General features: G+C 43.9%; 1 protein-coding gene across 1 annotated transcript; it reads right to left on the reverse strand.

Moving 5' to 3' along the window:
• Window positions 1–28630: 28630 nt before the first annotated feature.
• On the reverse strand, window positions 28631–98993 carry ABCC12 (ATP binding cassette subfamily C member 12). The gene is made up of 30 exons (XM_038753874.1): window positions 98879–98993; window positions 96141–96382; window positions 95206–95361; window positions 90732–90879; window positions 88327–88560; window positions 87098–87271; window positions 85039–85186; window positions 82210–82358; window positions 78397–78504; window positions 75931–76185; window positions 73325–73396; window positions 70392–70516; window positions 67151–67223; window positions 64413–64616; window positions 61398–61532; window positions 61201–61288; window positions 61044–61115; window positions 54029–54118; window positions 51425–51528; window positions 48344–48550; window positions 46464–46690; window positions 43041–43178; window positions 36479–36662; window positions 34064–34153; window positions 33738–33927; window positions 33024–33183; window positions 32207–32285; window positions 30322–30435; window positions 29439–29603; window positions 28631–29359 (listed from the first exon to the last, which is right to left on the reverse strand). The coding sequence occupies exons 2-30, from the start codon at window positions 96257–96259 to the stop codon at window positions 29234–29236; spliced, it is 4134 nt and encodes a 1377-aa protein (XP_038609802.1). The 5' UTR covers window positions 96260–96382; window positions 98879–98993; the 3' UTR covers window positions 28631–29233.
• Window positions 98994–113946: the final 14953 nt, after the last annotated feature.

Genomic DNA, 113946 nt, shown 5'->3' on the forward strand with positions numbered 1-113946 from the left:
TCCTTTATATCACTATACTTAAAGGGGCAACAAGGGATCTGGAAATTGTAGACAAAATACAGTTCCAATCCACTGGGAAACTATTAACTCGGCTAGGATCAGCATTGAGTGTTTTCGTGACAGTCATCCATAAACCACTGGATGCTAGGGATTATGATCTTGAGGCACATCATAATAACTGTGGTATTTGCTAAGCGCTTACCATGTGCCAGGCACTGTACTAAACACTGGGGTGGATACAAGTAAAGTGTGTTGGGCAGAGTCCCTTTCCCCCATAGGGATCGCAGTGTAAATCCCTATTTTACAGATAAACTGACTGAGGCACAGAGTGGCATGCCCACGGTCACACAGCATTTATTTCATTCATTCAGTCATATTTATTAAGCACTTACTGTGTGCAGAGCACTGTACTAAGTGCTTGGGAAGTACAAGTTGGCAACATCTAGAGACGGTCCCTACCCAATAACGGGCTCACAGTCTAGAAGGGGAGACAGACAACAATATTTCCATCAATAATGCAGAATTTAATGCCATCACTGAATTCTGTTAACTAGCAGGACACTATCCAGGTTAGCACAGTTGAACAAAAATGGGGAAAACAAAATTTGAGAGGCCGGCGTGGCCTTGTGAAGTGGAGAGACATAGACATGTGACAATGGGGCATTAAGCTTCAGATCAAATTGTAAAGTCTATAAAATGATAGTGGATGGTGTCCATGGCTTTGAGACCTGGAAATACTACAAAAAATCTTATCTGGCTTCTAAATAAAATGTTCTCTGCTGCTTTCCGTAGGCTCAGATATTGCACCAAAGTTGAAGAGCATTAAAGAACATACTGTGCCATAGTTGAAGACAAGCAGTGTGGCCTAGTAGATAAAGCTTGGGCCCAGGAGTCAGAAGGACCTGGGTTCTAATGCCAGTTTCCTCACTCATCTGCTGGGTGACCTTTGGCAAGTCATTTCACTTCTTTGTACCTCAGTTACCTCGTCTGTAAAATGGGGAATAAGACTGTGAGCCCCATGAGGGACATGGACTGTGTCCAACCTGATTTGTTTGTATCCACCCCAGCGATTAGTACAGTACCTGGGCACAGAGTAAGCACTTGACAAATACTGAAATTATTATTATAAAGGACATAGAGCGGGGCTCATCGAAAACCTTTTAGTGCAGATGAGCCCAATCAAAGGAAACCATTGAACAGCTGATCCATGAACAAACCCAGTCATGAAATTTAAACATTTTCATTGCCTCGTCCCCTCTTGTATCCCCCAGGTCAAGAGCCACATTTGGTTTCAAGAAAATCCAGATATTGCTCCCAAGCCATAAACTGCAGGCTACTATATTAGGTAAATTATATAGTATGGTTAAAGGGAAACAAGTGGAACTCAAGATCTCATTCCTGGCTATTAGAAGATAGTGGCACACTCCTGCTGGATGTGAAATATTTCCTGTGTGTTTTAGGAGAAAAGCAACTGTTCTAAGGTTAAGCATTGTGCAGTCCTCAAATCTTCATTCTCGCCCTTCCTCAGATTTCCTCATGTGGAAGCCAAAGAAGATTCTGTCTCCCTGCTTCTGGACTGTAAGCCCCTTTTGGGCAGGGAATGTGACAGTTTATTGTTGTATTGTACTTTCCCAAGTGCTTAGGACAATGCTCTGTACATAGCAAGCACTCAATAAATACAATTGGATAAATGAATGAACAAACAGCTTTCTCAGCAGAGGTCCCAGGATGTCCCAGGGATTGAACATCAGACTGGACTTGGGGCTTCAGAGGAGAAAAGCCACAGGGTTGGAATTTATACAACCAAGTAGGTAACTCATGATGACCATGGAGGCTGCTGTAGTCAGCCATTCCTTCTTCTAAAGTGTACCTAGGACTGAGAGTGATGAGAAAACAAGTTTCAGAATCCCTGCCTTCCAGTTCTCCTTCAGTTATTTTAGGCAAAAACTGGCCCCGAGTGTCCAGATCAATACTTTCAGAGGTTTGTTATCTTTCCGAAAATATGACCCAAAGCTCTGTCCTAGTGGACACTGTCATAAGGGACAGGGAAAGAGCCAGGAATAATAATAATAATAACAATAATAATAATAATAAAGGTATTTGTTAAGTGCTTACTATGGGCCAAGGACAGTTCTAAGCATCAGGATAGATAAAAGGTAACTCGTTTGGACACAGTCAGTGTCCCACATGGGGCTCACAGTCTTAATCCCCATTTTACAGATGCGGTAACGTCTGTACCGCACAGAGAAGTTAAATGACTTGCTCAAGGTCACACAGCTGACAAGTGGCCATCAGGATTAGAACCCACGTCCTCTGCCTCTCAAGCCTGTGGTCTTGCCATTAGGCCAGCAGACTAACCCCCAGCCAAATGATCCCTTCTGAAACAGAAGCTAGGGAGATTTAGCAGTCCAATTCAAGCCAGAGGGATGCACTGCTTCTCTGGGTCTTCTCCATCCTTAGTGATTACACAGAAATGCCCAGGGCAGCCCTTCTGCAAAGCTGTGCCCTGTGAAGGAAGAGGGGGCAGGCTCATTCAACTAGCAGCAGCTTGTAAGAGGGAAAATCCCAGGAGTTTTCCCTTTACCTTTCACCCTAAAACTTTTTGTTGGTTTAAGATTATCTTCTTAAAGGCTGCAGGTGCCAGGAAAGTTGCATTTTCGGAAGCTAGTCCTAAATTCTCCGGGCAAGGAGAGAATTGAAGCTGCTGAGATGAAGTGTCCATGAAGCCAATCCCAGGGGCAAACCCTGAAGCATTTTGTTGTTTGTGGAGCCAGGTGCCAGGCAAACCGATAAGACCAGAGCTCCCCACAAGGAGTGTTTTTGCCCATTTATAGCCCGAACCTTGTTTCTGTAAAAGTTGTCCCCAGAAAGGTGAAATAAAATCTTCTCCGTGCATTTCCTTCCCCATCCCCCACTCATCTGCCTTCTCCTACCTTCCCCTGCACAAACTGTTGTTGAGAATGGATGTTGAAGTCAGAAGGATGTGCTTGTCAAAGAAACTTCTCTGCTGTTTTGTACCTTCCGCTTTTCACCCCTAAATGATTGTTGATGTCGGAAATGAAAGAAATTATCATCAAAGACTTTTTAGCTTATGTACATATCTGTAACATTCATATTAATGTCTCTCTCCCCCTCTACACTGTAAGCTTGTGTCAGAAATGAAAGGAATTATCATCAAAGGCTTTTTAGTTTATGTACATATCTGTAATTTATTCATATTAATGTCTCTCTCCCCCTCTACACTGTAAGCTTGTTGTGGGCAGGAAATGTATCTGTTATATTGTGCTCTCCTAAGTGGTTAGTATTGTGCTCTGCATACAGCAAGTGCTCAGTAAATATGATTGACTGACAAAAATTTTTCCAAACTGCCAGATTAGCATGCAAACTCATTGAATATGGAGGCTGTTTCTTTTGCTTTGGGTATTCTCTTCCAAGAATTCATTACAATCAGCCCTGCTGTTGGTGCAGGGATACGAGCACTGCTCTGGGAACCAGGACACCTGTTTTTTAGTCCCATTTCTGCCAGTACTTAACAGGGTGATGACTGGGTGAAGACTGAATGTGCACTTTAAAATGTGCTGCAACCTGTTCAGAGGCTTGGGGGGAAAAAAAGCTCTCATCTAGCAGAGCTAAGGGACCAAAACATCCCTCTAGGCTGAAAACGTTTTCTCTAGGAAGTAAGCTCACTGAGGGCAGGGAATGTTTCTGTCTATAGAGACAGTCCCTACCCAACAGTGGGCTCACAGTCTAAAAGAGGGAGACAGAGAACAAAACCAAACATACTAACAAAATAAAATAAATAGAATATCTATGTACAAGTAAAATAAATAAATAAATAAATAAATAGAGTAATAAATATGTACAAACATATATACATATATACAGGTGCTGTGGGGAAGGGAAGGAGGTAAGATGGGGGGAAGGAGAGGGGGACGAGGGGGAGAGGAAGGAAGGGGCTCAGTCTGGGAAAGCCTCCTAATAATAATAATAATTATGGCATTTGTTAAGCACTTACTATGTGCAAAGCACTGTTCTAAGCACTGGGGGGATACAAGGTGATCAGGTTGTCCTGCACGGGGCTCACAGTCATCATCCCCATTTTACAGATGAGGTAACTGAAGCTCTGAGAAGTTAAGTGACTTGCCCAAGGTCACACAGCAGACGTGGCAGAGTGGGATTCGAACCCACGACCTCTGACGCCAAAGCCCGTGCTCTTTCCACTGAGCCACGCTGCTTCTCTAGCCACGCTGGTTCTCTATTATTATTACACTCTCCCAAGCACTTAGGACAGTGCTCTGCACACAGGAGGCACTCAGTAAATATGACTGAATGAATGAATTAATGCTTATTATCCATTGCACCCTGTGCCTGAACAGGAACTTGACTGTTAAGGAGAAGTAGTGTGGCTCAGTGGAAAGAGCACGGGCTTGGAAGTCAGAGGTCTAACCCTGCCTCCGCCACTTGCCAGCTGTGTGGCTTTGGGAAAGTCCCTTAAGTTCTCTGTGCCTCAGTTGCCTCATCTGTAAAATGGGAATGAAGACTGTGAGCCCCACGTGGGACAACCCAATTACCTTGTATTTCCCCCCCAGCACTTAGAGCAGTGCTTGGCACATAGTAAGCGCTTAACAAATGCCATCAAAAAAAAATGTGTAAGTGTTGCTGCATAAGCCACTAATGCTGTAATTAGTTTCTCTACCCAGTTTCTCAGTCCTGAAGTTTCAGACCCAAGACTCATCCATCGTATCTTTTTTAAAAAATGGCATTTGTTAAGTGCATGTTATGTGCCTGAACTTAACTAAGCTCTGGGGTAAGTACAAGATAATAATAATAAAAATAATAGTAATAAAAATAATAATGGCATTTATTAAGCGCTATGTGCAAAGCACTGTTCTAAGCGCTGGGGAGGTAACAAGGTGATCAGGTTGTCCCATGGGGGGGCTCGCAGTCTTAATCCCCATTTTACAGATGAGGTAGCTGAGGCACAGAGAAGTTAAGTGACTTGCCCAAAGTCACACAGCTGACAAGTGCCGAAGCCAAGATTCGAACCCCTGACTCCAAAGCCAGGCTCTTTCCACTGAGCCACACTGCTTCCCAGCTTGGACCTTATCCATGTCCCACATGGGGTTCACAATCCTGTTACCCATTTTATAGTTGAGGTAACTGAGGAACAGAGAAGTGACTTGCCCAAGGTCACACAGTAGACAAGTGGTGGAGCCAGAATTAAAACCCAGGTTCTCTGGCCCTCAGTCCTATGTCCTTTCCAATAGACCACTCTGCTCCTCTGACAGGAGGAGCAGTCATTATCAGTGTAGTACTTTGTGCACAGCAGTAGTAATAATAATAATAATAATAATAATAATAATAATAATAATAATAGTTCTAGTATTTAAGGGTTTACTGTGTGCCAGGCTCTGTACTAAGCGCTGGAGTGGATATGAGCAAATCAGGTTGGACACAGTCCCTGTCCCACATGGGGATCATAGTCTTAATCCCCATTTTACAGATGAGGAAGCTGAGGCACAGAGAAGTGAAGTGACTTTCCCAAGGTCGCACAGCAGATAAGTGGCAGATCTGGGATTAGAACCCACTACCTTCTGACTCCCAGATCCATGGTCTATTCACTACACCGGGATTAGTAGTAGTAATAGTAATAGCAGTAGTCATCTGACCTAATTATCTTGTATCTACCCCAACGCTTAGTGCAGTGCTTGGGACTTGTAGTTAACAAACATCAGAATAGATGTTTTCCCTCCCAAACCCTGCGCTCTCCTTGACTTTCCCGTCACTGTTGATGGCACTACCATCCTTCCTGTCTCACAAGCCTGCAAGCTTGGTATCATCCTCGACTCCGCTCTCTCGTTCACCCCTCACATCCAATCCGTCACCAAAACCTGCCGGTCTCACCTCCACAACATCGCCAAGATCTGCCCTTTCCTCTCCATCCAAACGGCTACCTTGCTGGTTCAATCTCTCATCCTATCCCGACTGGATTACTGCATCAGCCTCCTCTCTGATCTCCCATCCTCCTGTCTCTCCCCACTTCAGTCTATACTTCACGCTGCTGCCTGGATTATCTTTGTGCAGAAACGCTCTGGGCATGTTACTCCCCTCCTCAAAAATCTCCAGTGGCTGCCAGTAAACCTATGCATCAATTCAAAAACTCCTCACTCTCGGCTTCAAGGCTGTCCATCACCTCGCCCCCTCTTACCTCACCTCCCTTCTCTCCTTCTGCAGCACAGCTTGCACCCTCCGCTTCTCTACCACTAACCTCCTCACTGTACCTCGTTCTCGCCTGTCCCACTGCCAACCCTGGGCCTACATCCTCCCCCGCCCTGGAATGCCCTCCCTCTACACATCCGCCAAACTAGCTCTCTTCCTCCCTTCAAAGCCCTACTGAGAGCTCACCTCCTCCAGGAGGCCTTCCCAATCTGAGCCCCCTTTTCCCTCTCCTCTCCCGAGCCCCCCGCCCTACCTCCTTCCCCTCCCCCCAGCACCTGTATATATGTTTGTACAGATTTATTACTCTATTTATCTTACTTGTACATATTTAATATTCTATTTATTGTGTTAATGATGTGCATCCAGCTTTATTTCTGTTTATTCTGATGACTTGACACCTGTCCACATGTTTTTTCTTGTTATCTGTCTCCTCCTTCTAGACTGTGAGCCCGTTGTTGGGTAGAGACCGTCTCTATATGTTGTCATCTTGTACTTCCCAAGTGCTTAGTACATTGTTCTGCACACAGTAAGTGCTCAATAAATACGATTGAATGAATGAATGAATGAATCACAATAGTAGTCAGAATAGCATTTAAGTGCTTACTTTGAGCAGAGTATGCATTTAATAAAAATTACCAATTGATCTCCTCTTCAACTACACTTCAAGCTTTACTATTAGGTCTAATGGAGTGCATAATGTTGTCTAGTGAGTACAGACCCTAGAATCATGAAACCTGAGTTCTAATCTTGTCTCCACCTCACTGGGTGACTTTAGGACAATAATGTTAACCTTTCTGTGTTTCAGTGTCCCCACCTGTAAAATGCAGGTAGCACACAAACAAACCCTGTGGAAGAAGGGTGAGCCCACTGTTGGGTAGGGACCGTCTCTATATGTTGCCAACGTGTACATCCCAAGCACTTAGTACAGTGCTGTGCAAGCGCTGTGTAAGCGCTCAATAAATACGATTGATTGATTGATTGATTGAAGAAGGTACCAAATAAATGCAACATCAAGCAATTATTGATATATATTCAATATCCATTGATTGCCAAGTGGGAGAGTATCAGAGAAGCAAGATACTGTCATAGCATTTGATTTCTTCTTATTCATTCATTCATTCAATCAATCAATCATATTTATTTAGCGTTTACTTTGTGCAGAGCATGAACTAAGCACTTGGAAAGTATAATTCAGCAACTTCTCCCCAAGTGCTATCAGAGGCAGGTTCTGTGAGAAGTGGGAAGGATGACTTCAGGTATTCCATAAAGTTGCATCCTCTAGTACACAGAGAATATCTATTTAAATCTAGAGTTAAGAAACCTCCTAATAGAGAAATGTTTGAGGATTCCGGCAAACAAATGGAGTGCTTTATTTTTGACTCTCAGAATTGAAATGAACAAAATTGTAATGAACAAAGAGTCACCTCCTCCTCCCCCTCCCCCTCACAAAGTCTAATTCAGAACAAGGAAACCAGGAGTGGAAAGTGAATCCCAGGCACAGAAACTCACAGATTGTTTATGCAAATCCACTGCTCTGGGTGGTGTTGGAAATATGATCAAAGGTGGAAGCAAGCGTGTGTCCTTATATTTTCACACCAGAAAAAAATCATTCCTGGTGGTAAATGTTCTTTTAAAATAGGCAGCATGTGTACTTCATTTCACAACAAATCTGTTCAGTTTGATGAATTTTTAATCTATCAAATGTTTTCCAAGCTGGAAAGGAGTAACTTCTGAAGAACTCAAGACAATTAAGTCCTCTCACTGTTAATCAGCAAAACAAGGCATCTCGTTCCAAGGCCTTCTTTAATGTTTATGAGTACTTTGGATTATCTTTGTTTCATCAGTTTTGACAAATGTTTTGGGTAGTGCACTCTGGCCTAACTGTGAAGAGCCCAGGAGATGCGCCTTTCTGAGCCATTCTGTTCTGAAAATGGGTGACCTTTCAAACTCATGAGAGAAATTGTTCCTCAGCTGGCAAGATTGTTTCCTTGCTTTTTTGTTCATCGGTGACAAGGGCATCAAGAAGGGGATTTGCATCCTTACTTTTAAATTATACATGGAAGCTTTCCTCATCCACATTCCCTTTGCCAGCAAGCAGCATTCCAGTACTGATACCGGTCCGCAACATTCTCCTCATGTTGTTGGCTTCGGCCAGACCCGGTTTCCAAATGAGACCTCTCTCCTCACAGCCTAAAAGTCTGGCAGGGGAGGCTGAGAAAGCTCCTTTTTTCACAGAACCACAAGCAGCAGCAGCAGCAAAGCCTGCAACTCTTCCTCATCTGACAGAGGACTCTTGCATAGCTGGGCTTCAGATTCCTCAGCTGTAAAATGGGAATTCATTTCCTGCTCTCCTTCCTACTTTTGCTACCTGTGTATTCTTTCCCAGTGCTTAGTACAGTGCTCTGAACACAGTAAACGCTTAATAAATACTATTTCTACTACTACGTAGATTGTGAGCCTCAAACGGGACAGGGAATCCACCAACCTGATGATCTTGTATCTACCCCAGCCCTTGATACAGTGTATCGCGAATGCCGTAAGCACTTAACAAATACCGCACTTATTATTATAATGATAATTATTATAGGAGAGAAGCAGCGTGGCTCAGTGGAAAGAGCACGGGCTATGGAGTCAGAGGTCATGGGTTCAAATTCCGGCTCTGCCACTTAGCTGTGTGATTTTGGGCAAATCACTTAACGTCTCTGTGCCTCAGTTACCTCATTTGTAAAATGGGGATTAAGACTGTAAGCCCTACATGGGACAACCTGATCACCTTGTAACCTCCCCAGCGCTTATAACAGTGCTTTGCAAATGGTAAGTGCTTAATAAATGTCATTATTATTATTATTATTATCATCATCATCTTATCATTCTTATTATCCTGCCTTGCTTTTCCAGCCTGTAGTTACACTGTTCGCATGTACGTTTCCCTCTGCTTTGTCATTGAGAATCAAGTTTCTTTCTCTGGGTTTTCAGCCAAGTTCTGAAGGGAGAAAGAAGCTGTACTTTTTTGTAAATACCGCATTAGAACCCAAGAGCAGAGGTGGCTTTGGTGACGGCGTACTTAGCTTGTCAAAGCACATCTCTCTGATCAGACCCAAGAAGAAGAGTCTGATGGATGCCACCTGCCACTCCGGGACTAGATAAATTGAAGAGACAGAGATTGCATATTTAAAGGGAGAAGGAAAAAAACCCCATAAAATCTTCTGAAAAGCCCAAAATTATTCATGTCATGAAATAAGCATTGATTTTTCTTTTTCTTTTCTTCAGGATGAAAAAAAAAACCAGTTCGTGGAGGTTTGGCATCTCTCTAACCGCAGCAGCTCCCAGTGGTGGAACGGTGAAAACTGCAGCCCTCTTTGATTTAAAGGATTCTGGGGAGCTGAACCACTCCAAGAGCAGAAGGTACATGCTAGCTTCTGATAAACCCTAGAACAATGTGGTGCCTTTAGCGGGATTGAGATGGAGAGTTTTAAGTTACTCCGTTCATTTAGAGATACACATTTGCCGGTCACAAAGGGCACACCACAAGCGTGGCTATTTATCATGTCAAGCAATACTGAACCTGTAAGTAAAATGCCAAACTCCTCAGAGCAGAAGATGGATAATATTGCAGCGTTGGAGCGTCTCTGTGGGGAAATAGGTTTGAGCGGGTAGAGAGGGGCCCGGGATCGAACCATGGCTCTTCCCCTGAGTCCCTGAAACATTTCTCTTTCTGAAATTTCTCACTGTTGCCGTTCTTCACCATTCTGCAAAACATCGCAGCCTCCCAGAAATGTCAGTCTGCTCTGTAGGGGAGGGAACTGAATTCAGAGAGAAACATTATTTGTGGCTCTTACCTTTATCAACAACTTGCCAGGATGCAATGGCATCCCCTTCCCAGAGTGAAGGACGGTCCATGTCCAAAATAGGACCCTCTAATCAATCAATCGTATTTATTGAGCACTTACTGTGTGCAGAGCACTGTACTAAGCACTTGGGAAGTACAAGTTGGCAACATATAGAGACAGTCCCTACCAACAGCATTACTGCAACCAGAACCCAGAGTCACAGAGCAAATAGTCGGAGGAGAGGTGGAGTGCAGCTTTCCCCCACTCAGTTTCATTAACAGATTTGCGGCTCCTTTGGACATTCACGTAGACCAGAGAGCAACATGGCCTAGTGGAGAGACCATGGGCCTGGGAGACATAGGACCTGGTTTCTAATCCCTGCGCCACATGGGTCTCACAGTCTTCATCCCCATTTTACAGCTGAGGTAACTGAGGCTCAGAGAAGTGAAGTGAGTTACCCAAAATCCAGGTCCTTCTGCTTCCCAGGCCCTTGCTCTAATCAGTAGGCTGTGTAGTTTCCCATAACCCAGATCCCCTGACACCCAAGCGTGTGCTCTTTCCACTAGGCCATGTTGCTGCTCAGTTAATTAGCATCAGGCCAGTTTCCGTCATCTATTTTACCTGGGGTTTCCAGTCCTGTCTGCTGTGAATTTGCTAGTCACATGGAGCCTCAAATAATGGACTGTTAATAAGGGAAGGTAGCGCTCACCATGCTGCCTGGTTACTTTACCCCATCTTTGATTTCTTAGACACGGACACTAGCCTTCTGATCCAGATAGTTTCTCTCTGCAGCTTCAAGCTTTCAGTAAGATATCATTAATAATTCCTTCTGAGGGAAGTTTACATTAGCAGGAGTTGAATTGTACCCCTTGATCTTTCCCTTAATTGATGCTGCACATGTTTAAGTTGATTTAAATATAACTAAACACCAAGATGTGTAGTTCTGACACCAGTTAATCCAGGTGGGTCAACAGTGAAAAATAACTTGAAATTAACAAAAGGAGATATTGGATCTGTTGCAGGGGGGTTGGGGGAGGCGGTAATAAAAGAGGCAAAAAAAAAAAGTCCTTAGGCTTCCCTTCTAAAACCAGCTGAATCCCCCTGGGATTTAGAACTATAATAGGAAGATTCAAATTAAACAACAGAAAAGGCCTCCAGCTTGGAGATGCCAAGGTGGAGAGAATGTGAACAAGACAGGAAGGAAGGAAGGGTGCATCTTTCCACCAGCTATTTTCAACCTTGGATGGTAATGTAATGAGGGACAGAAGTATTCTTCAGCCCTCTGGTCCCAGAAGGTAATTTATCACACCATCCCCAGAAAGAACTACTTTCTACCTTGTCTTCTGCTTCTCCAGTAAGGACCTCAGCACTTCTTTCACTGACAAGTCTCACGCTCTGTTTTCCAGCCTGCAAAGACATCACTCAAAATCAGTCATTCCCCCTTCTCCTTAGCCTTCTGTGGGTCAGGATCTGCATCTGATCTGATTGACACAGTGCTTGGCACATAATAAGTGCTTAACAAATATTACTATTATTGTTAGTAATAATTCTGTTATTTGTTGAGTGCTCACTCTTTGCAGAGCAGGCTACTGAACTCTTGGGAGCGTATAATAGCATGAGTAGACATGATCCTTGGCTCATGGAGTTTACAGTCTAGAGGATGGCAGACTTGCAAGTTGCCTGGCAACTGTAGAGTACCTTGGGTTGCCAGACCATTCCAAAGCCCCCCGAGAGTTGCTACTGAAGATAGGCATAGTAGAAGCAGCATGGAATATTGGATAGATGATGGGCCCGGGAGTCAGAAGGTCATGGGTTCTAATCCCGGCTTGACCACTCGTCTGAAGAGTGACCTTGGGTAAGTCACTTCATGTCTTTGGACCTCAGTTACCTCATCTGTAAAGTGGAGATTGAGAGTGTGAGCCCCACGTGGGACAGGGACTGTGTCCAATCCGATTTGCTTGTATCCACCCCGGAGCTTAGTACAGTGCCTGGCACATAGTAAGTGCTTAACAACTACCGCAATTATCACCATTATTATTAGTGCATCTTCCTTAAAGAAGCAGCCAGTGAGTGAAGAGAGAGTACTCAGAGAATACTCTACAGAAGGGCATGAATTGTGCTTTGATTTCAAAGTTGCCTCAAGTGCTCAAGAGCCATTCCTCTCCCTTATCCCCGCCACTCAGGCCGAGCTTTTCATTCTCTCTGAACTTGCTGTCTGATAGAAGACCAAATGACAAACCAGAATGGCTTTGCTGATTTTCTCAGGGCAAGACCTAGCAGAGTTTTGGTCTTTGGTTGAAGAAACAGCCTCTTTCTCTCATCAACTGAAAGGCAGCAGCAAGGGCTTATTTATCCTGAACCTCAGAGTGCATCACATTCCCTCTGCCTTCAAAGCAATTCATCGAACTGAGCTGGTGCTGATTTCTTTTCCTGTGGGGAATCATCTGAAAAGTTGTAGCCAGCGCCAAGCAATAAGAGAACACAACACTGCTATAAAGCAATGAACAAGTCTGGTCTGCAAGACAGGGAATCTTGTAAATTCATGGAACAAAGGGAGAGAGATACTCTGAGCATTTTGTAAGTGAACTAGGATTGACTAGGGTTTGTTCTTTTTTAGTCATGTCCCCCAGCTTCATCCCTTTTTTCTTTTCTAATTCCTCACACATCACCATGAGATTTATATAATCTGAACCAGTAGATCTATGAATGGATAATCTAATTTTCATCTTCTCAAACAAGAGGCAAACACTATTATGCATCACCTACAAGACATGTTTTTTCTGGTTGCTCAGAGTAATTAAAAGCTGGAAGCTTCCTGGTGGATCAGTAATGTTCTGACTGAGATTCTCCAACTAAACTTTAATTCATGCTCTTTATTCTTGCCAAGCAGAACCTCCTAAATTCTTGATTATTTGCTCTTCTACTGCCATCTTACTGCCATTGCCTCTGGGAGGTCTTCCCTGATTAATCAATCTACCTTCTCTGTAATGCATCCCTTCAGCCATTGCACACTCAACGTTTATCAATGTAGTTATTCATTTGTGCAAATCTTTTCTATCTATTCTCTCACTTTGTACCTATTTTAGATTCTTCAATTTATGTCTGCTTGCCCCCTCCTTTAGAATGTAGGCTCTTTGAGGATAGAGTTCATGTGTTTTACTTCTTTATGCTCCCCAAGTGCTTAGTATAGTGCTTAGCACCCAGTAGGGGCTCAGTAAATGTGTTGCCGTTGATTCAGGCCAGTGCAGTGGTGGCTGAATTTCTCAGGAGTCTTCTTGTCCCCATAGCAAACTATAAGTTTTCCATGCCTGGGAATTTTATTTTGTATTTTATGCTGCTGAAGGTTATTTTTCTCTGTCTCTGATCCATCTATACTGTTCCTGTTAGAAGGTCTCTCTGTGCATGTCAGGCCTCTGTTCTGCAGTACTACCTTGATGTCATTGGCTCCCAATTTTGATTTTAATGATTATATCAATCAATCAATCAATCGTATTTATTGAGCACATACTGTGTGCAGAGCACTGTACTAAGCGCTTGGGAAGTACAAGCTGGCAACATATAGAGACAGTCCCTACGCAACAGTGGGCTCACAGTCTAGAGTCTAGTCTAATTATATAATAATTATGGTATTTGTTAAGCGCTTACTATGTGCCAACCACTGTTCTAAGCACTGGGGTAGATACAGGATAATCAGGTTGTCCCACGTGGGGCTCACACTTTTAATCCCCATTTTCCAAATGAGTTAACTGAAGCACAGAGAAGTGAAGTGACTTGCCTAAGGTCACACAGCGAGAAGCGGTGGATTATGCACTCAAAACCTTTCACCTACACCCAGCACTTAGCACATAGTAAATAGTACTGTTATCTATTAAGCACTTATTGTGTGCAGAGTACTGTACTAAGAGCTGGGGGAGAATGCATACGGAGTTGGACACAGGGCATCGAGAGCTTAATGCTGCCATAAATGGGATGGGGATGAGAGATGTGGGGTTGGAGATGGGATGGGTGGAAGAAGAAAAGAGCATCTTGCATGGGGATACTACAGCGCTGGCCTCTCCCTCTGACACATAAGTCCATAAGTGATTCATGGTGCAAACACCTCATGCCACAGATGGAATTCAGTGGATTGATATAAGGCAGCACACACTGAGTGATGTCGTTGGCAAGCCGCATGTCTTAGTGGACAGAGTGTGGGTCTGGGAATCAGATGGTCATGGGTTCTAATCCCTGTTCTGCCACCTGTCTGCTTTGTGACCTTACACAAGTCGCTTCACTTCTCTGTGCCTCAGTTACCTCATCTGTAAAATGGGGAATAAGACTGTGAGCCCAATGTGGGGCAGGGCTGTGCCCAACCTGATTTGCTTGTATCCACCCCAGCGCTTAGTACAGTGCCTGGCACATACTAAGTGCCTAACAATGTTATTATTATTATCCTGTTCCTCAGCACACAGGGCAAAGCAAGGAACGCTCTCTGCCCGCTGCCCCCCTTCGCTCCTCCTCCCCCCCCACCCGCCACGAACAGGGTCACTTCTCCAGAACAGCAGCCCCCGTCCCTCCTCACTGCCTGGTTCCCCCCATTCCCTGACCCCCCGAACAGCAGCCCCCTGGCCTCCCCGCTTTCCCCTTGGTCCAGTCAAATCTCTTCCACTCCGGATCTCCTCAGCCAGTCCCAAATTGGCTTCCAGTATGTGCAGTCTCCCTCCTGGGGCTGAACACCCACCCATGCCCCGCAGACCCCTCTCCTGGCTCCTGGCCCCTCTGGCTCTGTGCAGCCCACTGCCCCAGCACCATGACATTGCCCTCAACAACAGCATCATCAGCATCATCATCAATCGTATTTATTGAGCACTTACTATGTGCAGAGCACTGTACTAAGCGCTTGGGAAGTACAAATTGGCAACATATACAGTCCCTACCCAACAGTGGGCTCACAGTCTAAAAGGGGGAGACAGAGAACAAAACCAAACATACTAACAAAATAAAATAAATAGAATAGATATGTACAAGTAAAATAAATAAATAAATAAATAGGGTAATAAATATGTACAAACATATACATATATTCAGGTGCTGTGGGGAAGGGAAGGAGGTAAGATGGGGGGATGGAGAGTGGGACGACAGCAGTGTGGCCTCATGGACAGAGCATGGGCTTGGAAGTCAGAAGGACCTGGGTCCTAATCCCTGCTCTTCCGTTTGCCTGCTGTGTGACCTTGGCCAAGTCACTTCACTTCTCTGTGCCTCAGTGACCTCATCTGTAAAAAGAGGATTCAGACAGGGAGCCCTAAGTGGGATAGGGACTGTGTCTAACTTGATTAACTTGAATCTTCCCCAGTACTTAGTACAGTGCCTGGGATGTAGTAAGCAGTTAACAAAAACCATAAAATTAAAAAAAAAACTCAGCCTGAAGGGATGGACATCAGCAACCAACTAGAGAAGCAGCGTGGCTCAGTGGAAAGAGCCCGGGCTTGGGAGTCAGAGGTCATGGGTTCAAATCCAGGCTCCACCACTTGTCAGCTGTGTGACTTTGGGCAAGTCACTTAACTTCTCTATGTCTCAGTTACCTCATCTGTAAAATGGGAATTAAGACTGTGAGCCCCACGTGGGACAACCTGATCACCTTGTATCCTCCCCAGCGCTTAGAACAGTGCTTTGCACGTAGTAAGCGCTTAACAGATGCCATCACTGTTAACGAACATCAGCAAAAAGAAGTAAGCAAACTGTCGAAGAAATATTAGGGGAATGACAAGGGAGGGGTGAAGCAGAGAATCGCCGGAGAAAGGAAAGCTAGCTTCTGAGTATGTGCAACATCAGAGGGAGTGGTGGGAGTGATCAGCAGAGATCTAATCAATTAAACAACATTTTTTTTATTGAGTGCTTGCTAACACTGTGGAACACTGTACTAAGCTCTTGGGAGAGTATAATACAAAAGAGTTGGTAGACACACTCCCTGCCCATACGGAGCTTACAGTCTGAAGGAGAGGACAGACATTAAAATAAATTCCTGATATGTATATAAGTGCTGTGGGGCTGAAGATGGGGTGAATATGCAATGGTAAAAGAATAGAGACTCAAGGACAAGGGTGACACAGCAGAGAGAGGAAGTAGGCGAATAAGGGCTTCACTGGGGAAGAACTCTTGGAGGAGATGTGATTTTAATAAGATTTTGAAGGTTGGGAGAGTGGGGTCTGTCATACATGAAAGGGGAGGGAGTTCCAGGGAGAGGGAGGATGTGGAAAAGAAGGGGGGAGTGGCAAAATAAACAAGATCAAGGTACAGTGAGTGGGTTGTCATTAGTGTGAACTTCATTCGCACTTATATTTACATTAATGTCTGTCTCTTCCTCTAGACTGTAAACTTAGTACAGTGCTAAGCGCTTAGTACAGTGCTGTGCACACAGTAAGCGCTCAATAAATACGTTTGATTGTTGTGGGCAGAGGGCATTTCTACCGTCTCTGTTGTACTGTACTCTCCCAAGCATTTAGCGCGGTGCCTTGAATGCAGTAAGCACTCAATAAATACTATTGATGATGATGATGATATTTATCCTTCCCCTGGAGGATCTTAGACCCGCATACTCACTGAACAAAGATTTTCACCTCTATTTTTCAGAGAGAGAATCTGAGGTCAGGTGAAGAGTGGATCAGTCAGCCAATCAATGATATTTATGAGCTCTTAATGTGTGCAGAACACTTTACTAAGTGCTCAGCTCCACAGCACTTATGTACATATCTGTAACAGGGAATGCATCTACTAACTCTGTCATACTGTACTCACCCAAAGGCTTAGTATGGTGCTCTGCACATAGTAATCACTTAATAAATACCATGCTTAAGCTTCTTGTGGGCAGGGAACTTGTCTACCAACTCTGCTGTATTGCACTCTCCCAAGTGCTTAGCACATTGTTTGTGAGGGTATACTTCCCCCAACTTCATATCGTACAGACCACTACTTTTCGAGTCACATCTCCTCCAAAAGTTCTTCCTCAACTAAGCCTTCATCTCCCTTACTTCCTCTGCTTTCTGCGTTGCTTCTGCACTAGAATCGGTACCCTTTCCTCAAAAATCTCCAGTGGCTACCAATCAATCTGCTCACTTTATTAATTTTACTTGTACATATCTATTCTATTTATTTTATTTTGTTAGTATGGTTTTGTTCTCTGTCTCCCCCTTTTAGACTGTGAGCCCACTGTTGGGTAGGAACTGTCTCTATAATGTTGCCAGCTTGTACTTCCCAAGCGCTTAGTACAGTGCTCTGCACACAGTAAGCGCTCAATAAATACGATTGATTGATTGATTGATTGATTTCAACAATCAGTAGTCATATCGCTCTCAGCTCTATGATAATGATGGTATTTGTTAAGCGCTTACTATGTGCTGAGCACTGTTCTAAGTTCTGGGGTAGATACAGGGTAAACAGGTTGTTTCACATGGAGCTCACAGTCTTAATTCCCATTTTACAGATGAGGTAACTGAGGCATAGAGAAGTTAAGTGACATGGCCAAAGTCACACAGCTGACAAGTGGCAGAGCTGGGATTAGAACCCACGACCTCTGACTCCCAAGCCCATGCTTTTTCCACTAAGCCACACTGCTTCTCATATATGTCACCTATATACATATCTGTAATTTATTTTAATGTCTGTCTCCCCCTCTAGACTGTTGTAGTCAGGCAGTCAACCAATTGTATTTACTTAGCACTTACCATGTGCACAGCACTGTACTAAGTGCTTGGGAAAGAACACTATGACAGAGTTAGTAGACATGTTCCCTCTTACAGATATACACACAAGTGTTGTGGAGCTGAGACCTTAGTTAAGTGTTCTGCACATAGTAAGTGTTCATAAATACCACTGATTGATTGATTGATTGATTGATCCAATCTTGACCTGACCTCAGTTTCTCTCTCTGAAAAATGGAGGTGAAAATCCTTGTTCTAGGTGCATGCGGGTCTAAGATCCTCCAGGAGAAGATAAAGGCCTCCTCCAGGAGGCCTTCCCAGACTGAGCCCCTTCCTTCCTCTCCCCCTCGTCCCCCTCTCCATACCCCACATCTTACCTCCTTCCCTTCCCCACAGCACCTGTACTTATGTATATATGTTTGTACATATTTATTACTCTATTTATTTTACTTGTACATATCTATTCTATTTATTTTATTTTGTTAGTATGTTTGGTTTTGTTCTCTGTCTCCCCATTTTAGACTGTGAGCCCACTGTTGGGTAGGGACTGTCTCTATATGTTGCCAATTTGTACTTCCCAAGCACTTAGTACAGTGCTGTGCACACAGTAAGCACTCAATAAATATGATTGATGATGATGATGATGATAAATATCATCATCATCATTATCATCAATGATATTAATTGAGCACTTACTGTATTCAAAGTATACTCTCCCAAGCATTTAGTACAGTGCTCTTCACACAGTCCGTGAGCCCGCTGTGGGCAGGAATTGCGCCTGTTGCCAAATTGTACCTTCCAAGCGCTTAAATTTGATTGAATGAATGAATCACTGCTCAATCAATTCCATTGCCTGATTGATTACGCTACACACAATAAGCCCTCAATCAATACCATTGATTAACTGATCACAGTAGAAGTGGCAGACTCCATCCCTTTCCACAATGTACTGATACTTGTCTTTCCTCTTCACAAAGACAGTGCAGGTCTATTGGCATAGTATTTGTGATTGGGTAAAATGACATTTGAGAATAGGTTCTCTCACACTCACTTACACACACTCATACACACACAAACACACACACACACCCTTCCAGTTGCCTACTTCTTCCATTCAGTAACATAATTTCTCAGCTAGTGCTTTCAGACAGTATTGATTACAGACTTTGGAGAAGCTACGGGAGCATCAAGCAGTTACTAGCTCAGTGCACACCCTATGTATTCATGTCACTGTTACAATCTGCCAAATACCTTTTCCCAGCAACCAGTAGGCTGAGCAGCAGAACTTCCATACCCTACTGCTAGGGAGATTTGCTGTTTTCCATGCTTCCAGCCATCTAGGTATGAAATTTGGGAATCCGTAACCAGCCAAGTAACCCAGACTAAGCTGACTGAATCAGCTTTACAACAGGGGACTCCTGTTCAATCATCTCAAACATTCCAAAAGGGTGTAAAGGGGAAAAGAAAAGAGGGAAGTAGCAATGCAAATATTGAATATGAATGGAAAACAAAGAATTTCCCAGCGTGTAAGAGAAACAAACCTATTTCCGCAGGACACATTTGTACTGCCAGCACAGCAGAAATCACGGCGGCCAACAGAAGCTTCCGAGTACATATTTATTAATAAGCCAAAACAGAAACAAATTAAAAACACCTTCAAACGTGAGTGAAGTCCTAGAGACGGAAGAGACGGCCCCCAGGATGGAGGCAGATGGAAAAAGCATTTGAAAAATGATTACTGGAAGTAATTTATCTGATGCCAAGGGCTGGCAACGACCCCAGGCCTGCGCTGTCGGATCAAATTGGAACATAGAAAAGCGACAGTTATTTCGAGAGTTTGGGACTGGAAATGAAAATGAGGCCAGCAGGAGAGGAAAATATCAAAGTAAAGAAAGAATTGAGGGGCCCCTTTCCTAATGATTTTGGAGACTGTGTGGGCAAGCGGCAGTCTAATCATGGGGCAGTTTTTTGAGTCTTGGCTAGATTGAGAAATTGGCAGTTCCCCTCAGTCCGGCCCTCCATTCCCAGCTTTAACATTTCAAGTTTGAGATCTTGTTGAGAGAAGCAGCATGACGTAGTGGAAAGAGCATGGAACGAGGGAGTCAGAAGGTCATGGGTTCTAATCCTGCCTCCTCCACTTGTTGATTGTGTGACCTTGGGCAAATTGCTTCATTTCTGTGTGCCTCAATTACCTCACCTGTAAAATTGGGATTAAGACTTTGAGCCCCATGTGGGACAGAGGCTGTGTCCAACCTGATTTGCTTGCATCCACCCCAGTGCTTAGAGCAGTGTCTGGCACATAATAAGCACTTAACTTACTAAGCTGTGGCACGGAGAGTCCTTAGGGTGGGAGTGGGCTGGACACACTGCAGCCCCAGCCCGTGCCCTCTAACAATGGGGGTCCTGCAGTTGTGGCTGAAGTGAAGCCCCCTTCCACCGTCCCTGCCCCCACCACAATATGAGGCATCCAGGACAGGGTACTAGGGGTTACCCTCACTCTAAGGAGAAGAGGAAAGTAAAACAAAATACCTCATTGGTGTTAGACCCACAATGGGCTCTGCAAACTAAGATGGAGGTGAATCTTAGGCGCCACTTGGATAGAGTCCATTAATAGTGAGAGGGTGTCCAGGGCTGGTCTGGGAAATTGCCATCTAACAAAACCATCTGATACCACAGCACCTATATATATGTAAATATGTTTGTACATATTTATTACTCTATTTATTTATTTTACTTGTACATATCTATTCTATTTTATTTTGTTAGTATGTTTGGTTTTGTTCTCTGTCTCCCCCTTTTAGACTGTGAGCCCACTGTTGGGTAGGGACTGTCTCTATATGTTGCCAATTTGTACTTCCCAAGCGCTTAGTACAGTGCTCTGCACATAGTAAGCGCTCAATAAATACGATTGACGATGATGATGATACCAGAGCGCTACTACAGTGCTCTGCACACAGTAAGTGCTCAATAAATACCACTGATTGATCAAACTGCCCCAGAGAGTCCACTGGGGGAGTTTGAGAAAGGGAAAAGTTCTAGGGAAGGCTCTAACCTAGGATTACATCCCTCTGGCTTCCAGCAAACTCAGCCAGCATGACAAAGTGTTAACTCTTCTCTTTTCTCCCGATTTCCCTGTGTCCTTTCCAACATACTACAGCCAGAAGAGGCAGACCTGATGTCTGGGCTACCAGTGAGTGGGTTATGTACTCAGGGGTATATCCCACGAGGGGGAACCCCCTGCGATCGTTATACCGGCCTCTTGACCCATCCGTCTTTATTCACTAAGTGCCTCTGCCCAGCGTGCCACATGATCCCATTTCTCCATCTGAAAATGAAGCTTATCACATTCTTGTGGATCCTTGAATTAGATATGGTAAACACATTCATAGTCAGAAAAGAATTTCCCATTTTCCCGGGCACCCCAGATGTTGTTTTCAGGCACTGCTGCCCATTCCAGGTGCGTCTGTGAGTCTCGGTTTGCTCACCTGAGAAGCAAAAGCGGCTTAGGATTCCTGTTTTGAGGGAAATGTGTACAATTTCCTGGTAGTCAGCAGCAGGGTAACAGGATTAGTTTTTACATAAATGGGAAAAGGATGAACATTTTGAGATACAAATCCCTTGGGGATGGTTCCAAATACACACACTACACATATTGCGGGTGCTTAAGGTCAAGATAGCTCCCTCAGAACTAGAGTTGTGAATGTCAAACGCATCCTTCCAGCTCCTTCCCTACATGTTCCGGTTTCCCAGTGTCTTTTCTCCTAAAATAGGCTTCTGCGTACGGCAGTGGGAGCATTGTAAAGTCAGCTATAGGGGGTCTTCGGGATAAGTAGTTGTTTCACAGCAGCCCATGACTGAGAGTAGCATTCAATCAGTCATATTTATTGAACGCTTACCATGTGCAGAGCATGGTACTAAGCGCAGCTGGACGTATTCTGATGTTCCCACGATGGCCACTGTTTGGGACACTCTATGATGGCCACCTCGCATGCACACCATCAGAAGGGACGGGGAGGCATTGGAGCTAATGTGCATCAAATCCTGTCGGTTCTACTTATAATAATATAATGATGGCATTTATTAGGTGCTTACTATGTGCAAAGCACTGTTCTAAGCGCTGGGGAGATTACACAGTGATCAGGTTGTCCCACATGGGGCTCACAGTCTTAACCCCCATTTTGTAGGTGAGGGAACTGAGGCATAGAAGAGTTAAGTTGACTTGCCCAAAGTCACACAGCTGACAAGTGGTGGAGCCGGGATTTGAACCCCTGACCTCTGACTCCAAAGCCCTTTCCACTGTGCCACGCTGCTTCTCTACTTGCACAACATTACTGAAATCCAGCCTTTCCTTCCCATCCAAACTGCTACTATGTTGATCCAAGCACTTATCATAATGATCCTCAGCACTGCATCAGCCTCCTCGTCCCCTGTCTCTCCCCACTCAATCAATCAATCAATCAATCAATCATATTTATTGAGCACTTACTGTGTGCAGAGCACTGTACTAAGCGCTTGGGAAGTACAAGTTGGCAATATATACAGCCCCTACCCAACAGTGGGCTCACAGTCTAGAAACTGGACGCTCCAGTCCAGTCCACTCTGCTGCCCAGATCATTTTTCTAAATGATGAGTCCATTTCTCCCCACTCCTCAAGAATCTCTTTCCATGATGAGAGGCAGTGAGGGCTGGTGGAAAGAACATGGGTTGGGAACTCAGAAGACCTGGGTGCTTGCAAATGAAGTTGGATTCATTTTAGCACCATCACCCCATCGTTAGTAAAGATAATAATAATAATTATTATTATTATTATTATGGTATTTGTTAAGCACTTACTGTGTGCCAGGCACTGTACTAAGCACTAGGCTAGATACAAGCGAATCAGGTTGGACACAGTCCCTGTCCCACATAGGGCTCACATTCTCACTCCCCATTTTACAGATGAGGTAACTGAGACACAGAGAAGGAAAGTGACTTGCCCAAGGTCACACAGCAGACAAGTGGTGCAGCCAGAATTAGACTCTGCTTCTATACAATTTGGAGCCTCTCTCTCTCTCTCTCTCTCTCTCTCTCTCTCTCTCTCTCTCTCTCTCTCTCTTTACATATTTATATGAAACCTCATTTTGGATCATTACATATATAATTATATATGTATGTGTGCCTGTATTTATATGTTCACTATCTTCTTTCAAGCTCTTAGTGCAGTGCTCTGCACACAGAAAATGCTCCATAAATGCAATTGATTGTTTGATTGATTTGATAGGGACTAGGGAACCAAACCTAAATGCAGACAAAGGAATTCCCAATACTCTTCCAGCCTTTCTCTGGCAATATCTCTCCCTTGAAAGGTCAGTGTTAAGATCTGTTGAAGGGTAAAAAGTTGGCTAGTAAAACTGGCACAGTGAAAATACAGATTTACATTTCCAGGTTTCCTCTGGCTATAGCAAGAGTAGGTGTCTGGAGTAAAGCTGTGCTCTGCACACAGAAAGTGCTCAATAAATACGACTGAATGAACTTCATTTCAACCCCTATTAACAGGTATGAGTCGCGTTTGGAGTAGTAGCCCAAGACTTTACCTTGACCTAGGGTCTGTATATACTTATTTATTTATTTATTTATTTATTTATGTTAATGCCTCTCTCCCTCTATACCGTAAGCTCATTTTTGTTTTTGTTTTTTTTTAATGGCATTTGTTAAACATTTACTATTTGTCAAACACTGTTCTAAGCACTGGGGTAGATACAAGTTAATTAATTTGGACACAGACCTTGTCCCACATGAGGCTCACAGTCTAAGTAGGAGGGAGAACAGGAGGAATGAAACACAGAGACGTGAAGTGACTTGCCCAAGAACACACAGCTAGCAATTGGCAGAGGTAGGATTAGAACCCATATTCTTTGACTCCCAAGCCCGGGCTCTTTCCACTAGGCCATGCTGCATTGTGGGCGGGAAACGTGACTACCAACTCTGTTGTACTCTCTCAAACATTCATTCATTCATTCAGTCATATTTATTGAGTGCTTACTGTGTGCAGAGCACTGTACTAAGCGCTTGGGAAGTACAAGTTGGCAACATATAGAGACGGTCCCTACCCAACAATGGGCTCACCAGTCTAGAAGGGAGAAACAGACAACAAAACGAAACATGTGGACAGGTGTCAAGTTGTCAGAACAAATAGAATTAAAGCTAAATGCACATCATTAACAAAATAAATAGAATAGTAAATATGTACAAGTAAAATGAATAGAGTAATAAATCTGTACAAACATATACACAGGTGCTGGGACTGGAAGTGCACTGCACACAGTAAGCTCTCAATAAATACTACTGATCGACTTATGCATGGCTGGTGACAGGTCTTAGGGCTATCATATACGGGGCTGCACATGATGCTGCTGGTACATTATAGAATATACAGTGTAACATAATGACATCACCCGTACACTAAGTTCCTCATAGGCAGGGATCATGTCTACCAACAGTGCAGCCTTTGTACTTTCCTAAGTGCTTAGTACAGTCTCCTGCACACAGTAAGCACTCAATAATACCGTTGATTGATTGGGCTGGGTCGGACATGATTATCTTGTATCTACCCCAGCGCTTAGAACACTGCCAGGCACATAGTAAGTGCTTAACAAATAATATTTTTTAAAAAATTGCAGATGCCCTTCCAAACCAAAACCATCTCTCTAAGGGGCACCCCACCCTACCCCATTACCTCAGAACTGTGCCATTCCCGTCCTGGGTCCCGAGGTAGAGGGAGACTGTGACCAAAAAAAGCATAATGGACGCAAAGTCTTTTAGTGCCGTATCCATATCAGACAGGGCACTGGTTACTTGAAAAACTGGACTGTCCAGCATAAAATTGGATGAATGGTCAGTTTCCCTCCCCTTGGTTTCACATCTGTCATTTACTAATGGGTCTTGTCCTGTGGAAGCTTAAGATTTATCTCCAACAAGCTATTCCTAAAACCCGATGGAGCCAAACTCCCCATGTCCGTGAGATCTGGGCCTGATAATGATAATCACTTACTACTGACAATGCTAATAACAATTATGGTATTTGTTAAGTGCTTACTCTATGCTAAGCACCATTCTAAGTGCTGGGGTAGATTCAAGGTAATCAGGTTACCCCACAAGGGGCTCACAGTTTTAAGCCCCATTTTACAGATGAGGTAACTGAGGCGCAGAGAAGTTTAAGTGGCTTACCCAAGGTCACAAAGCCGACAAGTGATAGAGCTGGGTTTAGAGCCCACATCCTCTGACTCCCAAGCCCAAGCTCTTCTCACTAAGCCACGCTGCCTGATCCGTGACTCAGTTACAGTCGTCATGCAGGAGATCCTCTTTTTCATTTCATGCTCTACAAACAAGCATGGAACTACTGAGAGCCTCCAAGTGGGTTTTCTGGAGATTTTGGATCATCTGGCTGCCTCCCAATCTCTTGCTAAAGCTTATTCCATAGATTTATTTTTCCTCTCTCCTATAGAAATTGGCATGGCACGAAGCCGGCTGCTCAGCCGCAGAACAATACCGTTTTCATACACGGAGAACAATCAAAATCAACCCCCATCAGTGTAAATCAGCAGTCCTTTCAAACACTCTGCACCTTATTCACCAGCACCAGAGGGCACATGTCCTGCTGGGCAAGATGAAAGCTTTTTTCTTTCATCTTCAGGCTGCCCCAACCTGAACCGAATCATGACGTTTTTTCAACTCCCATTAAGTACACCATTCTGGCCAAAGTGATTCCAGCCTTTTAAAGGATTGCTGTATTTTCCCCACACACATTCAACTGTGAGTCCATTTTAGATCCGTTCCTTTAAAGGAGGAGAGCAAAACCATACATCTTCTTTTGATCTTCTAGGGGAAGCAGAAAAGAATTGAGGAGAGAGAGGGGGAAAAAAGACAGAAATAGAAAAAAAATAAAAGGCTGGGCCTTATGGCCTCATGGATGGGAAAAGACTAAATAATTCACTCTCGGGAAGGGGCATCCATGCATCAGGATGCCAGTTAACTGTTTGCTTCAGTAATTATTTTAGTATTTGTTAAGAACACTCATCCTATATGCTGGAGTAAATACAAGATAATCAGGTTGAATTAATCAAATCTAGGTACTGAGCACTTGCTGTGTGCAGAATACTGTATTAAGCGATTGGGAGACTACAATATAACAGAGCTGGTAGACATGTTCCCTGCCTAAAATTAGCTTACAGCCTCGCTGCGTGAGACAGACATTAATATAAATAAATAAATTGCAGATATGTAGATAAGGGCCGTAAGGTGGGGTGAATAGCGGACTACAAATGTACTCGAAACAGTCCCTGTTCCACAGTATAAGGGGGAGGGAGAGCAGGGATTTTAAAGATGAGAAAAGTGAGGCTCAGAGAAATTAAGTAACTTGCCCAACTTCACACAGCAGGGAAATGATGGCCCCAGAATTAGAACCCATATCTTTTGACTCCTAAGCCCGGGCTGTTTCCACTAGGCCATGTTTCTTCCCCAAATTTGCATCTAAATTTGGTGCAAATTTGCTCCAAAGGGGAATGAAAGAGAAACTGCAACTTGCAAAGTTTCAGCAGTATTCTTTCTCCCCACTGGCAGGGAGTGACTTGGTTTTATTATCAAAAAGTAGATGTTGAGCTTCCGTAGTGCCTTCTTCCGATGAAATAAAATGCTTTGCTAATACTACGTAAGCTTGTTTTGGCAAGGGAACGTTTCTGCTAATGCTGTTGTACTGTACTCTCCCAAGTGTTTAGTACAATGCTCTGCACGTAGTAAGCACTCAGTAAATACCATTGATTGATTCATATGTTGGAATACTTCCTTTGTCCTCTTAATATTCTCTGGGAGATTGGGAGAAGTGTGGTTACTTTTGGGTGAAAGCAGAATTTGTGGGAAAGTTCTCATAGCATTCTTTTGCTAGATGGAACAAAAACAAAAGATTCTGTAGACTCTTCAGGCCAGGGGAGAAAGCTCAAGTTTAATCTGACCCAGCTATTCCCTCAATAAAATTCCAGAGCCTAGAAATTAGAGGCAGAACATGATGGGTCTCCCTGTATATTTGTACCCTACTTACCAAATGCATTAAACCAGGCTTTCAGATATGAACTTGCTCTAATAACTGAGGAGAAGCCAGTAGCAAACGATATGGATTTCATTTATTTTTACTGTTTCAGGAGGATATACCCAAGAGTATATCTCACTCTCCCTCCTGTGTTATCTATGCACTCGGAGGTGTGACCTTTGGCCATTTGATATTAGCCTCCTCCGCAACCAGACAGAACCTGTGTAGATGTCTTTAAATTATATATTATAAATTATTCATTTATCATCAATCGTATTTATTGAGCGCTTACTATGTGCAGAGCACATAGTACATAGCATATATTACTGTATCCCCAGCAGACTGTAACCTTACCATGGGATGGGAACATATGTCTGTCAACTCTGTTGTGTTGTGCTCTCCCAAGTGTTTAGTACAGTGCTCTGCATATAGCAAGCTCTCAATAAATACCATTGATGATGAATTTAGAGAGATGATAGGCTGGGAAAAAGTTTTGAGGACTGGCAGGTTTTTACTGCCTACCAGAGAATGTGGAGAGCCATGAATTACACCAGCCAGACTACTTGCACTGATGGAACTCCTCTTGCATCTTAGAGATCTGCTGCTCTCCTTGTGCAGTTAGTTGGGTAAGAGGCAAAAATGGCTTTCAGTCCCAGTTTACAGGAATTCAGCCTTCAAATCAAAGACCAGCACCAACCATGATAGAGCACAGGCCTAGAAATCAAGAAGGATCTGGGTTCTATTCCCACCTCTACCGCTTGTCTGCTGCGTGACCTTGGGTAAGTCACTTCACTTCTCTGTGCCTCAGTTACCTCATCCATAAAATGGAGGTTAAGACTGTGAGCCCTATATGGGATAGGGACTGTGTCCAACTTGATTAGCTTGTATCTACCCCAGTGCTTAGTACAGTGCCTGACATAAAATAAATGTTTAACAAATACCATGAAAAAAAACCCCAAAACAGAACTGGCTGATTCTTGTGAATTTTCTGGGAAACTCAGATAGATTGGCTGTAGTCCAGAAGGAGCTAGAACCCCTGGCTTCAGAGGTGATATTTATTTTTTCCACCTCCAAACCAGAATCAAAACTGTTGTCTTGTTAATGTACTATCACAGGGCTAACTATCCCTTTGCCCCAGAGAGTCTGAAGTAAGCCCAACTCTGCCACTGCCCTGCTTTGTGACATTGGGCAAGGCACTTAATCTCTCTATGCATCAGTTTCCTCATCTGTAAAATGGGGATAAGACACCTACTCTCCCTACTTCTTGGGTGGTGAGTCCTGCGTGGGTTAGAGTCTGTGATTATCTTGTGTCCTCTCTTGTGCTTTGCACATACCATAAAAATAGTCCCATGTGATGATTTTTGTGTGAGTTGGTCCCCAGACAGCCCAAAATTAAATGAGATCTCTTCTGTCACTTCTGGAGGATATTGAGGGTGAGGCACTCGTGACTGAGAAGTGACTGAGAGAAATGTCACACATTTATTCAGAATCACCCCTGAACTATATTAAATCTCTTTGGTACAGTGGCCTTGTAAGAGATAGCAATAAATACGGGTTTGAGGAATATAAACCTAGCCCAAAATCAAATGCTGGAACAGGATCTTTTGAATAGGCTACAGTGAATGCCACAGCAAATGATAAAGTGAGTGATGGTCACGGTGACATTTATAATGTGTTTGAAACAGCTGCAAAGAATCCTTGTCAGCAAGAAAAGTTCTTTATTGGGACAATTATTGAAGGAAAATGTCAGACAACAGCTTTTAAGAAGAAATGGTACAGAGACTGGAACATTCCCTCCCCCCGCCCCCCCAATTAAGAAGTTATGTTTCAAAGTATCTATCGCATTTCAATAACCAATAAAGTTTAAAAAATGTCATTTATATAGAAATCCAACATTTTGCTTCCCTAGTTATCCTGACTGATCTTAGATTGAGCGACATGTGCAATATGATTTTCTTCACCAGACACTTCAATCAATCTTTCATACTTCGAATACAGGTAGCTCATGCTTGCCAGAGTCAAGATCGGGGGAAATTGGGCCGAAATAATAAATGTTCAGGATTTTCCCCTCTAACGTTGCAAGGACTCACTTTGCAGATCTGCTGATACTTACATGCCCTCCCTGGAAGATAGACTACTTCCATTTTCACACAATAAGTCACCATCGACATTTCTCCTGGTGTGGAATGGTACATAAATTTACCTGAGGGCTTCTGCCCTGGCCAGGCCTGACACAGAGGAGCACTTCAGCTAGTCCAGAGAGGCAAGGAAATGTCCAACTCTGTTCACTCCATGTTTCTTCTGAGTAGGGAGGGTGGTGCCAGCTATGTTTCTGGGGTATTTGAGCTCTCTTTCCCATGAAGGGCAGCGTGGACTTCTTCTGTCATTCTTTACACAGCAGTGTCGAGTTGGGTTTCTTTCTGCCCCCTTATCATTCCTCACCCAGATCATACGCTGAGTATGCCACCGTGCATTCTTCTTCCCCCACAGATTTTGCTTTCTGCCGCCAGCAACGTGGCGAATGCTGAATCTGGCTTCTGGGCAAGAACCTCTGGCTTGTCAAACTCAACTACCTGAAAGTTAAAGATCAAGGAATCAGCCCCTGGTGAAGCAGAGGTGTAGGAACGGGGTGGTGGCTGGAATCTCCTTTACCTGCCCGTTGTCCAAGACCAGGATCCGATCACAGTTCAGAACGGTGTTGAGGCGGTGGGCAATAGTCAACACCGTGCAGTTTTTAAATGCTTCTCTGATCGTACATTGAATCAGGTTATCTGTTGTTGTGTCAATTGAGGCAGTGGCTTCGTCAAGGAGTATGATCTGTTGGAGAAAGATCTTGGTAAAACTCATGAGAGAGACCTTCTTATCCAGGCTCTCTTACTGATGGCTTGAGTTCTAATAATGCGGTTCTTGGGGGAATCCCTCTCCACCCCACCAAATTCTGCACCTTTTAATTTTTAAGTGGTATATTCCATTCAGTCATGTGGGTAAGAAGAAACAATTATGTTGCCAATTGTAATTGTTGCTTAATGCACGGGTGTTGAGAAGAAAAGGAAATTTCACAAGGGTGGCACTAGGGAAAGAACTGGTTACAGAAAGAAACTGTAACACTCTTTCTCTGAGGCAGGGACCCAGGATGACTCAGTGAGAAAAAGAAATTTAAATTTTGTATTACTCCCTCGTAGTATGCTGACTGAGGCTTCAGGCACTATTTACCAAATCTTGCCTTTTGTAGGAGGTAAAGGAGATATCTGGGTGGGGGGGTTAAATTTGAATTTCTTGGAAGAACAAAGAGCTGACTAAGGACACCGGGAGGAAAGTACAAAGAAGGTGATCCCATTGTTACAAAGTTCAGCAAAGTCAACATGATTTCCAACCTTCAACCTGTGGCTCTTGAGTTGGCCTTGAGATATACAAGAAGCCTGTGATTAGGTTCAAATGGCTGTACCCTCAACTCAAGACCAACCTTCTGGTACAAGTAATGTTTGGGAAAAAATTCCAGAATTTGACCCATCGATTCCCCGGGAAGATTTCTCACTTTTGAATTACGAAGGAGTGCTCTTGCCATGCAGAGCAGCTGCCGTTCCCCGACTGAGAAGTTTTCTCCATTTTCTGTGACTTCAGCCTGCAATTTTTCTGGGAGTTTAATTATCTATAAAACATAGAAAGTGTCACATTTACGATGGTTCTCTATAAAATTGTGCTGGACCCGGAATATTGATTGTGCTTTCTCGTGCATTCATCAGGGCGCTTTATTTTTCTGAACATTAAGGCGTGGGAAGCTCAAACCAACAATTACTTAAATATTGCCCAAATAGAATAAGTAAAGGCCCTGGGAGTGAGGAGGCATTAATAATTCACAGTCGCAGTATGATTTATGGAGCCCTCAAATATACAGACTGGAAGTGAAGATCCATCATTGGCAGTTGTGGAGAATAATAAAGAAGGAGAATTGGCTTTCCATGGCCTTGTCTCCAGGGGAAGGTTGGGGAAGCCCCTGCCTAGAGGAGTGAGGTGAGGAGAGCTGTGACTGCCAGGGAGTCTCAGACCACTTTATTGAGCACCGAGCCAGGCTGTTATCCTGGGGAAACTGTTAGACAACTCCATCAATGGAGATGGTCTATCTGCCTAGCAGCCATGAGGGTTAGAAGCAGCATGGCCTAATGGATAGAGCCCAAGCCTGAGATTCAGAAGGACCTGGGTTCTAATCCTGGCTCCGCCATTTGCCTGCTGTGGGACCTTGGGCAAATCGTTTCAGTTCTCTGGGCCTCAGCTACTTCACCTGTAAAATGGGGATTAAATCTGTGAGCCTCATATGGGACATGGACTATGTCCGACCTGATAACCTTGTATCTACCCCAGTGCTTAGAACACTGCCTGATACATAGTAAACGTTTAACCAATACAATTGTTATTATTATTATTCCAGCAGATGAGGGTTTGGACACCAAATCTCTGCCCAGTTTCACAGGGTTTGAGGCAGAGGAGAGGGGAGCAGAAAGAATCTGTCCAGTAGGAGAGAGTGAGATGTTTGTATTGGAGAAGGCTATAATGGCTTTATTGATTTCCTAAGTTCTCTAGGGAGACCATGCAAGGTTGGACTACCTGAATTCAGCAGGCTAGACCATTTTTCAGGACACCAAATGGAAGGGAAGAGCTTGGGGCAGGGGAGCAGTTCTGCCATCCTTCCATTCCCACGCCCCGCTCTCCAAAAAATTGCAAAGATAGGCCACTGGGGAAATATTCAACCCCCTAAGCATAAAGCATATACTGTGGGACAATAAATCATAATAATACAAATATTAATAATGATAATCATAAATGTAGTATTTGTTAAGCACTTACTATGTGCCAAGCCCTGTGCTAAGCCCAGGAATAGTTACAAGCTAATTAAGTGGACACAGTCCCTATCCCGCATGAAGCTTACAATCTGGTTGGAAGGAGAACAAGAATTGTATCCCCACTTTATCAAACAGGAAACCGAGGAACAGGGAAGTTAAGTGACTTGCCCAAGATCACACAGAAGATTAGAACCCAGGTCTTCAGACCCCCAGGCCCATCCTCTGTCCACCAGGCCATGTTACCCGTTACCCAGTAGCTGTACAATAAAGCCAGATTTACACCAGCACATAATCTAGATAATTCAGCGGGATGGAAAAACCTTATCTAGACAGTTCCAGAAAAGGGCACTTGTCTAAAATATAAGGATAAATTAGTTCTGGATTATTCAGATAACTTATAAGTGAAGACTTGTCCTAAAAAAGAATTTATTAGTGTTGAATTGAACTGAATGAAAGTGTATGTAGGGAATAGAGATGTGGAAGAGCCAGGTCTTTGTGATTCATGCTATTGGGCTTGGGAAGAAGATAAGTGATATCAAAGTGAGGATGCAAACTCAGCACCTCAGAATCCAGGAAACCTACTGTCTCTTTCATAAAAGTTCGGTCCAGGACTTGCCAGAGTTCTTCCTCAGTGAATCTATCAAAAGGATCCAAATTATATCTGCAGAAAAAAATAGATTTTGTTTATTGTGTTTGAAATGAACAGTTAATTTTATCTCTGAAATTAAGAAAAGGTATGGATTTAAAATGTTTATCTCTTTAGCACTCTTAGACCATGGTACTCTGAAGCACCTTCATTTGGTCAAAACCAAGAAATTACCCAGGCTTTATGCAGATAGGAAAGCACAGGTAAAGCTAAATAGCTACAGATTTCCATATCGCTGTGGTTGATGATGAACTTCGCTCACTTTGAGAACTGAATTCACTCTTCTGACTACGAGGAGGGCATTTGATTGATTGATTACAGTTCTGGAGTTCCAGAGGACATGTCAGTTCCATGTTGTTTCCTTCATTCAATCGTATTTATTGAGCGCTTACTGTGTGCAGAGCACTGTACTAAGCACTTGGAAAGTACAATTCAGCAACAGATGTGTTCTTTCACATCTATTACCTCATTTGATTCACATGCCAGCCCCGTGGATGGGGAGGGGCAGGTGCTTTTTATTCCAAATTTATTCGCTGGTGGGATTTGGCTGATTGTTTGGAGTGCTGATAGCACCTTCTTCTTCATGGATCAAGAAACCGGGCTCCGGACTGAAAGAATCTCCCTCAAAATTCCACACCTCTTTCAGATCTGCCATCCCATATTTCTCAGTGGAAACAATGAGCTGGTTTTATGCTCCCTTACCAATCAGAGCTCACTATGGAAAGATATTGATGTGATGATGGGAACAGCTACCTTACTGTACCTACGAACAGAACGGGATCCTGGGGGATCACAGAGAGTTTGCTTCTGAGATCTTCCAAACTAATACTGCAGATATCAACATCATCGATGTAGATCGTGCCAGCTGTGGGTTCTACTATTCGAAAGAGAGCCATTCCTAAGGATGACTTTCCTGGAAATAAAGAAAACAGTAAATTAGACATTGGCTTTGCCTGTCATCATATCTAAATGTTTAATTAAGCAATTTTTTTCATGAAATGGAAAAAAGCAAACCCATGGTGATAACCATGACAGCAGGAACCCTCCATTATTCCTGTAAATTATTCCCCTTTTAGACTGTGAGCCCACTGTTGGGTAGGGACTGTCTCTATATGTTGCCAACTTGTACTTCCCAAGCGCTTAGTACAGTGCTCTGCACACAGTAAGCGCTCAATAAATACGATTGATTGATTGGAAATTCATCCCAAGGTATTCTCGGGAAACAGCTAATTCTCTCCATCATATATGCTAGTCCTCCAGTTTTCTTACTGTAGGAATCATTCCCATTTTAATAAGCTTAAAAATATGATGCACACTTGGTTTTCAGCTCCATACCCTATTCCATCAGAAATATTAATTTACAGTAAAAGAGGCTTTCAGAATAAAACAATTCACTCTCCAATGTTGTAGACCTACCATGGTTGGCAGAAATAAAAAAAAGGGAAACCAAATTAGAGGCATCCTCACCAGAACCGGTCCTTCCCACAATCCCAATGTTTTCTGCACTTTGAATATTCAGATTCAGACCCTTAAGGGCCAGGGGTGTATTTTCTCTGTACTTCATCTGATAATCTTTGAAGGTGATTTGTCCATGAGCTGGCCATCCTGGGGGAGAGCTCGCCCCACTGAGAGGGTGCGAGCATTCGGGAACACAGGTCTAAGAAAGGAAAACATTTCACTTATCTATTAATACTTGAAAAAGACAAACACAGTTAAATCCAGAGAACACAGTTAAAGCCAGAGAATGGTTAAATCCTTACAGCTTTTGTGAATCACTTAGAATTTTCTCTTACCAAGATATATTCCTTTAGTAGTTCCACAGAGGTTAGCTTGGCTTGTGTCTCTGTGCCTGTCCTCACACAAACCTGTAGAAGTCCACTTAACTATTGAAAGTAACAAATGGTCAGAGTTAGCAGCTCTACAGCAGAACGACAACTGAAACTATGATTCCATGAAGCAAACAATGAGGGAAAGCAATATTCTCAGGAAAATGCCCTGAAGTAAAGTTATTCTTTTGTTGTTTTTATTTTATTATTACTAGTAGTAGTAGAGGTAACAGCAATAATTTGGTGTTTATTAAGCACTTTCGATACGCCAGAGCTCTGTGCTAAGTAAGCAGTAGGAATAGATAAAAAATAATGAGATTGGACACAGTCCCTGTACCATTTAGGGCTCAAAATCTAAGAGGCAGGAATGGAGGTATTTTGTGCCCATGTTACAAAGGAGAAAATTGAAGGACAGAAAAATCCATCAGTGTTTATACCCATTCCCTTCTGTTTAGACTGTGAGCCTACTGTTGGGTAGGGACTGTCTCTATATGTTGCCAACTTGTACTTCCCAAGCGCTTAGTACAGTGCTCTGCACACAGTAAGCGCTCAATAAATACGATTGATTGATTGATTGATTATCAGGAGCTCATCTGCTCTCCAGGTTTAAGCTACCACTTTCCTGCTGATGACTCCCAAATCTATCTCGGTAGCCCCATTTTCCACCCTATTAGCAATCTGTCATTTCTTCTTGCCTGCAAGACATGTCTATCATCAAAGTCTTTCTGAAGTCCTACCTCTACCAGGAGGTTTTCCCTGATTAATTTTTCTAACCAGGAGGTTATATTCTCCCAACTATCCTTTGGCACTTTTACATTTATTTACCTCTATATTTATACCCTCATATCTGTCTTTCTATTGTCTGCCGCATCTGTCTATCTGTAATTTATTTTGTATCTGCCTCCCTACTAAATAGTTAACCCCTTGAGGGCAGAGATTATACATTCTAGCTCTATAGTTCTCCCAAGCACATAGTAAAGCTTTCTGGACCTAGCAGGGTGCTCAGTAAATGCTATTGATTAACTGACTGAAGAAAGGTTAAATGGCTTGTCCAAAGTCACACAGCAACCCGGGTTGGCAGAACTGGGAATACAACTTAGATTTCCTGACTTTCCATCCCTGTACTCTTTCTACCAGGCCCTGCTGATTAACTAGTAGCAGTTTTCTTAGTCACTCCCCATAGCTAGAATCTTACCATCAGAATCCTAACTGAACCAATAAAACTTTCACCTGAGAGTTCTAGATTTCAAAACAAAACAACAACAACAACAACAAAAAAAAAAACACTCAGAGGCTGAGCAATGTAACACAGTCCAGATGCCCCCTGGATAAGGAAGTCTGTCACAACCATTTTATATTTAGGGCAGGGGAATTGCAATTTTCTTTTAGAAACTGTATCTCTATAATCTAAGGCTTCACCTGAGTACTCCCTAACATGTCTCCTCCTCATTTCCCCCTCAGCCACCCAGCCCCTCTCCCTCCCTCCAGCCCCCACCTCAACACACTCACTCCCTGTCCCCCACATACACACACAGCAGTATCTCGAGGAGATCTCCCACCTTCTCTCAAAATCCACTCACTCCATTTATGCTTCCAACCCCAACCCTTTGCACGCCTCCCTTCTTCCCTCCCTGACCGCCATCTTCAACTATTCCCTCTCCAATAGCTTCTTTCCCACTGCTTTCAAACATGCTCATGCCTTCCCAATCCTAAAAACACCCTCCCTTCACCCCACAGCTCCTTCCAGTTATCACCCCATCTCCCTCCTACCATTCCTGTACAAACTCCTTGAGCCAGGTGTCTACACCTGCTGCCTCTACTACCACTCTTTGAATTCTCTCCTTAACCACTCTCTAATCTGGCTAGGAAACCAATAATATAACAATAATATGTGAAATTATAAAATAATAGTGTTTTTTAAGTGCTTACTATGTTGCAAGCACTATGTTAAGCTCTGAGGTAGATACAAGATAGGACACAGTCCTTGTCCCACACAGGGATCACAGTCTTAGAGGAAGGGAGAACTGGTCTTTTATCCCCATTTTATAGATTTGGAAACTGAGGTACAGAGAGGTCATAACCTGCCCAAGATCACACAGCACAAATGTGGCAAATTTGGGATTAGAACCCAGGTGTCCTGATTCACAGTCTCTTGATCTTTCCTTTAAACCTTCCAGTTAAACTGGTGAGGCGGATTGATTCAATTTAAGGGGATGAAGGGTAATTTGTGCTACAATGCCTATCTTGGGCTACACATTTCATTACTCGAGAACTAATTCACGCATCCATTGCTAGAAGCCACCTTCTGGTGCCATAAAAGAAGAAAATGTCATCTCTAGCATATCAGACAACCCAGTCAGCATGACATTTACAGTGCATTACCTGAATAATATAGGACAAGGATAAGCCTTTTGAGGAAGCACTAATTGAAGGACTCAGAATAACTAGTATGGCCACAATGAAGGTGACAATGTTCATGAGTACATCAGTTCTCCAAGCAAACCACCGCAAGGCACAGTTGAATAACAGGAAGTGACTGGAATTTTCATCATTTAACATTTTAAACCTGAAATGAGAAAATAAGAACATGAGCTACAGCATTACTGAATCACATCTGGGGCCCATCTAGTCCAGTGTTCTGATCCCAATAATGACAACAGGCTACCTGGAAGATTTATGTAATGGTTGCCCTTCTCTAAACTGTAAGCTCATTGTGGGCAGGGAATGTTTCTGTTTGTTGTTCCACTGTACTCTCCCAAGCACTTAGTACAGTCCTCTGCCCACAGTAAGCGCTCAATAAATATGACTGAATGAATGAATGAATGAATGGCATCCTTTTTGGCCTCCTACAACAGAAATTCAGCAAGGAGGTCAGTTCTTCATCACAAACTCCTGTGTCTCCATCAGTGGTCTGTAGACGCCTGCCAGCCCAGCAAGAAGTGGCAGAAGGGCTGAGGAGAAAGAGTTGATCCAAGAAAGTTTCAGGGAAGAGCAGCAGGAGTCTCCAGCTGCCCTTCAGCATTTCCCAGCAGATTCTCTCTCTGGCTCAGCAATGGCACTGAAGAAAAGCCAGAAAAATCAGGATCCCTAAAACCAGGTCTCTCCATAGCCCTGCTGCCTCTCCCTTCCTGATCTCCTTTGCTCTGGCTTGCCCCAGCCATCATCAATCGTATTTATCGAGCGCTTACTGTGTGCAGAGCACTGTACTAAGCACTTGGGAAGTACAAGTTGGCAACATATAGAGACAATCCCTACCCAAAGCCACGACAGCTCCCACCTAACCCATCAGTGTCATCAGTGCTTCAGTCTCTGACCTTTGAATGGGGGCTGGGGGGGCCCTAGGCTCATTTGAATTACCTGTCCTAGCATGCAAAATCTAAATGCAGAATTCATGCATTTTAAAGTGAATATAGTACTGAATTGGGAAAAGAAAGCACTAATATAAATGCGCAATTTTCAGTTCCTACCTTTTAACCAAAAGAAACCCACACTAAATGTGTGTTCAACTACCCACACAGATGAAAAATCCTCTCAGATTTGCTCATTTTTCAGAAACAATGCAGAATGCAATGTGATCGAGACACCAAAAAAATTTGGCATTTTTGAATATCCCCATGAATGGTAACTGAGCCTTATATCTAACTCCAGCAGAAACTCTCTCTTTTCTTTTATTTCTCTATAATTAATTTTCTCTCCTTGCTGAGTTTTTTTGTTTCTGTTGCTTAACGGCACATGTTAAGCACTTACGACGTGGCAGGGACTGTACTGGGGTAAATAGAAACTAATCAGGTTGGACACAGTCCCTGTCCCACATGGGGCTCACAGTCTTCATCCCCATTATAGATATACAAATGAGGTAACCAAGGCACAGAGAGGTTAAGTGACTTGTCCAGGATAACACAGCAGACAAGCGGCAGAGCCAGAATTAGAACCTAGTACGTTCTGACTCCCAGGCACGTGGTCTATCCACTGGGTGATCTTGGGCAAGTCACTTAATTTCTCTATGCCTGTTTCCCCAACTGTATAATGGGTATTAAATACCTGTTCTCCCTCCTACTTGGACTGTGAGCCCCATATGGGATAGAGACTCTGTCCTACCTAATTAAATTGTAGCTACTGCTGTGCTTGGAATAGTGTTTGACACATAGTAAGCGCTATCGAATATAGTAAAAACAAAACAAAACAAAAAAAGCAATGTAACAGATTTGGTAGGCAAATACTCTGTCACCAGGAGCTTAAAGTCTAGAGGGAGAGACAAACGTTAAAATAAATTATGGATACGTACATAGAGTACTGAAGATGGGGTGAATAAATGGTAAAAACCCAAATTCAAGGGTGACACAGAAGTAAGAGGGATTAGGAGAAATGAGAGCTTAGTCAGGGAAGGCCTCTTGGAGGAGATATGATTTTAATAAGGCTTTGAAGGTAGGGAGAGTGGTGATCTGTCATATATGAAGGGGGAGGGAATTCCAGGCCAGAGGGAGGACATGGACAAGGTTCAGAGGAGAGATAGATGGTATCAAGTTAGAGTGAGTAGATTGAAGTTAGAGGAGTGAAGTGAGCATGCTGGGTTGTAGTATGAAATTAGGTGAGATGGGAAGGGGCTAGGCAATTTAGAGCTTTAAAGCCAATGGTAAGGAGTTTCTGTGTAATGCAGATATAAAGTAGCAAGCCCTAGGGGTTCTTTAGGAGTGGGGAGACACAGACTGAACTTTATTTGGAAAATGATCTGGGCAGCAGAGAGAAGAATGGACTGGAGTGGGAAGAGACAGGAGGCTGGAAGGGCAAGTGTGCAGAAAGCTGCTGATAACTAACCCTTAGGAAAGATTTTCTCTAACTGCCTCCCCCAGGAGCCCTTTCTTGACTAATCCCCTCCCTTCTCGGCCAAACCATTCCATCAGCCACCTTAGAATTCAATTCTGCCATAACGTGTGTTTTCACTACAGGTTTTGACTAGAAGGATATTAGGCTGTCTTTCCTATCACTTTTTCATCACTGTAGACAATCACTACCGTCCTCTCTATTACATAAACCCCTAAACTTGGCACTATTCTCAAATCATTTCTCTTATTTTTTATAGTATTTTTTTATGCACTTACTATGTGCCAGACACTGTTCTAAGCACTGGGATAGATACAGAGTAATCAGGTTGGGCACAGTCCGTGGGGCTCACAGTCTTAATCCCTATTTTGCAAATGAGGGACCTGAGGCCCAGAGAAGTTAACTGACTTGCCCAAGGTCACACAGCATACAAGTGGGAGAGCTGATTTTAGATCTCAGGTCCTTCTCACTCCCAGGTCTGGGGCTCTTTCCACTAGGTCACGCGGCTTCCCCAACATATTCAGTCAATGCATATCTTCAATCTTTCACCAAATCCTGTTCTACCTTCACATCACTAAAATCACCCTATTGTCTCCATGCAAACTGCTCATATTCTGATCAATCAATAAATCGATCAGTGGTATTATTGAGTGCTCACTACTTGCTGAGCACTGTACTAAGTGTGTAGGAGAGTACAATACAACAGAATTAGCAGAAACATTTCCTTCTCATAATGAGGTTATAGTCTAGAGGTTGCCAAGCACTTATCATATCCTGTCTTGACTAATGACCTTGCTGACTTTTGTCTCTCTCTCCACTCCATTCATTCATTCATTCATTCTATTGTATTTTTTGAGTGCTCCAGGCCATACTTCACTCTGCTGCCCAAATCATCTCTTTTAAATACCCTTCAGTCCATGGCCCCCCCATTTCTCAAGAATCACCAGGGTATGCCCATTCATCTCCACATCAGAAAGAAAAACCTTACCATAGGCTTTAAAGCTTCATTCAGCGTATCTCCTCCTACCTTAACCTCACTGCTTTCCTACCACAAGCCAACTCGCATGCTTCACTCCTCCAATGCCAACCTAACCACTCTACCTCAGTCTTGTCAATTTCACCACCAACCCCTAGCCCCTGTCCTCACAATGGTTTGGAACTCCCACCCCTTGTGTACACAACAAACCACAACAGATCTCCACACTTTCAAAGCCTTATTAAAATCACATTTCCTCCAGGGGACCTTCCCTAATTAAACCCTTTTTTCCCCTACTCCCTCTTCCTTTTGCATATGGATCTGTACCCATTAAACATTTGCTGTTCACTTCACCCTCAGTCTCACAACACTTATGTACATCTCTGTAATTTATCGATTTATATTAATGTCAGTCTCCCCCTATAGGGTGTAAGCTCCTTCTGGGCAGGGAACTTGCCTAGCAACTTGTATTCTATTGTACTCTTACAAGTGCTTAGTAAAGAGTTATATGCATAGTAAGCACTCAATAAATACAATTGATTAGGGGGCCATCAAGCATTTGTCTGGTAATACAGGCATGTTTCAATTGGCTGTATCTTTTATGGAGCAATGACGTGAAGTACTACTGCCTGTGGTTGGAATTGATGACCAGTTCCAGTCTAAGGTCTTCTTTGAGGACTTATGAAGGAAAAAACACAAGCCTAAAAATTAGGCTATTAAATGTATCTGTTCATCAAAGAAAGGAATAATGGACACAGTTTTTCCAGATTTTTAAGTCCTTCCTCAAATCCCCTGTTCCCTCGGCTCCTCCACCTCTTGCCCCTCATTACCTGGCCACCTACTTCATTAAGACAATTGAAACTCTCAGGTGTGATCTCTCAAAATTCTCCCTTGCTCCTTTCCAGTCCTGCCCTACTCCTGCCACTTCAACTCTTCCATCTTTTCCAGCAATATCTCAAGAGGAGATCTCCTGCCTTCTCTCAAAATCCACTCCTTCCAATTGCACATCCAACCCCAACCCTTCAGACCTTATCAAAACACTTAGCCTCTCGCTTCTTCTCTCCCTGACCACCATCTTCAACAGCTCCCTCTTCAATGGCTTCTTTCCTACTGCTTTCAAACATGCCCACATCTCCCCTATCCTAAAAGTACCCTCCCTTGACCAGACGGTTCCCTCCAGTTATTGCCCTATCTCTCCCCTACTGTTCCTCTCCAAACTCCATGAGCAAGTTGTCTACAGCCGCTGGATCAAGTCCCTCTCCTCCAATTCTCTCCTTGACCCCCTTCAATCTTCCTTCCCCTTCACTCCAGAAAAACTGCCCTCTCAAATGTCATCTTCTTGCCAGAGCCAATGGCCTCCACTCCATCCTAATCCTCTTGGACCTCTCAGCTTACTTCAACTCTGTCAACCACCCCCTTCTCCTTGAAACATTACCCAACCTTGGCTTCACTGACACTGTCCTCTCTTGTTTCTCCTCCTATCTCCCTGGACAATTATCCTCAGTTCTTTTATGTGGGCTCCTCCTCTGCCTCCCATCCTCTAGCTGTGGAAGTCTTTCAAGGCTTAGATCTGGGTCCACTTCTATTCTGCCCCTACACCTACTGTCTTGGAGAACTCATTCACTCCCGTTGCTTCAACTACCACCTCTATGTGGATGATTCCCAAATCTACATCTCCAGTCCTGTTCTCTGTTCTTCTCTGCAGTCTCACCTTTCTTCCTGCCTTCAAGACATCTCTACTTGAATGTTCTACAGATACATCATATTTAACATGTCCAAAACATAACTCCTTATCTCCCCCTTATAAACCCCTGTCCTCCCCCCTGGTTTTCCCTTCATCACTATAGACAGTACCACCATCCTTCCTGTCTCGCGAGCCCATAACCTGGGCATTATCTTCAATTCATCTGTCTCATTCAACCCAAATATTCAATCTATAGTTAAATCCTGTCAGGTCAATCTTCACAACATCACTAAAATCCTCCCTTTCCTCTCCATTCAAAATGCTACCACATTAATCCAAGCACTTTCCTTTCTGACCTCTCTGATTTCTGTCTCTCCCTACCCTATTCTATTCGTCACTCTGCTGCCCGGATCATTTTTCTACAAAATCACTCAGTCCATGTTTCCCCATTCCTCAAGAACATCCAGCGATTGTCCATCCACCTCTGCATCAAACAGAAACTGCTTACCATCAGCTTTAAAGCACTCAATCCCTTTCCCCCTTCCTGCCTCACCTCACTGCTTTCCTACTACAACCCAGCCTGCACACTTCATTCCACAAATGCCAACCTGCTCACTGTACCTCGATCTTATCTATCTTGCTGCCCACTTCTCTCCCATGTCCTGCTTCTGTCCTGGTACACCCTCCCATTTCATATCTGACAGAGAAATATTATCTTCACCTTCAAAGCCTTACTGAAAGCACATCTCCTCCAAGAGGCTTTCCCTGACTAGGCCCTCATTTCTTCTCTTCCCACTACCTCCTGCATCACCCTGATATTCTCCCTGTATTCACCCCTCCCTCAGTCCCATAGCACTTTTGTAACGTATTTATATTAATACCTGTCGCCTCCTTTAGACTCTGAGGTCATTGTGGGCAATATGTCTACCAACTCTGTTGTATTGTATTTTCCCAAGTCCTCAGTACAGTGCTCTATGCGGAGCAAATGCTCAATAAATATGATTGTTGGGTGGATTGACAAGGGAAGTCCTCGAGCAGTAGTGACATTCTCAGTGACCTCCAAACCAAGAGTACAAAAGAGAGGTTTCCACAATTTTCCTCAGAGAATTCCAGAGGCCTCTCTAGGTAAGCTTAGCGATTTTGACTTTCATCTTGATCTATACCTTGACTTCACGCACTCTTTCTCCCCTCAATCCCTGCCAAGACAGTGACTTGCTGGAAAGCAACAAATGGAATGGATCCTGTCTCTAAAACATGATATTGTGGGGCAAAGGGGCCTCTATCCATTTGTGAGGAACAGCTACCAGAAGGTCTGAATACTTGTGTGTTCCACAGAATTGAAGCAATACAGAAGACATTTGCTTCAATTAAATGACGGATTTTCTGTGTTAAATCAGCTGATGTCATTATTCGGTGGTTGAATGGAAAGCAGTGGCATAAAAGACACAATTCTGAGTGCTTACCTGCGGACATATTTTTCTTGTTTATCATAGGCATGAATGACACCCAGACCCTGAATCGAAGAAGTGATGTGAGAGAACCATGGAGATCGACTGATGTTTTCCACGTGCTTCAGCTCTTGGATTCCTCTATGGAAAATTCTGTGAGAAAAGGAAGAATTTGTGTGGAGAAAGCATATTTGAAGAAACTTTAAAGAAGCCAAGCCACACATGCTGCGTTCTGAAATCTAGCTTCTGGAGTCATGGAATAACAGACTGGGAAGACCTCCATTTAGGCAAGTGATGAAACCTTCCAGAAAAGGTAGGTGAGATGCATTTTTTTCCTTAAAGATGTCCAGAATGGAGACTCTTGGTCATCCATTCAAGTATTTCATCACCTGAGACCCTACAGATTCTCTATTATGTCCATCAGAATCTCTCGCTTCAATCTAAGCTATGTCCTTTTAGGATCTTGATGGACATGGAGAACCAGTCAACTTCTTCCTCAGGAAAGTCTTTGAAAGGCAGTTTGGGAGTTCCTAGCCTTCCCAACTCCAGGCCAAACAATCCCAGTTCCTTTAATAATAATCATAGTGATTATAGCAATAACAATGATTGTGGTCTTTGTTAAGCGCTTATTATGAGCCAAACATAGGGCTCACAACTTAAGTTGGAGGGAGAATGGCTATTGAATCCCCATTTAGTCGATGTGGAAACCAAGGCCCCGAGAAGTTAAGTGGCTTGCCCAAGGCAACACAACAGGTATGTGGTGAAGTCAGGATTAGAATCCAGGTCCTCTGACTCTCAGGCTTGTTCTCTTTTATCTTTCCTCAGAGGAACTGGCTTCCATCTTTTTATTCATTTTGGTCACTCTTCCCTCTCCAATTTTCTCCAGATCTCTTTTGAAGTGTGAGACAGGATACATTACCCTGTTAAAGATCTAATAGGTCAGAAGCGACTCCGTGGCATAAGACAAGACAAGACAATGCAGATTATAGAGGAAGGACAACCAAGGTCCTGGCATGTGATAAGCCTATGTTAGTGCACCGTGGGCTTTCTAAATAATGATCCTTCAGTCAGTCAATTGCATTTATTTAACACTTATTGTGGGCAGATCACTGTACTAAGAGTTTGGGAGAGTACAGTATAGCAGAGTTGAAAGATACGTAACCTGCCCACAGTGAGCTTACACTATGGAGGGGGAGACAGACATTAAAATACATAAATAAAGTGTATGTACATAAGTGTTGTGGGGCTGAAGGAGGGAATAAAGGGTGCAAATAAAGGGTAATGGTATTTGTTAAGCGCTTACTATGTGCCAAGCACTGTTCTAAGCACTGGGGTAGATAAAAGGTGATCAGGTTGTCCCATGTGGGGCTCACAGTCTTAATCCCCATTTTACAGATGAGGGAACTGAGGCACAAAGCAGTTATGTGACTTGCCCAAAGTCAGATAGCTGGCAAGTGGCGGAGCCGGGATTAGAACCCATGACCACTATGACCACTTAACCATCTTCTAACATTACAATTCCTAGAAAATTAGAAGAAAATAACTATCTAATTCCAGGATCAAACATTTCCTTATGGCACCCAGTCCTTCAGCAAATACTAAGCTTATGGCAACAATTCCATGGCTTTACTATTACCATTCATGCCCTTTGTTATCACCACCCTGCTCCCTTCTTTCAAAAACATCTTCTCCCAGGTGGTCAGACTGGTATGCCAAATACCTAGCACAAAATGTTGGCTCTGCAGAACGCAGGGATCAGTTGGAATTTCCAAGCATCCTGAAACTGGGACAATAAAATGGGAGTTGGAAATCTTTGTGTATTTTTTCCCCACTTTAAATTGTAGTGGCAGCTCCAACCTAGCAGCTGCCAACTTACTGCATTAGTTCTCTCTCTAGGAGGATCATTATTCATATTTTGCACCCTGGAGAGAAGAACACAGGTGGTTCAATCCCTCTTTATAATGATAACTCCAGTGCCTATAGAGGTCTGACTTTGCCCCCAGCATCCACCCCAAAAGCTCAAAGAGGAGATTATGCCACCTTGCAGTTATGACCAAATGGATGAGGTGTATACCGGTCGATATTGTCCAACCCCTCCAAGATGAGGATCAGTCCTTTCCAGTGATTCCCTTGGAGCCTCCTTGGATTGCCAGTACAGTGCTCTGCGGTCAGAGTAGACTCAGGAAATGTAGGACTACTGAAGCGAAGCAGTACTCCTGGCCTCATGAGAACTTCCAGTTCTTTCCCACCCCACCTTCCCCCAAATACTACTGTGCTCCATTGGCCGTAGGTCAAAGGGGAGGAGCTGCTCCCAGGAGATTTCCTGGCCTCGAGCCTAAGGACTGCCCACAGTCCCAGCATCACGCTGCTTGAGCTTCCCTTGGGCAAGTCACTTAACTTCTCTGTGCTTCAGTTACCTCGTCTGTAAAATGGAGATTAAAAGTGTGAGCCCCATATGGGACAGGGAACTGATTAACTTGTATCTACCCCAGTGCTTAGAACAATGCTTAGCACATAGTAAGCACTTAACAAGTACTATTATTATTATTATTATTTTATGCCCCAAACAGCATTGGCAGGAGCACTAGTCCCTTGATCCACAGGAATATCAGGATTCTAGACATCTCATCCTACATTCCTGAGGACAGCAGGAGGACTGGTTGCTGGAGGTGGAGGACGGGGGTGAGGGACGCTGGACATGGCAGTTCCTTTTCTCTGTCACCCGCCTCCAGGTGAGAGGTAAGGAGGTCTGGAGGTGAGGAAGAGGGCAGAAAGTTTTAAACAATGGAGGAAGCAGGGTCCAAAGCTAATTCATGCTACAACAGAAGGAAACAATAAAAACATATCACTGCATAGTTGATGGTCATGGGGCACACATAGATCTCAAGGAATTCTTTTTTATGGTATTTTTATAGTATTATTATTATTTGTTAAGTGCTTTCTATGCTCCAGGCACTGCACGAACCATTAGGGTAGATATAAGGTAATCAGGTTGGACACAGTCCCTGTCCCACATGGGGCTCACAATCTTCATCCCCATTTTACATATGAGTAAAGCACACAGAAGTGAAGTGACTAACCCAGGGTCACAGAGCAGGCAAGTGGAGTTTTGTTTTGTTCTCTGTCTCCCCCTTCTAGACTGTGAGCCCACTGTTGGGTAGGGACCGTCTCTATATGTTGCCAACTTGTACTTCCCAAGCGCTTAGTACAGTGCTCTGCACACAGTAAGTGCTCAATAAATACGATTGAATGAATGAATGAATGAATGGTGGAGCTGGGATTAGAACCCAGGTCCTTCTGACTCCCAGGACCATGCTGTATCCACTAGGCAAGGCTGCTTCTCTATTTTTCTAATTCTTCTCTATTATATTCTCTATTCTTCTTCTATTCTTCTCTAAGTCTTCAATTATGCCCTTAAAAACTGGTGCTTTCACTTACTGAAAGAGAGCGAGAAAAGCTGCAGCCAAGACAGCTACGACAATCAGTACAGTGGGAAACGCAACAGCTAATATGGACAAAATGGATAGCACCATAAAAAACTGCTGCAAAAAGTTCTCAGCGTGAAATGGAAGTCTCACTTCCAGCTCATCCATATCTTTAGAAAAACGGTTCATTAGCCTGCCAGTGGGAGTTGTGTCAAAGAAACTCATTGGGCTTCTTAAGACCTGTGGATCAAAACAAAAAGCAGATCAGCTCAACTGCAATATTCAAACTTTAGTTTAGTGAGCAGGAAAGGAATCCCGAGAGGTCTCCCCCTCTAGACTGTAAGCTCCTTGTGGGCAGGGGTTGTGTCTACCAACTCTGTTATATTATTATATTGTAGTCTCCCAAGAAGTTAGTGAAGTGCTCTCCACATAGTAAGCATTGAGTAATAATAACAATAATGATAATAATGATAGTATTTGTTAAGCACTTACTATGTGCCAAGCACTGTCCTAAGCACTGGGGTAGATACAAGGTTCTTAGGTTGGCCACAGTGCTTGTACCATGTGGGGTTAATAGTCTAACTCCCCATTTCACAGATGAGGTAACTGAGGTACAGATTAGTGAAATCATCATCAATCGTATTTATTGAGCGCTTGAGATTAGTGAAATGACTTGCCCAAAGTCACACAGTAGGCAGGTGGCAGAGCTGGGTTTAGAACCCAGGTCCTTCCGGCTCCCAGGCCCATTCTCTATCCACTCTGCTAAGCTGCTGCTGCTCAGTAAATATGATTGATTGATTGATTGGCTCAAATATGTGCCACTGACCACTTTGCTGTAATAATAATAATGGCATTTGTTAAGCGCTTACTATGTGCAAAGCACTGTTCTAAGCACTGGGGAGGTTACAAGCTGATCAGGTTGTCCCATGGGGGGCTCACAGTCTTCATCCCCATTTGGCAGATGAGGTAACTGAGGCACAGAGAATAATAATAATAATAATGGCATTTATTAAGCGCCTACTATGTTCCAAGCACTGTTCTAAGCACTGGGGAGGTTACAAGGTGATCGGGTTGTCCCACGGGGGGCTCACAGTCTTCATCCCCATTTTACAGATGAGGTCACTGGGGCACAGAGGAATTAAGTGACTTGCCCAAAATCACACAGCTGACAATTTGAAGAACCAGGATTAGAACCCATGACCTCTGACTCCAAACACTTACTGTTTGCCAAGCACTGTACTATGCACTCAGGAGAGTGCAATATAACAATAAACAGACACATTCCCTGCCCACAGTAAACTGTTTTATATATATACACCCCAAACCATATATTCATATTTTTTTTTGCCTCATACATAGCTTTAGATTTAGGTTAATTATTCTGTGGTTTGGGGTGTACACCCTAAACTCTCTGCATTAATCATGAATTGGGACTCCCAGAAAAGGGCCGAAGCGGGGTCGGGGGGTGGGGAGAGGGTCTCTCTCTGTGAAAGGCTCCCCAAAGAGTTGACTTCTTTTTGGACTGTCACACCATAACCTCCCTTGGTGACACTGTTCAAAGCCGTTGACATAGCTAGTCCTTAAATAACTGTACTGAGAGTTAGGAACATGAAAGGGGTGACCACAAAAGAGGGGTGTCTAGGGTGTGTAGATGGTGCCGTGTGAGCTCAGAGCAGTGGCCCATTCATTCAATCCAATTTATTGAGCGCTTACTGTGTACTGTGTGCAGAGCGCTGTACTAAGCAGTTGGGAGAGTACAATACAACAATAAACAGGCACATTCTCTGCCCACAGTGAGTTTGCAGCCTGGAGGGGGGAAAGGCTACATTACACTCTGGGCTGAGAACTGTAGAATATCACCCATTCCCAGTGGTCTGGTGATGAGTGACTTACCTTGTGAAATGCACCATCATGTAATGTTGACGAAGCCCTCAGGGTGGTCTTAGTGAAAACATATCCTTTAAGGACTGCAAAAACAAGCACCAACAACATCGTCCCTCCATAGATCCCCTGATATAGATGCAGCTGGGGGTTATCCAAGATGTTTCCAGCAGGGCAGGCTGGAGGCTTTGTTCCATTGCTCCAGACCCTGCAGCTTGTCTTTGGGAAATAATTGGGTAAAAGCTTGGAATTTGCCATTAACGTCACGAATCTCCCCAACCCGTCCCACCCCCAGTAGATTTCTGTCCAGTGGGCTTGGATCCTGGTGGCCCAAAGATCCGTGGGAACCATGAATCCAACCTTCTGAAAATCCAGAGCCCATTTTACCCTGCTGTCGGACTGAACGTTATCAGTGAACAAGCACCATTGTCTTTTCATGTTTTCTCTCCAATCAGTCCATCAGCTGCTAAGTACTTGGGGGAGTACACCACAACAGAGTTGATAGACATGTTCCCTGCCTACCAAAAGCCTAAAGTCTAGAGGGAGAGACAGACATTTAAAGAAACAATATGGCTATGGAGACGAGGGCTGTGCAGCTGAGGATGGGGTGTATCAAGTGCTGGAACAGTCTCTGGTCGGTGAAATACGAAGCTCAAATAAAGGCATGCGGAGCACGGTAAAGTCTACTTTCTGTGGAGAAAAACCAGCAACACAAGTTCATAAACACCGATTGATCTAAAGTCCCAGGAGTGACCTGCATTATAGGAGCCTGGGGACAGAGAAAGAGTCAGGCCAATGGTGCATTCATGACCAGTGAGTTCGGCCTTGGGGTTGTTTGAGGTAAAGTAAAATTCAGGGCGATGAGGTTTGGAAGACACAGGTGGGATGGTTAATCGAGAAACTCTAGGCCCAATCACTTGTCTGCTGTGTGACATAGGGCAAGTCACTTCACTTCTCTGTGCTTCAGTTACCTCATCTGTAAAATGGGGATTTTTTTAATGGCATTTATTAAATGCTTACTATAATAATAATAATAATAATGGCATTTATTAAGCGCTTACTATGTGCAAAGCACTGTTCTAAGTGCTGGGGAGGATACAAGGTGATCAGGTTGTCCCACGTGGGGCTCACAGTCTTAAGCCCCATTTTACTGATGAGGGAATTGAGGCACAGAGAAGTGAAGTGACTTTCCCAAAGTCACACAGCTGACAGTTGGCGGAGCTGGAATTTGAACCCATGACCTCTGACTCCAAAGCCCGTGCTCGTTCCACTGAGCCACTGTGTCCAACCCGATTTACTTATATCCACCTCAATGCTTAGAACAGTGCCTGGCACATATTAAGCGCTTAACAAATACCATTATTATTATGGCTGTTACTGCCGACCTGGGGCAACTACCAACTTACCTCTTTGGCCCTAGATTTTTCTTCCTGAAAAATGAGGAAAATAGAACCTGCTCCCACACTCCTGGATGTTGAGAGGACAGAGGAGAAAATGGACATGAAGTATTTTGAGCCTCTTGGGAGAAAGGGATGAGATAAATTCAAGCCTTTCTTATTACGGGTCTAAGATGCATCCCAGCTTTCGATCTGTGTGGCAAAGTGGATCTCTTATGGTAATCTGAGAAGGTGGTAATACTCCGTAGTGAACGCCTGCTCGTTTTTCTGGATGGGGAGTTTAATCTGTCACTGCCACTAGAGAATAAGCAGGGGCCTTGTCCTAAAAGCAATTTTATTGCTTACGGTGAGAGCAAAAATGTAAATGACAAGCTGATGGATGGGGCTATTGGAAAGCAAAAACCTCAGCATTCCAGTGAAAGTATAATTTATGAGAGGGTCAAACTTGGAGAGGAGCCTTAGTTGGGCTCTCTGTTTGGACCTGGAATTGTTCAAGGACGGAAAACTGCATGTGCAGAAAATTGGGTCTGTGACTGGCGGGCTGCACCCTCAATTAGCCATTTGCAACAGTACTTATTAGTATGTACTCTTGCTGTCAAAGCCAAAGAGAAAGGCCAAAGAGAAAGGAAGTTTTGCCAAGTACGAAAAAGCTCGGGAAAGAGTTAGGTTTGCCTGAGCCAGCTCCAGATTCTTGATGCAAAGTGTATTTCTTGTTCATTTATATCTTTGGGGGAGTTATTAGGTGGTAACAGGGTTATTGGTGAGTTCACAAGGACTCGGACTCAGAAATGGTGGTCCCACATTAGCTTGCTAAAAAACCATTTATGTGAATGGCTTTTTATACCAGAATACCAGCATATTCAGGTATCTCAAATGGACTCACTGATGTTGTGGTGGATTCAGTATGGACATGCAGCTTTCTGTGTTTTTTCATGAACGGAGTTTTGAATTCTCCCCATGAAGCCACCTTGACTTTACAAAAAAATACCCTAAAAGGTGCACCTTCTGGCCACCCCACCACTTCCTGGCTCACCACTGCCCGAGTGACCATATCTCCACTCCCTGGGAAATGAATTGTCAAGGATGGATTTCAGCCTCGGACAATCTTGAATGGTTGTGTAGTGTCACCTATCCTTTGAAAGTTATACAACCTGTTGGGTGAGTTACCTGTTAGGTAACGTTCGAGCATTTGTGACCACCTCACCTCACTGGTTGTTTTCCTTCTCCTTTGATTCCCACATCCTCTTTTACGCACTCAGACTCGTATTTCCAAACTCACTGTCCCCCTCCTGCATGTGGAGGTGCCCCAGGTGCTGCCTCTAAGTCACCAATGGCCTTTCTAGTCACCTTTTCTGCACCAAGAAACCTCACTGCCCATCCAACAGTACCCACCACTTTCAAGCCAGTGTAGAGCCATTTACATCAAAATTCTAATTTACCTTTTGGAGCAGTGTTTCTCAACCAGGATCTAATGACATGGTGACAAAAAGAGAGAAAAGAAAACTCCAAGACAAACGTGACAAAGTGGAAGTTGGGGAAGTCTCTGGCATAGGCTACAACGCTGTAATATCGAGGGCCTGAAATATATGAACACTGTATTGAGCTATGCTCATTATACTTCACTGTTTGGGGAAAGAACATTCTAAAATATGGTGGAAACTTCTAAAGAAAAGACAAACAATAAAACAAAACTTACCCCTGAGCCCTGTTCTAACCAGTAACCCAGCCACCAGTTGCTGAAGGCAGAGCTGCCAATCATCAAAAGAAAGAGAAACACCACGAAGGTCACCAGGATGTAACCTAAAAGGGCAGGGAATGGGCCAAACTAATTATCAGGGTGGAGGACAAAGAAAGGAATTTTCTGCCGTGGAGACATCTGGGGAAGCAGCATTGCCTAGTGGATAGCGCATGGGCCTGAGACTCAGAAGGATCTGGGTTCTAATCCCAGCTCTGCTCTGTGTCTGCTTGGGCAAGTTACTTCATTTCTCTGGTCCTCAGTTACTTCACCTGTGAAATGGGGATTAGATTATAAGCCCTATGTGAACAGGGACTGTGTGTCCAACCAGATTTTCTTTTATCCACCCTGATGCTTAGAACAGTGCCTAGCTCGTAGTAAGCACTTAACAAATACCACAGTCAGTAATACTAACTTCTTAAGTACCCAACTGAAAGTCTTCAGGCATCTACATTAGCATTAGAACAGTGCTTTGCACATAGTAAGTGCTTAATAAATGCCATTATTATTATTATTATCTACAGGGCCTCTTTTGAAGTGCTCAGGTGGGAGGTTTGGGGCAAGTGACTGTATTTACCATTGAACTAGATGGATGATGGGGGCGATCCAAGCAGTGGGAATGGTATTTATTAAGCACCTACTGTATGCAGAGCATGATTGCTGGGCTAACCCCACACTAAGGAAAAGGGTGAAAACCCAGAAGTTTCTAGAACAGAGAAACTTCTCACTCCTCAAGCACTATCCCAGGGGGAAAGTTTATAGAATGATGGTCACTCATCTGATGGCATCAACTGGAGCACAGCAGGATTCCAGAGGAGGATTTAGGCCAAGAAAGGGTGGCAAGAGAGAGGGGAGGAATCCCAGAATCATGAGGAGAGGCAGTCCTTGTCAGGCTTCAGATCATGATATTGGGATTTGCCAGGAAGCTGAAGTTCACTAGAATGGTAGACTGTAAACTCCTTGTGGGCAGGGATCATAACTACCAACACTATAAGAGAAGCAGTGTGGCTTAGTGGAAGGACCACAGGCTTGGGAGTCAGAGGGTATGGGTTCTAATCCCAGCTCCACCACTTGTCTGCTGTATGACCTTGGGCAAGTCAGTTAACTTCTCTGTGCCTCAGTTACCTCATCTGTAAAATGGGGATTACAAGTGTGAGTCCCATGAGGGACAATCTGATTACCCTGTATCTACCCCAGTGCTTAGAACAGTGCTAGGCACTTTGTAAGTGCTTAACGAATACTGTAATTATTATTATTATTATTATCATTATTATTGTCTCCCTAGCACTTAGTACAATGCTCTGTACCTATAAGCACTCAATAAATACCACTGATTGATCAATTGATTGACTTCCAGAGTACTAGGGATTGTGGTATTTGTTATGAACTTAATGTATACTGAGGCCTGGGGTGGGTATAAGATATTCAAGTTTGATGCAGTCTCTATCCTTCATGGGTTTTGCAGTCTAAGGGAGAGTTCCCAAGACAAGTAAGTAGAGTAGTGGGTTTCAGTGGGATGGTAAGTTAGGAATAAGAACTTAATGAGATAGAAGAGGCTATTCCCATCTGTAAAACTGTGAGCCCCATCATCATCATCATCGTCATCATTTGTTTTGAGATTACAGTTGCTCTTGAAACTGTTAACAAAGAAAATATTGGTAATCTGCTTGTGACCAGAGAGTGTGCCTGGGTGATCTGGATGTTTGGATGAGACCTACTTATTTGTCAGTCAGTCCACCCATCAATTGTATTTATTGAGTGCTAACCATGTGCAGAGCACTGTACTAAGCGCTTGGGAGAGGACAATATGACAGACACATTCTCTGCCCACAACTAGCTTACAGTTTAGAGCTACAATCCCAAAGGTCAGTGTGGTAGTCAGTCCTAGAATCTAGAACCAGGAGTGGTGGACTGTTGGGAACAAATGATAAGGCAATCTCTAGATATAGTGAGGATCCCTCAAGAAAATTCCTGCCTTGGCTGTCAATGGCTGTGGGCGCTACAATCTTGAGGCTAGCCATGTGTGTCCAACCTCAAAAAAGCGATTAGAAACGCGATCGGTTGGAGATTTGTCCCTATTTGAATGAGACATCTTGTACGGGCTGTCAACAAAAAGTCCATTCATTCTGGAAAATCAGTTTGTCTAAATGGAATACTAGCTTCTCAATCAAAATTTTAAACAAGTTCAATCTGAGGTATTTTTGTTCACCTCCTTGTCAGATAAAATCGGGTAATCAAAAATGACTTGACGTGAGCAGCTATATATAGGATGATCATAACTGTATATTTCTGTAGTCCTACAACTGTTCTGTGCTGGACGCTTGCCTGCCTTCAATAAAGTGAAGCCTGGCAGCTTTAATAGCGATAAAGAACGATTCCATTTAAAATGCCACATTATCAGACTTTACATTTAGGAAAAGTCATTGCTAAACAGCCTGGGTATAAAAGAGGGATGGTTAAAGATGCCATAAAACATGAACCACACAGTTTAACAAAGGATAAAATGAAAATTAAATAATGAGACACAGTTTGGGGCTTTTTTATACATAAACATATATACCAGACCTCCAGAAGCCTTGATGTACGTGTGATATGTTTTCCAGGTAACTGACCCTTCCAGCGTCGTTTCTCTTTGAACAAGCTGGTGGGCAGGAACTGTCAAGACAAAGCACCTTGTAAATATTTCAGTCTCAATAGCGTTGAAGGCTGTGTTACGAAACCCTGAGCAGGTTGCTTTTGTGCGAAAACAGACTCTCAACGCTACCTAACAAATGATTGCGTTTTGTAGTATTTTAAACCTCTGGACTGCCTCCCAGCTTTCCTTATTCCTGTCCCAGTTTCCAAATCATCCTCTTGTGCCTACAGGGCCCTTGTGGAAATTGAATTAAAGAGGGTAGAGAGGTCAGGAACAAATACTCCCAGATGCCCTGTGTGAATGGAGTGGCTTCTGAAGTTTGCCTTTTACTCTCTTTCTCCTCCTCTGTGAGTAGAAACGCAAAGGCCAAAACCAAAGCGGAACCAGAAATCAAATTCCTTCCTTAAATTTGAACAGTTATAAATAGAGTTTGGCCAATCGGTGCTTGGGGCACATAGAGAAATGGTCATGGCCAGGGCAGGCAAACCCCATTATCTGCTCTTGCTGGGAACTTTTATTTCTCTTTGAAAATATTTAACCAGTCTTCCGCCCAGCGCACCTTTGATATGTGGCAATAAAAAATAAATGAAAATCAGATTAGGTCAGATGATCCCAAACCACAACCTGGAATAATCAAATAATTGGCAGGGTCACGAGCTGTAATTTTTAAGAACTAAGCAAGGACCAAGGAATCGACTTAAGATGGGGACAGTGCCAGCTTTGGGCTCCACAGCCAAAGATGGACACAGAAAACTTGGAGGTGGTTCAGGGAAGAAGCGCAGAGATGATTGAAGAGCTGAGGAATGACCCGTGAGTAACCGTGTTCAGTCGGCTTGAAGGAATGCAGAAATGTGATTTAATAGGGAATAATGAACGTGTCTACCAATGCTGTTATATTGTACTCTCCTGAGAACTTAGTTCAGTGCTCTGCACAAAGTAAGCACTCAGCCCACATACTTCACTCCTCTAATGCAACCCTTCTCGTTCTACTTACAGCTTGCCTATCTGGCCACCAACCTCTTGCCCACATCCTGCCTCTGGCCTGGAATGCCCTCCTTCCTCATAGCTTACATATTTACTATTCTGTTTATTTTATTTTGTTAATATGTTTTGTTGTCCGTCTCCTCCTTCTAGACTGTGAGCCCGCTGTTGGGTAGGGGCCGTCTCTATATGTTGCCAACTTGGACTTCCCAAGCGCTTAGTGCAGTACTCTGCACACAGGAAGCACTCAATAAATATGATTGAATGAATGAATGAATGAATATCTGACAGACAATTACTCTCCCTGCCTTCAAAGCCTTATGGAAGGCAGATCTCCTCCAAGAGGCTTTCTCTGACTAAGCCCTCCTTTCCTCTTCTCCCAATCCTTTCTGCATCTCCCTGACTTGCTCCCTTTATTTGTCCCCTCTCCCAGCCCCACAGCACTTGTGTACAAATCTGCAATTTATATTAATGTCTGTCCCCCCCTCTAGACTGTAAGCTCATTGTGGGCAGGGAATGTGCCTGTTTTATTGTTATAATGTACTCTCCCAAGTGCTTAGTAGAGTGCTCTGCACATAGTAAGTGCTCAATAAATATAATTGACTGACTGACTAAATATGATTGATTGATTGATTGGTCTTCCAGAACAGGAAGAATTCTTACCTAGAGGATGGTGGCCTGCTGCCCACATTCATTCATTCATTCATTCATTCAATCATATTTATTGAGCGCTTACTGTGTGCAGAGCACTGTACTAAGCGCTTGGGAAGTACAAGTTGGCAACATATAGAGACGGTCCCTACCCAACAGCGGGATCACACATCTCTACCAAGGGCAGAGCTAGAAATATGGGGTAATGTACAGCAGGAACGTTTTTGATTGGTTAAAAAAAAAGCATTTCATTCATTCATTCATATTTTTCGAGGGTTTACTGTGTGCAGAGCACTGTACTAAGCACGTGGGAAAGTACAATACAACAATAGAAACAATCCCTGCCCACAGTGAGCTCTATTTCCTGTCCATGAGTTTGGCTGAGGGTTGACAGAAGTTGCATCCCTTTCTTTTTTGGAATTATTTTAATACCCAGGTACGGCCCTGTTTGACAGTAAGGGGAGAGATCAGATGACCTCTTCTGGTCTACTCCAGTGCTAGGATTGGGTCATCTGACAAAAATCCCTGCCTCACCATTATGGGTAGCAATCTGAATACTTGCTACTTGAGGAGCAGCATGGTGTAGTGGATAGAACATGAGTCTGGAAGTCCTAATCCTGGCTCCACCACTTATCTGCTGTATGACCTTGGGCAAGTCACTTCGCTTCTCTGTGCCTCAGTTATCTCATCTGTAAAATGGGGATTGAGACTGTGAGCCCCACGTGGGACAGAGACCGTCTCCAACCCCATTTGTCGGTATCCACCCCAGCGCTTAATACAGTGCTTGGCACATAGAAAGTGCTTAACAAATACTGCAATTATTATTACTATATTTGTGAGCAGCCTCTGATCCACAACACACCCATGAAGCCTAGGTGAAAAATCTCACTGTCCTACTCAGATCAGTCAATCAGCCAGATCCCTAAGGAAAAGTTATTCTACCCGTAGAATCCTTTGCAGAGAATTCCACCAGCCTAAAGCCATTAGAGTTCAAACTTGAACCTCTTCATTCATTCATTCATTCATTCAGTTGTATTTATTGAGCGCTTACTGTGTGCAGAGCACTGTACTAAGCTCTTGGGAAGTACAAGTTGGCAACATATAGAGGTGTTCCCTACCCAACAACGGGCTCACAGAGGCCGGCAAAGACTTCTGCAGGCTGTGCTGATCCTGCTGCTCTTCCCTGTACCCTATAAATCAATCATAATTTTTGAGTACTTACTGTATGCAGAGCACTGTACTTAGTGCTTGGGAGAGCATAATATAACAGGGTTGGTAGACAAGTTTCCTTCCCACAGCAAGCTTACAGTCTGTAGGAGGAGCCTGACATTAATATAAATAAATTACGAATATGTATGTAAGTACTGTGGGCCTGAGAGAGGGCTGAATAAGGGGTGCAAATCCAAGTTCAAAGGTGAAGCAGAAGGGAGTGGAAGAAGAGGAAATGAAGGTTTGGTCGGGGAAGGCCTCCTAGAGGAGATGAGCTTTTAATAATTCATCTGTAAAATGGGGATTAAGACTGTGAGCCCCCCGTGGGACAACCTCATCACTGTGTAACCTCCCTAGCGCTTAGAACAGTAAGCGCTTAATAAATGCCATTATTATTATTATTATTATTAAGGCTTTGAAGGTGGGGAGAGTGATGGTCTGTCAGACATGAAGCGGTAGGGTGCTCCAGTTTAAAAGCAGGACAAGGGCATCTTGTCGGCAGCGGCATAGATGAGCTTGAAGTGCAGTGGGTAGGTTGGCATTAGAGCAGTGAAGTGTGCGGGCTGGGTTGTAGTTGGGAAGCAGCAAGGTAAGGTAGGAGGGGCAAGGTTATGTAGTACCTTAAAGTCGATGGTAAGAAGTTTCTGTCTGATGCAAAGGTGGATGGGCAACCACTGGAGGTTCTTGAGGAATGGGGAAACATGAACTGAATGTTTTTGTAGAAAATGTTGGAACAGGGAGGTCAGCAAAGAGGCTGATGTAGTAATCAAGGCGGGATAGGATAAATGCTTGGATTAACATTGTACCAGTTTGGATGGAGAGGAAAGGGAAGGTTCTAGTGATGTTCTGAAGGCTGAACCTACAGGATTTGGTTACAGATTGAATAAAATAATAATAATTATGGTATTTGTTCAGCACTTACTATGTGCCAGGCACTGTACTAAGCAATGTGGTGGAAGTGGGCCTCAGGCCTCATTTTCCCTCATTTTCCCTACTGAGAGCTCACCTCCTCCAGGAGACCTTCCCAGACTGAGCCCCCTCCTTCCTCTCCCCCTCCTCCCCATCCCCCCCCTTACCTCCTTCCCCTCCCCACAGCACCTGTATATATGTATATATGTTTGTACATATTTATAACTCTATTTTATTTGTACATATTTATTCTATTTGTTTTATTTTGTTAATATGTTTTGTTTTGTTCTCTGTCTCCACCTTCTAGACTGTGAGCCCACTGTTGGGTAGGGACCGTCTCTATATGTTGCCAAGTTGTACTTCCTAAGCACTTAGTACAGTGCTCTGCACACAGTAAGCACTCAATAAATACAATTGAATGAATACAACCAAATAAGGTTGGACACAGTCCCTATCCCACTTGGGGCTCACAGTCTTAATCCCCGTTTACAAATGAGGTAACTGAAGCATAGAAAAGTGAAGTGACTTGCCCAAGGCCATGCAGCGGTGGAGCTGGGATTAGAACCCATGACCTTCTGACTCCCAAGTCCATTCTCTAACCACTGCACCACGAGTCGAGGATCATGCTAAGGTTATGGGATTATGAGACAGGGAGGGTTGTTGTGCTATCTACAGTCATGGGAAAGTCATGGAGAAGAAAGGATTTGGTGGAGAAGATAAGAAGTTTTGTTTTGGACATGTTAAGCTTGAGGTGTTGGCATACATCCAAGTAGAGCTGTCCGGAAGGCAGGAGGAAATATGAGACTGCAGAGAAGAAGAGAGATCTGGTCTGGAGAGGTAGATTTGGGAATCATACACGTAGAGATGGTAGTTGAAGCCATGGGAGCGAATGAGTTCTCCATAGGAGTGGGTTTAAATGGAGAATAGAAGGGAACCCAGAACAGAGCCTTGAGAGACTCCCACAGTTAAGGGGTGGAAGGCAGAGGAGGAGCCTACAAAAAGGATCGAGTATGAGCCACCAGAGAGACAGGAGGAGAACCTGGAGAGGACCGTGTCAGTGAAGCTGAAGTTGGTTGATGTTTCCAGGAGAAGGGGGTGTTTGACAGTGTTGAAGGCAGCTGAGAGGTCAAGGAGGATTAGGAGTAGAGGATATTGGATTTGGCAAGAAGGAGATCATTGGTGACATTTGAGAGGGTGGTTTCTCTGGAATGGAGGGGGCAGAAGCCAGATTGCAAGAGGTCGAGGAGAGAATTGGAGAGGATCTTGAGACGGGTATACACAACCTGCTCAAGAAGTTAGAAAGGAATGGTAGGAAGGAGATGGGATGATAACCGGAAAGATCTGTGGGGTCAAGGGAGGATCTTTTTTAGGAGAGGGGAGACATGACCATGTCTGAAAACAGTGGGGAAAAATCCACTTGAGAGTGAACCCCAATTATCATCCACATCCTTTTCTGCAGGTCAGAACTTGAAGAATACTGGGGCCCTGATCAGTGATACATGTGGGAGGGGTGGGATTTGGTTCCCAAGTTCTTGGTAAAGAACTTGGGATCTTAGCAAAGGGAACTGAGGGTCTCCTAGGCAACAACCTAGAGATGGCATTCTGCAGAAACATATTAGCCTTGTCGATACAAAACTTCTCTATCCATGGAGGAACCTTAATATTTTCTTCTCTGTTTCCACATTTCACAAATTGCTTAGGAGCCAAAGGTGATGAGCAATGTTCTCTTGAATCAGTTCATAAATTCCCTCTTCATTTAGCTTCTAGTAATGGAGGCACTTGACAGCAAAATCCAGAGGGAAAAGAAAGCTGCCCCTGTGAGTTAATAATGGTCTTCTAAGGGACTGAGTAGCTCAATGGGTTTGAGAAGGAGGGAGAAATTGGAGACAGGGGATCAACCAGTCAATCAATCAATGGTATTTATTGGTTTTGGTTTTGAATTGGTTTTGAAGGTGGAGAGAGTGGTGGTCTGGCGTATATGAAGGGGGAGAGAGTTCCAGACCAGAGGGAGGATGTGGGAAAGAGGATGTGGGAGGATGTGGGCAAGATAGATGAGATCAGAGCATATAAACTCCTGGGCACCTGAGGAGTAAAGTGGGAGGGGTGGGCTGTAGTGAATCTGTGAGTTAAGGTAGGAGGTAGCAAACTGATTGAGTGCTTTAAAGCCAATGGTAAGGATTTTCTGTTTGATGTGGAGGTAGATGTGGTGGAGATTTTTGAGGAGTGGAGAGACATGGACTGAATGTTGTTTTTAGAAAAATCATCCAGGCATGCAAAATGAAGTATGGACTGGAGTGGAGAGAGAAGGGATGTTATAAGGTATAGCATGACAGTAGTAATGGAACGTTGTCATGTTGTTGGGATCTCAGTGTGCTTTCTCATTCCATTCTCTATGGGCAGGAACCAGATTCTTCTGGCTAAATTCACAATGTTCCTAAGGGGCCTGCTGACCCACTTCCTGGATGAATATCATTCAGTCAATCAAAAGCCATCGATTGATTCTGGGTGGGCTAAGGATGGCGATCCCAAAACCCCTCACTGCTCCCAGCAAATGATTTAAGATGAGGGCCTCTACCCAGATCAAGGAAAGCATAGAAATCCACCTAGGAATTTTCTGGGATGTTAAAACCTTTTCTTTTAAAAATTATGGTTATTTTTAAGCATTTACTTTGTGTCGAGCACTGGGGAAGATGCAATATAATCAGATCAGATGCCGACCCTGTCACACATGGGGTTCAGTAGTCTAAGGTGCAGGGAAAAAAATATTTTATCCCAAATTTATAGAGGAAACCAAGACATAGAGAAGTTAAGTGACTTGCCGAGGTCACATAGGAGGCAAGTAGCTGAGCTTGGATTAGAATCCAGGTCTTCTGACTCTCAGTCCTGGGCTTGTAGCAATAGGCCAAGCTATTTCTCCATCAGGCTTGGCCACAAACATTGTTTTCAAATTGAAAAAGGGTTTTTTTGAGGGGGGAGTGGGAAGGAAGCAGAGTCTAGATAAAAACAGAAGTCCAAGGTGAGAATAGGTGATAATCATATCTTCCAGATCAAAGCGTTTATGTCACCTTATCAATCAATCAATCAATCAATCGTATTTATTGAGCGCTTACTGTGTGCAGAGCACTGTACTAAGCGCTTGGGAAGTACAAGTTGGTAACATATAGTGGCAGTCCCTACCAGACTCAAAAGCCATACCTTTCAGGTCGAGGATTTCTGGGGCCACCTCAGGTGCTTTTGTCTTGGCTGAATCATCACTTGAAGCCAGCACTAGAATTAGAAAATAAAAGTCAGCCATCCAGGCTCTCACTATCCCCAGGAGATAAACAGTTTGTGATTCCAACTGTGATTGTACCAGTATTTTCAGAATTTTCGGCGTTGCCGCTGCCCACGATTTCCTGCCGGGGTTGTATCATTGCTTCCTCTGGATTATTTCCTAGATCCTATAAAGGAGCCAGAATTTCTCTGAAAAGTCAACCCTGGCACTTGGGAGTGTGTGAAGACCTTTTGGCACAGTTCCCAAGCCTCTCATTACCATCACGATCGAGTTACCTTGGCTTGCAGCCCATGGAGCTGGTGGATCAGTTGTGCATAATATCCTCCTTTCTGCATCAGGTCCCTGTGTGTTCCGCTTTCCCGAATCTCTCCGTCTTCTAGCAGTATGACTTGGTCACAGAATTCTAAAAACTGCAGAAATGGGAAAGCTGTCCACGGTACATGCCAAGGGAAAGATACAATGTACATCTAAAAGCTTCAAGGCAGATGAGGATAACCCACCATCTGCTTCTTTCAGAACAACTAGAGTTTGATACCAACTCAGTGTGGGAAAATGTCATAGGCACCGAACTGATATTTTTTTAAGTTGTGCTAGGGCTGGCCCTGGAGATCTGGTGGCCCTGGGTAAAATGCTTGGGCTCGATCCATCAGGCAATCAATCAATCGAGTGCTTACTGTGTGCAGATTTAATAATAATGATGATGGTATTTGTTAAGCACTTAATATGTGCCAAGCACTGTTCTAAACTCTGGGATAGATACAAGATTATCAGGTTGTCCCACGTGGGGCTCACAGTCTTAATCCCCCTTTTTCAGTTGAGGTAACTGAGGCACAGAAAAGTTAAGTGTCTTACCCAGGGTCACACAGCAGACAAGTGGCAGAGGTGGGATTAGAAGCCACATCCTCTGACTCCCAAGCCCGTGCTTTTTCCACTAAGCCACGCTGCTTCATCTCACCAACCTTCACCTTTTATTCATCCCTCCACCTCCACCCAGTCCCACAGCACTTAGGTACCTATCCTTAGTTTGTTTATTTATATTAATGTTCGTCTCCCCCTCTAGACTAGAAGCTCACTGTGGGCCAGAAATGTGTCTGTTATATTGTTATGTTGTACTCTTCCCAAGTGCTTCCCAGAAACAACGTGGCTCAGTGGAAAGAGCCCAGGCTTGGAAGTCAGAGGTCATGGGTTCTAATCCTACCTCTGCCATTTGTCACCTGTGTAACTTTGGGCAAGTCACTTAACTTCTCTGTGCCTCAGTTACCTCATCTGTGAGATGGGTATTAAGACTTTGAGCCCCACATAGGGCAACCTGATTACCTTGTATCTCCTCCAGTGCTTAAAACAGTGCTTGGCACATGGTAAGTACTTAACAAATGCTATCATCATCAATCGTATTTATTGAGCACTTACTGTGTGCAGAGCACTGTACTAAGCACTTGGGAAGTACAGGTTGGCAACATATAGAGACAGTCCCTACCCAGCATTATCAAGCACTTAGTACAGTGCTCTGCACACAGTAAGCGCTCAATACATACGATTGAATGAATGCTTAGTACAGTGCTCTTCACAAATAAGCGCTCAATAAATACAATTGGTTGATCTCAGAGCACTGTGCAATAGTGCTCACCACCCTGTTTTTGAGTTTAGGCCACTTCCAACAAGTTGCTGGGGAAAAGGATAGATTTCTGGATTGGAAATATCAGGCTTGGTGTGGAGGGAGGCAATGGTGGCAGGAGGAAGTAGAGAAAGTTTGGCGCTGCCGTTGCCCAGAAATTGCCACTATGGCTCCTGGCTGAGAACTCTTGAGTACTAAGTTGGGGCGGGAACGGTGTCTCAGGGGATGACTAGTTTCCCTTCATCTCCCTCTGCTGCTGTTCCACTCTACGCTGGACTACCCCGTTCCTTCCGCCACCCCAGCCATTGCAGCCCAAAGCAAGATTTTTGTGGAATTTTTCGGGTCCCACTTATCTTGGCTACCATTCCAGTCGTGCTCCTGAAAGCAGCCATGCCAAGGCTGTGGCAAAGCAGCTACAGGATGGGCAAGAGAAAGGGGAGGGCCTGGATTGTCCCCAAAACCCCAGGGCTATTTTTGCTGTAGCTCTGGGCATCTAAAAGGCAAGGCTGCAGCAGGGATGCCTACCCATATTGCAGCTCTCTTGGCCAATCACTGCCTGGGAATTCTCTGAGCCACCAGGAGCACTGAGAAACAACTATCAGGACAGTGGCCTTTTTAAATATCAACAGTTACTGACTGGAAAGCACATGCACTTTGGCCATGTCAGATACATGGATATCTCCCAGGGGCCTGCAAGTAGCTGAGCCTTGCACACTGTCCATTTGACCCATCAGAGATAATCTATTGAGACCTTTTTCCACAGGGACCTTTTCATCCACAGCAGAATGGGCCAAGAATTGTGTGTCGCAGTTCACGGATGCGCATTATGTGGTTTAGCATCTCCTTCGCAACTCTCCCTTTCCCGGAAGTGATATCACATGAGGTTTATATTCTTTACTTGGTAAAGCTACAGTGAACATTTCTGTAGATGAGCAGCTGAAGACACTGCCTTTGATCTAGATTGTAACAGGAAGCCTCCAGCCATCCAGCAGAGAGACAGTGGGGTAGCCCTGCTTTGAGAGCAGAAGCGCTAAATAAATTCTCGTAAATGAAACCTCAGGGGACACTGGGCTCTTTCCCTGTCTTCGCCGGACAGGAGATGCAGGTTAATTCTCCTTATCTCCGACTGCCTGGCAGAGAAATCTGCTGCTCTAATACCACCTGGTGGCATATTACCATTCCCAATGTGAAGGAAATACAGTGAAGTAGCCGGGGTGACACAACTGAAGACAGTAGCTATGGGAACCACTCATTCTTTATCAGTAGCTCATCAGTTCCCAGGGCCCTCCACCCGAACTTGAAAAATTGGCAGGGTGGCCGATACTTAAGTATGGGGTGGGGGGGCGGTGCCGATGTGCGAGAAAATTTAGTTAAATCTCCCCACTTAACTAATTGGTTGCTCTGTAGTGTTCAGAAAAGAACTCTGACTGATTAGTGGAAATCCAAGTGAGAATCCACAGAGGCCCTGCCAACCTGGCAAAAATGATGCCTTAAAATGTGGGAGCTGTCTATGTTTCGTGTTGTTTTCTGCCTTGGATGAAGACTGCACGTGTCAGTCAATGCTTTTATCCCAGCAGAGGTATTTTTCTTACTTTAAAGCATTTATAAATGTAATGGGGACTGATTCAGGACCCGCTTTGTGAGGATCTTAGGAGACCAGTCTTGCCCCCCTCACCTGCAGCTGATGAGTCACCAGAACGATGGTCTTTTCTCTGAGGGCTTCTTTGATGCATTCTTCAAAAATGTACTTCCCGACATGGGTGTCTACTGCCGACAAGGGATCATCCAGCAAGTAAATCTCTCGGTCGGAGTAGACAGCACGAGCCAAACTGATTCTCTGCTTTTGACCTCCAGAGAGATTGAGGCCCCGCTCGCCTATCTTTGGAGGGGAGAAAGGCACATCACCATTAGCCATGTACTGCCCCAGAAACCCGGTAAAAATTGAGCAACAAGTACAAAGCTTTACAGAATTCTTGGATATCTCTGAACAATAACGATGATGGTATTCGTTAAGTTCTATGTACCAGGCACTGTACTGAGAGCTGGGTTAGATACAAGCAAGTCAAGATGGACACAGTCCCTGTCCCATGTGTGGCTCACAATCTCAATCCCCATTTTACAGATGAGGTAACCGAGGGATAAAGTCAAATGACTTGCCTGAGGTCACACAGCAAACAAGTGGCAGAGCTGGAATTAGAACCCATGACCTCTGACTCCCAGGCACATTCTCTATGCACTAAGCCATAGGCAGTTGTGGACCACAGATTCTTCTTAGTATTAGTTTACAGTGGAGACAAAGGGATCGGGGAGCATGTTAAGCTGCATAAACTACGCTTATTTTTCAAAAACTCCACAATTCCAGGTATCGTACTGCTTAACACCTGTCATGGCGAAGCTGTTCAGGCCTATTAATCATCTCAGCCCTCTTCCTACCTTCTGATACTTTCCTTTCCCTTCCTCCCTCCTCCAAAGGATCACTGTATCCCACCATCATCTCTGGATGCCTGGGTACCATCATCAATCTTCCCACAATTTCTGGAGCTCCAGTCCATTGAGTATAAAACTATGCCAGTGTTTGACTGGCAACTTTGCTGGCCTGTGAGGATCAGCGTAGTCCTAAGAGCTTCTACAGAGGAACCAGCTGCGCAATCAATTTCAACCTGGCCAATTTACTGAAAGTCCCAATTTTGTCTGCAAAATCTGTAGGTATAGCTTGTTTCTGCCCTGCCCCTTTACCATGATGATACTTAAATGTTCTCAGTCAGGTGCTGAACTGGCATTCCATCTTTTATACAAATATTTGGGCCCACAATTTGTGTTCAAAGGAACATTCTTGAATCTCCAGGGTCCCAAAGGGGTAAAACATGGGGGTAATCAAAATCCACTCTTCTGAGGGCCAAGAAGTACGGCTATTCAGAGTTGAGAAAGGGTCTTCTGGGGGCCTTAATAACCAAACTGCCTAATGAACAGGGTCTCTACCTTCTTTCCCACAATCGAAGGATAGTTTGCCATGAGTGTTCCACTAGAGTAAACCAAACTCAGAACTGAAATGGACCATGACTGACAAAGTTTTGCTGAAATTGTCCATCCCAGGAGTTTACCCTGACTGGTTTCTTAGATGGGAGAGAGATGGAGAAAGACAGTAAAGGCAGAGAAGAGCCAGGGGTATTCATTCCCATCTCTGTCATTGAGGTAGTTGGGCCACTGAATCGTGAGGGATTTTTAAAGAACCTCACTCTTGCTCCCCTGCTTCCTGGAAGCCTGGGGAAGCTCTGCTCTGCCTGAGGGCTCTACCCTCCTGAAGAACCTGCCCCATGACCTGAAGAAATGTCTATCAAGAAAATGTCCTTTGTATGCTGATATCCCACAGAAAAGGTGAACCTTCCACAGCTGGACGTGGGCTGGAATCATCGGAGACAGACTCCTCTGTCTGGGATGGCTTGAAAATGGCATTTAATGGAGCAGTAGATGGTTTGAGTCCTTACAGGGTCCACTGAGGGCAACGGGGCCTAATAAGTATGGTATTTATTAAGCACTAACTATGTACCAGGCACTGTATTAAGAGCTGGGGTAGATACAAGCAAATTGGGTTGGACATAGTCCCTGTTCCACATGGGGCTCACAGTCTCAATCCCCATTTTACAGATGAAGTGACTGAGACACAGAGAAGTGAAGTGACTCATCCTAGGTCACACAGCAGATGACTGGCAGAGCTGGGATTAGAACCCATGGCTTTCTGACTCACAGGCCAGTGTTCTATCCAGTATGCCATATTGCTTCCTAATATGTGGCTTAGTGGGAAGAGCATGGAATTGGGAGTCAAGAAGCTAGGGTTCTACTTCCAGCTCTGGCAAGGGTCTGCTATTTGACCAGGGGCAAGTAACGTAACCTCTCAGGGCTTCAGTTTCCTTTAATGTGAAATTGGGATAAGATACTGCTGTCCCCAATGCTGTTTGGGACAGGGACTATGCCTAAACTGTTACCCTTATGTCTCCCAGAGTATTTTGGCACATAGTAAAGACTTAATAAATATCATAATTATTATTATTGTAATTCTGTTTCTTTTCAACCCTCTTTGTTTTTGCAAGGGACGGGGAACAGAAGACATTCACTGAAAGCTTTGCCTCTCGCTTTACAAAAATTTGAGCCTAAACTGAAACCAATGTAAGGGACCATAAATCATCTCAGTCCCGGAGCTTCAAGAAAATGTCTGGAAGTTTAAAAATAGAAATAACGTGGCTCCTTAATGTTATGTAGAGGTGTCTCTGGAGCCACAGAGTGGAAAGTTGAGAGAAATGACAGCCTCTCAGAGTATGCCTTTTAGACAAAACTCTGAGCAAAGATCTGGAGGTGACTTGGAAACTAGGTCTGGTCTTCCTCTGGATGTTTGTTGGAGAGGTCAAACGGACCCACCTCTGTCATATCACCAAATGGGAGAACTTCCAGATCTGGTAGCAGGCCACAGACCCTGACTGCATGCAGGTACCTAAGAGGTAAAAGTAAAAAAAAATTCACTCAGATCGCTGGTTTGATTCCTGCTCGAAGGAGACATGTGCTATGGGAAGCAGCGTTGCCTAATAGATAAAGCACAGGCCTGGGAGCTAGAGGATTTGAATCCTAATCCTGGCTCTGAGACTTGCCTGATGTGTAAGCTTGGGCAAATCACTTAACTTCTCTGTGCTTCAGTTTCCTCAACTGTAAAATTGGATTCAATACCTTTCTCTCTCCTACTTAGACTGTGAGCTCCATGAGGAACAGGGACTGTGTCTGATCTAATTAACTTGTATCTACCCCAGCACTTAGAACAGTGCTTGATGCATAGTCAGCACTCAACAAAAACTATTAAAAAAATGGCACCCATGAAAGAAGGCCTAAGTTATACATTTAAGGTGTCTGACCTCTATCTTCAAGGCTCTGTCAATATAGGGAGTTCTGGGACTTACAATAATAATAATAATAATAATAATGGTATTTGTTAAGCACTTATTATGTGCTGGGCACTGTACTAAGCACTGCATGGATACAAGCAAATCGGACTGGACACAGTCCATGTCCCACATGGGGGTCACAGTCTTGTGACACAATTGATTCCTGAAAACTACCTTTTAAATTGAAACAGAGTAAAAGTCAGAACCCGATTTCTCCTGGAAACAATGCTATAAATGGGGATATAAATGGAGCTCCGGATATCCTAATGAATATTTTATTATGAATGAATAATATAGCTACATTAATGTATTTACATTGAGTGAGAAGTTTCCCAATAGGGTAGCTATTTAATACTTGATGGGAAGTAAACTGGACCAAAGAACCCAACCTTCTGGAAAGCAAATAACCTCCCCACCATCCTGCCGTCCTGTCTCTCCAGATCCATCCCTCTGCCATGTTTAAACTTCTCTGTCTCTCTCCCTTCCCTCTGTCCCCGTCATGGCTTTTAAAATCGTTTCCCCCTTTCCCCATGACTCTTGAGTTCCTGTCACCAACCCCATTCATTCCAGAGCTAGTGACATAAAGGAGGCTAGTGCTGTAAAATTAAAACCAATAGGATGTAACCTGAAAAAGGGTGCAAATTTAGAAATTTTAAATGCAGGTCATCTTTACTCAAAACCCCTCGAATCAAGGGTTTAAGTCAGTCCTGTCAACAGGGCTAGTGAGTTAGCAGCCATGAACACAGCCCCTTTGTTCTGGCTTGTCATTTCCCCCATGTAGCAAGATCTTGGAAGTCCTGCAACCTTAGTTACATCAAAGCAACCATCTCCAAATTGGAACCAGAACCTTGGCTGACCCACTGTGGAGTGTGCAATCACCATCAGGAACGAAATGTTTCTAGTGACCCCAATCCAAGCTTGAGCACAAATTTCAGGTCTCTCCGCCCCATTGCTTTGTATCCAAGATCTGTCAGCCAGTGAAATGCAATTTGCAGAAAGTAATCTGATTAATAGCGAGCCCCGTGTGGGACACTGACTACCCAATCCAATTATCTTGTATCTACCCCAGTGCTTTGTACAGTGCCTGGCACAAAGTAAGCACATAACAAATACCATTGAGAAAGAAAAAACCTTCAGCTTGAGCACTCCACTTCTCTAACACCAACTTACTTCCTATATCTTGATCTCACCTCTCTAGCTGTCAATCCTTTGTTTAAACCCTTCCTCCTTCTTTAAACCTACTCTCCCATCGTATCTGACAGACTACTACCCTCCTCATCTTCACAGTCCTACTAAAATCACATCTCCTCCAGGATACCTTATCTGACTAATATCTAATCTTTCCCTTCTTTTCCCTGTCCCTTCTACATTGCCTACACACTTCCGTCCATATCCCTTATGCTCTTTGATATTCACACTATTCCAACTCCCAGGGCACCTGTGTACATATCCTTAAACTCTGTTGCTTTCTTTTTCAATCAGAGCTACTTGTTGAGCACTTACTATGTGCAAAGCACTGTACTAGAGCTTGGGAAAGTACAATTCAACAGAATTAGCGGATAATATTCCCTACCCATAATGAGCTCACAGTCCAGAGGACTGAAATTTCAGAAATTTATTTTACTTTCTGTCTCCCTCACTAGATTAAAAGATCCTTATGGGCAGGGCTGATGTCAACCAATTCTGTAGTACTCTTCCAAGAGCTTAGTACAATGCTCTGCCCACAGTAAGCACCCAGTCAATCATATTTATTGAGCCCTTACTGTGTGCAGAGCACTGTACTAAGTGCTCAGGATTTTGTTGTATTATGTTGCCTGGGTGTAATGACGCTGCAAGGACCATTGCATGCACACTCTACACATTGTAATTATGCCATGTGGGATGAAAGAAGGAGCAATTTTTCCCTGCCTTAGGGAAACCAAATGTTTGAATCGTTCAGCCAATTGATTAGTAGTATTTAATGAGCACCTACTGTATGCAGACCACTGTCCGACAGGCTTGGGAGGCTAGCATAGAATTTTGTAGACTTGATCACTGCTCTGAAGGAGCTTACGATCAGCCCTCGGGTGAAGGATTTCAGGGGACTGCACAAGGATTTTGCAGTCGTACTTCCATGTGATCAGGGGTTAAAGCCCAGATGTCCAATGGAGGAGCAGTTGCTGCCCAATTTGTTTTGCGCTCACCTGACTTCTTAAATAGCATTTCCACTAAATTGCTGCCCATCCATTGGCAGTGCCACCTGTACTTTGCTGAGCCTCCAGGAAAAAGGAGTGATGTTTCCCAGGTAAAGTAACTGGAAACTTTGTTGTCATTCCATTGAGTTATTTCCCAAAAAACTAACAGCAAGTATTAGCTAATAATGTCAAAACTGATTAAATGCATACCTGCCCCCTTCTGAATTCAAGGGAGGGTTCCATTATGTAGCCTGAGGCAAAATTAGCAGATTCATTTTTCTCCAGTCAGTAACCATATGTGCCATTACAGATAAGTTTAGAGCATATACCACTTGACAGCGGGAATAAAGTAGTGATTCAATCAACTTCTCAGTGTGTGAACACAGGTCCTTAGAAATCGAACTTCCAACCTGCTAGGTTAGTAATAGAATAAGTAAAATCCATTTGGTTCTAATGAATACATTAACAGATCTCTTAAAAAAGGAAATCAGATGTCTGGGCTGGTGTTTGTCAAGCATTTAAACCCCTAATGTCACTAAACAAAATGTTTACCTTTCATCATCATATATTTCTCCAAATAATATGTTTTCTCTAACATTTCCGTGAAATATCCATGCTTGCTGAGACACATAGGCTACTGTTCCATTGATTCCCACGGTCCCATCATGCAACCACATCTAAACCAAGCAGATAGCATAATGTTCAAAAACCCATTCCTTGGAAAATTCTGTTGCAATTAGTAGATTTTGATCACAATTTCATTGTTCTAATACTAATTCTAGCACTATTTGATCACCATTCCACTGTACTTCAGAGGAGTAGGGAGTGAACAGAAGTTTGCACCTCATGTTATCCTGGAAGTTCTTTGAGGGCAAGAAATGAACTTCTGTTGTGCTGTTCCGAGGATTTAAAACACGGCACTGCTCTCCATGGATCCACAGTAAATACAATCACTACTACTACTTGATCCTTTCCTCACCTGAGGCCTGAGTTTGACGTTGATCCTACTGCCTGACACTTGAAGCAGGAATCCCCCCAACTCCCCAGCATTCCAGCCGACAGTTGGTCCGCAAAATGTCAGAACAGAAATCACGAAGCAAACATGAACCATTACATTTTTTACTTTTGCATTGTTGAATTTAGTCCATGAGTCTCTTTTGTGGATTTTTCTCTGCCATCCCTCACTTAGCGTGTGAGCCCTTATCATGTATCTTCTGCCAGGTTTAGATCAGTACAGAGTCCTGCCCATGTAGCTAACAGATAATTTCTGTTTTTACCCATCACTATTTCACCACCACAGTTTCGTTATTCCAGTGACACGGATAACCTGCTCGACACAAGACAGTCTTCTGTAAATCCCTCCTAGTATCCAAGAGAGAGGGTGTCTAATCAATCAATTAATTAATCAGTGGTATTTATTAAGCACTTACTGTGTACAGAACATTGTACTAAACACTTGGGAGAGCACATACAATAGAGCTGACAGACACAATCCCTGCCCAAAGAGAGCTTAGAATCTAGAGGAAGAGACCTATATTAAAATAAATTGCAGTCAGAGTGGAGTGTAAGGCTACGTATGTAAGAGTAGAGAAGCAGTGTGGCTCAGAGCACGGGCTTTGGAGTCAGTGGTCGTGGGTTCAAATCCAGCTCCACCGGTTGTCAGCTGTGTGACTTTGGGCAAGTCACTTTACTTCTCTGTGCCTCAGTTACCTCATCTGTAAAATGGGGATTAAGACTGTTAGCCCCATGTGGGACAACCTGATCACCTTGTAAACTCCCCAGCAGAGAACAGTGCTTTGCACATAGTAAGTGCTTAATAAATGGCATTATTATTATTATTATTATTATTATGTAAGTGATGTGGGAGTGCTTTGAGCATCAAGTGCTTAATGGGAATAGATCCAAGTGCATAGCTGACACAGAGTGGTGGGGAGAGTGATGCTCTGACTAATGTGAAGGGATTTTGTTAGTATGTTTGGTTTTGTTCTGTCTCCCCCTTTTAGACTGTGAGCCCACTGTTGGGTAGGGACTGTCTCTATATGTTGCCAACTTGTACTTCCCAAGTGCTTAGTACAGTGCTCTGCACACAGTAAGCGCTCAATAAATACGATTGATTGATTGATTGATTGATTGATTGAGAGGGAATTCCAGACCAGAGGGAGTATGTGGGCAAGGGGTCAGTGATGAGATACAGTGAGTAATCGAAGGAAGCCAGCCCTTCCCTCTTAAATCTCTCACTCTCCCCTTTCCCTTTGTAACCTCAATGTTGGCTTGTTTGCCAAAGACACTGTTGGAGGTCTAGTTATCATCATTCACATTATATTGTAGAATGAGAGATTTAGGGATCCTTTTGTCTATCCTCCTGCCTGCAGGCATGGAAGCACCTAAATCTTCCCTCTCAGGTCTGATGATGATGATGGATGATGATGATGATGATGATGGCACTTATTGAGCGCTTGCAATGTGCAAAGCACTGTTCTAATCGCTGGGGAGGTTACAGGGTGATCAGCCCACGGGGGGCTCACAGTCTTCCCCGTCGTCCCCCTCTCCATCCCCCCCGTCTTACCTCCTTCCCTTCCCCACAGCACCTGTATATATGTATATATGTTTATACAGATTTATTACACTATTTATTTATTTTACTTGTACATATCTAGTCTATATATTTTATTTTGTTAATATGTTTGGTTTTGTTCTCTATCTCCCCCTTCTAGACTGTGAGCCCACTGTTGGGTAGGGACTGTCTCTATATGTCGCCAACTTGTACTTCCCAAATGCTTAGTACATTGCTCTGCACACAGTAAGCGCTCACTAAATACAATTGATTGATTGATTAGAGGGGTGAAGTGTGTGGGTTAAGTTATTCGGTTGTAGAAGGAGATCACCGAGGTAACAGGGGATGATGATAGTGATGTTATCTAGATGATATAGAATCTGATTCTGCTCACCACCAGTACAGTCCTCATGCTAACCAGCTGCAAGGGAAACCCTACCCGGCAGGGACAGCTTCATTCTAAAAGCAAGTGAGCTTCAGGGCACATTTGTTCATTCATTCATTCCTGCATTCAATCAAATTTATTGAGTGTTTACTGTGTGCAGAGCACTGTTCTAAGTGCTTGGGAGAGTACAGGACAACAACAGACAGATACAATCCCTGCCCACAACATTGGAGAGGGTGTCCATGCCAAGAGAGAGCACCCATCGTTCCTCTGCCTGTCTTAAATGAGATCTGGGCTACCTGGGACCTGGGAGAGGAACACAATGGCTCTGGGAAAAGGGTGGGAAGAAGATCATTTCTGCGTAGATCTATGAATGAAAAACTTAAATCCGGAACAGTCTTAAAACACAATCATGGCTTAACCCTGAAGGTTTGAAAGGCGGAAAAATCATAAATTTTCCCCAAAGACCTAAATACCCACAAGTCGTCAGCATATGTTCATCATGAAACTCAGTCTACACGTGACTTGGCACAGCTTAACACTTACTTGTCCAAGGAGAGCCGATATTAGAGAACTCTTTCCACTGCCAACATTTCCACAAATCCCTAAAACCTTTCCCTGCAAGAGAAGGAGAAGAGTGACTGCTGAGAAAATCCTTTCTTCAAGATAATCATTTCTTCTTTAGAGAAGCAGTATGGCCTAGTGGAAAGACCATGCGCCAGGGAGTGAGAAAACCTGGTTTCTAAGCCCAGCTTCTCCACTAGTCTGCTGTGTGATCTTGAGCGAGTCACTTCTCGGTACCTCAGTGATCTCATCTGTGATTACAGCCGTGAGCCCTCTTTGGGACATGGACTGTGTCCAACCTGATCATCTTCTATCTACCCCGGTGCTTAGTACAGCACCTGGCACATAGTAAGCACTTAACAAGTACCATTTTTAAAAAATTGACAAGATAACGGTCCTTCGCCTTGGTTACGTGCAGCCAAAGATATCACATGTGTCACTCGAGGTTGGGGAGGGAAGGGAGTCAGCCTTGAAGGTGGAAAGGCCCTTCCAGAACCAGGCTGGAAGCACTGTTCTCACGCTGGGCCTGGAGATGCACTCTGACTTTGCTGGGAGATGTAATTTACCCTGCAGAGTAGGCTGTGGAGTAAGGAAACAATGTTGAGCTTGATCTTCTGGTGTATATAGCTCTCTCAAGACAGGCTTAATATATTGGGGGGAGCACTAATCTCCTCCACTAACCATGAGGAGCAGTCTGGGAACACCATTCTGAAAATGCATACCTTGATCACTCCCTAATGGCTTTGAAGAATGAATGCTGTTCCCAGAGTGCCAAATCTTATTACCAGGAGTGGCTTTATGTTCTGGGTGTTTTGATCTCAGTGAAATTAAAAGGTCAGGCAAGGTACAAGATGATGGACGATAATAGTAGCCTGAGGAGAGTTCATTGTGTTTTTTTCTTCAAGTCTCTTCTCCCAGTACAACCATACAAACTCAATTTGGAATTACTAAACTGTCCTTGTGTATTTATATGCACATCAGGTGTGTGAAAGAACTTTTGGTGGTCAATGCTGAAGTTTCATTTTTTAAATGATTTCTCACTTAGGACCGTTAGATCAATACCTGATGTTTCATGTTGCTGAACAATATTCTCCTGGGCACCTTTAAAATGTGTGATGGCTTTTCTTCCCAGACCTCTCCAAGGGTTTCTAATTTGTAGATTCATTATCTGAATAGGGAGATCCCTTTTCAAAATGTAAGAAACAACAGGCTGTATTGAAAGGAAGGAATGAATGCTTGTGTTATATTATCCCTGGGGCCCAGAATTTAAAGAGTGAGTAGGTATGAGGGAGTGGAGCCCTATATGAAGCTCCCTTTAAACTATAAGCTCATTGTGGGCAGGGAATATGTCTGTTTACTGTTATATTGTACTTTCCCAAGTGCTTAGTACAGTGCCCTGCACGCAATAGGAGCTCAGTAAATATGATTGAATGAATGAATGCATGCATGTGAAGATTTTAACATGTGGGGCCTATGTATTCAAACTGGGAGAAGCAGCGTGGCTTAATGGAAAGAGCCCAGGCTTGGGAGTTAGAGGTTGTGAGTTCCAATCCCGGCTCCCCCACCTGACAGCTGTGTGACTTTGGGCAAGTCACTTCACTTCTCCCTGCCTCAGTTACCTCATCTGTAAAATGGAGATTAAGACTGTGAGCCCCACGTGGGACAACCTGATCACCGTGTATCTGTCCCAGCACTTAGAACAGTGTCTGGCACATAGTAAGCGCTTAACAAATACCGTCATTATTATTATTATTATTTGATACAGGGAACGAATCCAACCTGATTAACCTGTATCTACTCCAGTACTTAGAACAGTGCTTGACACATAGTAGGTATTTAACCAATTCCATAATAATAGTATTATCATAACTGTTGTTATCCTTATTAATAATAATAATAATAATAAGAATAACAAGTTTGGCATAGATGATGTCTTTTGTCATGTAGTGCTGATGCTCTTTGGTACAGGACATAGCCTCATGTCCTGACTAAACCATACAGCTTAAACAAACTCCTGTGATCCTCTGGGGAGCAGTCAACGGAAATTGGCTCTAACCGAAACCAATGCCCTTTGGAGTGGAACTAGAGAAATGTTTACAAAGAAGAGAAAGACCTAAACCACCTGAGTTGGTCTAGTGCCGGCTTGGTATGGTGCAAAATGAAAATATTTTAAGGTTGTTAAGAATCTAGTATAACCATCATTTGACAATACTGATAAAATTGTCTTCCTCCAGTAAACAGTCATATTAAAATAATAACCCAGGCCCATCAGACTGCAAGCCCTGGGAGGGCAGGGATTGTCTCTTTACTCTTTTTTATTCTCTAATGCTTTGCACAAGGTGCATCCTCAGTGAATATGGGTGATGATAAAGATGATGATGAAGGTGACGTTGATGATGATAAAAATATTGACAGTAGGGGTTTGTTTTAGAAATTTGTCATAAAAGCAGATGTAAAAAGCAGTCTGTTGACATCAGGTTTCACAGGAGGCAATCGGGACAGAAGTGAAATAAGCCCTTGGGGCTTTTATGTTTTGGTGGACCAGGGAATTGGTCAGGTGGTCAATGTGCTTGGAAAAGGGAACCTACCTTTTTCAGGGTGATATTTATATTGTGCAAAACCAGGGGGCTGCTGGGCTTTGTGTCTTCGGACTCAAGGGGCTGCAGAAACGTCTGACTTGAACCCTGAGATAGCTCCTTCCTGTCTGGAGACACATTCTCTTGGCTATTTTTTCTGCTGATTTCACATTCCCAAGACAAAGTAGCATTTTCTACCACCAGGGCATTGTCTTTGTCTTCCAGTGGAGTGATATACGTAGGGGGGCTTTGGTTTAGGAGAATTTTCTAAAATTAAATAGACATGGTTATTTTTAAAAATATCCACCCCTGACAGGCAACATCACTTTCTGCATGAACTAATGGTGACAGTGTTCTGGATGCTTTGCGGGGAACATGTCTGCTAATTCTGTTGTAGTCTCCCAAGAGCTTAGTGCAGTGCTCTGCACATAGTAAACACTCAATAAATTCATTCATCATTCATTCAATCGTATTTATTGAGCGCTTACTGTATGCAGAGCACTGTACTAAGTGCTTGGAAAGTACAATTCGGCAAAAAATAGAGACAATCCCTACTCAAAAACGGGCTCACAGTCTAGAAGGTGGGGAGATACAATTGATACAATAAATTGATACAATAAATACAATTGATTAATTGAATAAGGCTTGGAAAGTGGGGAGATTTGTGGTCTGGAGTATATGGAGGGGGAATGAGTTCCCCCTCCAGACCTACATACAGAGGAAGTACGTGGAAAAGGGGTTGGCAGTGAGATAGATGAAATGAGGGTGCAGTGAGCAAGTGGACACTAGAGGAGCAAAGTATGCAGGCTGGGATGTAGTAGATCAGTAAGGTAAAGTAAGAAGGGGCAAGCTCATTGAGTATTTTAAAGCAGGTGGTAAGGAGTTTGGACTCAGCATAGACTCAAGACCCTCAGCCTCCCAAAACCACACACATTCATCCATCTGGGAATGTATTCTCTATCTACACTCACTCACCACCTACACCCACTTCCTTGGAGAACTCATTCACTCACATGGCTTCAACTGCCACCTCTATGTGGATACCCAAATCTACATCTCCAGTCCTGATATCTCTCCCTCTCTGCAGTCTTACATTTATTCCTGCCTCTAAGACATTTCTACTTAGATGTCCTCCTGTCAGCTGCCGTCAAACTTAATATGCCTAAAACTGAACTTTTCCTCTCCTCCCTCTCCTCCCCTTAACTTTCCCATCAATGTAGATGGCACTGCTTGTCTCACAAGCCCAAAACCTTGGCATTTTCCTTGACTCCTCTCTCTTATTCAACCACATATTCAACCTATCACTAAATCCTGTCAACCCACCTTCACAACATTGCTAAAATCTGCCTTTTCCTCTCCATCCAAACTGCTACCACAAGAATCAAATCACTTATCCTACCCAACCTTGATTACTGTATCAGCCTCCTGCTGACAACCCAGCCTCCTGTATCTCCCCATTCCAGTCCATAATTCACTCTGCTGCCCAGATCAAGCCCACTGTTGGGTAGGGACCGTCTCTATATGTTGCCAACTTGTACTTCCCAAGCGCTTAGTACAGTGCTCTGCACACAGTAAGCGCTCAATAAATACGATTGAATGAATGAATGAATGAATGAATCATTTTTCTACAAAAATGTCCAAGCCTTGTTTCCTCACTCCTCAAGAAGCTCCAATGGCTGCCTATCCACCTCTGCATCAAGTAAATACTCCTCACCATTGGCTCTAAAGCCCTCCATCACCTTGTCCCCTCCTACCTCACCTAACTTCTCTCCTACTACAACTCAGCCTGCACACTTCTCTCCTCTAATGCTAACCTTCTCACTGTACCTTGATTTTGTCTATCTCATCACTGACCTTTCTCCCATGACCTAACTCTGGCCTGGAATGCCCTACCTCTTCGTATCCAACAGACAATTATTCTCTCCCTCTTCAAAGCCTTATTGAAGACACATTTCCTCCAAGAAGCCTTCCCTGACTAAGCCTTCCTTTCCTCTTCTCTCTCTCCCTTCTGTGTCACCCTGCCTTGTTTCTTTCATTCATCCCCCCATCCCAGCCCCACAACACTTATGTACACATCTGCAATTTATTTATATTAATGCTCCTTCTCCCGTAAGCTCACTGTGGGTAGGGGATGTGTCCATTTATTGTTATATTGTACTCTTCCAAGTGCTCAGAAAAGTGCTCTGAACACAGTAAGCGCTCAATAAATACGATTGAATGAATGAATGAAAGGAGATCCATTTCTCCACACCCACAACCCACAACCCATCTGAGGACCAAAATCCCATAAATCTCCCCGAGATTAATCCTCTTGCCTTCTCACGCACCATGAGAGGTTTTCCCTGGGGCCTGTGGTCCAGCTCATTCATTCATTAATTCAATCATATTTATTGAGCGCTTACTGCGTGCAAAGCACTATACTAAGCCCTTGACTCTTAATGGAACCTCACCACCCGATTCACCCAATGGGAATTTTACCTTCAATCTCATCAGAGACACATTTGCCTCTGCTGCTGATTTGACTGAAAAGGGCAGGATTGCAATAGAAAACTTCATTACATTAAACATGGCAATCACACTAAAAGCCTAAAAGACAATGGAAAAAGAGGAGTGTTTATTAATAATAATAATAATAATGGCATTTATTAAGCGCTTACTATATGCAAAGCACTGTTCTTAAGAAAGGGTGGGTTGTGGCAGTTGAAGGTGCTTCATCCAAGAAATGGATACATTTGGATTCTTTTCAGGGAATTATTTCTATTTTGGGCCAGCAAAATGAGCTTATAATTATTATTATTTTAATAATAATAATAAGATGAATAATGAGACCTGAGAGGGCATTTCAGAATATACATTCTGCTGTGGTATTTTCACTAAATTTCTGCAAACTGCGCAACACATCCATGATCATCTAGGAAGGCCTAGTGGACACAGCACGCGCCTTGGAGCCAGAAGGACCTGGGTTCTAATTCTGACTCCGCCACTCATTTGCTGTGAGGCCTTGGGCAAGAACTTCACTGTTCTGTGTCTCAGTTACCTCAACTGTAAAATGGGGATTAAAACTGTGAGCCCCAAGTGGGACATGGACTGAGTCCAACCTGATTACTTTGTATCTACCCCTGGGGCTTAGAACAGTGCCTGGCACACTTAACATATACAATAGAAAAAAGACTTCTAAGCATCCAAACTGTCAGCACACAGAAATATCTAAATATAGCTCATTCTCATAGGGAGTTAATCATTAAGTCAAGACCATTGGCAAATACATAGGGCCTGATTTCCCAGGCTCTTTCAGGGGTATAGGGCCCCTACTGTGCACTGAGGATTGAAGAATACCTGGCAGGTGCCTATTTCCTTTTCCAGGATGCAAATAATAATAATTAATAGTAATGGTATTTGTTAAGCACTTATTATGTGGCAAGCACTGTCCTAAGCACTGGGGTTGATACAAGGTAATCAGATTGGACACAGTCCCTCTCCCACATGGGGCTCACGGTCTTAATCCTCATTTTACAGATAAGGTAACTGAGGCACAGAGAAGTTAAGTGACTTTCCCAAGGTCACACAGCAGACAAGTGGCAGAGCCAGGCTTAAAACCCATGACCTTCTGACCCCCAAGCCAGTGCTATATCCACCACACCATGCTGTTTCTGGAGGAGGGGCAAACCCCCTCAGAATTTCAGGAAACATTTCTGTCCACTCATTTTCTGCACCAGTTCCTGACAATTCTACTTCTATTTTTTAACCCTTCCTATTTTCAACCCTTCCTAAATGCCAGACACCATACTAAGTGCTGGAGTAGATACAAGGTAATCAATCAATCAATCAATCGTAGTTATTGAGGGCTTACTGTGTGCAGAGCACTGTATACTAAGCGCTTGGGAAGTACAAGTTGGCAACATATAGAGACAGTCCCTACCCAACAGTGGGCTCATAGTCTAGAAGACTGTCCCACCAAGCAATCACAGTCTTCATCCCCAATTTATGGATGAGGTAACTGAGGCACAGAGAATTTAATTGACTTGCCCAAGACCACAAAGCAAACAAGTGGTGGAGGTGGGATTAGAACCCAGGTCCTGTGATTCCCAGGCTCATACTCTTTTCACTAGACTAGTAAGGAAAGCAGGATTTTGAGGGGGATTTCCTGGGATTCCGAGAAAGGGCATGCAAAGGGACCACCCTCTCAGCCAGTTGAAAATTAAAAATCCACGTCCATCAGCAGTTGGCCAGGAAGAGCACTGAGTGCAAGTAGCACAGAGGGACTGTGGAGGAAGAACTGAGAGGCCTAGTGAAAAGAGTATGAGCCTGGGAATCACAGGACCTGGGTTCTAATCCCACCTCCACCACTTGTTTGCTTTGTTACTAGTCTCTGTGGCTCCTCTGAAGAAATCAATCTGCGGGAGTTGATGGGTTCTAGCCTCCATGCTGGCAAGGACTCAGTCCCCCCTTCCCATCTAAATGACACCTCATTTCATCTCTAATAAATGATACCTGGATTTTTCAGGGGACGTAAATCAGACTTACGGGTTTGTAATTAACAACCTGTCCCCAGCCACCCATTTTGCAAATTGGTAGCACATCTGCTTTCTTACCCGGGAGGGGGACCCTGCCTGATGTTGGGCATATAATTAGGGAAGTGGGGCCAAGTTTTGGCTTAATCTGTTCAATTCTTTCAGAAGGCCCAAGAAACCGCCATCTCATTCTGGACTGAGGGATTGTTAAAGCAATCCCTTGAAAATGAAAATGCCCCAAGCAGTACAGCCTAGCATTTGTTTAACCAGTGGTCGGTTCGGGCTCCACTCCGAAATCAACTGTGTCCCACTAACCCCTCGTGTTGAGGGAGAAATCTTTCAAATATAGAGAAGCAGCATGGCATAGTGGATAGACCACAGGCCTGGGAGACAGAAGGTCATGGGTTTGAATCCCGGCTCCGCTACTTGTCTGCTGTGTGACCTTGGGAAAGTTACTTAACTTCTCTGTGCCTCCATTACCACATGTGTGAAATGGGGATTGACACTGTGAGCCCCACGTGGGAAAAGGGAGTGTGTCCAACCCGATTTGCTTGCATCTACCCCAGTGCTTAGTACAGGGCTGGCATATAGTAAGTGCTTAACAAATACCATTATTATTATTATTATATAGCTTCCTTAGAAGGCTCATTGATGATGATGTTTACCAATTTTGCGCACGTGTGTGTGTGTGTGTAAATGACAAGGCTGATATGGAATCCTACAGGCCCACTCACATTGTGCACACACAAAGACTGTCCCTTGTTATGCTGTCACGTGTGTTGTTTGTCATGCCTGGCTCTATTTTGGCATTGGCCTCCTTGTTTCTGGATGCTTTCAGAATTTCTGCTTCAAAAGAGCCACTACTTCACTTTAGAATATGAAGTCATGAAAATACCGCTCTTCGCCATAAGTGGGTCAGACAGCAGCCCCTATGAGATTGAGAATCCCTGCCTCTTTAAGCCCCTGTCCTACCCCAGTATTCTTAAAGGCCTAAATTTCTTATTCTAATGCTTGTACAGTCTTTAATTGGATGATGTTTTCATTTCCACCCTTGCTCTCTTTGGGGTTCTGAAATGTTTAATTTTCATTTCAATTATGTTTCTAGCCTTTTCTTGACTTCTTTAATTTTTTCCTAGCACATTACAATCTTCCCTTTGAAGTCTTATTTTTTCCTCTTCATTGTCTCTTTCTTTAAAGAAGGCTGTGACCGTTTTTCCTGTGTCTTCTCATCTATGCTCCGCCAGCCTGGTGGCTTCTTTTACTCTGGACTTCTTGCCAAAAACTGGTCCTGGAGCTAGCGGGAGCTGACATACTATGTCTCCTGATTCTGTCACATGTGGCCCATCAGAACCAGAACTAGGCCCAAAAGGTAGCTCATCACTTCTCTGGCCCCCTTTTCCAGTCACCTTTGACCTCTAATTCCTGCTCTTTAACAGTGATTAACCCTCCATTCTGTTTCCCTCCCTGGATCCTCTCCCCATCTCCTGTCTTCATTCCCTTCAGGTCTGGGAGCGGCTGGAATTTGAGAGGCATCTTAAGCTTTCCTACTTCCCTTTCACCAAATACTGTAGAGGTTTGTTCAGCATCAGGAACCTACTTGTCATAGACTTTCACCCTTCCACAACCCCATCAGTTATTTCAGGTTGAAGTCACATTAAAAGTTGGGGAAAGCCCACCCTCCAAAATACAGGAAACTCATCGGAACACCATGACACTGTCATATTTATCAGAGCCAAGAGTGATCGAGTGACCTTATAAGATTTGGAGGGGAAAGACTTACCACAGGTGGTGTGAGTTCTTGTTTCAAGAGAGTGTGGACAATGAAAGTGAGGACGATAGCCACAGTTGACACGATAGGGGTTAGAGAGCTGTTTCCACTCTGCACATATCCTGCTTTTTCCAGTAACTTTTTTTCCATAGTTCTTATGGCTGTAAAATAGGAAATGTTTCCCACCTAATGTAATGTTATGCAGAATGATAATGCTTCGAATTTTTCATTTTCCAGAATGCTTCCACAACAATTCCCTCATTTTATCCTCGCCACATCTCTCTGAGGTAATAAGAAGCAGGTTTTATTATTCATAGTTTTGCTGATGAGAAAACTGAGGCTCTTGTCTCATGTGGTCCTATGGTCTTCAGTTGTCTCCGACCCATAGCAACTCCTTGGACTCATCTCTCCCTGATCGCCCCACCTCCATCTGCAATCGTTCTGGTAGCGTATCCAGAGAGTTTTCTTGGTAAAGATATGGAAGTGGTTTACCATTGCCTTCTTCCACACAGTAAACTTGAGTCTCTGCCTTCGACTCTCTCCCGTGCCGCTATTGCCAGGCAGGGGTGAGTTTTGACTTGTAGCAGATTGCCTTCCACTCACTAGCCACCGCCAAAGATAGGAATGGAATGGATAGGCCTCTGCTTGACTCTCCCTCCTCTAGCCAAGACTCGTAGAGTACTAGAAACTCTCCAGGTGCAATCCTGAGCAGGGAAACTGAGGCTCATAGAGGTTAAATGGCTTGCCTAAGTTCACACAGCAGGCTAGAGGCTGAGCTGGGAATAGAACAGGGGTCACCTGACTCTAAGCCCCATTCTCTCTCTTCCCTCTACGTGACTCCGCCACATTTGTCATGTTTTTCCTTTTGGAAATATCTTCATTTTTTATTATATTTGTTAAGTGCTTTCCATGTGCCAGGCACCGTACTAAACGCTGGGGTGATTGAGAAGCAGCATGGCTCAGTGGAAAGAGCACAGGATTGGGAGTCAGAGGTCATGGGTTCAAATCCCAACTCCACCAATTGTCAGCCGTGTGACTTTGGGCAAGTCACTTACCTTCTCTGTGCCTCAGTTACCTCATCTGTAAAAATGGGAATTAAGACTGTGAGCCCCACGTGGGACAACCTGATCACTTTGTATCCTCCCCAACACTTAGAACGGTGCTTTGCACATAGTAAGCACTTAACAAATGCCATTATTATTATTACAAGATAATCGCATTGGACCCAATCCCTGTCCCACATAGGGCTCACAGTCTTAATTCCCATTTTACAGATGAGGTATCCGATACACAGAGAAGTAAAGTGACTCGCCCAAGGTCACACAGCAGACAAGTGATGGAACCTTGGATTAGAATGGAGATTCACTGATGCCCAGGCCTTTCCTCTTGCCACTAGCCATGCCACTTCTCACTTGAAAGTCTAGAGGTCTGTTTAGGTTCTTTTGTCAATTGCTGGAGTTTGCATTTCAGATAGATTGCTTGACAAGTTTAAAGGTCTTCCCAATGTTCCTGAGAGTAGTCCTCAGTATTTTCCTTGCTCATCAATTGTTTTGGCAAGTGTTGTAATTGCAATTGTAACTGTAATGTGGGTCATTAACTGACTGCAAACTGATTCTTTGGGAGCAATTATGTAAATGTCCCTCCAAGTAGATTTACATTTAAATCAGATTTAAACATTTAATTTTCTTTTTTTATTACAAAAAACTTTCATTTATGGTTATTCCAACTGAGGACACCATTCCATTAGTGTTCAAAGACTCTGAAAATAATGTACAGGAGTGTTGTACATTTAGTTCTACCAGTACATGGCTTTGCTCTAGGTTTTGCCCTAAAATTAGGGAACATTCTTCCAACAATGCATGTCTGTCTGGGTACATTCATTCATTCAATCGTATTTATTGAGCGCTTACTGTGTGCAGAGCACTGTACTAAGCACTTGGGAAGTACAAGTTGGCAACATATAGAGACGGTCCCTACCCAACAGTGGGCTCATCATAACATGGTGTCAAAAGAAAATGTTGTGTGCAAGACCACAGTGTAAATGCCAAAATTAATTTTTTTTCTTAACATGTAATCCCCATATTTTGGGAGACCTGTATGTAAATACATTCTATTTATATTGGGTAAAAGGCCTCTAGGTTGGTCAGCTACTTCAGGATGCTATAGTCTAAGGAAATGTCTAATTGAAATCATATTTGGAGTGTGCCCTATAGTAATAATAGTATTTGTGAAGTATTTACTGTGTGCTAAACAATGTCCTAAGCATTCAGATATTTTCAAGATAATAATAATGGTGATGGTATTTGCTAAGCGCTTACTAAGTGCCAAGCACTGGTCTAAGCACTAGGGTAATCAAGGTAATCAGGTTGTCCCATGTGGGGCTCACAGTCTTAATCCCCCTTTTACAGATGAGGTAACTGAGGCACAGAGAAGTTAAGTGACTTGCCCAAAGTCACACAGCAGGCATGTGGCAGAGCTGAGATTAAAATCCAGGTCCTCTGATTCCCAGGCCTGTGCATTTCCTACTAGGCCACTCTGCTATACAATGCTATAATATCCTAGAGCATCTATATAGTATATGGATCAATGGATAGATAGATAATAGAAAGCTATCAAAATCTAAAAATAGAACCCATACCTCATGGCCTGCTGTAGCCTATTTTCTGCTGTTTCCTTCCTTCTGCTTTCATTATTGGTGGATAATTTTTGTCCGCCTCCCCCATTAAATTGAAAACTCCTTGAGGATACTGGTACTCTCCCAAATGCTTAGCACAGTGTCTGAGCCTCGTAGATTCTCAATAACTACCACTGATTGATAGCTACAAGATCAGCTTTCCCCACCTTGGATGGTCTGAGTGAAAGACTCTTCCCAAGCGTACATTTTAATCAGCTTGATGCAGGTTAAAATCTCATTCATGATTTGCACTCGTCTGTCAGTCACAGAAATGGCAGATCTCCGAAAGCCCGAATTCAGCTTGGCCATAAACATCTGCAGTAAAGATGGAAAATGATGAAAATGTCTCCTCCTAAGACAGACCCTTAATGGTAACTAGAATACAACCAAAATAGCCCATTGTAGGGAACAGACCCCTTCCCGATGTTTTGGCAAAAAGGGTTTCTGGGAACCATGTCCAGGCAGCTGAGAATGAAAAACTAATTACACAAACTACACACTCAGAACCAAGTTCAGAATGGCCACCTTCCTGAGGATTGCCTCCTCCAGCACTTTCTTTGACTCGTCTCTTGGAATTTGAGGATGTCTGTGGGCCCCAAAGCCTGTTTCTTACAGCCTCCTTGTTACTTTTTTATGGTATTTGTAGGCACTTATTATGTACCGGGCATTGTACTAATCGCTGGGGTAGATACAATCTAATCAGATTGAAAATAGTCCCTGTCCTACATGGAATAATAATATTAATGATGATGGCATTTGTTACTATGCTTACTATGTGCAAAGCACTGTTCTAAGAGCTAGGGAAGATACAAGGTGATCAGGTTATCCCACGTGGGGCTCACAGACTTAATCCCCATTTCACAGATGAGTTATCTGAGGCACAGAGAAGTTAAGTGATTTGCCCAAGATCACAGAGCAGACAAGTGGTGGAGATGTGCTTGTATCCTTTCTGGCCTCGACAGATCAATATCAATAACTTCATTGGTAATCATTTGGTGATTATGACTTTTGCTATTGCTATTCAATATTCAATCATATTTATTGAGCACTTACTGTGTGCAAAGCACTGTATTAAGCACTTGGGTGAGTACTCTGCAACAATAGACGCATTCCCTGCCCACGAAGAGCTTACAGTCTGGAGATAAGCTTACAGTCTAGAGCAATAACTCTTGTCTTCAGAGCTGGTGTCTTGGTTGAGCTTGAGGCTGGATTGTTCTTCTGTTTTTCTAAGAAGGCCCAGAGAGCCCCTTTAATGTGTTTTAATTTTTATTAGATTTTCTATTTGGAAAATATAATGCACTTCATGGGTTCAGCAATAAACATGCAAAATTTTTTACATGTTGATCTGATTATCTTGTACCTATCCCAGCCCTTGGTACAGTGCTGGGCATATAGTAAGCACTTATCAAAATATAATAATAAGTTTGTAGTCACAGAGGCCAGACTTCCTTAATCAATTCAGTCTCACCTGATGATCTACAGAAAGGATGCTAAGACCAAGTGGCTTCATTGATTTTGAGGTGATGCTGTACAGGAGGCTTTGTGAAACAGACGTGAGAATAATTTGGATAAAACCTTAATGGTCTACTTTCAGGAGTTTCCTGAAACATGTAATTTGTACTTCCCAAGTGCTTAGTACAGTGCTCTGCACATAGTAAATGCTCAATAAATACGATTGATGATGATGATGATGATGTGGCAGAAAAAAAATATATATTGTCACGCAGCTCAACATGCTCCGTACAGCTCACCAAGCCTGCTCTTTTTAGGAGTTCACAATTCATTGTCAATAGCAATAATAATAATTATGGTATTTGTTAAGCTTTTACTATTTGCCAGGCTATGTACTGAGCAATGGGGTGGATATAAGGTGGGTTAGACACAGTCCCTTGTACCACGAGGGACTCACAGTATCAATCCTATTTTACAGATGAGGTAACTGAGGCTCAGAGAAGTGAAATGACTTTCCCAAGGTCACACAGCAGACAAGTGGCTGATCTGGGATTAGAACCCATGACCTCCTGACACCCAGCCCCGTGTTCAATCCACTACACCATGCTGCTTCTATGAGAAGGGAAATGGGTGGGATGAGAGGATGGGTTGACCTTTCTGGGGTGGAAGGGGAAAAGAGCCAGGGCTTTCCCCAAAAATGAAATGTTCCAATATGTTTTATTTGTTCAGTTGACTGATACGACAACAAATTAAGAGGGCAATTGATCCTTTTACCTGAACGGGAATGAATGCCACATACACAAATGTCCCAATGAGAGCTGTAGAACCCAAAATGGCACAGGAGTACACAGAGCAAGCCATTATGAGGATAGGAACAGTGGCTGGCAAGGGGCAAAATAAGGCTGCTTCGAATAGGGAATAGCCGTCACTTGACAAAATATTGATAACCTGAAACAAAAACAGCCAAGGGTTAGCATAACCTTAGATCAGATCTATAATTCTATTTATCTGTTTTAGTGGTATTGACACCTGTCTACTTGTTTTGTTTTGTTGTCTGTCTCCCCCTTCTAGATCATGAGTTTGTTGTTGTGTAGGGATTGTCTCTATCTGTTGCCGAACTGTACTTTCCAAGTGCTTAGTACAATGCTAATGGACAATGGGACGCAGCGTGGCTCAGTGGAAAGAGCACGGGCTTTGGATTCAGAGGTAACGGGTTCAAATTCCGGCTCCGCCACTTGTCAGCTGTGTGACTTCGGGCGAGTCACTTAACTTCTCTGTGCCTCAGTTCCCTCATCTGTGAGCCCCATGTGGGACAACCTGATCACCTTGTATCCTCCCCAGCGCTTAGAACAGTGCTTTGCACGTAGTAAGTGCTTAATAAATGTCATTATTATTATTATTAATGCTCTGTACGCAGTAAGCACTCAATAAATAAGATTGAATGAATGAATGAAATCCACATTCTCTTTACCAAGGATTTTCACTGAGCAAAGAAAGGAAGGGGAAAGATTGTGTTTAACTTCATTGCGATCAATTAGTCAACTCATCAGTGGTATTTATTGAGCACTTAGCACTTGACAAAATATTGATAACCTGAAACAAAAACAGCCAAGAGTTAGCATAACCTTAGATCAGATCTATAATTCTGTTTATCTATTTTAATGGTGTTGATGCCTGTCTACTTGTTTCGTTTTGTTGTCTGTCTCCCCCTTCTAGATCGTGAGTTTGTTGTTGTGTAGGGATTGTCTCTATCTGTCACCAACTTGTACTTCCCAAGCACTTAATACAGTGCTCTGCACACAGTAAGCGCTCAATAAATATAATTGAATGAATGAATGAATGCAGAACATTGTTCTAAGAGCTTGAGAGAGTGTAATGCAACAGAATTAGCAGGCACATTCCCTGTCCATAATGAGCTTACAGTTTCACGTCGAACAAAAATGGTGACTGCCAGCCCAGGTTGAGTGTGTGAAGTTCTAATGATAATTAGGTTTCCAGCTCACCTCACCCACGGAGACGTGTGTCAGAGCCTTAGATGACACCAGATTTTCAAACACCACTGTAGAGATGGCAACTCTCAACCTGATCGCTGTGCGGTAGTTGATAGCCCAAGCCAGTGCCCAGAATACGACTTTGGTGAGTTCGGTGAGAAAAAGCGCAACGCACAGGCTGATTCCAATGAGGAGGTTGCTGGATCTCTTCTCGGTGTGCTCCAGGATTTTGTGAAGCAGAACAGTCTGCAAAATAGCACAAAATAAATTTTGGTACACTCCAGGGCTAGAATGTTTATCACTACCAATGATCAACACTCTTGTGCTAAACTCTTGTATAACGCCTTCTTTTTGTGAAAGGCTATTTAAAACCTGCTTATAAGGACTGGTGCTCCTTACTCGTAGTAGTAGCTTTGTGGATCTGGGGTTCCCTCCTTTCCTCTATTAGATCCTAAAACGGGTTGGTCCTGGGGCCACGTTAGGGCTTTAGGCTGCCTCCCACATTTTGTTTTATCCCTACCACTCTTTGCCTCCTTAGATTATCAACAGCTGGTAGTACTCATTTCTTCTAGTTCTTCAGTCCATTGTTCTTACTCTCCCATCTCTGACACATTGCTCACTCCTTTCTCTTTGCCCGGAACCCCCTTCTGCCTCAGTTTCACCAAACCTTATCTCTACATCCTTCAAAGTCTACTTTAAGAGCAACCGCCCCCAGAAAGCTTTCTCTGATTAAACCTTACACCGTCTTGGTCATCACTTTCCCATCAGCCACCTCAGCATTCCCTGCGTATTTGTTAGGGTTCTATTATCTTATTGCTAATATTTATGTGTCTCTTCTCATATAACAATTGTATAGCCATCAATTTACCATCTACTCTCACTATAAGATGTACGTTTCTTGACAGGAAAGGCACAGAAGGTGGCCAATCAGTAATGTTGACTCTGATGTTGGTCCTGGCAGTCATTTTTTCATAAAGTCACCTAGAAGTCCATAGAAAAATCTATAAATTGAATACTGAGTTTCTCTTATACCTTTCCCAATGAAGGGAGCTCTATAATTTTCCAGAGCCAATTTTCTACCCCTACTTTGCAACATCATTCAGGTGAAGACAACAAAATCACTGTTCTAAGTATTGGGGTAGTGCAAGTTAATCAGGCTGGATAGAGTCCCTGTTTCACACTGGGCTCACACTCTTAGTCCCCATTTTTTACAGGTGGAGTGAGAGCTTGCTCTTCACGGTGAAGCGTTTGACTAGGCAGACCATCATGGGCCCAGCTAGCCTCAGAATGCAGTAGCCTCATGCTGGGCCAGGAAAGGGGATAATACACAGTGCCACTTCCCCACGGCTTTGCCAAGCTGAGGAAACAGAAGCAGTGCAATGGCTACCTCAGCCTTGGAGCCAATCTACTGCATCATCATCATCATCAATCGTATTTATTGAGCGCTTACTATGTGCAGAGCACTGTACTAAGCACTTGGGAAGTACAAATTGGCTACATATAACATATACATACTGCAGCTGCTGCCTCCATAGTACACCAAGGCCCTCCAGCCCCAGCTGGGTCTTTGAGGGCTGTGTTATTATTATTATTATTATTATTGTTATTAATTATTATTGTTGTTATTATTATTGTTTTTATTATTATCTTCCCCAGCTTCTGAGCAGTGCTAGTTCTTGGCGGGTCTCAAGTTGCAGAGGCAGGGGCGTGGAGCCTGAGGCAGCTTTGTCGTCTGGCTCTCTCCTGCTTCAAAACCTTATTGAAGGCCCATCTCCTCCAAGAGTCCTTCCCTTACTAAGCTTTCCTTTCCTCTTCTACCACTCCCTTATGCATCGCCCTGACTTTCTCCCTTTCTTCATCACCCCTCCCAACCCCATAACACTTATGTACATATCTGTAATTTATTTATAATAATGTATGTCTCCCCCTCTAGCCTGTAACCTCATTGTGGGCAGGGAATGTGTCCATTATATTTTTATATTGTACTTTCCCAAGCGCTTAGTACAGTACTCTATACACAGTAAGCACTCAGTAAATATGATTGACTGACTGACTGACGTGGGTACGACCCCATGAAGCCGTACCCCATCGACCCTAAGGCCTGGTCACAGATTTTGCTCCTTCTGTTTGCCCCAACCACAACAGAAACCTCTGCTAGAGGCCTGCAAAGGTGGTCTCCTCAGCTTAGTTTAAGGTTCTTTCAATCAGTGGAAATTATTGAGCCCTTACTGTGGCAATAGCCCAGTTCAAACCGCTTGTTCACTGCCATTCTCACCTAAGCTTTGCTAAATGACAATGCTTCTCAGAGGAACATAAACAATAGCTATGTAAAAAGAGGAACTCAGAATTTGGGCCATATTTCCCAGGTAAAATATAGACATTGATGAGGTTTCAGGAGGGTCTCCTGACCCACTCACCGGCCCGATAGCAGCCATAATTATGCAAATGAAGTTGGCCACTATATCCATCAGGATTCGGGTCTTCTGGAATCTCCAAACCACTCTTCGTACAGAAGCTTTCTCTGGGCCTACCCTTGCTATCTCTTCTTCCCAAAGAAAACGAAATCTGTTTGAGAGAAAAAAAAAATGCTTGGGTTTTTCCGGTCACCAGTTTCATAGAAGCATTTCTACTAATCCTCACATTTCAGGGACCAGCTGCTGTGAGGTAAAATGTTTTCCATATATATGGAGAGAGCGAGCAAGGGAGAGATGGAGCAGAGAGAGGGGGATGCTTGTTATTCATATAAAACGTGATGCTACAGATGGCGAGATCCTTTGCATGCGTATACATGGAGTTGGAAAGACATACACATGGTTGAAACTCGACCCAGGCCAATCTAGTGTATGGCACGTAAAAGAGGCTTGCTCCTCATGAACTGAAGCTATAGAAATTTGGGAGAACAAGTGATAGATATGTGGCTAAAATACACTAACATAATATTCTTCTGGTCCTTGGTGTAGCAGGATTAACCGTGTTCAGATCAGTAATGTTGCTTCTTACCACTGTTCGGATAACAGGTGTGGGTAGGTTGGAACTACCCAGTGAGGTCTGGGGAGACTCAAATTATCTATTAATCAATCAATCATGTTTACTGAGTAGTTACTGTGTGCAGAGCACACTCTTGGGAGAGTACAGTATAAGAGAGTTGGTAGGCATGTTCCCTGCCCACAGTGCCAGGCATGATGGAGTGTTTACTTGACATTACGTAAATCATTTCTTCTAAAATGGAATAATAGCTCCAGAGGCTACTGGCCGACATACGTTTCTTCATAGTCCCTTTGCTTATGACGTATTCATTTTTGGAAAATACTCTGGTTTGAATCACCTCAGGACCCAGATAAAAGTAACAGGAACACAAATGTAAAGGCATAAAATATCAGCAGCAATTAAGGAAAAGTTCAGAGGTAAAATTATGTTATTTCCTCCTGTCATTGACTCCTGAATCCTTCACCTGGCCAGGCAGCACTTTCTAGAGTCACAGCCACCTCCATGGATAAACAGCTCAAATTTCTGGAAACCACAGACCTGCCTCATCAGAACAAAGCAGGTTTCTGGAACCTCTTCAATCAAGCAATCAATTGTATTTATTGAGCGATTACTTTGTGCAGAGTGCTGTCTGCATTTGGGAGAGAACAACAAAGTTGGTAGACTTTCCCTGCCCACAGGGAGTTTACAATCTAGAGTGAAAGACATTAAAATAATTTACAGATATGAACATAAATGCTATGGGACTGAGGATGTGGCGAAGAGCAAGTGCTTAAGAGGTACAGCTCCAAGAGCATAGTTGTTGCAGAACAGATAGCAAGTAGATGAAATGAGGGATTAGTTGGGGGAGGCCTCTTGAAGGAGAAGAGAGTGTAGGAGGGCTTTGAAGGTGGGTAGAGATGGTGGTCTGTCAGATATGAAAGGGGAGGGAGTTCCAGGCTAGAGGCAGGGCACGAGGAAGGGGTCAGCAGGGAGCTAGATGAGTTTGAGGTATAACAATTAGGATGGCATTAGAGGAGCAGAATGCGTGGACAGCTTTGTAGTAGGAAATCAGCAAGGTAAGCTAGGAGGGGGAGAGCTGATTAAGTGCCTTAAACTAATAGGAAAGGAATGTGTTTGTTGCATAGGTGGATGGGCAGCTACTGGAGGTTCTTGAGGAGTGGGGAGAAGTGGATTGAACATTTTTTAAGAAAAATGACTCAGGCAGTGGAGTGAAGAGTGGACTAGAGTGGGGAGAAACGAGGAGGCAGATGCAGTAGTCAAAGTGGAATATAAGTGCTTGGATCAGTGTGGTAGCAGTTTGGATGGAGAGAAAAGGGCAGATTTTGGACATGTTGTGAAGGTTGAACCAACAGGATTTGTTGACAGATTGATTTTGCGGTTGAATGAGAGAAATGAGTAGAGGATAATGTCAAGGTTATGGGCTCGTGAGACAGGGAGGATGGGGTGTTGTCCAAATGGAAGGGAAATTCAGACAGGACAGAGTTTGGGTGGGAAAGATTTTGGACAGAACTCCTCATTTCCCTCATTTTCCAGGCATGGTCAGGACCAACCAAATAAATAAGAGGTTATTAAATTGGCAAAAAATAAAACAAAATAAAAATGCTACTCTTTATAGGACCTGTTAGCCAAATATAACTCCAGGGCCACATTTTATAACACCTAAAATGTAAGCTCCTTGTGGGCACGGATCCTGTCTACCAACTGTACTGAACTCTTCCAAGTGCTTAGTATAGTTTTCTGCATACAATAAGCACTCAGTAAACACCTTTGATTGATTGATCCACCTATAATAATAATGATAATAATAATAACCATAATAATGGTACTTGTCAAGCACTTACTATCTGCCAAGCACTGTTCTAAGTGCTGGGTTAGTACAAGTTAATCAGTTTGGACATAGTCCCTGTCCTATATTGGGCTTACACACCTAGTTGCCATTTTTTACGTTTGAGGTAACTGAAGCACTGAGAAGTTAAGTGGCTTGGCCAAGGTCACACAGCAGACATGTGGCAGAGGCAGGACTTGAACCCATGACCTTCTGACTGCCGGGCCCATGCTCTATCCACTACGCCATGCTGCTACGTATTCCACTATGCTATAATGAGGGTTTCTGTATAGGTCCTATTCTGCTGTACTTGCTAAGAGGTCAACTCCTTTTAATAATCATATCTTCAAACAGTTAATAACCATATCTTCAAACGTAGTTTCTATAAAAGCAACTAATTGGATTTCAGAGTCCTTTGTTTTAATAGCTGCGACTGCAACAGAACTTTGTAATTTCCTTAATTCCTTACAAAGATACTTTTGGTGAAGCCTGGTGGTTTCAGATGGCTACAGAAGCTGGAGACTATTCTCCAGGGACTGATAACCTTTCTTCCTTTCATTGTCGTAAATAAATCAATCACTCCCAGGGCCTCGGAGAAGGCATTGGGCCACAAGCCCAAGGCAGCTGTTACCTTCCTCCTCAGGGAAAAGTGGACAGGAGCTGGCTGCCGTGTCTCCAAATGGTGTCACATCATCATCATCATCATCATCACTGTCGATTAGTATTTGTTGAGCACCTGCTGGGTGCCTGGCTCTTTTCTAGGCACCCCATTCCACGCAAACTAAGCCAGCTGGCAGGCCCACCCATCTAGAAAGTGGACTAGATGGGAGGGAGCCTGCTACAAACCAAAGCCATTCTGGCCTGCGAGCAAAAGGGCTCTCAGGACAACTTCCTGGGAGTCAGCAGAGGAAGGTACTAGTCAGAGAAAGAACTAAGAATCACGGTTAGAGAGGGTTGGGAGAGGAGCTCCAGGGGCTCCAGATCTAGCTTGGACTCCATTATTTGTGTGTTGAACAAATTGAGTTTTCTCAGGTCAAAGGCCACATTTGAGGGGAAAGAAACAGACCATACTCACTTGCCTGATTTCCCTCCTGCCCCTCCCCACCAAGTTATTATTCTTACTATTGCAGAATTTGTTAAGCTTTTACTATGTATTAAGCACTGTGCTGGGGCAGGAGCAATTGAATCAGCTCAGACATAGTCTGCAGCCCACATGAGACTCACAGTCTAAAGGGGAGAGAGAGTGGGTATTGAAATCCCCATTCTATTGATGAGGAAACTGAAGCACAGAAATTTGAAGTGATTTGCCCGAAGTCACACAGCAGGAAAGTGGCAGAGCAGGAAAGTGGCAGAGTCGGAATTAGAACGCAGATCCTCTGACTTTCAGGCCCATTCTCTTTCCATTAGGAAGCAGTGTTTCTCACAATATTCTCACCTCTATTTGTATATAATCTTTGCTTATCTACCTGATTAGATTTAACTTCTGGAGAGCAGAGACCCTGTGTCTTACTTCTGTTGGACTGAGGGTTTACCAAGCCCTTAATACAGTACTTCACGCTCAGTAAGTGCTTATTATTGCTACTATTGTCGTATTTGCTAAGCAATTACTATATGTCAAGAGCTGTTCTAAACACTGGGATTGAATGCAATTTAATCAGATTGGACCCAGTCCCTGTCCCACTTGGGGCTCACAGTATAATAATAATAATAATAATAATGGCATTTATTAAGCACTTACTATGTGCAAAGCACTGTTCTAAGCGATGGCACTGTCCTAAGCACTGAAGCAGGAGGGAGAACAAGTTTTTAATCCCCATTTTTCAGTTGAGGAAACTGAGGCACAGAGGAGCTTTGTGACTTGCCCCAGGTCAGATAGCAAGCTATTGGCACAGCCAGACTTAGAACCCAGGTCCTCGGACTCCCTGATGCATGTTCTTTCCACTAGGCCATGCTCAGAAATTCCTCTGATGAGGATGATGATGATGATGATGACGGTACCAGTCAGAACCCACATCATAAATGCCATTTTAACAAGAAGCTCTGGATAACTTCAGGAGTAATGCAGTGATTCCACGAACCTCCTTGCATTGGGGCCTGATCTGTCAAGATGGGATAACGGCGGCAAGGTGTCCCCAGTTAGGGTTCCTCTGTACCCCTTGATCATTAGAGGCGTGAGCCACGAAAATGTTGCAAATGAGAGCAACCCTGCATCATCCACCGGATTGGAGGAAAACCTGCAACAAGAATGGTTTCAACAGGAGTTTGATGTTTGACACCGCCCCTCCACCCGAACCCCCTCCGACCCTGACCTCACAGATATCAAGGAGGGATAATGACCTCGTGGGGATTTGGGGGCCAGAACTTCTCATGCAGAGGCCAGCAGGCCTCTTTCTAGAGTGAAGGAGACAATAACTCACATCAGTCATGAATGAATTACAAGAAAAGGTCACCCTGTGGAGGAGGCAATTTGCCCTCTGGAGCACAGGAGCTGTCAGAAGCCAGTTCCTTAGCCAGTGTCACAGACCTGCTTCTCCCTCAAGGCCGCTGGCGCTGTTCTCTGCCAGCCCCCTTGACTAGCGGGTCTCTGGCATAGATGTCGTTCACCTCGGGGCTCCCCGAGGTCAGGAAAAAAACAAGGGGGAGGAAGCAAGAATACTTTTACAATTAGATAATTGGCATGAGGTTTCCAAGCCAGTGGCATTTCCTATAGTAAGGCAGCATCTTTCAAGTCTGATTCTTGGTGAGAAGCTGTGCCCGTAGGGACTCAGTAATCAGCCAACAACATGTGAGAGGCGATGCCCAGGCTGGGGGAGGGCAGGGGGACAGAAGAGGAGGGAGGACATTGGCAAAGATTCACCCAGCCGCAACCCTCATGACTGAACAGTTGTTTGAAACCTCCAGTTTCGGTCTCCCGGGTGGGCACTGTGGACAATCCATCCCTTCTGGTTCTCCATCTCAATAGAAACCTGCTCCCAAAGCCTCTGGGTTTGAAGCTGGAATCTGTAGCACTTACTTGGCCCAGGGACGCAAGGGGATCAGGGTTTTTAAGCCAGAGTCGTAACGCTCAGCGAAGGATCTCCGATGGCTCTTCCTGTCCAGGTCGGAGATCAGGTAGGGCCCAGCGCCAACCATGATGACTGTGTCTGGGCCTCTGGCTCGCTTTCCTGCTTCCAGTCAATGATCCAACTGGAGTGAAAACCTCCCTCTCAGCTCCACCTGATTTCGGCCTTCAGGCCTCTCAGTCAGGGCAGCCTCCTGATTGACACATAATTAATAATAATTCATAACAATGGTCTTTATTAAGTATTTATTATGAGCCAAGTACTACACTAAGCACTGGGGATACAAAATCATCAGGCCGGATGCAACCCCAGTCCCACTTGGGGCTCACAGCCTAAGTAGCAGGGAATAGGAGTTAATTTCCATTTTACAGATGAGGAGACTGAGGGACAGAGAAGGTTACACAGGCAAATAGCAGAGCTGGGATAAGAATCCAGGTCATTTGGCGCCCATGATCTTTCCACTAGGCTGTATTGCTTTTAGGTGGAAACTGGATATGCCTTCTTTTCCCCTCTAAAAGTTGGACCTTCCTTCTCTTCTTTAACTTTTCCTAGCACTTGTAATAATCTTCTGTACTAAGTCCACCTGGCACCCCTGCTTCCCTTCAAATACCACCTAAGAGCTCATTTCCTCCAGGAAGCCTTTTATTCATTTATTTGGGACTCTTCCTTGCTCTTTTTTTTATAGTATTTGTTAAGTCCTTTCTATGTTCCAAGTACTGTACTAAGCGCTGGGGTAGATACAAACTAATCAGGTTGGAGACAGCCCCCAGCCCACATGGGGCTCACAGTTTTAATCTCCTTTTTTATATATCAGGTAACTGAGGCACAGAAAAGCGAAGCGAATTGCCCAAGTCACACAGCAGACAAAAGGTAGAGCTGGGCTCAGAACCCAGGTCCTTCTGACTTCCAGACACAGGCTGTATCCACTAGACCACACTGCTCTTGTTTACTCTCCCATCCTCTTACATTGAATGTGGTCATTCACCTGGTTTTAAGGTGGACAGTCCAGATTTCAGCTGGTCTGTCCCATCCTCCATTGATACAGCACTAGCTGTCTTTTCTGTCTGGAGTTTTTATTTTGAACCCCCTGCTCTCTCTGCCTCACCTCCTACCCTCAGTCCCACAACTAAGAAATGGCCCTTGTGTTAAAGGGACCAGAGAGGGGAATGTGATGTTTCTTGGGTGAGGAAGGGGGTCAAGGGTTCCCCTGATGACACACTCTCGGTTTTGCAGATCTCCACAAGTAACCCTTGTGTGTGAACTTGGGATGCCACCTTGTTACATCCCAACATATTGTTGGTTGCTTAGCAAAGGGGTGCCTGGAGATCTCTAGTGCTATTAGAGGCCACCCCAACCCCACATTGTTTGTGTTTGTGCTTGGAAATAGGGACAACAAGTTCCCATCAGATGCTTCTTTGGTGTGAAGTCCCTGGTGGGGAATCCTATCCCTGGCTCGTTTTCTGGAACAACTCTAGCAGGTCACCCCAAGAGTTCGCTGACCATTGACCAATTTTGGCCCCATTGTGATGCTGAGATGTGCAAAATAGGAGACTCGAGGGGAGAAACCTTTCCCAGGGCCAGTAAGCCTCTTTTCTTTATTAGTCCTTTCTAGGTATCACCGTCACCTCTTCCCTAGTCCTTCTGTTTTACCTGTCTTGGGCCCTAGTCAGGTGCTAATCTCAATAAGAAATTGGTTCTGGTTTGTAAACCGAGGCCCTTTCTCCTTACCTACTTGGGATTACAGCTGGAGGCTTTGGATCGCTGGAAACAGAGCTATGCTTGCTAAAGTTGGCAATGCCCCCAAAATGGAACTGTTTCATCAAGGAGCCTGAAGTGACAGCTTTGGCTAACATCTCTCTCCAGTCTGTCACTCTTCCAAAAGGCAGGAGTGAGAAGCTGTCTCATGTCAAAAATATCTTTTGCTGCCAGCCAGCTGGATGGGTGGGGGAGTGAATATAAGTAGGAGCCAGCCCAGAGAAACTTGTCCTGCTCCTCTAAAAGCTGAGCCAATGGACTATCTTCTCAATTTCTTGAGGATGAAAGACTCATCATCACCCAACACCCTGACTCCAGACACAACTGCTCTTTCAAACACCTTTGGTTTGCCTTTGTGAACTAAGTGCTTAGTACAGTATTCTGCACACTGCAAGCAGAGTGCAGAGAATGTGTCGGTTCATTGTTATATTGTACTCGCCCAAGTGTTTAGATAAGTTCTTTGCACAGAGTAAGTGCTCAATAAATACTATTAATTGAATGAATGAATGAACGGTAAGCACTTGATGAATACAAGTGATCCTGAGGTCTAACCTGAGTCCCTCTTGCTGTAGATTTAGTCCATTTCTTCTGTCCTCGGTGGAGATAGGGAAAGCTGGTTGTATCTCTGAAATCGTGCCATTTGGTGTATCTAGAGATTAATAGTTGTATTAGAGAAGTAGCGTGACTCAGTGGAAAGAGCATGGGCTTTGGAGTCAGAGGTCATGGGTTCAAATCCCAGCTCCGCCACTTGTCAGCTGTGTGATTTGGGGCAAGTCACAACTTCTCTGGGCCTCAGTTACCTCATCTGTAAAATGGGGACTGTGAGCCCCCCGTGGGACAACCTGATCACCTTGTAACCTCCCCAGCACTTAGAACAGTGCTTTGCACATAGTAAGTGCTTAATAAATGCCATTATTATTATTATTATTATTACCTCTTTCCTCTCAGTCTTGCCTTGCTTCTAAGTGCTTTTGTTCCTCTCTAAGGCGGGGAGGTTTAGCAGCCTTCCATGTCACATTCGCCCAACTTTTCAGTCTCCCTCACGGGGCGCTTCCTCTGAGCCAAAGAGAGAAAGTAAGCTTCTTAGGTCATTCAGTCATATTTATTGAGCGCTTACTGTGTGCAAATAACTGTATTACTACTAATAATAATAATAATGGTATTTGTTAAGCGCTTACTATGTGCCAAGCACTGTTCTAAGTACTGGGGGGATACAAGGTAATCAGGTTGTCCCACGTTGGGCTCACAGTCTTAATTCCCATTTTATAGATGAGGTAACTGAGGCACAGAGAAGTTAAGTGACTTGCCCAAAGTCATACAGCTGACAAGTGACAGAGCCAGGATTAGAACCCATGACTAAACATAAACAGACACATTCCCTGCCCACAGTGAGCTCACAGTCTAGAGAGCTCTGCTCAGGGCAAGGATAGTGAAGGGACATCATTTTTCAGAAGAAAATTCCATTTGGGCCCTAAATTGGCTCAGGGCCTCACCTCATGGCACAAGCCTGTCGTTAGGCAGACGAAGTCAAGTTCCACTAGTCCCACCTCCACACCTGCCCTTGGATCCCTGACATTCATTCAATCATATTTATTGAGCACTTACTGTGTGCAAAGCACTGTACTAAGCTCTTTCTGATCCCCTTTTTCAGTTGAGGTAAGAGGCACAGAAGGGCGAACTCCTTTCTGATCTCCCAACCTCCCGTCTCTCCCCACTTCAGTCTATACTTCACTCTGCTGCCCGGATTATCTTTCTACAGAAATGCTCTGGGCATGTCAACCCCCAGCCTCAAAAATCTCCAGTGGTTGCCTATCAACCTTCGAATCAAGCAAAAACTCCTCACTATAGGCTCTCTGTCACCTTGCCCCCTCTTACCTCACCTCCCTTCTCTCCTTCTACAGCCCAGACCACACACTCCGCTCCTCTGGTGCTAACCTTCTCACTATGCCTCGTTCTCTCCTGTCCCGCCATCAACCCCTGGCCCACATCCTACCTCTGGCCTGGAATGCCCTCCCTCCTCACATCCGCCAAACTAGCACACTTCCCCCCTTCAAAGCCCTACTGACAGCTCACCTCCTCCTGGAGGCCTTCCCAGACTGAGCCCCCTTTTCCTCCGCTACTCCTCCCCTCCCCATCGCTCCGACTCCCTCCCTCTGCTCTACCCCCTCCTCACCCCACAGCACTTGTGTATATATGTACATATTTATTATTCTATTTATTTTATTAATGATGTGTATACATGTATAATTCTATTTATATTGATGATGTTGAGGCCTGTTTACTTGCTTTGTTTTGTTTTGTTGTCTGTCTCCCTCTTTTTAGACTTTGAGGCCGTTGTTGGGTAGGGATTGTCTCTGTGGCTGAATTGTACTTTACAAGTGGTTAGTACAGTGCTCTGCACACAGTAAGCGCTCAGTAAATATGAATGAATGAGTGAATACATGAATGAATGAACTTGGGAGAGTACAATACAATAAACAGACACATTTCCTGCCCACAATGAGCTGATGTCATTCTCCCCTGCCTGATGGGCTTAGAGCCTCTCAGCTTCCATCAGGGAGCAGCGACAGCCAGGAACCCCTCCCCACCCACCTCCAAGAAGGAAGTAATCTCACAGCAGCCCTGCCTTGGCTCTCTAAACCCAAACTTTAAAAGGCCTAAATTAGGGTAAGTTACTTTGATTATGTAATTGTGGCATTTGTTAAACTCTGTGTGTCAAGGAGTATACTAAGCACCGGGGTAGACACAAAATAATCAATAATAATACCTCATGGAGTTCACAGTCTAAGTAGGAAGGTATGAAGCATTGCCTAGTGGATAGAGCACGGGCCTGGGAATCAGAAGGACCTGGGTTCTAATCCCGGTTCTGCCACTTGTCTGCTGAGTGACCTTGGGCAAGTCAGTTCACTTTTCTGTGCCTCAGTTACCTCATGTGAAAAAGGGGACTAAGATTGTGAGCCCCACATGGGACAGGTACTGTGTCCAACTTAATCTGCTTGTATCTACCCCAGAGCTTAGTGCAGTGTCTGTCATAGAGTAAGCACTTAACAAATGCCATTAAAAAAAAAAGAGGCCAGAGAGATGTCAGTTACACCCAGGTAGGGTAGCATTTCCTGGAGAAGGGAGTGATCAACAGAGTGGAAGTCAACAAAGAGGTGAAGGAGACTAAGGACAGAGAAGAATCCACAGGAGACAGACACATGGCTATCTGAAGCTCAAAGGCTCCAGGAGAAGGTACGTGATAATACAGCCCCTGCCTCTATTGTCAGTTGCCTGGCCAAATTTCCCTGGACAGATTCTGCCAGAGCCAGGGGGGCAATAAATGGGCTAGGAAGTAATAGTTGTAGCAAGAATTGGGATCAAGGTGGCAAAGGTGGCTGGCTTGAGGGAGGGGGAAGGCAATCAGCCAGACTCAGCTACGTTCATCACAGCCTTGATATTCCAGGATCCAAGTTGGTGGCGGAAGGGAGGGAGTCGCGTTAGAGCCCTAGTCCTCCAAACGAATCACCATCCAGGGTACTGTTGCTAGAATTCATACAAATAAAAACAACCCTGACCTTTTCTCCTATCAGAGAGACTGTGACCATCCAAAAGTAATAAATATGACAATGAATGAATTCAGAGATTCTTACCTGGAGAGGAATCCCGGGCCAGGGAACTAGGTTGAAAGGAAGGCGGGAGAGGCTTGTGATGGGTGAAAGTCAGCTTCACACAGAAGAAGTGCTTGAGAGTGTTTTTGATCCTTCTCTCTCTCTCCTCTGTTCTCAGGTCCTCTCCTCCCAGAACCAAGACCCCCGGCCCCCTTCCTCTCCAACTGCCCCTTTCAACTGCCATTCCCATCCCCACTCTGATCATCAACATTCCCTCCTGTCCTGTTAAAGGGGCATTAGCCACCACTCTCAGCCCCCCAGCGAGATCCCTCAGGACCTGAACCCCACTACAATCTCTGGAGCAAATTTCCAGTAAAATCCAGGCCAAACTCCCCCTTCCGCAATGTTATAGAGGGCCCATTTCCTCTAAACAGACTTCCCAGACTATCTGCCACTATGGCCTCCACGTACCTCAGTAATCTCTTAACAGTTCTGGATGGCTCTATAAACTATGTAATCATAATTAATAATGGTTATGGTACTTGTTAAACGCTTACTATGTGCCAAGAACTGTTCTAAGCACTGGGGAAGATGCAAGTTATTCAGGTTGGACACAGTCCCTGTTTGACATGGGGCTAACACTCTAAATCCCCATTTTGTAGATGAGATAACCGAGGCCCGGAGAAGTTAAGCGACTTGCCCAAGGTCATATAGCTGACGTGGCAAAGTCGGAATTAGAATTCTTGATCTTCTGACTCCCAGGTCTGATTAATGGGGCCACCCAGAACTGTTAAGAGATTTCTGGGGTACGTGGAGTGTGTAGTGGCAGATAGTCTGGGAAGTCTGTTTAGAGAAAATGGGACCTTTGTAACATTGTGGAAGGGGGAGTGTGGCCTGGATTTTACTGGAAATTTGCTCCAGTTCAAGGGTTCAGGTCCTGAGGGACCCTGCTGGGGGGCTGAAAGGGGAGTGGTGGCTAATGCAACGTGGCTCATTGCAAAGAGCACAGGCTTTGGAGTCTGAAGTCATGGGTTCAAATCCCGGCTCCGCCACTTGTCAGCTGTGTAAATTTGGGCAAGTCACTTAACTTCTCTGGGCCTCCGTTACCTCATCTGTAAAATGGGGATTAAGACTGTGAGCCCCACGTGGGACAACCTCATCACCTTGTAACCTTCCCAGCGCTTAGAACAGTGCTTTGCACATAGTAAGCGCTTAATAAATGCCATTATTATTATTATTATTATTATTATTATTATTATTAATGCCCCTTTAACAGGACAGGAGGGAATGTTGATGATATCCACTAGGCCAGGCTATTTCTATGCTTTGCTCATTTGTTCTCCTGTTCATCTTTTCAGTCAAGGCCTTAGGTCTACCTGCACCCACCATGTTCAGCAGTGCCTCAGTACACTGCTGAAAAAGTAAGTCTCAAAGAAATTTTCTCTTTCATGACTCCAGACTCTGCCCACCTTCCTTGCTGGCAATACATGCAGCAAGCAAACCTGGGATCTGGACCAAATGGCGTGGGAGGCTTAACAGAACCGAGCACCCCTACTGAATAAACCGACCAAGCACCATCCTGCTGGTCATAATTAATAGTGTTGGTATTTGTTAAGCGCTTACTATGTGCCTGTACTAAGCGCTGGAGTGAATACGAGCAAATCGAGTTGGACAAAGTCCCTGTCCCAGGTGGGGCTCACAGTCTCAATCCCCATTTTACAGATGGGGGAACTGAGGTGTTGAGAAGTGAAGTGACATGCCCAAGTTCACACATCAGACAAGTGGCAGAGCCAGGATTAGAACCCATGACCTTCTGACTCCTAGGCACGTACTCTACTAGGTCATGTTGCTTCTCAGGTTGCTTCTTTCTTCTGTAAACATAAGCTAAGTCAGAGAAGAAGCGTGGCCTAGTGGAAAGAGTATGAGCCTAAGAGTCAAGGCACCTAGGTTCTAATCCTGGCTCTGTCACTTGTATGCTGTGTGACCTTGGGAAAGTCACTTAACTTCTCTGTGCCGCAGTTTCTTCATCTGCAAAATGGAGAGTCAATACCTGTTCTCCCTCCTACATAGAGTGCGATCCCTATTTGTGTCCTGATGATCTTGTATCTATCCCAGTGTTTGGTACAGTGCTTGGCGCATAGTATAGACTTAACAAAAACCACCATGAAACTGTGTAAGTGGGCAGCCTGAGATTGATCTTTCACTCAGTTGGTGGGAGGCAGCAGCTGAGCATGTGAGCATTTGCCATCTGATCAGTCCCAGTTAGAAAGGAGTCATTCATATTCCAACCTGGCATATTCACTCTTCTACCTATCTTGATCTATATTCTTCCTCCTGCTGTTACTCTTTGTAAATAGTTTTGTATGGCTATCTTTCCCATTAGTTTGTAAGCTCCGTTATGGAGGAGAATGGGTGTTTTGCTTCCTTCGTATTCTAACAAACATTTACTACAACTACTACCATTACTGCTGCTACTACTACTATTACTACTAACCTGTAAGGGAAAAGCTAGAGAAAGGAGCCTGCTCTCTTCTATTTGTGTATTCAGTGGGAAAGACATTGGCTTTGCAGATGCAAGCATAGACAAAGGTGATATTTCACCATCACCAAAATCGTCTTCAATATAATACACATTAACACAAACACACAGGCTTATTAATACCTCAAAGGCAAGGACGTGGGTCCTTCTCTGCCTCCCATCCCCCAACTGTGGGATCCCTCAAAGCTCAGTTCTGGGTCCCCTTTTATTCTCCACCTTCACCCATTCCCTTGGAGAACTCATTCGCTCCCATTACTCCAGCTACCATCTCTGGGAGGATGATTCCCATATCTACCTCTCCAGCCCTGACCTCTCTCTTTCTTTGCAGTCGAACGTTTCCTTCTGCCTTCAGGACATCTCTACTTGGATATCCTGCCAACACCTCAAATTTATCATGTCCAAAATAGAACTCCTCATCTTCCCACCTAACCCTTGCTCCCCACCGCAACTTTCCCGCACTGTGAACTCCCGTCCTCCCTGTCTCACAATTCTGTGACCATGGCATTGTCCTTGATTCATCTCTCCCAGTTCAACCTATTTTATGGACATAAATCCTCCTGTTGAGAGCTAATTCCCCAAGTTAATCATGTTCTAGGGGCTCATTAAACTGACTTTCCCCTTTCTTGAGGGCACTAAGGCTCATTCACAGCATTGGTAATAAAGAAGTGGGGAGCCTGAGGGAGGAAGCAGGGTGGGTCAGGGTCTTGCCAATGTGGGGTTTTTTTTGTTTGTTGATATCTGCAGGGAAGCAGGATAAAATCAATTTTCTGCTTTCCCCCCCACTTGTTTGATGCTGATCATCAGATTTGAAAAACTTACTGACACTCCTCCTGGTTTGTAAAGGGAGACAAACATCTCTTGACCTTTCACTTTGACTTCTAACGATTGTAAACTGCTATGGAACTGGATTGGCCAAGTCACTTAACTTCCCTGTGCTGTGCATTTCTTCATCTGTAAAACTGGGATTAAATTCCTGTTCTCTCCCTCCTACTTGAATTTGTAGCCTTGTGTGTCTATCCTGATTATCTTTTATCTACCCCACGTCTTAATGTAGTGCTTGGCCCAGATTAAGTGGTTAACATAACATTATTCTTTTTGTTATTATGGACACTCACTATTCCTTTTGCATAAAGAGAAGCAGCGTGGCTTAGTGGAAAGAGCACGGTCTTTGCAGTCAGTGGTCATGGGTTCAAATCCCGACTCTGCCAATTGTCGGCTGTATGACTTTGGGCAAGTCACTTCCCTGAGCCTCAGTTACCTCATCTGTAAAATGGGGATTAAGACTGTGAGCCCCATATGGGACAACCTGATCACCTTGTAACCTCCCCAGCACTTAGAACAGTGCTTTGCACATAGTAAGCGCTTAATAAATGCCATCATTATTGTTGGTGGTTCATGTCAATTCTACCTTCATAACATTGCTGGGATCCACCCTTTCCTCTTTATCCAAACTGCTACAGCATTGATCCAAGAAGCGACATGAACTAGTAGGCAAGGGCCTGGGAATCAGGAGGATCTGGGTTCGTTCATTCTTTCGTTAATTTATTCAATCATATTTATTTAGTGCTTACTGTGTGCAGAGCACTGTACTAAGCACTTAGGAAAGTACAATACAGCAAAAGAGACAATCCCTGCCCACAATGAGCTCACTGTCTATGGGGGTGGGGGATATAGACATCAATACAAATAAACAGACATCAATATAATTAAATAAAATTACAGATCTATACATAAGTGCTATGGGGAAGGGAGAGGAGCAAAGAGCAAACAGAGCGAGTCAGGGTGATGCGGAAGGGAGTGGAAGATGAGGAAAAGTGGGGCTTAGCCTGGGAAGCCCTATTGGAGGAGATGTGCCTTCAGTAAGGCTTTGAAGAGGGGTAGAGTCATTGTCTGGCAGATTTGAGGAGGGAGGGTGTTTCAGGCCAGAGATAGTATGTGGGCCATGGGTTGGTGATGAGACAGGTGAGATTGAGGCATAGTGAGAAGGTTAGCACCAAAGGAGCAAAGTGTGCAGGTTGGGTTGTAAACAGAGAGAAGTGAGGTGAGGTAGGAGGGGGCAAGGTGATGGAGAGCTTTAAAGCCAATGGTGAGGAGTTTTTGTTTGATATGGAGGTGGGTAGACAACAACTGGAGATTTTTGAGTTGGGGGGGCGTGACATGTCTTGAACGTTACGGTAGAAAGGGGTTCAGAAAGGGGTTCTGTAGAAGTGGGTTCTAATCACAGTTCATCCACTTGTCTGCTGTGTGACCTTGGGCAAGTCACTTCATTTCTCTTTGCTTCAGTTGCCTCATCTGTAAAATGGGGGTTAAGACTGTGAGCCTCACATGGGACAGGGACTGTGTCCAACCTTATTAACTTGTATCTACTTCCAGCACCTAGAACAATGCCTGGCACATAGTAAGCACTCAACAGATACCATAAAAAAAGCACTTAACCTACCTCACCTTGTGTACTGCAACAGCTTCCTTGCTGACCTCCCTGCCTCCTGTCTCTCCCCACTCTAGACCATGCTTTGTTCTGCTGCCCTTGTGAGCCCACTGTTGGGTAGGGACTGTCTCTATATGTTGCCAACTTGTATTTCCCAAGCGCTTAGTACAGTGCTCTGCACACAGTAAGCACTCAATAAATACGATTGATTGATTGATTGATTTTTCTGAGGAACCGATCCATGTTTCCATGTTTCTCCTCTCCTCAGGAACCTCCAGTGATTGCCCATCCACCTCCGCATCAAATGCAGACTCCTTACCATCAGCTTTAAAGTACCCAAACACCTTGCTCCTTCCTATCTTACCTCTACTACAACATTCACCTCACTCCTCTAGCACCAGCCTGCTCAAAACCCTTGACTCTTCTATCTTGCTACTGACCCCTTACCCGACTCCTGCCTCTGGCCTGGAGCTCCATCCCCCATCATTTCCAACAGGCAATCACTCTCCCCACCTTCAAAGTACTATTAGAGTTATGTCTCCTCCCAGGGGCCTTCCCCAAATTACCCTCATTTCCCCTACTCTCTCTGTCTTCTGCATCACCCTTGCTCTTGCATTTTTTGTACCCTTTATTCACTCCACCCTCAGCCCCATAGCCTTAGTTTATTTTAATGTCTGTCTCCCTCTCTAGATTGTAAGCTCCTTGTGGGCAGGGAACATGTCTTCCAACTCTGTTCCATTGTACTCTCCCAAGACCTTAGTACACTGCTCTGCACACTGTAAGTGCTTAACAAATATGAGTGTTTGATTGATTACCCACAACATTTCCAGAATCCGCTCCTTTCTCTCCATCCAAACTGCTACCATACTGGTCCAAACACTTGGCATATCTCATCTTCACTACTGCATCATCTTCTTTGCCCACCTCCCTGCCTCTCTCCCTTCCAGTCTATATTCCATTTCACTGATTGGATCATTCTTCTAAAAAATGGTTCGGCTCAGTCTCCCCACCCTTTAAAAACCTCCATTTGTTGCCTGTTCAACTCTATATTGAGCAAAAACTCCTCCTCGTCAGCTTTAAAGGCACTAGTTCTGCTCTCTCCCAAGACATCTATCGTTCCTCCTCTTCCACTACAAACCATCCCACACATTTTGCTCTTCAAACACCAATATGCTCACTGTGCCTTATCCCACTCTCATCTATCTTGCCATCAACCCTATTCTCATACTTTTTCTCCTGCCTGGAAGTCCTTCCCCCTTCATATCTAATGCTCCACCTCTCTTCCCACCTTCAAAAACCTACTAAAATCTTATCTCTGCCAGAGCCTTCCCTGACTAAACCCTCATCTCCCCACTGTACTTCCCCTCCCCACTGCATCACTATACACTTAGGCTTTCCCCCAAGGCAAAGATATTCACTGAATCCCTTCCCACAGCATCCTTTCCCACAGCACTTATGTACATACCTTCTAAATGTAAGCTCCTTATGGGCCGCTCAGTTCACTTCAATTGTATTTATTAAGCCCTTACTGTGTGTAAAGCACTGTACTAAAGTAGGAACGTGTTTTCCAACTCTGTTGTACTGTACTCTCCCAAGCACTTAGTGCAGTGAACTTAGAGAAGCAGCATGGCTCAGTGGAAAGAGCGCGGACTTTGGAGTTAGAGGTCATGGGTTCAAATCCCGGCTCCGCCAACTGTCAGCTGTGTGACTTTGGGCAAGTCACTTAACTTCTCTGTGCCTCAGTCACCTCACCTGTAAAATGGGGATTAAGACTGTGAGCCCCCTGTGGGACAACCTGATCACCTTGTAACCTCCCCAGTGCTTAGAACAGCACTTTGTACATAATAAGCACTTAATAAATGGCATTATTATTATTATTACAATGTCCTCCACAGAGTAAGTGTTCACTAAATGCCATTGATTGACTAACTGATTGATAGATTTCTTTATATTTGGTTGCTTCCCCTACCTGTAATTTGTTTTAACATCTGTCTCCCCAGCTAGATTGTAAGTTCCTTGAGAGTTGGTCTGTTTACTCTATTCCACTCTCCCAAGTGCTTAGTACAGTGCTATGCATAGAGTAAGTGTTCAGTAAATGCAATTGATGGATTTTTAATTGAGGTGAGCATCAGAGGAGAGTCTCTTCTTTCTTGCTGACATAACACATCCACCTATTAATTTATTCATTTTTCTTTACTCCCCCTGCCTTGCCTCATTCTCTCCAAACCAAAGGAAAGCCTAATGCTCAAAGAATACAGCAAGGTGGAACTGATTGAAAAGTCTCAGTGGATCACAACCTGATGTCTCTCAGGACTGCTGGCTGTGACTTAGATTATTTCTCTGGGAGCCTGACCTGATTCCTCTTAGTTCCTCAAATATATAGGTCACAGACTTAGGGCTTCTCAGAGTACTTAAATGGCCTGAGCCACTGCTTTTGGTCTCCAATCTAAAGCAGGCAGGTTCTTGCTCGGATTAAGCCTTAGAGGGATTGACTTGTAACACTTTAGAACTCATACCACCCACTCCGAACATTAAGTCCATCAAACTCCTCCAACTCTCAGTCAAGTACAGTCAGAAGAGATCCAGTTCAACTTCTGTACCATCCCCTGAGAAAGGGGAGAATTGGAAATGTATTGGAGCTAAACCAGACTTGAAAATAATTGCTCTCCCCCACTTCAAAACCTTCTTGAAAGCATAGCTCCTTCAACAAATGTTCCGTGACTAAACCCTCAGCTCCTCTTTTCCCACTCCCTTCTGTGCTGCTCTTACTTGCTCCTTCATTCATCCTCCCGCCCATCCCTAGAGCACATATGTATATATCTGTAATTTATTTATGTATTTATTTATCTACATTTATATTAATGTCTGTCTCCCCTTCTAGACTGTGAGTTTACTGTGGGCAGGAATGTGTCTATTTGTTGTTATATTGTACTATCCCAAGCACTTAGTATAGTGCTTTGCATACAGTAAGTGCTCAATAAATATGATTGAATGAATAAAAATAACCCCTTGTCCTTATGCCTAGGCTCCAAATCATAAACCAAGGTGGACTAGGCTTTGGAGAAAGGCTAATAAGAAAGCACATTCACTCACCCTCTTCTTTCTACTCCTTTAGGGATTGGTTTTCCTAGAAATCAGTGTCTTAGCCAGGTGAGATGGGGATGGGGATTAGGAATTAGGATTAGGGGATTAGGATTACTTTGACACCTATGTACATGTTTTGTTTTGTTGTCTGTCTCCCCCTTCTAAACTGTGAGCCCGTTGTTGGGTAGGGACCGTCTTTATATGTTGCCCACTTCTACTTCCCAAGCACTTAGTACAGTGCTCTGCACACAGTAAGTGCTCAATACATACGATTGAATGAAAAGGAAGAGATGTGGGTGCCGCTGGCACACGTGTACAGGGCCTGTGCACATTTTTGCCTCCCAGGCTAGTTTTCTGTTACACAAAAGATGGGAATGGTTTGTGAGTTGTCATGCTTCACATCCCTGATTTACAAAAACAGTTCTAGGACCCTTCTCCTGAGCAATGACAGTCCTCCCCAGCCTCCCACATCCCCCCTAGAGGCCCTCTGACCATTATTTGTCTCTTCAAAAACATGCTGACCTAGTCTGGTCCTCCCAAGTTGTGCTCCGTTGGCAATATGGAGCTTAGCGGGAGAGAATGCAGACCTCTGCCTAAAATAAGCACCTGAGTACCAGCCAGCTGCCAAGTTGACAGGAGGTAGCCCAGGACTGTGAACAGGGTTAGGGTCCCAGCTTTCTGGGAAGGGCTTTAACACGGCCTTAAAATCACCCACTTCCTTCCCGACACTTCAACCCATAGCTGGCAATGGCTTCATCTTTAAGGTAGTTGGTATAAATTACTGGATAATGATCTGATTAGGCAGAAGTCAGAATTGAGATTTATTAGACTGAGAGACCGTTGTTGGGTAGGGACCATCTCTATGTGTTGTTGACTTGTACTTCTCCAGTGCTTAATACAGTGCTCTGCACACAGTAAGTGCTCAACAAATACGATTGAATGAATGAATTCAGAGACTGGGCAGGAAAGGACATCAAGAGGTCATTCCATTCATCCCCCTGTTTCCAGGCAGATATGCACCTTAGTCACTGGGCAGACAGATGGTTTCTCATTTCATGCTGATACACTCTCTGGGTTGCCCAGGGTAAATGCCTACTTGAATGACACACTTTGCTACTTGTTTCCCTTCCTTTCATAAACTCCCTGTCGACTCATGACATTCAAATGAGGCAGACAGCTACCTAAGAGGGCAGTCCAAACTTAACTCAGGTTTTTTCTGGGTTTTTAAAAATCATTCCAGAAGTTTGGCAGCATCCGTGCTGCTTTCCCTGAAGCAGAAGCCAAGAAGCAGGTGGAGATATATCTTTTGAGGGCAGAGCAGTGACAGTGGCTGGGGATGCACCCTTAGACTCCTGCAATCTTTATAAAGTCCAGTGCTACCCTACAGCAGAAAAGGAGACTGTGGACATATTTATTTTAAAATGAACTTTACTTCAAGGGACTAGAACCTCCCAAAGTCCAATGCGTTGGTGCTAACAACATCCCAGGCCTGCCTGCCTAAACTTTATGGAGGAAAAAGAGCTGTTTGAGGATTGGACAATTCCCCTCTCCCCTGAAGTCAGGATAATGTCAGTGATGATGGGCAGCATAGGGAAGCTTCCAGGAGCTGGGTTTCTGGAGATGGGGGACAAGCTGCATTTTCTCCAGGGCTCTGGATTGGGAAAGCATGAAGGAGATGCTCTCACTCAATCAATCAATCAGTGGTGTTTATTGAACACTTACTGTATGCAGAGCATTGTACTAAACATTCGGGAGTGTACGATACAAGAGAGTGGGTAGATATGATTCCTGTCCATAAGGATCTTACAGACTCGAGGAGCAGACAGATATTAAAATACACGGCAGATGAATATGTACATAAGTATATGGAGGTGGGTAAAGATCAGATTCTTAAGGTGTACAGATCAAGTGCATAGGCAATGCAGAAGGGAGCGCAAATGAACAGAACCGATCATTTGTTCAAGCATTCTCTTTCTCTGTGTCTCTTTTCCCTCTATACCATAAGCTCACTGTGGGCAGGGAACAAATCTGCTAACTCTATTGCATTGTGCACTCCCAAGTGCTTAGTTCAGTGCTCTGCACATAGTAAGTGCTCAATAAATACCATTGATTGATTTTTAAATTGTAAAATGGTTAGGGCTATGCGATTTTTAAATTGTATAATGGTTAGGGCTACGTGATAAAACACCTGTTCTCTCTCCCTCTTAGCCTGGGAGCCCAGTCAATCAGTTGATGGTATTTACTGAGTATTTATTGAGTGCTTATTGTGTGCAGAGCACTATATTAAGTGTATGAGAGACTACAATACAGAAAAGTTGATAGACTCAATCCCTGACCTCGAAGAGCTTAGTTTACAAGTCTACAGGTGAATCGGCCCTTAAAAGAAATTACAGGGAGGGGAAATGGCAGAGTATAAGGATATGTATGGAAGTGCTGTGGGGCTGGAGGTTGGGAGAGTAACAAAATGCTTACAGAGACCCAGTGTGGGACAAAGCCTGTATATGATCTGTTTATTTTGAATCTAACCCAACACCTTAGCATGATGCTTGGCACATAGTAAATGCTTAATAAATACTATTACTCTTAATAATAATAATAATAATAATATTGTAGTTGTTGTGATTATTGTGATAATTGGAAAGCCTCAGTTCCATTCTAGTTCCATTGCCAATTCCGTTTCACTAACATGCCACAGTTGCCAGATACATGGAAAGAAAGCATAGTTTAGAATGAAATAGCTGAGCACAGCACACCCAGACGGCAGTGGCCGGTTGGGTAATTCCTCTGGGCCAATAAATGTCCAGGCTGGTTTATTGAGCACATTCAACTGAGTGGATTGATGTTGCCCCTTGGAATTTCTGAGTCTTTCCAATCCCAGGAGTTTCCTGCTTTTAATCTTTCGACTCTGCAGTTACATGCCTGAGATTCTGTAGCGTGAAAATTCTCCCTCTTCCCCCATCAATCCCCAGCAGTGCAGAGAAGAACCAGTTCCTTCCACAAGAGAGAGTGGAATGAGATGTGGGCCTCTTGTCTCCCCCCACATTGTATTTTCTAAGGGCCTGGGGCGCCGCCTGGTCAAAATAACCGTTCAGTGCTTATTCCATTAAATTCCACCCACAGCCTGGCTTTCCCTGAAGTAACATGAGAAGCCTCGAAGGGAAATAACAGCTCTTGTTCTTTTTATTTTTGGGAGGAGGCTGTCATCTGGTGGCCATAGTTGTTGTAACATAGGCACAGGAGACAATGCTGCAAGCGGTATAGACAGGTCTTGGAAGGTAAGCCCATTGGGAACACACTTCCATTAAGAAATGGTAATTTCTCAGTAATTTAGAAGAAAAGCACATAGAGGCTCTATATGTTGCCAATTTGTACTTCCCAAGCGCTTAGTACAGTGCTCTGCACATAGTAAGCGCTCAATAAATACGATTGATGATGATGATGATGTTCATTTCACTGGGGTAGGCTGTGCAGGTTAACTTCCTTTTCCAAGCTGGTCTACTTTTCCACAGCATTAATTGTGGTATTTGTCTTACTATGCGTCAAGCTCTGTACCACGTGATGGGGTTAATACAAAATAATCAGTAGGACACAGTTCCTGTGCCACACTGGGACTTTGGAGTAGAAGAAAGTAGGAGGGAGAACAGGTATTGACTTCTCTTTTCACCGTTGAGGAAACTGAGGCACAGGGAAGTGAAGTGACTTCTCCCAGGTCACACAGCAGGCAAGTGGAAGAGCCCGGGTAAGAACCCAGGTCCTCTGATTCCCAGACCCATGCTCTTTCCACTAGGCCATGCTGCTTCACAGAATCAATTAATCAAAGCACTTTTTGAGCACGTACTGTGTGCAAAACACTTAACTAAGAGCATGGGAAAGTTCAGTGGAATTAGAAGCACATTCCCTGTCTTCAAAGAAGTTAAAAGAAGTTAGAGAAGCAGTGTGGAATAGTGGATACAGCACAGGCCTTCCAGGCAGAAGGTCATGGGTTTTAATTGGGCTCTGCCACGTGTCTGCTGTGTGACCTTGGGCAAGTCACTTCACTTTTCTGTGCCTCAGTTCCCTCATCTGTAAAAAATGGGGATTGAGACTGTGAGCCCCACATGGGACAAGGACTGAGACTTCTGCTATGCCTTACCACCACGCATGTCTTCTCACCTCTGGCTATTCTAAGGCTCAGGAACGAAATGACTGGATACCTCTTGGATAACTCCATGCATAGAGATGCAAATTCCAACCTGATGGAATTGTCAGAGACATTATAGGAAGAAGCAAAATCCGAGAGTTCAACCTATCAGTCAATCAGTGGCATTTATTGAGTGTTTGCTATGTACCAAGCACTGTGCTAAGCACTTGGGAGAGTACAA

This window comes from Tachyglossus aculeatus, chromosome 11 (genome assembly GCF_015852505.1).
Source record: "Tachyglossus aculeatus isolate mTacAcu1 chromosome 11, mTacAcu1.pri, whole genome shotgun sequence".
Classification (NCBI taxonomy): Eukaryota; Metazoa; Chordata; class Mammalia; order Monotremata; family Tachyglossidae; genus Tachyglossus; species Tachyglossus aculeatus.

Coding starts and splice junctions, on each gene's coding strand:
- ABCC12 (XM_038753874.1), bottom strand. CDS start 96,259: ATGGTTGGCGCTGGGCCCTACCTGATCTCCGACCTGGACAGGAAGAGC. Junction 76,186..78,396: donor TGTCTCTGATGAGATTGAAG/GTAAAATTCCCA, acceptor ATTTAATTTTAG/AAAATTCTCCTAAACCAAAG. Junction 29,360..29,438: donor TGGTCTTGGACAACGGGCAG/GTAAAGGAGATT, acceptor TTTAACTTTCAG/GTAGTTGAGTTTGACAAGCC.